This window comes from Vombatus ursinus, unplaced genomic scaffold (assembly GCF_900497805.2).
Source record: "Vombatus ursinus unplaced genomic scaffold, bare-nosed wombat genome assembly UNPS02014941.1, whole genome shotgun sequence".
Taxonomy (NCBI): domain Eukaryota; kingdom Metazoa; phylum Chordata; class Mammalia; order Diprotodontia; family Vombatidae; genus Vombatus; species Vombatus ursinus.
In genome coordinates, this window is record NW_020954719.1 from 1202607 (window position 1) to 1346785 (window position 144179).

At 37.6% G+C, this 144179-nt stretch overlaps 1 protein-coding gene across 1 annotated transcript; it reads right to left on the reverse strand.

Annotated features, from left to right (window-relative positions):
- Positions 1-33389: 33389 nt before the first annotated feature.
- On the reverse strand, positions 33390-79075 carry LOC114029697. Its single transcript, XM_027844311.1, has 9 exons — positions 78982-79075; positions 76590-76711; positions 76395-76449; positions 76198-76319; positions 75546-75812; positions 62157-62281; positions 50387-50426; positions 39825-39936; positions 33390-33476 (listed from the first exon to the last, which is right to left on the reverse strand). Exons 1-8 carry the CDS (start codon positions 79073-79075, stop codon positions 39880-39882), a joined length of 882 nt encoding a protein of 293 aa, XP_027700112.1. The 3' UTR covers positions 33390-33476; positions 39825-39879.
- Positions 79076-144179: the final 65104 nt, after the last annotated feature.

Below are 144179 nucleotides of genomic sequence, written 5' to 3' on the forward strand. Positions count from 1 at the left end.
AGATAAAAGAGAAGCTAGTAATGAGAAAAGAACAGTCATAAGCCAAATGAACATTTATCTATCTATCTATCTATCTATCTATCTATCTATCTATCTATCTATCTATCTATCTATCTATGACTGATTTTTAGGAGGAATTAAAAGAATCCTAACCATGAATGTGAATGGGATGAACTCATTCATTCAAGGAAACAGGGTGGAAAAATGCACTAGAAACTTTGATTCAAACAATATGTTGTTTATTTTTTTTTCATTCAAGATTGAACTTTATTTTTTACTAGGATTTGATTTGATTTTTCCACAGTTACATGTAAAAACAATTTTTAACATTCATTTTTAAAACTTTGAGTTCCAACTTCTCTCCCTTCCTCCCTCTCCATTCCACCTCCACTGAGAAGGTAAGCAGTCCAATATAGGTTAAATATGTGTAGTCATGCAAAACATGTCCATAACAGAAATGCTGTGAAAGAGAACATGGACCAAAAAAAAAAAGAAAAGAAACCTCAGAAAAAAAAGAAAGTTTAAAAAAAGTAACCTTCAATCTGTATTCAGACACCATCAATTCTTTCTCTAGGGGAATTGAGTGGAAGATCAGAGGAGGATTGCAGGGAACTCTCTGCTGGTGCAGGATTCTCTTGCTTTGCCAGTGCTTGGATCTGGGTCACAGTTTTGGGTGGCAGTCCTGGGGTGAGGAGGAGGCTGGTATGGTAGAGCTTGTAGAGGTGGTGGAGAGGGAATCCCCCTCACAGTTCCAGGACAGAAAAGAGTGCTTGTGGTCACTCATAAATCACAGCACAGACCAGGAAAGGAGTAAACACCTTGCCCTTGATCATACCACCTTGGAAGAACTAAAAGTTTACAGGTCCCTAGAAGTATCTCTGAAAACAGCTGTACAAACCCCTGAAGCTTGGGACAGTACATTCTCCACACTGGAAGCAGACCCTGATCTTAACAAAGAGTTTAAAACTCAAGTAATTGACTGGGAACATGAGCAAACAATCCCAAAAAAGTCAGATCATAGAATCTTACTTTGGTGACAAAGCAGATCAAAACATACAACCAGAGGAAGAAAACAAAGTCAAAGCTCCAAAGGCTCCAAGAAAAATATGAATTAGTCCCAGGCATTGGAAGAGCTCAAAAAGGATTTTGAGAAGCAAGTAAGAGAAGTAGAGGAAAAACTGGGAAGAGAAACGAGAGTGATGCAAGAAAATCGTGAAAAACAAGTCAACCACTTGCTAAAGGAGATCCAAAAAAATATTGAAGAAAATAACACCTTAAAAAAATAGCCTAACCCAAATGGCAAAAGAGATCCAAATAGCCAATGAGGAAAAGAATGTTCTAAAAAGCAAAACTGGCCAAATGGAAAAGAAAGTCGAAAAGATTACTGAAGAAAATACTTACTTAAAAATTAGAATACAGCAATTGGAAGCTAGTGACTTTATGAGAAATCAAGACACTGTGAAACAAATCCAAAAGAATGAAAAATTAGAAAACAATGTGAAATATCTCATTGGAAAAACAACTGACCTGGAAAATAGGTCCAGGAGAGATAATTTTAAAATTATTGGACTATCTGAAAGCCATGATCAAAAAAAGAACTTAGACATCATCTTTCAAGAAATTATCAAGGAAAACTGCCCTGATATTTTAGAACCAGATGGCAAAATAGAAATTGAAAGAATCCACCATTCTCCTCCTGAAAGAGATCCCCAAAGGAAAACTCCTAGGAATATTGTAGCCAAATTCCAGAGTTTCTAGGTCAAGGATAAAATATTGCAAAGCAGCCAGAAAGAAACAATTCAAGTATTGTGGAAACACAATCAGGATAACACAAGATTTAGCAGCTTCTATATCAAGGGACCGCAGGGCATGGAATATAATATTCTGGAGAGCAAAGGAGATAGGATTACAACCAAGAATCACCTACGCAGCAAAACTGAGTATAATCCTTCAGGGAAAAAAATGGTCATTCAATGAAATAGGGGACTTTCAAACATTCTTGATAAAAAGACCAGAGCTGAATAGAAAATTTGACTTTCAAATACAAGACTCAAGTGGAACATGAAGAGGTAAACAGGAAAGAGAAATCATAAGATATTTATTAAGGTTGAACTATTTACATTCCTGCATGGAAAGATGATTTTTGTAACTCATGAGACCTTTGTCAGTATTAGGGTAGTTGGAGGTGGGAAAATTATATGTATGTATATATATATATATATATGTATATATATATATAGATAGATAGATAGATAGATAGATAGATAGATATGAATATAGATATATATGTAGATATAGATATAAATATAGTTAGATAGATAGAGGGCACAGGGTAAGTTGAAGATGAAGGGTCATATCTGGAGAATAAAATTAAGTGGTGAGAGAATTATACTGGGAGAAGGAGAAAAGGGGAAGTCGAATGGGGTAAATTATCTCACAAAGAAACAGAAAAGAAAAGGCTCTTACAGTGGAGGGGAAACAGGGGCAGGTGAGAGGGAATGAGTGAATCTTATTGTCATCAGATTTGGCTTAAGGAGGGAATAACGTACACACTCAATTGGGTATGGAAATCTAGCTTACCCTACAGGAAAATGGTGGGGGGGAAGGGGACAAGAGAGCAGGGGGATGATAGAGGGGAGGGCAGATTGGAAGAGGGGTTAATCAGAAGCAAATGCTTCTAAGGAGGGACAGAGTCAAAAGAATAGAATAAAAGGGGGGCAGAATAGGATTAAGGAAAATAGAGTCAGTTTTTCACAACATGACTACTATGTTTTGCATAACTGCACATGTATAACCCATATTGAGTTGCTTGCCTTTTCAACGAGGGTGGGTGGGGAGGGATAAAGGGAGAAAATTTGGAAGCCAAAGTTTTAAAAACACATGTTAAAAAAATGTTTTTGCATGCAAGTGGGAAATAAGAAATATAGGAAATGGGGTACAGAAATCTATCCTGCCCTACAGGAAAACAGAAGGAGAAGGGGATAAGAGAAAGGGGGAAGAGATAGAAGGGAGGGCAGACTAGGGGAAGGGGTATTCAGAATGCATTCCATCTTGGGGTGGAGGGTGGGGTGAGATGGGGTGCAAATTTGGAGCTCAAAATCTTGTGGAAGTGAATGTTGAAAACTAAAAATAAATAATTTTTTTTTTTTAAAAAGGAATTGTCGTAGATCCTTGTATTGGCAAGAAGAGTGAAGTCTATCAAAGTTGGCCATCACACAATGTTGCTGTCACTGTGTACAATATTCTTCTGTTTCTATTCACTTCACTCACTATCACTTCAAGTAAATCTTTCCAGGTTTTTCTGAAGTCTGCCTGCTCATCATTTCTTATGAAACAATAGTATTCCATTACATTCATATACCACAACTCATTCAGGCATTCCCCAATTGATGGGCATCCCCTCAATGTCCAATTCTTGGTCACCACAAAAAGAGCTGCCATAAATATTTTTGTACATGTGGGTCCTTTTCCCATTTGTATGATCTCTTTGGGATACAGACCCAGAAGTGCTAGAGCAAAGGGTATGCACAGTTTTATAGCTCTTTGGGCATAGTTTCCAATTGCTCTCCAGAATGGTTGGATCAGTTCACAACTCCACCAACAATGCATGTGTTCCAATTTTCCCACATCTTCTCCATTTGTCATTTTCTTTTTTTGTCATGTTAGCCAATCTGATGGGTGTGATGTGGCACCTCAGAGTTGTTTTAATTTGCATTTTTCTAATCAATAGTGACTTAGGGCATTTTTTCATATGATTATAGATGGCTTTAATTTCTTCATCTGAAAACTGCCTGTTCATATCCTTTGACCATTTATCAATTGGGAGGTGACTTGCGTTCTTATAGATTTGACTCAGTTCTCTCTATATTTTAGAAATGAAGCCTTTATCAGAGAAACTAGCTATAAAAATTGTTTTCTTGATTTCTGCTTCCCTTCTAATCATAGTTGCATTGGCTTTGTACAAAAACTTTTTTTAATTTATTTTTTATTTTCTCATTAGTCATGTTGTAAAAAAGAATTAGAACCAAGGGAGGAACCATGAGAAAGAAGAAACAAAAAAAAAAGAGAGAGAGAGAGAAAGCAAATGGTATGTTTCCATTTGCATTCAGACTCAAAAGTTCTTTCTCTGAATGTAGATAGCATTTTCCATCAGTAGTCTTTTGGAGTTCTCTTAGATCCTTGAATTACTGAGAAGAGCTAAGTCTGTCAAAGTTAGTCATTGCATAATGTAGCTGTTACTGTGTACAATGTTCTCCTGGTTCTGCTCACTTCATGCAGCATCATTTCATACAGAACTTTCTAGGTTTTTCTAAAGTCCATTTGCTCATCATTTCTTATAGCACAATAGTACCCCATTACATTCATATACCACAACTTGTTCAGCCATTCCCCAATTGATAGGCATCCCATCAATTTCCAATTCTTGGCCACCACAAAAAGAGCTGCCATAAATATTTTTGTACAAGTGGTTCGTTTCTCCATTTGTATGATCTCTTTGGGATACAGACCTAGAAGTGATATTACTAGGTCAAAGGGTATGCACAGTTTTATAGCCCTATGGGCATAGTTCCCAATTGCTGTATAGAATAATTAGATTAGCTCAGAACTCCACCAACGATGAATTAGTGTTCCAATTTTCCTACATCTTCTCCAACATTTATCATTTTCCTGTTTTGTCATGTTAGCCAATCTGATATGTGTGATGTGGTACCTCAGAGTTGTTTTGATTTGAATTTCTGTAATCAATAGTGATTTAGAGCATTTTTATATGACCATAGATAGTTTTAATTTCTTCATCTGAAAACTGCCTGTTCATATCCTTTGGCCATTTGTCAATTGGGGAATAACTTGTATTCTTACAGATTTGACTTAGTTCTCTATATATTTTAGAAATGAGGCCTTTATCAGAGAAACTGGCTGTAAAAATTACTTCCCAGCTTTCTATTTCCTTTCTAATCTTGGTTGCATTGGCTTCATTTGTGTAAAAACTTTAAAAATCATTGTAATCAATATCATCCATTTTGCATTTCATAATGTTCCCTATCTCTTGTTTGGTCACAAATTTTTCCATTCAACATAGATCTGACAGGTAAGTAATTCCTTGCTCTCCTAATTTGCTTATACTCTCACCCTCTATATCTAAATCGTGTACCCCATTTTGACTTTATTTTGGTATGCAGTGCAAGATGTTGGTCTATGCCTAGTTTCCACCATACTATTTTCCAATTTTCCCAGTAGTTTTTGTGAAATAGTGAGTTCTTATCCCAGAAGCTGAGGCCTTTGGGTTTATCAAACAGGAGATTACTATAGTTATTGACTACTGTGTTTTGTGTACCTAACCTAATTCCACTGATCCACCATTCTGTTTTTTAGCCAGTACCAAGTAGTTTTGATGTTTGCTGCTTTATAATACAATTTAAGATCTGGTATGGCTAGGCCACATTCCCTTCCATTTCTTTTCATTAATTCCCTTGATATTCTGGACCTTTTGTTCTTCCAAATGAATTTTGTTATTATTTTTTCTAGCTCTAAAAAATAATTTTTTGGTAGTTTGATTGATATGGCACTGAATAAGTAAATTAGTTTAGGTAGAATTGTCATTTTCAGTATATTAGCTCATCCTACCCATGAGCAACTGATGTTTTTCCAATTATTTAGATCTGACTTTATTTGTATGAAGTGTTTTGTAATTGTGTTCATATAGTTCTTTGTTCTGTTTTGGTAGGTAGACTCCCAAATATTTTTATTCTCTATAATAACTTTGTTAGTAATATATAGAAATGCTGATGATTTGTGTGGGTTTATTTTATATCCTGCAACATTGTTAATTATTTCAAGTAGTTTTTTAGTTCATTCTTTAAGGTTCTCTAAATATACCATCATATCATTGGCAAAGAGTGACAGCTTTGTTTCTTGATTGCCTATTCCAATTCCTTCAATTTATTTTTCTTCTCTTATTGTTAAAGCTAACATTTCTAGTACCATATTGAATAACAGACATCCTTGTTTCAACTTACTAGAAATGCTTCTAGCTTATCCCCATTTCATATAATGCTTATTGATGGTTTTAGATAGATGCTACTTATCATTTTAAGGAAAACTTCATTTATTCCTATCCTCCTTAGTGTTTTATTATTTTTTTGTTTGTTTGTTTGTTTTTTGGTGAGGCAATTGGGGTTAAGTGACTTGCTCAGAGTCACACAGCTAGTAAGTGTTATGTGTCTGAGGTCGGATTTGAACTCAGGTCCTCTTGACTCCAGGGCTGGTGCTCTATCCACTGTGCTACCTAGCTGCCCCCCTCCTTAGTGTTTTCAATAGGAATGGGTGCTGTACTTTGTCAAAAAGCTTTTTCTACATTTGTTGAGGTTTAGAGTTGGGAGAGCTGGTTCAGGTGTGAAAGAAATAACTTAGACCTTCTCTGCAGCCATCGGGATCTTTATTTTGTGAAAGCTTCACGGGCCTGAGGTTAGCAAGGAGCTAAACAAAAGGCACCAATATAGGAAAAGACCCAGGTTTATATAGACAGAAAGCTACACAGCCTGTAGGATAATGATATATTTTTAGGGTTTCTTATGGAGGTTGGAGATTAGGGACAAGATAAGGAAGATGAATGACAGGATAGGTATCACAGGATAAGGGAGACAAAGGCAATTCTTTTGGTACAAGTTGTATGGCATTTCAAGATAAGGGGAAAAAGACTTGAGAAGTTCTCAAGTTGTACAATCTCAATGTACAGGATGGGTTACAGAATGAGCTCAAATCCCCTCAGGGGCCTGGGAAAGTAACCCTTAATATTATTTTTAATCCTAGGGCACTCTTTGTCCCCACATCACATCTATTGAGATAATCATATGATTTCTGTTGATTTTGTTATAGATATGGTCAATTACACTGATAGTTTTTCTAATATTTAACCACTTCTGCATTCCTGGTATAAATCTCACTTGTTCATAATGTATTATCCTTGTAATAAATTGCTGTAATCTCTTTGCTAATATTTTACTTAAAATTTTTGCATCTATATTCCTTTCGGGAAATTGGTCTATCATTTTCCTTCTCTGTTTTGGCTCTTCCCCCTTTAGGTATCAGCACCATGTTTGTATCATAAAAAGAATGTGGTAGGACTCCTTCTTTGCCTATTTTCCCAAATATTTTATGTGGTATTGGAATTAATTGTTCTTTAAATGTTTGGTAGAATTCGCTTGTGAATCCATTGGGCCCTGCAGATTTGTTCTTAGTGAGTTCATTGATGGCTTCTTCAATTTATTTCTCTGAAATGGAATTATTTAAGTCTTTTATTTCCTCTTCTGGAAGTCTGGGAAATTTATTTTTTTGTAAATATTTATCCATTTCACTACAATTGTCAGATTTATTGGCATAAAGCTGGGCAAAGTAGCTCCTAATTATTGTTTTAATTTCCTCTTCATCGGTGGTGAATTCATCTTTGATACTGGTAATTTGGTCTTCTTCTTCTTCTTTTTCTTCTTCTTCTTCTTCTTCTTCTTCTTTTGGTGAGGCAAGTGTAAGTAACTTGCCCAGGGTGACACAGCTAGTAAGGGTCAAGTGCCTGATCTGAGGCTGGATTTAAACTCAGGTCCTCCTGACTCCAGGCCTGGTGCTCTATCCACTGTGCCACCTAGCTGCTCCCTTCTTTCTTTCTTTTTTTTTTTTAAGGCAATTGGGATTAAGTGACTTGCCCAGGGTTACACAGCTAGTAAGTGTCAAATGTTTGGTCTGAGGCCAGATTTGAATTCAGGTCCTCCTGACTTCAAGGTTGGTGCCCTATCCCCTTCTTTCTTTTTTCTAAATCAAACTGACCAAAGGTTTATCTATTTTATTGTTTTTTTTTCATAAAACTAGTCCTTAGTATTATTTATTATTTCAATAGTTTCCTTCCAATTTTATTAATCTCTTCTTTGATTTTCATAATTTCTAATTTTGTATTTAATTAGGAATTTTTAATTTGTTCTTTCTCTAGCTTTTTTAGTTGCATGCCCAATTCATTGATCTCCTCCTCTATTTTGTTCATGTAAGTATTTAGAGATATACAATTTCCCCTAAGAATTGCTGTGGTTGCATTCCATACATTTTGGAATATTGTCTCATTATTGTCATCCTCTTAGATGAAGTTATTGATTATTTCTCTGATTTGTTGTTTGACACATTTATTCTTTAGGATTAGATTATTTAGTTTCCAATTAATCTTTAGTCTATCTTTCTGTGGCCCTTTATTACATGAAATTTTTATTGCATTGTGATCTGAAAAGGATGCATTTAATATTTCTGACTTTCTGCATCAGATTGTGAGATTTTCATACCCTAGCACATGGTCAGTTTTTGTGTAGGTGTCATGTACTGCTAAGAAAAAAAAGTATATGCCTTTCTATCCCCATTCAATTTTCTCCAGAGCACTACCATATCTAACTTTTCTAAAATTCTTTTCACCTCCTTAACTTCTTTCTTGTTTATTTTGTGGTTTGATTTATCTACTTCTGAGAGAGGGAGGTTGAGGTCTCCCACTAGTATAGTTTTGGTGTCTATTTCTTCCACTAACTCACTTAGCTTCTCTTCTTTTTTTTTTTTTTAGGCAATTGGGGTTAAGTGACTGGCCCAGGGTCACACAGCTAGCGTTGTGTTTAGTCTGCGGCTGGATTTGAACTCAGGTCCTCCTGACCTCAGGGCTGGTGCTCTATCCACTGTACCACGTAGCTGCCCCTATCCACTGCGCCACGTAGCTGCCCCACTTAACCTCTCTTCTAAGGATTTGGATGCTGTACCACTTGGTGCATATACATTTAGTATTGATATTACTTCATTGTTTATGGTACCTTAGAGCAGGATGTAGTTTCTTTCCTTATCTCTTTTAATTAGATCTATTTTTGTTTTTGTTTTGTCTGAGATCAGGATTGCTACCCCTACTTTTTACTTCAGCTGAAGCATAATATATTCTGCTCCAGCCTTTTACTTTTACTCTGTATGTATCTCTCTGCTTCAAATGTATTTTTTGTAAACAATATATTGAAGAATTATTGTTTTTTAATCCATTCTACTATCTCCTTCCATTTTATGGAAGAGTTCATCCCATTCACATTCACAGTTATGATTACTATCTGTGTCTTCCTCTCCATCCTATTTTCTGCTGTTTATGCTTTTCTCCCTCCTTTTCCCCTTCCCTTTCTCACAAGTGTTTTGCTTCTGACCATTGTCTCCCTCAATCTGCCCTCCATTCTATCAACCCCCATCTTTTTTCTTTCCTCTTTCCCTTGCTACTACTTCCCTCCTTTCTGTCCTCTCTTCTGTCCATCCTTTCCCCTTTCCCTTGCTACTTCTATCCCTTGCTTTTCTTCCCCCTTACCCTTCATACGTCCTGTAGGGTAAGATAGATTTCTATACCCATCTTTGAGCCAAACCTGATGAGAATAAGGTTCAAACAGTGCTCACCTTCCTCCTTTTTTTCTATTGTAAAAGATCTTTGCACCTCTTCATGTGATGTAATTTACCCTTTTCTGTCTCCTCCTCTTCTCCCAGTACAATCCTTTTTTTCACCCTTTAATTTTTTTATCATCACATCAAAGTCAACTTATAGCCATACCCTCTATCTACACTCCTTCTAAATGTTGTAATAAAGATACAGCTTTCAAGTGTTATAAGTATCATCTTTCTACGTATGGATGTAAACAGTTTATCCTCATTGAATAACATGTTTTGATATCTTTCCAGTTTAACTTTTTATGCCTCTCTTGAGTCTTGTATTTCAAGATCAAATTTTCTGTTGAGCTCTGATCTTTCATTAGGAAGGTTTGGAAGTCCCCTATTTCACTGAATGTCCATCTCCTCTCCTGAAATATTATACTCAATTTTGCTAGGTAGTTGATCCTTGGTTGTAATCCAAGCTCCTTTGCTTCCAGAATGTCATATTCCAAGTCCTTTGATCCTTTAATATAGAACCTGCTAGGTCCTGCATAATCCTGACTGTGGTTACATGATACTTAAATTGTTTCTTTCTGGCTTCTTGCAGTAGTTTCTCCTTGACCTAACAATTCTGGAATTTGGCTACAATATTCCTTGGCATCTTCATTTTGGGATGTCTTTCAGGAGGGATTGGTAAATTCTTTCAGTGACTATTTTGCCCTCTGGTTCTAAGATATCAGGGCAGTATTCCTTGATAATTTCTTGAAAGATACTGTCCAGGCTCTTTTTTTGATCTTGGCTTTCAGGTCGACCAATAATTCTTAAGTTATCCCTCCTGGTTTACATTCCAGGTCAATTGTTTTTCCATTGAGGTATTTTACATTTTCTTCCATTTTTTCATTCTTTTGATTTTGTATGACTTATTCTTGATGTCTAATAGAGTCATTAGCTTCCACTTACTCAATTCTAATTTTTAATGAATTACTTTCTTCAGTGAGCTTTTGCATTCCTTTTCCATTTGGCTACTTCTACTTTTTTTTTTCTTTTTTTGCATTTTAAAATTTATTTATTTTAGTTGTCAACATTTACTTCCACAAGATTTTGAGTTCCAAATTTTCACCCCAGAGAACCCCTCCCCCCACCACAGGATGGCACACATTCTGAATATCCCTTCCCCTAGTCTGCCCTTCCTTCTCTCTCTCTCCCCCTTCTCTTGTCCCCTTCCTCTTCTATTTTCCTGTAGGGCAGGATAGATTTCTGTACCCTATTTCCTGTATTTCTTATTTCCCAGTTGCAAGTGAAAGCACTTTTTTTTAAAACATGTGTTTTTAAAACTTTGGGTTCCAAATTTTCTCCCTTCCTCTCTCCCCACCCACCCTCACTGAAAAGGCAAGCAACTCAATATGGGTTGTACATGTGCAGTTATGCAAAATACTTCCATAGTAGTCATGTTGTGAAAAACTAACTCTATTTCCCTTAATACTATCCCGGCCACCCATTTATTCTATTCTTTCTTTTGACCCTGTCCCTTCTCAGAAGTGTTTGCTTCTGATTACCACCTTTCCCAATCTGCCCTCCTCTCTATCATTCCCCTACTCTCTTGTCCCCTTCTCCCCCTTTTCCTGTAGGGTAAGACAGATTTCCATACCCAATTGAGTGTGTATGTTATTCCCTCCTTAAGCCAAATCTGATGACAATAAGATTCACTCATTCCCTCTCACCTGCCCCTGTTTCCCCTCCACTGTAAGAGCCTTTTCTTTTCTGTTTCTTTGTGAGATAATTTACCCCATTCGACTTCCCCCTTTCTCCTCCCAGTATAATCCTCTCACCACTTAATTTTATTCTCAAGATATGACTCCTTCATCTTCAATTCACCCTGTGCCATCTATCTATCTATCTATCTATCTATCTATCTATCTATCTATACATACATACATACATAGAATTTTTTCCCTCCAACTACCCTAATACTGACAAAGATCTCATGAGTTACAAATATCATCTTTCCATGCAGGAATGTAAACAGTTCAACCTTAATAAGTCTCTTATGATTTCTCTTTCCTGTTTACCTCTTCATGTTCCACTTGAGTTTTGTATTTGAAAGTCAAATTTTCTATTCAGTTCTGGTCTTCTCATCAAGAATGCTTGAAAGTCCTCTATTTCACTGAATGACCATTTTTTTCCCCCTGAAGGATTATACTCAGTTTTGCTGGGTAAGTGATTCTTGGTTGTAATCCTATCTCCTTTGCCCTCCAGAATATTATATTCCATGCCGTGCAGTCCCTTAATGTAGAAGCTGCTAAATCTGGTGTTATCCTGATTGTGTTTCCACAATACTTGAATTGTTTCTTTCTGGCTGCTTGCAATATTTTCTCCTTGACCTGGGAACTCTGGAATTTGGTTACAATATTCCTAGAAGTTTTCCTTTAGGGATCTCTTAGAGGAGGAGAATGGTGGATTCTTTCCATTTATATTTTGCCATCTGGTTCTAAAATATCAGGGCAGTTTTCCTTGATAATTTCTTGAAAGATGATGTCTAAGCTCTTTTTTTGATCACGGCTTTCAGATAGTCCAATAATTTTAAAATTATCTTTCCTGGATCTATTTTCCAGATCAGTTGTTTTTCCAATGAGGTATTTCCAGTTGTTTTCTAATTTTTCATTCTTTTGGATTTGTTTTACAGTGTCTTGATTTCTCATAAAGTCACTAGCTTCCAATTGCTCTATTCTAATTTTTAAGTAAGTATTTTCTTCAGTAATCTTTTGGACTTTCTTTTCCATTTGGTCAATTTTGCTTTTTAGGACATTCTTCTCCTCACTGGCTTTTTGGACCTCTTTTACCATTTGGGTTAAGTTATTTTTTAAGGTGTTATTTTCTTCGGTATTTTTTTGGGTCTCCTTTAGCAAGCTGTTGACTTGTTTTTCATGATTTTCTTGCATTACTCTCATTTCTCTTCCCAGTTTTTCCTCTACTTCTCTTACTTGCTTCTCAAAATCCTTTTTGAGCTCTTCCAATGCCTGGGACTGATTCATATTTTTCTTGGAGGTTTTGGATGCAGGAGCTTTGACTTCATTGTCTTCTTCTGGTTGTACGTTTTGATCTTCTTTGTTACCAAAAAAAGATTCTATGGTCTGACTCTTTTTGCGAGGTTTGGTCATGATTCCAGCCAATTATTTGAGTTATAAACTCTTTGTTAAGGTAGAGGTCTGCTTCCAATGTGGAGAATGTACTGTCCCAAGCTTCAGGGGTTTGTACAGGTGTTTTCAAAGATACTTCTAGAGACCTGTAAATTTTCAGTTCTTCCAAGGTGGTATGATAAGGGGTGAGGTGTTTAATCCTTTCCTGGCCTGTGCTCTGGTCTATGAGTGACCACAAGTACTCTTTTCTGTCTTAGAACTGAGGAGGATTCCCACTCCACCACCTCTACAAGCTCCACCAAGCTAGCACTCCTCCTCACCCCAGGACCACCAACCAGAACTGTGACCCAGATCCAAGCACTGGCAAAGCAAGAGATTCCTGCCTCAGCACTGTCAAAGAGATCCCTGCAATCCCCCTCTGAACAGCCACTCAATTCCCTCAGTCTGTGCGTCAAAAGCTCAGGAGGCAGCCACCGCCCGGGGGCCAACCTCGGCGATTGGAGCTGAGATCTAGACTTTTCCCACTGGCTTTTTAAGTTGTCTTTGGCATTCATGGGTTGAGAGGTCTGGAAACCACCACGGTTACCTGGATTCAGTTCTCTGAGGCCTGCTCCAGGTTCCCTGTGGCCTATGTCAATGCCAAACTGTGCTCCTCTCCCTGCCTGGCTCGATATACCTTTCTGAACAACCATCCAAGATGTCTTGGGCTGGAAATTTGTTTTACTCTCTCTTTTTGTGGTTTAGGCTGCTTTAGAATTTGTTTAGAGCCATTTTTTATAGGCATTTGAAGGGGTTTGGGGGAGAGTTCAAGGAAGTCGCTGCTTTCACTCCACCATCTTGGCTCCGCCCCAATTTCTACTTTTTAAGGAGTTGTTCTCAATGAATTTTTGTACCTCCCTTTCCATTTGTCCAATTCTGCTTTGTAAGTTCTTTTCTTCAGTGGATTTTTGTACCTCCTTTTCCATTTGGCCAACAGTATTTTTTAAGGAGTTGTTTTCTTCAGTCAATTTTTGTCCTTCCTTTTCCAAGCTGTTGACTTTTTCTTCCACACCTCTTATTTCTTTTCCCAATTTTTCTTCTACTTCTCTTATTTGACCTTTAAATTCCTTCTTGAGCTCTTTCAAGAGGACTTTTTGGGCTTGGGACCAATTCATAATTTACCTTTGTGGTTTCAGATGTTGGTATATTGACAATGTTGTCCTCTTCAAAGCTTGCGTTTTGATCTTTCCTGTCACTATAATTCTTTATGGTCAGTGTTCTTTTCTGCTTCTTGCTCATGATGTTTGTCTATTTCCTTGCTTTCAAAATTGAGCTCTTTTGCTGCAGCACAGAGGGCACTATTCACCTCTTGTTGTGCTTGGGGCCAGGGGCCTGGTCACTGGTTTTGTGTCCTGGGCCCTCATGTGCTGGCAGCTGCGGGCTCTAGTGGTCTGGCAGTTAACCTGGTGCTGAGCTGAGGTCTTAGTGGTATTGTCTGGCAAATGCTGAGGCCAGGGGGGTGGGGTTTCTGCATTTCCCTGCTCTATACCATGGGAAGTTCTGGCTGCTGGAAGATACCTGCCTGCCCAGGGCTGTACCAGAACACAAGGAGGTCCAGCCCCTGGAGGACGTTTATCCACCTGGAGTTTCACTGAAATGCGTGAAGCTTTGCTGCTAAGAGATGCCTGCCTGCCTGGGGTTGCACTTGTTTGTTCTCTGAGCTGGAGTATGCCCATTCCTCTAGCTATGCTAAGGCCCATAGAGGGTCTTAATGTTTTCCTGCTCCACCACCCTGGGGCTCAGGATCTCCTGCTGGTTTGCTGATGTGGGGCTTGCCACTGGCTTGCTGGGGCACTTCCTATCCTGGAATGTACTCCCCTTTAACCTTAGTGAAATGGACCTTTTTTGCTGATCCTCCATATTTCCCAATCTAAGAGACTCCTCCACCCCATCTTTCTGTTGGCTCCGCTGTTCCAGGATTTTTCCTGGGGTGCTATTTCCTATTTTTTTAAGAGGTCAAAATGGGAGAGTGAAAGCAACTTAATGCTTACTCTAACATCTTGGCTCCTGGAAGTCCTCTCATGGATCTATTTTCCAGGTCAGTTGTTTTTCCAATGAGATAATTCACATTGTCTTCTATTTTTTCATTCTTTTGGTTTTGTTTCTTGGTTTCTCATAAAGTCATTAGCTTCCATTTGCTCCATTGTCATTTTTAAGGAATTATTTTCTTCAGTGAGCTTTTGGGCCTAGTCTGTTTTTTATGATGTTATTTTCTTCAGTATTTTTGGGTTTCTCCTTTACCAAGCTGTTGACTTGTTTTTCATGATTTTCTTGCATCACTCTCCTTTCTCTTCCCAATTTTTACTCTACCTTTCTTACTTGATTTTCTAAATCCTTTCTAAGCTCTTCCATGGCCTTAGACCAATTCATATTTTTCTTGGAGGATCTGGATCGAGGAACTTTGACTATGTTGTCTTCTTCTAAATGTGGGTTTTGATCTTCCTTGTCACCATAGTAACTTTCTATAATCAGTTTTTTCCATTTGCTTATTTTCCCTTAGTGCATTACTTAATTTTAAACTCTTTGATAAAGTAGGGCTCTGATTCCAGGGTGGAGGATGCACTATCCCAAGCTTCAGGGGTTTTGTGCAACTGTTTTCAGAGATACTTATAGGGACTTTTAAATTTTCAGTTCTTATAAGGTGCTATGCTCTAAGGAGAGGTATTTACTACTCTCCTGGCCTATGATCTGGTCTGTGAATGACCATAAGAACTCTTTTTTGTCCTGGAACTGTGACAAGAGTCCTCCCTCCACTGTGACTGCAAGCTCTGCTATGCTAGTATTCCTCCTCACTCTGGGACTGCCACCTAGGACTGCAACTCGGATCCAAGTATGGAAAAAGCAACAGAGTCCTGCCTCAATGCTAGCAAAAAGATCTCTGTAATCTCCTTCTAACCAGTTGCTCAACCCCCTTACCATCTGTGGGCTGAAAGCTCCAGAAGCGGCTGCTACCCCTGCTTCTGGCAATTGAGTCACTCCTGAGGCATGCTCCTGGTGACCAGGGCTGTGCTATTGAAGCCTGTGCTGGACTGCACTCCACTCTCACCCAGGTGTGACAGACTATTCCTGCTGACCTTTCAAGTTGTCTCTGGCATCTGTGGGCTGAGATGTCTAGAAACTGCCACTGCTGCCAGCAATTCAGTCACCCCAAGGCTCAGTATGTGCTGGCGCATCTTGCAGTAAACTGTGCTTGTCTTACCCTCATGTAACAGACTTTTCATACCAACTTTCCACAAAATCTTGTGGAAGTAATGTTGTAAACTAAAAATAAATAAATTGGAAAAAAAAGGTTTAAGAAACATAATTTCTTGGTAATTTAACCATTTTATTAAAAATGCCAGTCTTTTAACACAAGATGGTCATTTGGCCTTCTCCCTCTCACACCAAAGGCAATCGTGGTGGTGGGTTCAAGGCTTATATGTTCAAAAGGATGGCAATCAACTCTGATTAACAGTTAATGAGAGAATGATTATGACAATGAAGGGCTGAGAAGGGACATCATGTCATCCTTGGACAAAGAGAGTATCTCTATACCCTGACCACCCCAGACTCAGGCAATTTAGACAAAAGGTTCCATCTCTACCCAAACTTGTTTGAATGGAATTCACTTTAGACTACAGAGTCCTCACAAGGTTGAATGGGATCAGATAGAGGAGAAGGTTAGCTCAGCTTTCAGAAACTGAGGTCTTGCAAGGAGGATAAGAGAAAAGGGAGACCTCTGAATCTCCCTAAATCATTAGTTATTAATAATCATTTCTCTCAATACACACTGAATAGCAAAGCATCTAATGATTTACAGGAAAAGCTAATTGATCTAGATTCTAGAGGCAGAAATAGTCAAATAATAATTAGGCCTTCAATTTGTTCCTTTCAGACCTAGAAAAATCTAACAAAAACATAAACAAGATACACAATAAGGAAGTGAAAAGACTGTTTTAGAAGTTATATGATAGATCTCTAGCAATTACAGAATAGGAATTATAAAAAGTATACATAGTTTTAAATTTTGCAAGAACCTTAAAAAAGCTGATCATGTGCTGCAAGCAGCCAGAAAGAAACCATTTAAATATCATGCAACCACAGTCAGGATTAAACAGGACCTTGCAGCTTCTACATTAAAAGACCGTAGGGTGTGGAATATAATATTCCGTAAGGCAAAGGAGCTTGGATTACAACCAAGGATCAACTACCCAGTGAAAATAAGCATGATCTTTCAGGGGAGGAGATGAATATCCAATGAAATAGGGGACTTCCATACCTTCCTCATAAAAAGACCAGAACCCAACAGAAAATTTGATCTTCAAATACAAGACTCGAGCGAGACATAAAAAGGTAAACAGGACAGAAAGAAACATGTTACTAATAAGGGCAAACTGTTTACATCCTTACAAGGGAAGATGACACTTGTAACTCTTGAAAGCTGTATTGTTATTACACCATGTTGAAGGGGTATACATAAAAGGGGTGGGTATAAATTGACTTTGATGTAATGATGAAAAAAATCTAATCAAGTAGGTTAAATGGATCCAAGTAAGTGAATTAATCTGATCTAACTAAGAAAATGTACTGAGAGAAAAGGAAAGGAGGAGACAGACAAGGGCAAATTACACACAGGAAAAGGCACAAAAACCTATTAGAAGCAGAGGGAAAGAAGAGAGAGAGACAAGCATTGTTTGAACCTTACTCTCATCAGATTTGGCTCATGAAGGGAATAACATAATCAGTTAGGCATAGAAACCTAACATGCCCTGTAGGCAGTAAGACGGAAAAGGAGAAAGAAAAAGGAGGGGGATAATAGAAGGGAGGTGGGACTGAGGGAGGCGGTGGTCAAAAGCAAAATATTAGTGAGGAGGGAAAAGGAGAAAGGAGAAAAAAAGCATAAACGGGAGGAAAGGATGGAGAGAAAGACAGATAGTAATCATAATTGTAAATGTGCTAAATGAATGTAATGGAATACTGTTGTGCTATAAGAAATGATGAACAGACAGATAAACCTAGAAAGACTTGCATGGTTTGATGCTGAGTGAAGTGAGCAGAACCAAGAGACTGTTGTACACAGTAACAGACACACTGAGTGATGACTGACTTTGATAGACTTAACCCCTCTCAGCAATACAAGGATCTAAGACATCTTTAAAAGGCTCATGATGGAAAATGCTATCCACATCCAAAGAATTATGGAGTTTGAACGCAGATCGAAGCATACTATTTGCTATTTTTTTTTTCTGATGTGCTTTGTTTCCTCTTTCTGGAGGTTCCTCCTATTAGTTTTAATTCTTACTTACAACATGACTAATGTGAAAATATGTTTAATAGGAATGTATATGTATAGCCTATATTAGATTGCATGCCGTCTTGGGGAGGGAGGTAGGGAAAGAGAGAGGGGGAGAAAAATTTAAAACTCAAAAACTTATGGAAGTGATTGTTTACAAATTAAAATAAATTAAGAAAAAAAATTTTTAAAACTGATCATGTGCTGTAACACAAAAACTCATACACACATAGAAAGACAAAGACTAAATGCATCCCTCACTGAACAGGACCCAATAAAGAGAATAATTAACAAGGAGAATTTTAAGAAAGGATTAAACTAATCAAATTTTAAACAAGATGTGAGTCAAAGAAAAAACTGTAGCACCAATAGAGAATTTCCTCAAAGAAAATGACAACATAGCAAAACTTTTGAGATACAGGCAAGGTAGCCTTTGACTTTGGGGAAATTTTATTTTTCTAAACATTTTCATTTTTAATGGAGAAAAAATTATGAATTGAACATTCAAGTAAAATAATTAGAAAAGCAAAAAAGGGAAAAACTCAAATAATAATAAATAGAAATCCTAACTATCAAAATATAAGAAGGGGGATACAGCTCTTAAGTAGATTGCTCAATGGAATTTTGCTCTGTCTGATCATTACCTTAATCAAGTTCAGGAAGGATTCCTTCCTTAAGATAACTGGCTTCTCCCTTCAGAAACTGAAAACATATGCCTTACTTTGTACTTCTAGACCATCACCTCTCTTCTGAGATATGAGAAGCATGATTCATCATCAGCCTGCTGGAGTCCTGGTTGATTATTGCTTACGTGGGTGAGCAGAAATCCGTAATGAATAAGACTTAAATTCAGGACTAAATTTAGGAAATCATAAATCCAATCCAACCTTATCTTACAACTAAGAACCTAGGAGGTTAATTGACTTGTCTAAAAACCACACACGTACTAAGTAGCTGGCAAGGACTCACTAGAGATTCCCAGAATGTTCCAAACTGAGACATCATTCTAAGCGGAAATGAACTCTTTAATAGATTTGGCAGTTTAACTAGTTCTGAGTTCACAAAACCATACTGTTATTTTATCACACCTTTACATCTTATTCATAAAGATAAAATGAGGCACTGTCAAATGTGCTATGAAAGGCTTAATACTTCATCACAGTAAAGAAGCCAGAGAAGTATAATTAAAGCACTTGGAAAAAGAATAAATGATTTTGAACAGAGAGTGAAAAACCTGGAGCAAAGAAAATTCAATGATTCAATGAGAATACAAAGAAAAACTACTCTCTCCTAGACTCTATGATCCACTCATTTTCATGCAGCTTTCAAAATTTTCTTTCACAATAACATGGTTTGAACACCAGATCCATAGATCATTCTTCCCTCTAGCTCTCACTTATCCTTTAAATTTTTTAAATTTTATTTTTCATCAACAAAAACTACCTTCTCTTCCCCTCCCTTCCTCACTCCCAATTGAGAAAGAAAATGAAAATCCCTAATACAAGTATGTACAGTCAAGTAAAAGAAATTCTAGCATTGGCCATATCCAAAAAACAGTGTCCATCTGTATTTTCCATCATCTCTTTATCAGAAGATATGTAACATGTTTCAAAATGCATCCTCTGGAATTGTGGTAAACCACTATGTTTATTCATCAAAGGTCTTAAGTCTTTCAAATATCGGTTTTCTTTCTTTATACATACATACATACACATATATGTACATATACACATACGTACATACATACATACATTATATACATATATATATAAAAGTTATCTTGTATAAATTGTTCACTTAGTTCTGCTCATCTAACCACAGCATGTCTTCCCAGGTTCCTCTGAAACCAACGTCTTTAATAATTTCTTGCAGCACAATAGTATTCTATATTTTTAATTCTGTAACTTGTTCAGCCATTCCCCAATCGACCCCCTCAGCTTCCAATTCTCTACTACCTCAAAAAGAATTGCTACAAATATTTTTGTAATCTTTACTGTTTTGCTTAAGACTAATCTCTTCCTTAATCTTCCTTGCTTCAGATTTCCCTGTCCCTTTTGTTTCTGTTGTGTGAAATGCATTTCTCTGCCCAACTGAATGTGTGCATTTTACCTCCCTTGGATTAGTTCAGATGAGTGAGGTTCAAGTGTCACTTACTCCCTCTTGCCTTCCTCCTGCTTTATATAAACTATTTGCCCCCACTTAATACATCATTTTCCCCATCCTTCTCTTTCCCCCTTTCCAATCTATTCCTATTTCTCTCCCTTTACATTTCTGTTAAGAACATCACAACAGATCCATTTCTAGGACTTTTAATTAGACATTCTCTATAACCTCTGATGTTGATTAAGGTTCTGAAGGGACACGTGTATCATCTTCCCATATCTGAATATAAGCAGTCATGCATATTTGCACTCAAGTTTCTATGGAGCTCTGGTCACTATCATCAGGAATGCTTTGATGTCCTCTTTTTCATTTAAGTCTATTTTTTTTTCTCCTGTAGGATTATACTGCTTTCATGAGTAAGTTATTCTCGATTATCTTTTGCCTTCTGCAATATCACATATCAGGCTCTCCACCACTTTTATAGTGGTGACTGCTAAATAGTGTGTAATACTGTTCACTGGAGCAGGAGTCAAAAATAGTGCCTACCCCCCAGGGTGGTTGTGAGGATCAAAAGAGGTAATATTTGTAAAACACTTAGCAAACCTTAAGGAACTATATAAAGGATGCCTATTTTATTTCTGGCTTTCTACAGTATTTTTTTCTTCCCATGAATGAAGTGTTTACTACATGCAAAGCACTGGAGATCCAAATAGAAAAGACAATCCCTACTCTCAAGGAGTTCACACGCTGAAGGTGGAAACTACATACATAGGTTTCAACTGCAAGTGAGATGGAAAAGTTCCATGATCCTTAAGTGTACAGCAACAAAGCAGATGGTAATGCCTCTTCTTTAATGTCATTTCCACTGATTAAAAAAAATATCAGTTTCTGATGCTGAACCATTTGACATAACAATGCCATGGACTTTAGTGACAAAAACCTCCTTTTTGAGGTCTTAAAAGGATACAGTGGTAGCACCCAGTTGCCAAACTTCATTTCCACAGGGTTGCTTCCTAGGCAAGGGACTCTGTGCTGGAACCACTGCTATTCCAAAGGTTTTTTTCTTGGGTTAAAGGATGTAGGCTGTATCTGTCAGGGTCAGAGGAGAGATCATGGTCAGGATAATGATGGTGGTTTGACTTGTCTGGCTCATGCTGCCTTGTCCTACCCTCAGCAGAGGTTAGCGTGCCTGCTTAGTAGATAGCAGTTGGTAGGGATGGCATGCACCCTCTCCACAGGAGCTGCCTCTCTAGAAGATGGCAATGAGGGTTGGAAGCTGGACTGGTGGTCTGGGAGGTGCTTCCACTGCCTATTGGTGGCAGTTGTTTAGCAGCTGCTGGCGGTGGCGATTGAGGTAGGTACAGTGTTTCTCTACAATGATTCCTTCCTTCAATAGTGGCTGTGGGCACTGGTTTAGAAGCATTTCTGGGAGTTTGGGGGACCCTGCTATTTGTTGGGTTCAGGGTCCTGGGCTGTCTCCATCAGCATCAGAGTAGAGATGTTGGTCTAGGTGGTGAAAGCAGTGATTTGACTTCTCTGGAGCTTGCTGCCTCTGTTCTCTCCCCCAGGGTGCCCTGATGCTTTAGTTAGGCTGGCTGCTAACTCTGGATTTTGCCAATAATGTTCTTGGTAGTTTTCTTTTCCCAGGAACTGACTGGTGTTTGGAGATGTTGTGAGGGAGGGTCTGGCTATACTTTTTCTTGCTAATCCACCATCTTAGCTCCACCATCTGTCTTCATTCCTTCACAATATTACATTCTTCAACCAGTCTTATTCCTAGAATCAAGCTTCAGTAACCTATCTCAATCATCCATTTTTTCTTTTCCAACCCAACCTATTGATAATCTACTCTCCTTTAGTGTTTTTATTCTACTTTATATACAAGTGAAATTGTTTATATAACATCCTATTAAAATGTGCTGACACTCAATAAAGTTAATATTTGATTAAAAAAAACACCAATTTTCTCATTTTTTAAAATAAATGTTTATTTCAAGTATGAAAAGTAATGTTTAAACATCCAAAATGTATTCAATGTAATAAGTAAAAAAACAAGACTTTGGGGAAAAGTTTATAATTCAAGTACAAAATTTAACAGTATAAAATGGCATTTTTAACAAAATACTCAAGAATATATTTCAAAATTCACAATTAGTTAAGATCTGCTAATATAGCTTATAAACATAAGACTGTATTTACAATTCTAATTAAAGTGTACAAGTACTTGTTGAGGAACAGCTTTTCCTCAAATTTAAGGATGAATTTTTAACAGCTCTAGTCAGTATTTGAAATACAAAAATAAGAAAAAAATGAAACAAAACAATTACTTTGTAATTATGTCTGTTTGGTTCAACAACGTAGCAGCTAAATACTTCATGGTTTCCCTGTTAAACACAATCAGGTTTCTCTGCATCAATTTATTTGATGTTTTTTTCTAAGCAAAGAAACATTAAACTTCCTCCACATACAAACAAGATATTTCCAAATGATGTTTAGTTAAGTCAGAAATAAAATTTATGCCTAGAAAGCCTTCATAATTGCAATAGTGAATCCATTGCCAGCTATGGAATTGAATTTTAAAAAGGAGAAAAGAATAGAAATTAATTAATCCTTGAAGGAATAGCATTTGGACATTTTCAGTACCACACACTGCTTCCTAAACTTTGTCTAACAAAAGATAATTAATTACTTTGTAGGACTGTCATCTAGGCTTCTACTTCTTTTCTCCAAATATAATTTCTTGTAGGTCTGAAACATTGTTTTTGAATCTTTTGGTGGGTTCTGAACAGCCTTGCATCCATCCACACTCAATGTTCTCTTGTACACTCTTGAATTAGATAGAGCATTGTCATCTAAAGGAAATAAATGTTACTGTTATTTAATGTTAAGCATCAATGAAGCATGGAATTTCTAATTTAGTGATTAAAAAGTAATCAGCTACATTACTTTCATTTAAAAAGATGCCGATGTAAAGCTCTATCTATGTAGTCTATTTTAAGACTCTCTTTTGATCTTTTCCCATTTCTTTATCTAATCCTGTTTCCATTCCTTAATGTCTCATTTTATTCTACATCTGTCTTTCAATTTTATCATGTCAAAATGGAAATAATCATTTAACACTCTATACCCACACCTCAATGTAGCTTTGAGTTTTGGTTTGAATGAGTTGTATCTCAATGCCAGGTCTGTGCGTCTCTCATCTTGTTCAATTCTATTTGTGTCAGTATCCTGGTTTGTCTTGTTTCAAGACTATTCAACTATTCAACTATTTCAAAGTCTCCCGGATTCAATCTTTCCTACTTTTTGTCTGTATTTCTCTCTTCTCTTGCCTTACTGGCATATGCTTGTCCCTTTCCTTTTACACGTCTCTTTGCCTCCACCAAGGTATCTATATGTTGCTAGACTCTAATGATGCTTGAATGTCCCTTTCCTAGAATTCATGATTTCCCTCTCTGCCTCATGGACTCCTATCACCACTCTGCTTTGTCTCATCTCATTCCTTCTCCAAATGTCCCTTCCTTGGCACTCATTCAGTGTCCCAGTGTCCTGTATTCCTTTTCTCCTCCTAGCCTCTTCCCACCTCTTTGTGTAGATTCATAAGTGAAAAGGGACCTCAGATTAAGTTCATAAAATTTTAAAGATTACGTACTGAAATCACACTCAAAGAAAAATATGCCCTACAACCTCCAACTGGTGCTGATATTTGATTCCTTGTATTCTTTCCTTAATTTCTTTCAACCTATGCCCATGTTCCTTCTTATTTCTGTTTCCTCTGTCCCTCTTTCAGTGTTTGTCAATCTACTTCCTCTTTACCTCTGTATCTTACACCCTCAGCTTCCCTGGTTTAAGTTTCTTTCCATTTTTGCCAAATTTGTCTCAAGATTGTTTCTCCCTTCTATTTTCTTCAAACTGATAAATCTAATTCTAAATCCAATCAAAATAATGCTATTATTCTAAATTTGTCATGCTTTCCTTTACCAATTTTATTTTCTCTTTGATTCTCTTGTCCCATTTCAGTCTGCTTTTCATCCATTTTCTCACTATTTTGGCATTCCTTTTTAGTCTTTTCCCTTCTATTTTGATTTTTTAAAATTTTTATTAAAACAAGCATTTCCATAACACAGTATAATTTTTAAAAATGTATAAATTTAAATTTTTAAGTATATTTTTAAAAATGTGCACATGAAACTGCAACTCTATTATGTGTACAAGTTGCTATTCACTTTTGATTTAAGGTGTGTTTTATATTCTGTCTCTCCTCTAACAACTGTACAGTTTTAGAATGAAAGTTTCCAGTAAAGAGGAAACCATTCCAACAAGACTCCTAGTTCTGTCTTTATAAGTCTGCAGGCTGTACTCTTCCTTTTTAAAGAATCATAGCACTGGAAATTTCTCTAGTCCTGCAGCAATTCTCCTCCATTAGATTGTAATTTTTGGATAGCAAGAGCTCTGTCTGTTGTTTCCTCCTTGTGCTAGCAGAGGACCTCAACAAATAAATTGATGTCAACAGAAACTTTTGTTTTCAGTCAGAGACAAGGTTTATGAAAACACTGATTGAGGTGGGCAAGATTTTAAGAATCCACGCATTGTGACACTTGCATTAACAAACGGGCCAGACTCTTTAAGGAATCTGAGGCTCAACAGAAACTTTTAAGCTCCTTTGCAGAACTGCTATTTATAAACAGGCAAAAAGAAATCCTTTTTCTGTACTCATGCGTGCACACTTAGACAGGAGAGTTGTCTAAAATAATTGAGTGATTTAAAGAAAGCATGAGACATAGACATTGTTTTCAAGGAAAAGTTTGCTATAATAAACAAAATGTTTAAAATTTTGGCTAATTTTTAGTATGAGTTATGGATAATATGGAGAGAGATGAGCTGGAGAACAATAAAACTGGGTAAATTTACAACTAATTGAATCAAAGACAGGTGACTATTACCTGGACAAAAAGATGCCAATCCAGAAGGTGCTCTCTAGTGACTAACATTTATATTGTGACTTACATAAAGTATACATGGCACAGTCAACCAAATTTCTAGATGACACAAAACTGGAAAAGATGGCTTGGCTAACATCTCAAACAGGTTAAAATGATAATCTAAAGCTAATAAAATAAAATTTAACAGGTTAAATCCTATACTTGGTTCTAATAATTAACTGAACAAATAAAGGTTGAGTTAGGCAAGTTTAGACAACATTTCTTATGAAAATTACCTAGGGTCTGGTTTTCATTAATTATAAAATTAGTAAGTAAACAGTGTGACATTGTAGTAAAAAAAAAAAGCTAATGCAATCATGGGCTGAATTAAAGGATAACATCCAGATTCAGGGAAGCAACACTCCTACTCTAGTCAGACCATATCTAGATGACGTGCTCACTTCAGGGTATCATATTCTATGAAGGGCACTGACAAACTGAATTATATTAATAGTGAACAGAATAACAAAAAGACTGAAAATCATGCCTTCCTGAAAAGCATTTGAAAGCACTGAGGGTGTAGAAGTGTGTTTTTTCTTATAGTTCAGTTGTTTCAGTTGTTTCCGACTCTTTACAACCCATTTAGGTTTTCATGGCAAAGATACCAGAGTGCTTTGCCATTTCCTTTTCCAGTTCATTTTACAGATAAGAACTGAGGCAAACTCCAGCTCATTTTACAGATAAGAACTGAGGGAAACAGAGTTAAGTGACTTGCCCAAAGTTACATAGCTAGTAACTTTTGATTTGACTTTCCAGATTTGAACTCAGAAAAACTCATCTTCCTGACTCCAAAGCCAGCACTCTACCCACTGCACCACCTAGCTGCCCTATATAAAAAAGTATAAAAAGGATATAAAAGCCAAAGGGCTGTCACTTGGAAAAGGGAGAGAATTTGTTCTGAGGTTTCCATAGCAGCTAAGCAGAAGATGCAGAAAGATTATGGTAAGATAAAAAACAAAACCAAAAAAACCACTTTCTTTTGAATCAATGAACTTCTTTGGGAGGCAGTAATTCACCATTAATGGAATCTTTCAAATGTAAACAACTTGTTGAGGATTTTGTATAGCGGGTATTCTTACTCAGGTATGGTGTGGGCTAGATAACCTAAGTCATCCTTTCCAGCTATGAAGAGTCCATGATTCCGTAATTATTTAAGTCTCGCTCCCTAGTGTCACGCGTTTGCCTGCCTTTCATGTGTTTGTTTTTGCTTTCTTTTTTATTTAGCTTTGCTTCTTTGTTTTCTTGATGATTCTGTCTGTGTACTTTTGATGCTCAGTGTTTTCAATGAAAGAAACCACTATTGGGGCAGCTAGGTAGAGCAGTGCATAGAGCACCGGCCTTGGATTCAGGAGGTCCTGAGTTCAAATCTGGCCTCAGACACATAACACCTACTAGCTGTGTGACCCTGGGCAAGTCACTAAACCCCACTGCCTAGCCAAAAAAAAGAAAGAAAGAAACTACTGTACATTCAAGATAGAATGTCTTGCTTTTAAATAGAAAACTCTGATTTCTGTCTCCACTTTCATTTAAAGCAAAAATTCTACTAGTAGTTTCAAAATTTCTCTTTTTCTTCTTCATCAAGACTGTGCTGGAAGCTCCATTTTCTTCTCATTAAAAATAAGCACTAGAAATAAACCAAGATAAGCAAACAAAAACCCTGCCCACTTAAAACACGTGAGGAAAATGGCAGTAAAGCACAAATAAAGAACAGTAAGTATAGCATGTTACTTTCATTAAGTATGCTCTACCCCAAATAAGAACAGTAACAGCCATCATTCTAAGAAACAATGGACATTAAAACTGAGTACAGGCAATGTGTCACCTTTGTCTTTGATTGCTTCTATTTTTCTTTTCTTCTGAGGAATACATTTTAACCAATCTTCTTTTGTACTTTTTATGCCTGTAAATAATCAAACTGTCATTTTAATGTATCTTAATTTGTAAATATTTCTAAGTTATAAGATAACTATATTTGGCAGAAAAGCTGCATTGCATGCACGTGCGCATGCGCACACACACACACACACACACATACAGCAGAAAGCAGTCTATAGAACTAAAATATTAATCTTCATGATTTAAGTTGTCTCAAGGAGAATGTTCTTATAAGGACTTTCTCTTTTGCAGGAAATACTTAAAGAATACCTTGCCAAATGGAAAAACAATGGTTTTCTTCCCCTCTCTGAAGAAGAAAAATCACCATACTTGGCAAAGCCCAAAACTGCCATGTTTTGCCATGAAACTACTAGAATGATAGAAAAATTATCTTTTACCCTTGTAGAGAATAAATGTTTCTATAGTTCTTTGGTACTGTGATTTGAATTGATCAGACTATAAAGTCTAATTTTAATATCCCAGTGAGTTATAACAATGCATGTGTTAAATATTCAGTTAAGATTTCAAAACTTACACAAACCAAAATAGAAGAAAATGGGGGGGGGGCAGCATTTCAAAAAGCAAAAAAGGACTACAAAGTATGGAATAATGTATACCTGTCTTATGATAAATAATAAAATAATCTATCAAAAAAACCAAGAAGTACAATTTCCCTTGTTAAATTTTTTTCTTTTTAATACAACACATATCTCTTAGTAATAGGCACATTGGAACTTTCATATATTATTTCACATATTTATGAGAACTTTATTTTTAAAGTTCTGGGGCATAAGCTTTTTAACATAGCAAAATAAGAAAGTAATATATAGATGAAGAAATGGGGACAGAAAACATAATAATGTACCAAAAATCAATTTTAGTTGCTAGCAGAACATATTTGTTTTAAACACAATTACAACTTTCTCACACAGCTTATTATAGTATCAATATTAGATTTGTAAAAATAATAAGTTACATAGTGCTTTGGGGCTTGCAAAGTGGTTTACACACATTATGCCATTTGAACCTCACAAAAGCCTCATGAGGCTTACTAGCTATTACATACATTTTATGGATAATGAAACTGAAGGTTAAGGACCTGGTCCACTGTCACACAGCAAGTGAAGTGTCCTTGGCAGGATCTCTAATTAGAGACCTAGGTCTCTAATGTCTCCAAGTCCACTACAAAAGTGCTATTTCTCAATTATAATCAAATTCTATAACTGAATCATTACTTTATATGAGTAATCATCTTTTAAAAAAATGCCATACCTTGCACAGGAACTTGTTCCTTCCTGGGAAAAGACTTAAAATCAGGATGTTCTTCACTGTTTCCATTCTTAAATAATTCTTCTGGACATAACTTAAATTCCAGCATTCTTGGTTTTTCAAATTCATCCTTCTCAAGTGAAAATGAATCTTGACTGGACTCATTACCATCATCATCATGCTTAATTTGATTTAGAGAACGTCTGGGTGAACAGTCTAATTTTGTCAGACAAATACTTTCTTGTGCAGTGCATTTAAATGCAACTCTATTCAAATATGATTTCTTTTGTTCCTTCTGATCCTTTCCTTGGAGAGGAATTTGGTTATATTTGTTTACTTTTCTGTTTAAGATAACCACATTATCAAGCTGTTTTTCATTAAGTTTTTCTTGCACATTCCTTGCAATGCCACATATTTTGGACTCTTTTGAATGATGGATCTTCCTTCTGCGAGACTTAGTGGTTTTATTATGGTGTGCTAAATTGTCTAATGACCTTTTATATTTCCGTACATTGTGTCCCTCATTTGATATTGCACAGTTAACAAGTTTTATAGTGAGTTTGTTGCGCCATGCATATTCAGAAACATGTGACCTATTTTTTTTAAATTTCTCACTTTCATGCCTTTGCTTTAAGTCTCCTTTACCAACCTTTTCTTTTTGCTTTTGTCTCTGAAAATAATCTTGTGAAGATAGGACTTTCTTAATTTTACATGGACTACTGTTCGACTTTAAAGAGTTCAAGTTCACATTTGAAATATTCATTATACTCTGGTGGACATTCCTTTCCAAGTTTGTAGACTTTGCATCTGTAGACGTTTTTTCTTCACAATTTTCTTCATTTGTGCTTGAGAGAGATTCACACAACTTAGACCCATTTACCATACATATTTTCTGTTCTAGCTCATATTTATTCTTTTTCTGCTCCTTATCAGACACATTAGGTTGTTCCAACTTCCACTTTGGATTTTTAAATTTTGAGCAACCTGACTTAAATTTCCGTTTTAACTTCTCTGTTGATACTACATCTCTTGAAGAACATTCCTTCTTAAGAAATTCTTTGTTTTTAATTGACCAAAAATGTGATTTTCTCTTTTCTCCATTTAAAGGGATTAAGTTTCTTGCTTTAAGTATCTTCTGTGGATTTTCCTGAGAATCTTCTCCATTACAGCTTGCCATTTTCTTCCTTGAAGAAAAACTAGGTTTTTCATTTTCCATGGCCTTTGGTGAACATTTTATTTCATCCTGTTTCATTTCAAGCAAATTTCTTTTCCCTTCAGGATGTGCTGGAGGATTCTGCAAGTTACTCTTTAAAGGACTATTAATTTTTGTAGCATCAGTAGCTGGGTCTCCTTTATAACTCTGGCCATCAAGCTTTTCTTCTGTTCTAATGTCCTTTCTAGAATCACACAGACATTGGGGCACTCCATCATAAACTGTAGATAGCCAACCTAAAGCACAGCAATGAACATCATCTTTTCCTGTAGAGGGTACTATGGAATCCTGATTGACATCATCTCCTGTAGTTTTCACGTGTGAACCACAATGATTTTGGACTTCTCTTATTGATTCCTTTTTCTGAGAATTTTCCAATTTGTCTAGATTGTCATCTCCCTTGCAGATTTCTTTATTTTCTTTAGGGAACAATTCTTTCATGCGCTCTGAGCTCAATATTGTAATTTTAATTTGGTTTACTGGATCTTCAGAATCACAGTTGCTTTGGATGCTGGTTTCTTTATCTTTAGTCAATGGGTTTATGGTTAGTTGCAGTGATGAATCTTTATTTTCTGCTGGTATATTGTGTGTGTCTGTACTCTCAATACCATAAGGAAATTCTTCTACAAGTTCAGACAACTGGTCATCTAGATATTTCACAGATACTGCCTCGTCAAAAATAATCTCACTGTTTGCTTGTTCAATATTTTGGACCATACAAGATAAAGGCTCTTTGGTGAAATGTGTGCCAGATACATCAACAATTTCTTTAGAGTTAAGATCTGGCTGATCATCAGTTGATGAGCAACACTTATTACTAACAACTTCTGTCATCTCAATATTCTGTTCCACATTATTTTTTTGTTTTGCAATTTTGTCATTTGTTTCACAATGCTTTAATTGAAATGATTTTGAAGTCCCCAATGATTTTGTCCCATAAGATATTTTAGGTAGGACATTAGTAATTTTCAGCAAATTTTGCTCTTTAAAATTACTCACAGATTCAAACTTGGTCTGGTTCAACTGTTCTTTAAGCTGTCTATTATCAGTCATAGTGCTGTCTGCTAAAGAAACCTCTTTCTTATCATCCTGTGTTGAAGGGACAGAGTTGAACATATTGGCTATTTGGGAATTATAAAACATATCACCTTCAACAAGAGAACAGACACTGGCAATTTGCAACAAGTCATCATTCACTGGACTACCATCCACCAACTGCATGGAGATTTGCTCTTCCTTATTTTGTTCTATACCTACCCCTGAGATGTTTGCATTGTTGGGAGAACAGATGTCCTTTTCTAAATGAGAGAGCTGTGGCTCTGACTTGCCTAGTTTTTCTTTTATTGTTTCAGATGAAAAAGTCGAGTTTATGTTTGAATGTACTATTCCATCAGCTAGTTTTACGTCTTGCAATTTGGAATCAAACTTATTAGTCAGCACAAAATTATTTTTTGCAATACAAATTTCTGTTCTTTTAATAGTATTAATATTTGATGCAGCAACTGCTTTTTCTTTAACTTGGTCTTGTAAACTACATACACTGCCTTCTTGAATAACTGGGAACACTGATTGTAATGAAGATTTAGTTGGCTTCAGTGGTTGGTCACCTGATGGTTTTACCTCTGAAAGGATTAAAGGTGAAACAACAGCAATTTGAAGTTCAATCCCCTTTGTTAAATTTGAATTTCCAGATTCATGTTTGTGCCCAATAGGAACATTCACAGTTGGCAAAATGGTTTCATTCATGTTTCTTACAGCTGTAGGAGATGACATTCCATCTAATACTTTGTTTTTTCCTAATATGTCGCACTTTTGAATGTTAGTGGATTCTGATGGTGCTTTTTTCCATAATGCAAGACATGCTGTTAACTCTTCCATGGAATAATTATTATCCTTTGCACAAGATTTCCCATTAAGCAAAACTGAAGTCCTATCTTTCAGTTTAATAGAATTATCTAAACCATTTTCATTTGAGACAGCAGTCATTGGAATTCCTGTGTTTTTGAATTGTGATTGAGCACTAGTGACTTCCATTTTTTGTTTTGCTTCAGAATGGATAGACTTATTACAGTCCTGAATGTTTTCACTTCCACTTTTTGCTGATGTTTCCTGATTCATTATTTTGGGGGTAAAATCTAAAGTTGTGTTGTTGCTTTTAAGGAGATGAGAAAGAAGTTTGTAATTGTCCTCTTTATTTTTCAAAACATTTTGTCTTTGTTGGGCAACAGAAGTTTTAATCGTATCACCAGATTGTTGAGGTCTGTCAAATCTATCACCTTTATTAAAATCTAAGGGGGTCTGATTTGATAGTGTGTGTGCAGGATTAATGGCTGATAAGATTTTCTGACACATCGGGGAGGGTTCCTGAAAAAGAGCTTTTCTTTGCTGTGTCTCCAATTTTCCAGAATAGGAAGAATTTGGAAAGACTGAATTGCCTTGGTGAATCTGTCTGCTGCAATCTGCTTCTTTAATGCAAGTGTTCAGTGTGTTGTTAGTTTTATTTGTGCCTTCCGTGGACTGCATTACTGTCAGTGGTTGATGTTCTGAATTAACTGACAGTAACTGTGGAAAAGATTGATCCTTAGAGGGAAGTTGCAGCGACATAGCAGGATTCTGTGGCAAGGAAGAATTATGTGTTTTATCTTGACTTTCAGAAAGAAAGGATTTTTTTATTTTAATTTCTTGCGCTAACTTCACAAATTCATTTTTCATTGCCAGTAATTTTTTTATATCCTTAAATAACCCTTCTTTAGTTATCTTGGAATCACTTTCTTTTGATACATCAATTTCTGAATTAGTTGAATGACTACCTTCTCTATAAGAACTACTACCTTTTACAAAGGAACTACTACCTTCCCTGAGAGAACCACTACTTTTCCCAAGAAAACCACTACCTTCTCCAAGAGAATGATTGTTTATCTGGTTGCTTGGTCCTGGGATTCTGCTCAGTAATTCAGAAGATGCATCACCAAGACTTGTTCTCATTTGTTTATTTTTATAGTGAGGTATTCCACCAACTGCAAAAGAATTGCCTGGTTCATTAAAGGGATAGTTTGTTTCAACATTCAGTTTCTGATGACCATTTTCATTAGTGTTCTGCCACTGTTGTTGACAATCTCTTCCAAAACTTCTTTTTGTTTCAGAAAGATGTACTTGTTGAGTATGTAAAACTTCATTAGATGGATTATGAGCTAAATACTGACTATTTTTTTGAACCGGTGGGATTAATCTACAGTAGTAGTTAGGAAGATTTCTATTACTGGTCTCAGTAACTGTACTAATAGCTGCATACTGACGTGACTGTACCATTGGATATGGTGGTGGAGGTGCTGCAACAGCTATACCAGGGTTTAAAAGTTGATTACTTGTAACCTGTAATGGTGTAGCTGAAGTAACAGGTTGTTTTTGAATGGTTGTATTAGATAAATTGGTTACTATACCTCTTTGTGAATCAAGATACTGACTTGGTTGATGAAAAGGCACAGTCAGTCCACTGGATGTACAGGGTGGTACCCACCCGATTTGCTGTTCTGCTGAATACAAATTAGATGCTTGATTTCCTGGATACAATGGAGGAACTTTTGAAGAATTAGATGAAAGCATCTGTAGCTGCATAGTATAGGTATTTGATGAGACATACTGGTCCTGAGATTTAAGCGCATTATGTACACTACCTCCAACACTAGTTTGAGATGTCCCACCAGACAATCCTCTGCTAAAAAAGACAGAATCACTCACTGAAGAACTTAACCAAGAGTTTCTTGGAGCACCAAGTGATCTGTGTGAACTCTGATCTGGTTGATTTGGTACTACTTTCAACTGTGAAAAAGGAATTCTTTCAGTGGAGGTTTCTGGGATGATAACTACCCTACTAGATATATCTGGGTGAGAGGCTTGCTGAGGATTTTTAGGACTTTCAATATTTTGATACTGTAATGATTGTAAAGTTGCATTTTTATTGTTAGGGCAAACAAATGCCTCCTGATTATTTCTAGAATAGTTACAAGAACTCTGCGATGTTAAGGTATGTGGACTTAAGGCTTTTCTCAGAAAACCTGACTGACTTTCTAAAAAGGATGGAAGAGCAGCATTATCTTCTGGTTTGGCATTCCAGTCCATTGTTCTTTTGAAGATGTACCAGTATGGTCCACATCAGTTGTTTTTTAAATACCAGTAATCTGAAAGACAAGTAAAAATTATTCTTTTTCCAGTAATTGTTTCTTAAAGAGCTTCTATGACAAGAAACTAAAATTTCCAGGAAAAAACTGGTTGCTATATAAAGATTCAAATTTTGTTGACTCCATTACCACCATTTTCCCTATCATAGGATCCTGAAACTAGTTATTTTGTGAAACAATAACACAGGGGAAATAGTAAATAAGGCCAACATTAAAAAAAAAACAAAAACCCAACAACAAAAAAAAAACCTTTCAGTCCTGATAAAGGACAGGTAAAGAACAAACATAAGGTAAATATCACTTTAAATAAGTTTCACAGAAGATCAAAATTACTGCTTTTTAAAAAGGTCCTGACACAAAAGTTATTTCAATGTTTCTTCACAGTATGGACATGACCATAGGGAAAAGTGTCATGTCTACTATGGAAGAAATGAAATTTACTACATTTGTTTGTGTCTGAATAAGGTGCAAGGAAGAATAATTTCTGTAGCAGCAGCCACAAAGGCATAAGTTGCAAACAGGTTCTTCCTCAATCCTGAGTACAAGCAAATCTTTTTTTTTTTCTTTTCTGGTGAGGCAATCGGGGCTAAATGACTTTCCCAGGGTCACACAGTTAGTAAATGTCAAGTGTCTAAGGCCAAATTTGAACTCACGGCCTTCTAACTCTAAGGCCAGAGCTCTATCCACTGCACCACCTAGCTGCCCCCACAAGCAAATCTAGGTTTTTACACTAGATTGTGAGAAATAACTAGACAAGCAAAGTATATAATCATATATGTGAGTCAGTAAGAGAACAATATCTAATTACAAAACATTCTGAAAACAAATAAGCTAAAAATAACATGTGCTTACAACAGGTTGAACAAATGTTTTCCACTGTTTGGCTTAGAGAAAGTTTATTCAGATCAGACAATATCCTATGAGCCCAGCCTATCTAACTAAATCAGGGGTTCTTAACCCAAGAGTCATGAATTTAGTTTTTAAAAATATTTTATATTGTATTTTAAAATACTTTTTAAAATATAGAATAGATATTTTTAATTATTTAGATATAATATTTTTTTAAATATAGAATAGCTTCCTTTGTAACTCTATGTATTGTTTTATACATTTAAAAACATTGTTCTGAGGAAAAGTCCATGACAAAAAAAAAAAGAAAGAAAAAAAGAAAAACCTCCAAGTTAAATGCACTGGCAAGTTACAATCAGTTAGCTGAAAAGACCAGATCTTTTAATACATACCAGGAAAAATTCATAAAGGAATCATTATCTAAATTTAAAAGGTAACACCATAAAGGTCAGGGCATAAGACCTTTCAGATCAAAGAATTCTTAAACAATAGAAGTTATCATAAAGGATAAAAATCAAAAGCCCTCTGCACAAATATTAAGGCTGCTAAAAGAAAAGGGAATGTGATAAAAAGGAGGGAATCTTTGCATCAAGTATCACAACCAAAGCCTAATACCCACAACAAATAGGGAATAATAAACAAAATAAGACTAACAACCAATCCAAATTAAATTTATGCTAAAATAACTTAGGTTTTACCTCATATCCAAATTAACAAAGGATAAAAGACAAAATAGTGTTACAATGTCTTTGGTAATAGACATCTGAATAAACTTGGTGGAACTGTGAATTAGTTAAACTAATATGGAAAATAATTTGGGATTATTAGAGATAAGAATATTAATCTATTCATAATCTTTGATCCAGAGAGCCTACCACTAGACGTATTTTACTAAGAAGGTCAAAGAAAGAAAGGCCTCATATACATCAAAATATGTATGGTAGCCAAAAATTTTTTTAAAAAGAAAACAAATGTCCATAATATTATGCCAAAAGAACTAATAAATGAGGAATTCAGAGTATCATAAGACTTGAAATAAACAATCAAAGAAAGTACACAGGAGTACAATGATTTCAACAAAAAGATTAAAAGAAAGATGGCTCCAATAAACCCATAAAAGGTCACACCATAAAAAAATCAGAAGAGAACAGGTTAGATTCTTTTTTACAACTGTGCCTATTAGGAGAATTCATAAACAGAAGATAAAAGGAGATGATAATTAGAAGAGGGGGAAAATATTTGCATCAAACATCATTAACCTGATATACAATATCTATGGGCAACTGGCACATTTCTAACACTAAAATCCATTCTTGAATAAGTTAAGTGGCTAAAGGACAGGTGATTCTCAAAAGAAATGAAAAATGCTAATGATTGTAAATGAAAACTATTACTTCAAATTACTATTAATCAGAGAAATTTACCACATATTTACTACCAAACTACCAAGGATGAAAGATGTAATCACCTATGTTGGAAGGGCCATGGTAGATACATTTTTTGTACAGATGTGAATTGCTCTAATGGTTCAGGAAAGCAATTTGGAGTCACGTGTGAAAAACTACTCTTTGATCCACACATCCCAGTCTAGGATATATTCCTTCAAGGAGCAATCACTAGCAAAGTAGGTGCCCATTTATTAATATATGAATATCCAGCCACAAGGAAAAAAAATGACTATTAAGAATTCAGAGAATCTGGGAAAATGTGTATGAACTGATGATCTGGAAACAAACAGAACTATAGCAAATGAAAATGCTGAAAGGAAGTTGTATACTAAGTAATTATAATGATGAATCTTGGCCCCAGAGAAGAGATGAAATAACACCTTCCCCTTTGGTTGTGAAATATTGCTTCCATTGTAAAATTCAATCATTATATAGGTTCCTTTTTACTCACTGTTCCTCTACACTATAGGGGAGAGCTCACACCCTAATCCTAATTTACATGTTAGACTAATTTCATGTTGTTAGTTTTCTCTGACATTTTTTTTCCCTTTTTAAAATCTTTATTACAAGGGAAAGTGAAAATTTGGAGAAGATTCATCAAAAAAACATTTTAATAATTATTCAAATATGTGAATAACAAAATAATTTAAAGTCAATTGCACAAAACAAGAAGTGTGACTTAAGTGTATGTCTATGAATGGGTTGTCATATTTAAATGTTGATGGAGGAGGTATCATTTCCTTTGCCCTCCTGATCTTCGACTTCTCATCATATGGTGTTAGGGGAAGAGTCTGGAGAGGTATAGCATTCCTATAAATTGAGCACTCTACCCAACAGATTGATAATTCAGCAAGAGGTTTACTGACAGGGTAAGGTAGCAAGAGGAGGTAGGGGACTTAAGGCTGCAGTTCTGAGCATTTGGCAACCTCAAGGAAATTTTGTGGTGTGTGGTTTGTCCTTCATTCCTGAAGACGACCATGACATCAGGAAGACAATGACATGACTTGTGACTGAACTAGATGTTAGGGAGGGCTGTGCCTCACTTCTCCTCCACAGCCATCTGGGTCCAGTGGCCAGATATAGATCAGGATAACTGGAGATGGCCCAAGTGGATGACCTTCGCCTTTTTAAGCTAAGGTCTTTCCCAGTTCCTTACTCTGACTGAAGCAATGCCCATTCAGTGATTAGGGCTATTTAAGAAGGGAGTCAAGGGGTGGCCCCTTTTAAAAAAAAAATCAAGCAAGGAGGGGAAGACCCTCAGGGCTGCTGGCTGAAAGATAAACAATTACTATTTACATTCACTCTAAGCCAGAAAGACCCAAAAAACAATCCATTAAGTGGTGCTTACAAGGACCTATTACTGTCCAATCAAAGAGCCAGAATGAATTGGGTTTAAGGCATGATCTTTAAGGAATCTAGCCAGTAATCCCCAAGATAACTAAGTAGGTTATTTATTATTTATATAGGAAAATTTACCTTTCCTAGGGCAGAACAATGGAAAGGGAGGGAAGAGGAGGGGAAGGGAGGAGAGTGGAGGAGAGGAAAGGACAAGCTGAGTTGCCCAACTGGAACTGGCCAGCTGGGTCCCCATTAGGGCACCAACGTCTTACAGGTTGTGGTTTGTCCTTTGTTCCTGAAGAGGACCATGACATGAGGAAGATGATGACATGACTTAAGTAGCATGATAAATAGCATCTAAAACCATCAGCAAGCATTAATTGAAATGTGAATAAGCTAGAAGCTTTCCCAATAATATCAGGAGTGAAACAAGGATGCCCATTATCACCACTATTTTCAATATTGTACTAGAAATGTCAGTTTTAGCAATAAGGAGAAAAAGAAATCATAGGAATTAGAATAGATGATGAGGAAACAAAACTATCACTCTTTGCAGATACGATGGCATACCTAGAGAATCCTACAGAATGAACTAAAAAACTACTTGAAATAATTAACAACATTAGCAAAGGTGCAGGATATGAAATAAACCCACACAAATCATCATGATGTATTTTTACATATGACCAACAAAGCCCAGTAGCAAGAGGTAGAAAGAGAAATTCCATTTAAAATAACTACAGACAATATAAAATATTTAGGAAACTAGAAGCTATTGACTCCATGAGAGAAGAAATAGTAAAACATGTCAATAGATTGAAAAAAAAAAGGGCAAGGTTATCACATGGGGAAAAAAAACAGACCTGGAAAACAGATCAAGGAGAAACTAATTTTAAAAAATCAAAGTCCCTGAAAGCCATGACCCAAAAAAAAAAAGAAGAAAAAAGAACCTAAACATTCTACTTCAAAACATCCTAAAAGAAAACTCCTCAGATCTCTTTGAAGCAGAAGACAAAATAAAAACAGAAAGAATCTACCAGTCACCTGCCGAAATACCAAAATTAAAACCCCAGGAACATTATGTATGCAGCCAGGAAGAAAGAATTCAAATATCAAGAAGCAATAGTCAGAATAACACGTGATTTAGCAGCTAGATAAAGGAGCAGAGAGCTTGTTATTACAGGATATTAAAGGATATGGGCTTATAACCAAGAATAACTTACCCTGCAAAAATGAGTATAATGCTACAGCAGGAAAAATGGACCTTTAATGAAATAGAGGCCTTCCAAGCATTCCTACTGAAAAGACCAGAGCTATATCGTGAAGCTTTGAAGTTCAAATAGTGAACTTAAGAGAAACACTAACATAAAGGGGTCATAAAGGGAAACTAATTAAACAATACCCAGGAGTGGTTCTGTTATATCTGGATGATCTTAAAAGAATGGAAAGAGAGGCAAAGAATACTATATTGGAGAGGGAAGGGAAAGGAATGGTTGGGAAAACTGTCTTACATAATTAGAACGCACGAATGAGTAAACAAACACGGAGGAGAGGATCAGGATTGAGGGAACCACTGACACCTGAATCTCGATCCCATCATAACTGTTCAAAGGAGGGAAGAAACACCCACACACACTCCCCCACAACCCACACACACCTGAGCACAGAAATACAACTGGAGGGAAAGAGAAGGAAGAAGGGAGACTTAGAAGAAGGGTAGATTAAGGGAAAGATAAGTCCTAAGTAAAACAAACTAGGTATGTATAAAAGTGTTTATAGCTCTTTTTGAGGTGTCAAAGAATAAGAATCTGAAGGGTTGTGCTTATGAACTGGAGAAAGGCTAAACATATATATAAATATGACAGAATTATTATTGTACTGTGAGAAAGGATAAAAGGGATGGTTTCAGAGAAACCTGGGAAGACTTGTATGAACTCACACAATGAGAAATGAATAGCAGTACGAGAAAACTTTATACAGGACATCATGGTAAAGAAAAACAATTATGACCAGCATCATGACTAACCATGATTCCAGAGGATTCAAAATGAAACATAGTATATACCTCCTGATGGGGAGGTGAAGGGCTCAAGAATGCAGAATAAGACATATTTTTTTTTGGACATGGTAAATGTGGAAATTTGTTCTGATCAACTATACATAATGTAATTAGGTTTTGATTATTTTCTCAAGGGAGGAAGAGAAGGTAGATTTTGGCTGACTGAAAAAATGTATATAATTTATAAAGAAATGTTTTTATCTCTTTAGTGACCCTAAGTACAAAACTCCCTTCTAAGAAAGAGAACCAGATGAATTCAACAAATTCAATACAAGCACTTTTCCATGTGCACTATAGATATAAATGAAGAAATGATAGTTCTGGTACAACTCTGCGGCACTGCTCTTTAAGAAATCATTCACTGCTCCCCATAGCTTCAACTGTATTTTGGCCAGATGGCTCTACTGCTCTGGGAAAACTATCTCAGTGGAAAATTAGGGACTAGATGAGGGCAAATGTGACGTTTTCTTGTTGTAGTTAACAGAAATGTTGTAGCCATAGGAACTGCTGAGACAAGAACTTTTGTTCAAGGAAAGAAAGAACTCCTTGCTTTCTAACTGCATACTCCACACTCTATAGCTTGGTAGAATACTCTCCTATTGGACAACCTTTCCTGATTTCACAGTCACTAGCAATAAACTTTGAACAACTTACCTGCCAAAGCACGTGGTCTTAGCTTACATCGGCAATTCTGGATGTTCCACTGAGATTACTGACGACTAGTGACTCCATACCCATAGAAGAGATTCTCTATGTTGGATTCCAGCTGCAATACAAGATGGTAAGGAGACATCCTTTAAAGTTCACTACATGTATGGCCAGCAGAAGCCAACAATCCTGGGTTGCATCCTAAAACCTTTATAGGAACACATCTGTACATGTATATGCTTAAAGATTAGTTTCAGAACACTTAGGACTCCTTAGGAATCTTAGTCCACATCACAGGAAGAGGAGGGCTTGAAACCAAGCCAATCACAGAAATTCTAACCAAAGAGGCCAAAATCTTAATGACAAGCACTGATTTAGTAGAACCTTGCACACTGAAGGGCCCAAGTGAAATATGATAGTATAACTATCCCTGCCCCCACAAAGAAAGTGGCATATTTTATGTACACTCTATAATGCAAAACTTTGCAAATTTTTTGCTAAGAGTAATTTTAATTTTCTCACCCAGGGTTGGAATAGGTGATCCCAGATTAATTTATCCTAAATTTGGACAAAATTATCTCCAAGGCACCTTGAAACCTGAAGAAAATAAGACTAGCTTTTTCTTTTTTTTAAAGAAGCTGCAAAACAATATATCCCATCAAAATTGAAGGGCCTCAAAGAGCCACAGAAAAAAATCTTGTTGACATTAAGAGTCTGAAGGAAGAATCTTGAATCTGAAAGCTTAGGAATCCTCAGTTATGCCTTAGTCTTAATGCAGTAGGAACAGCAAAGTCCTGTTTCCCCCCAGAGCAGTGAGGTCCTATCCTTTCCCTATATGCTGATTAGACAACCCTTTCCCTTGTTTTCTTAGCCCTTTCCCCCATATGCTGAGCAGACAACTACTTCCCCCATATGCTGAATAGGCGACCTCACCACCCTATCACCAGCGCCCCTGTGGTCAAGTGACTTTCCCAAGCCCAAGCAAGTGCAAGGAGATTCCTCACTGCCTGATAGTAACTTATGTGATGTCAAAGCCCCCATTAACATCTCATGAATACGATAATGAAGGGACTCTGATGAGAGTGACAATATAGCTATTTCATGATAGCCACCCAGAAGACCCAATAAAGCGCAGGCACAAGTCTTTTTTGCTTGCATAGCAAAGATTATGCCATAGCAACTTTCCATAAGTCACTCCCCCTTCAGCTCCAATATAAGCAAGTCCCCATTTCCCTTCCACCCAACCAGTATCCTGAGTTGCTTGGTTCAGTTTGCTTTTATGATAATAAAGCCCTGTTGTTTGGAAGGACTCTAGCCTTCGTATTCTTACCAACTCCCGAACCAGCTCTCTCACTGCATTAACAGCCCCAGAGGAAAACGTTCTGTTTTTGCCTTTCACCGTAAGAGTATTCTATTCCCTGCCCTGACCTAGATAGTCTGGAACCTCTTACCTCCTCCTCCTTTTAATATTAACTATTGTTGCTCTCCATTACTAGTATTCTCCCAGTGCTTCCCCTCAAAGACTCATTTCAAACTTGGATCAGTGGCACTGAAACCCAGAGGCCACTCCTTTAAGCATTACTCTAAAATGTTCCTAAAACTTTCTTTACTGGCTTCTTCACTCCAAGCCCAAGTGAAACTCTAGGGGTGCCCATATATCCTCTTCAGAAAAAGAGCTGAAAAATTCAAGCCTAGAACTTTGCCAAACGCACTGAAGAGTTCATTAAATTTCAGAAGGAACTTGAAGCCGCTTTTGTACGTTATAGTTCCTTTGCCAGATCATTCTCCCCAGTGCTTAGCTAAGAAAACACAGTCAAGATGGCCAGAGCCCTTGATATTCAAAACACCCAAAGACTAGCTAAACTAAACTAGGGAATAACTCCTTAGGCTTGAGGTTCAAGAATAACAGATGGGTCTAGAACTGACTCCCATCCAGCAAATCTCCCAGAGACCTCTGGAAAATTGTCACAACTTTAGGAAAATGGAAGAATTAATGCCCCAAAGGACTTCAGATTAAGGCTACATGAAGGGTGGCAGTAGCCCAGCTTTCCTATGTGTATTTCAAAGAAAAACTGGTAGGGCACTTTAAAGCCTACAGCAGTGTTAAGGGAAACTGAGGAAATCCTCCCCAGTCCCTCGCATGACTACCTTCTGACCTGACATAAGGGATGTAATTTAAAGTTAGTATGTGTGACCGGGAGCACCAAGGGAATAGAACATCAAAGAATAAACAAACTATGTTACCCAGGCGGAACAACTCTTATCTGAAGAAATATGTGTGTGTCCAAGGATCTGGCCCATCCTTGGACACATACATAAAAAACAGGCATCTGGAGCTTTGGCCAACCTTCCCCTTTGTTCTAAGGTTGTTTTCCCATGGTTTACATAGATATAAAAGGGGCCGCTTGGGAAAGGCACCTTTGGAGGTCTTTTCAGAGATGGGAACGCCCACTCTGTTGGTTTTTCCCAATCAGGCCCCTGGTTTGGTGTTGTATCTATTCTTTCTTTGTTTATTTCTATCCTTTCTTTGTTCTATGTTGATTCACTAGGTCATAGGCATATGTACATTATTTTAATTCCTACTTCTCCATAGCCTTAAGCATTATCAAATAAACCCAATTACTTGTTTGTACCAAGTATTCCTCATTGTATCTTAAACCTAAAGTCAAAGTCTGTAATCCCCTTTTGATTACAAGCAGTCAGTCAAAAAAAACATTTATACTATGACTGCTATGTGCCAGGGATACAAAAAATTCTTGCCTTTAAAGAACTCATATTTTAATAGAGGCAACAATATGGAAACAACTATATAAATACACACACATACACATACATACACACACAACATAAAGGAGAGATAATCTCAGAGGGAAGGCACTAACTATAGTAAGGATGGGGAAAGGTCTACTGCAGAAGAAGGAATTTGAACTGAGTTTCAAAATAATCAAAGGAATCCAGAAGGCAGAGGTGAAGAGGAAGAACGCTGCAGGCACAGGGGATAGCCATTGAAAAGACCCAGAGTCTGGAAATAGAAATGTCTTATTCAAAGAATAGCAAGGGTAGTGGCACTGGCTGAAAAATAACAAATACCTTACAAAGCCCCTTATTCCTCAAGTCCCAGACACATTTCTAAATTGAGATGTACAATATTAGGGATAAAAGACTTCCATTACAGCTCCATCCTCCATTTTACAGGTAGAGACTGCTGTTTTACATTGGTGCTACCAACTATACCTAATAGGTCTTAGAATTTGATGATGACCCTAAATCAAACCAATGGGTGAATACTATGGATTTCTCTGATCAAATCATTCCTCATCCTACATCCAAACTATGAGGCATTTCTTTGGATGTCATGTCAAACTAAAAAGCCTTCTTCCTTGGTCCGCCTTTCCCTGCTTAATGTGTTAAGTCAAATTTTCCTGTGCTGGCTTAGCTACACCACTTATTGTGTCTTAAATAGGGTTTCTGTTGTGGTCCTGCTTTCAAAGGTTGATTCTTTGATAAGTAGGACCACAACAGTTGACTACTGACCCATTTGCTGTGCTTTTGGGGTCAACAGTCCAGTCAATAAACATTTATTAAGCATCTACTATATACCCGGCATTGTGCTAAGTGCAATACAAAAAAGAAGGAAGGCAGCCTGCACTCAAGAAACTTAAAATCTCCTAGTGGGGAGGGAGGTAACACCAGAGGGTACCTGGCAGCCGGGCATAATGTTCATGGAGTTGAAACCAGTAGAGAAGTTGATGGGAAATGGAGAGATGGCTCAAAAATTCTAAGCCCTCTATAATAGCAATTTTTTGCTCTACTCTCCAGCCCTCCAATAAGAAGGGAGAAGTAACTGAAGGGGCTGATGAAGTCTTGAGTATTGTGGGCTGCAAAATTTCCAATTAGCAATAACAAGCAACTGAGGTATGAACAATAATCAATTTATTTAGGGAGACTTACAGTCCCTAAGCAACTGAGATCCAAGACAATTCTTCACAGTCATGTATGCCTACTGCTTGAGAGTGGCCAGTATTTATACAGATCGAGAACACACTAAAAAGAGAATAAGCCAGTACAATTTTATGACTGGTTAACACCAGAATCAGGGAAAAAACTATGATTGGTTGAGGGGCATGCACATTAATCATAATCCCTTTGTCAGCAGGCATTCTACCTGACACCTTGGCAGAGGTTTTCACATGAAAGTAAATATCTGGTGTTTTTGGTCAGCAGTATCCTAGAAATGGATACTCACCACCATAATGGTGGGTGAGTAGAAATATTACAAGATTGCAGTGATAATGATGCATAGGTGCTGATGTAGCAATAACAAGCGCCAGGGTTAAATGTAATATCTCTATAACAGTCACATGCATGATAGATATTTCTAATACATATCAATATCACAAATAAAGTTATTTGGTCCCAACATGTTTAATCTAACAATATAGCTATCAATTTCAACCTAACATCACTGATCTCCATAAAAATCATCATAAACTGGGCAAATACTGATCAAACTGAGTAGGGTTATCAAAATTATTGTTACAGTATCAAAGTTGAAGTAATCTCCAAGATGATGAGATTGCTGTTATGTGTCCCTTTCCCCTTCAACATTCCAGAATTGGGACTCTAAGGATTGAACCAGTCCAGATTAGGCTGACCACAATCGATCTCCTCCCCCAAATGCCCAATATCCCCTTAGAACAGTGATGGTAAACTCAAATAGAAACAAAGGTCATTAGATAATAAATAAGGATCACTATGGGTCACATAATGACTTAGATCTGTTTACATTTTTTATTAGTTCATCAACATATTAAAATCAGATAGGAACTAGATATAACTAATATATAAAAAGAAACATTATTATTAAGAATTTAAAATTTTTTTTCAATGCATATGCATTTATATAAGAAACATAAAAAGCATACTTTTTAAAAAATATTAAACAGATGCAAAATCATTACAAAACATATCACTACAAAAAAGATTCAAAATTAATTCAACATTATTTGCTAATAACTTGGAATTTTCAGCCAGAAACTATTTTATCAATATTGGGTATAAGCTTTTGTGACAAGTGTAAGAAATAACTCATTTAGACTCAGGAAGGATGAAGTTAAAAGCCCAGTTTATTATGCAGCTGTAAAACCAAGTGTCCTAACAAACACCAAAGCAAGAATTCACTATTTATTTCTAATCCTGGCCACAGAGTACCTCCTGTTTCCTCATTGGCTGAGTGCTCCTGAGTGCACAACTTTCAGGCATGCCTGTTACACAACTACTCCTTGACATGTCTCTCCTCCTACATACATCACATGTTCAGAAAATGACATCTTAACTCTGCCCAGAGGTAGAGAAGTTAGTATTTATGAACCTATTAAGCATGCATACTCTAAATAAAGCTTAACCTTACTGACTTCTACCAGCAAAATAAGATAAGACTGGCTATATCCAGTTTTAGTTAGTTACTTTTCTAGTGCTTGTTTCAATTTTATGGAAACGCTTTTGTTATATTTCTCAATAAGTTTTCGACATGAATAATAAATGCTCATTTAACGATCTTGCCCTATGTGAAGTCTTAATTGTCTACAGGCATGAAAATAACACTGCTAAGATTCATACAGAAAATAAGCACCCATTTCAACAAAATGTCTTAGCAAGTAAAAATAAAAATCTGGAACATTAGCTTCAGTACGCTTTTAGCACTGTTAAATTAAATTTCATTAAGTTTTTGTGAATGTTACTTTTCACTTTCTCAACATCAAAAGAAAATGCAGTGCTGAGTAGAAAAAAGGTTTCACACATTTTGAATGAAATTACCTTTCATACTCAAATATTAATTCCTGAATAGCTGAGGCATACTTGTGTAGGAAAATGTCAGATCACAATTTTTTGTTAGTTGCCTTTTCCAAACACCAAGTTTTCTTAAATGCTTTAATACAGTATTATATAAATGTTACAATCTAATTTCAACCCCGATGTTTTAAATTCAATTCATTTAAACATCTCATAATATCTACAATAAAAGCCAAATCCTGGAACCATTTCTTAATTTCCTATTATTAAGCTGTTCTGGTAACTCCTTCTATTTGTAAAAAAAAAATTGTGATTTCATGGTAAAGTTGCCAAAATCACTTCAAAACCATGACAGGAAAGCCAATGAACCTCTGTGTAATAAAGTAAACTTTCCTACTCATTTTCAATTTCCAAGAGTATAAAGTAAATTGTCATTAATTCAATCCTCAACAATGCAAAAAATTAACTGTTTCCGTAAACTCCAGCACATGTTCCATTTTCACTACTTTTCAACACATAACTTCCTGGTATATAATGTAGTTAACACAACAAAATTTACTATCAATAGCAACTTCATTCTGCCTAGCCAATAATTTAACTACAAATTCATTTGTCTTTCCTGTGCTTGCTGTTGCACCATAGTCACACACAGTCATTTTGATAATGGAATATTCCATTATCATACAATATAGTTATTATTATATATGTATATAACACACATTATTATATATGTATTGTAGTTATTATTATTATTATTATAAAAATGTATTACTCTACAGTATAGTTGTACCTTCCACATTGAGGGGATTAGGGGGGCGCTGTGCCCCTGCGATCTTAGAAAAAAAAAGTCAGCATAAAACTTTTTGGCCCTTATTATGGTATTAAAAGACAAAATATATTGCTATTATACAATACTACACCAATATGTATGCATTTCTGAGTTTTTCCATGTTGTCTGCTGACCTTTGCATGAAGTCTGCAGCTTCCACAAAACTCCCCCCAAAATTCCCATTTAATTTCTCATGCCAATCCATGATATATCGAAACAGCAATGGGGAAAGTCTTGATGTGAAAGGGATAACTAACTGTACTTTCTTCTCCAAATCCACGTAATTCCTTAAAAACATCTTCACTATTAATAAAAAGAATTATAAAGCAATTCTTCACTCACATGTGCAAATAAATACAAACTACTTAAGCTGTACTGCAGTAATGTACTTTCATTGACTTCAACTGAAAATGTCTAACAATTTTCCACCTTTGACTTAAGTTGCCCTTAACACCAGCTGCAATTTCATTAATTTTTCCCAGCAACAGTGTTCACGATAATGAAATATTCTGAAGTTTTAACTTTTGGGCGGCAAAGAATTCCAACATATATATTTGTACAAAAATTGTAATACCTTTCACTAACACATTTTTGATGTTTACCTACAAGTTCTGAAATAACGTAACTAGTTTCCACCCTCTTCCTGTATTTTTGCAAATATGTTTTGTTGTTTTTGAAGTGGATTTCAATTTTCTTAATTTGTATTCTCTCATTTTACCTAAGTTTTGATTGTACTGAGAATGGTACACTTTCTAGTGGGGTTTTAAAATTATATTTCTTAGAGACAAAAAATAAAAAGCTGTGTTCTCGTATGGATCTTTTCTTACTGCTCTTAGAATGTGACATGATTTATAGCCTTCCTACAAAATTAAAATAAATAAGTTTAAAAACCAGTCATTTTAATTCTGTATTTCTAATTACAAATGTATGATTTTCTTATCTTACTTAAGTTGCAGTAGGGAGATAATATGAGTGTTTAGCTGTCCTGGATGAATCCACGTCTACAGGCAAAGATGAAAGCCTTATCCTCAAGTATTTACAGAAAAAATTTGTGATAACTGATATAACTGGTGAATGTGTGGTGAGAAATACAAAGGCCCAAGGTTTACAAGTTAAGCAATTTATTACTCACAGACATGGAAGCATACTATTCTCCAGCCCTTCAGTCCACTGCTAGACTAGATCCTCCTTCCCCTTCATCAGTCACAAAGGGACTGTGATCAGTAGTTTACTAAACTGATTATGATCAAGAGAGTCTTACATACTTCAAATACCTAGATTAGAAGTTGTTTGCTAAAATAATGCTGGCTTAAATCAGCTACTGGGTACAAAGGAACTGAATAAACATGGAGTGACTTCTCTCAGATCTCAAAGAAGGATTTTCAGAAATGAGAAGGGCGTGTGCAAAGCTTGATTTTGAATACTGGCAAGATTCTGCAAAATATGAAAAAAGGTGAGGGGCAGTGTGACGTAGTTAATATGGATAGAGATGCCCCCTTGAAGCTAGGAGGTCTTAACCTTTCACTGCTCCAGGCAAACTCTCAAACTCTAAATTGCAGAAAACTTAAACTGACAGTGAGTTCCTAAACAACCGTACCTATCCCAATTAAAGGAGTGGTTAAGTGAAAGTAGAAAAAGCTAGAAAAAAAGCCTCTTACATTCTCTCTCTAAATTAAAATAGAATGCGAACTCCTTGAAAGTAGGATTGATAATTAATATTTTATTTCTAATACTTAGCTTCTACATATAGTAAGGGTTTAATAAAGGCTTTTTTATTCATTCATTCTCAATTTGTCACTGTCCAGCCTATCAGTAGCCAAGTCTTGTCAATTCTGCCTCCAAACTATCTCTTGCATGTGTTCCCTTCACTGTCTTCATGCGGCCACCGACCTGCTTCAGTCCCTTACCACCTCCTATCTGGACTATTATAACAAATTCCTAATTTGGTCTCCTTGCCTCAAGTCTCTCCCTACCCACCCCCACCCCCAATTTGTCTTCCATGCAATCAAGTCATTTTCCTAAAACAGTTCTAAACCCCTGCTCCAATTCTTGTGGTTCTCCACCACCTCAAAAATCTGATAAATTTTTATAAATTTGATAGACATCTGTGTTCGCCATTCACAGTCATTTCCAATTTCTCTCAAAACTTTTCTTTTTAGCCTTATGTGGAAGTATATTAAAATCCTTCCCCCCCATTCTCTTTTGCCCAATTTATTTCTAGGATAACTAAGGTCTCTGAAAACGTAAAAAGACTTAAAAGGAGAAATACTTTGAAAAGATCACTGCCTTTTCCATCTCCAGAGGAGATTGGGGTAATGATAACTAATCAATACACTCTTCTCCATTTACTGAAAGGATTGGGATATTGATCAAAGGGTGGAGTCTCTTTGATTATTTCATGTCACCAGTGACCATCTGGGGAAGAGTCCTTTAGGGTAGTTGTCAAAAAGGAATCATTAGTTTTAAAAGAATGAGTCTCAAAGGATGCTCTGAAAAGGTTAAATAACTACTGTCCTATTTAAACATTAACCTTAAACTGTATTAACTAAGTTTTATCATATTGTGAAATTTTTCTTGTTTAAGATTCCTATGTTATTTCAAAATATCTTCAGTTTAGAGAGATATCCAAGAACATAAGGGGACTGTCAGTTTGAACACTTCCTCCCCCCACTCCCCACCCCCATTGAATGCTTGGATTTAGAATAATGATAATTTTTTAAACTGTTTCTGGCAGACTTGTATTTATAATAAAGATTACAGTATTAATATTTTGGGGACATTATATATTCATCCCCTCTGAACATGCCAGCTTCTTACCATTCTTCATAAAAATTGTCTCCATTATCTGTGTTGTCTCCTATATTGGAAACAAACTCTCCTAGAATCAAGTATCTTTATGTAACACACATCATGGAGATTGTTTCAACTTTGCTACTCAAAATGGTTTTTTTTTGGGGGGGGGGGAGGTTGCTAGGCAATGGGCTTAAGTGACTTGCCCAGGGTCATATAGCTACTACATGTTGTTTCTGAGGCCACATTTGAACTCGGGTCCTCCTGACTCCTGGGCTGGTGCTCACTGCCCCACCTAGCAGCCCCCTCAAAATCTCTTCAACATCCTTAGCTACCTCTCTTAACTGCAGGTGAGGGTGGGAATAGGGATGGTATGGCCAGACTTGCATTTTGGAAAGATAAATAGGACAGTTCAATAAACAATAGACTGAAACGGGCAGGAAGACCAACTAATTAAATTACTGCAATAGTCTAGGTGTGAGGTGATGAAGGCCTGCCTGCACCAGGGTAGTGGAAGTATCAGATGAGAGAAAGGGGTATATACAAGAGATGTTACGAAGGTAGAAATGACAGGACTTGACAACTGATTGGACATGTGGGGTGACAGAAAGTGAACTGATGATGGCACCTAGGGTGCAGCCCTGGGTGATTGGGAGGACGGGGAAGTTAGGAAGAGGAAGAGTGGGAGGGATAATAAGTTCAGTTTTGGACACACTGAGTTTCAGATGTCTATAGGACATCCAGCTGTTTAACAGGCAGTAGGAGATGTGAAACTAGGAGCCAAAAGAGAGGTTAGGGCTGGATCACAGAGTCATCTACATAGAGATGATAAGTGAATTTATGGGAACTGATGATGAGATAATATACTGTATAGACGGAAAACAGAAGGATAGTCTTGGGAGAATTCAGTTAGAGAGTCTGACCTGGATAAGAACTAAAAAAGCAATCACCCAGGTATGAGAACAAGAACAGTGTCACAAAAAACTAGAGAGAAGAGAGTGTCAAGAAGAGCATAATACTCAGTTTCAAAGGCTGAAAAGAGGTCATAAAGGATTAGAACTGGGGCAGCTAGGTGGCGCAGTGGATAGAGCACCGGCCCTGAAGTCAGGAGGACCTGAGTTCAAGTCCGACCTCTGACCAAACACTTGACACTTACTAGCTGTGTGAGCCTGGGCAAGTCACTTAACCCCAGTTGCCTAAAAAAAAAAAAAAAAAAAAAAAAAGGATTAGAATTGAGAAAAAGACAAAACACTCAGAATAAAAAAAACACAAGAAAAAAAAGGCAGGCTGTGATCCTGGGCAAGTCACAACCTCTACGCATTCCAGGCAACTCCCAATACTTCTAAGTTGCAGTTGGTGAAGAAACTTCCTCACCAGGAACTCCTTACAAACAAGAAATTAGAGGCCCAGTACCTATCCCTATAAAACAATCTTTGAGTTTGAGTCCAAATAAAAGTGAAAAAAATTAAAAGCAAGAAAAACTGCAGATGATGTAAAAAAAAAAAAAAATCCCACGACAAACCTGAAAAAATGTGATTATCAAATTAGTTGTATGGAGGGGGGAGTAGTGTTCTATACCTTTCTGAAAATGTCCTGTATATACTTGATACTGAAGAATATTTTGATACCCAAAAAAAAAATCTTTTCTGAGGTTCCACTTCACATTAGAATAGCAAAGTTGACAACAAAGGAAAACAGCAATTTTTCAAGATGGGAACAATAATGGACTGCTGCTAGTAGGGCTGTAAATGTCGAGTCTTTCTGGAAAGTAATTTGGAACTAACCCCCAAAAGTACGAGATTTCAGGTAAGGTACTAAGAAGTACCATAATAACTCAAGATCAACAAAGACATACCAGGCTGTAGTTCTCTAGCCCTTCAATCTCACAGGCAAGCAAAGAAGTGGCTTGGCATACAGTGGGATGTATGTCTTTGCCCGAGAGCCCAGAATCTTGGGTCCCTGTCCTTATGATAGTAGCTTACATTTATATTATAGCCCCTCCTGTGTGCTGGGCACTTTTTAAAGTGCATTATATTATTTCATTTGATCCTCATAACAACTCTGGTAAGTAGGTATTATTATCATCATTTTATAGATAAGGAAACTGAGGCACAGAGAGTGACTTGGTCACACAGCTAATTGAACTTGGATCTTCTTGACTTCAGGCTCAGAACTCTTACCCACCGCACCAACCAGTTAATGGCTATAATTGGCCAGATTCACAGTGACTTAGTAGAAAGGGACCACAGAGGCAGCCCAAATAATAAGGCTGACTTCTGCCTCACAACAATGAGAGCTTTGTCTAAATCAGTCCAGCGACAGGAGGTTTTGCCTGTTAATAGAAAACCATGTTACACTAGCCAAAACTTTGTATGTGACTAACCTCTATGGTTTGTGACCAGATCGTTGAATGCTGCAAGCTAAGTTCCCTGCTTTTTGACATCTTTGAACTGTTTTGAAATATACCCAGCACACCTGCTTCTTCTTCCTTGTGGTTAACTGCCCACATAGAAGCATACCCCCCACCCCTGCTGAGTGTCCAAAACTTGTGTATAAAAGCAAGCCCCTGCCTCTTCTCAAGCTGCTAGCACCCCTAAGGACTTAGCCTGCTGCTTTTGAGGCAATAAAGCTCTCTTGACTAGGAGAATAGTTGCCTCTTTAATTCTTTCCAGACACCTCTGAACCTCATCACAATCATATCATGACCAGGCCCCTACTCTTTTTCTTCCCTCCCCCAACCCTTACCAATAAGGGGTGAGTCTTAAATACCTTGCCTAATAAATGAAGTTTGCTAAACCAGTCAGTGGATATCTAGGAACTTCCTGAGATACAGGAAGAGCAATTCAAACATGGAGTCAGGAGGACCTGAGTTCAAATGTGGCCTCAAACACATGTGACTCTGGGCAAGTCACTTAACCCCAATTGCCTCACAAAAAACAAACAAGTCACTGAGCTATATGTAGTATCTGCCCAGTGATATCTGCTTATACTCCAAAGAAATCAAAGAAAGAAGAAAAGGACCCATTTGTACAACATTTTCTTTTTGTAGTAGCAAAGAACTGGAAATGAAGGCGTTGCAGGGCCAGCAAATGAGGAATGGCCGAACAAATTATAGTCTAAGAACATAGTGGAGTATTATTGCATCATAAACTCTCTAAAACTCTAAGTTGCAGTTGTAGCACTTCTTAAATGCACAGAAGAGAAAATCAGAAGGAAACTGACAAGCAGAACAACTTTGAAAGTAATGTTAAGTTTATTATATATGTCTCTAAAAAGTAAGCTATACACTGTCGACAGGCAATCACATCATGAGACTTATGTGAAAACCAGGTTTATTAAAGAGAAAAGAATATGCACGTGGAACCCAAAGGGTTCCCAGTCTTTACAGAAGTTTATATTTTTATAATAGAATGACAAAGGGAGGAGGGGATACCAGGAAGGGGCATAACATGGGAGGGGGAACTGTGCAGCAAAGGTGTGAAAAAAGATAAGACCACTCCCCACAGGGAGGAGCAAGGTGATTGCAAAAGCCTCATTCTTATTATCCCTTGGGAACTGTTAGAGTCTAGACTATGAAGATAAGAGGTTCTGCTTATCTGCACAGGACCCCAGGGGCACAAGCATTACCCCAGCCTTGCACAGACTGGTTGCTTCCTGCCTTGCCAACCAAGGAAACACACAGAGTCTAGCATGGGGCACAACAACAAATTATGTATCCTCAGGGGGAGCTTCATCCTTGATAAATTCAGGGCTTCCTGCATGCTCCAGTGTTTCTGGAAAACACAGCAACTCAAAAAGACAAGTTTAAAGGACCCCTTAGCAACACATCAGAGATTCATAGTTTCACATGCAATCCTCGAATTGCTAATTAATTTGGGGAATTTATTGTGACTAAGCGAATGAGACCACAAGGGAATCTCTGGGTCAAGTGGAGAGCAGCCAAGCCCAGTTTTCTGGATACTAGATGGGAAAAGAACAAGATGGCTGCAAGCAGGGAGTAATGCTTCAACCACACTTTAATAAAGCACAGAGAATACAGAGGCAAATGGTACAGAGATAGGAGGAAGAGGCACAGAGAGCCACTTAAGTAATCACGGACTGGAGTTCAGAGCATTCTGGCACTATGAATCTGGCAAAGGGGGAAAAAGGCTATATAGGGCCTCATTTTTATAGGGTTTTGGTGAGGACTAGACTCTTTCTCTCTCATCAATGCCACCTCAGGGTCACGTCAAAGTTATCAGCCACACCTTATAGTTACTTCATTAGCATAAGGCTTATTGGAGTTCAGCAGGTCTCGCCCAATATATCTGGAGTTTACCTGAGGTTTACAAATCAAGCACAGATTTAGTTGGTTTCAAATAACTGTTATACTCTCCCTTAATTTACGGGACAGTTTGTAAGTGACTTTTGGTTTCCTTTTCACAATCTTAGTTTCTACTATTGTTACTTTATACTATGGGAGAGGAGTGTCAGGGGAAATCAAAACAAAATACAATTTTAACACTGAGAAAACCAAATTGATTCCATCTCTTAAGTAATACTATTTTTAATTCTTTCTATTAATTAATTAATTCTATTTGTGGCTGATTTTATTCTGTACTTTACATAACTATACAAGTCCTTTTCTTCATCTCAGTTAAGAAGTTCATAGTGAGGGAGCCAAGATGGCGGAGTAAGAGGTGAGTCTCTCTTACCCTCCCTTATTAACCCCTGAAAGCCCCCAAAATATCACCCCAAGAAAACCCCTAGAACAGCTGAACCAGAACAAAGATGGGGTGCAGCAGCCCAGTAGCCCAGGTAGCTTGAGGGATTACTGGAAAGGGCCTCTTATCCCAGGGGAAAGGGAGCAGTATAGAATGGGAGGCGTCCCAGCAAGCTAGCAGAAAGCCCCACCTCAGCATACCAGGAGGAGATCCTGAAACCCAGGTGGTAGAGCATGCAAACACCAACACCTGGACCCCTGAGTGCCTTATTGAGGACTGGGGAACCAGTGGAAACCAGCTCAGAAAACCATCAGGTGCCTCAGAATTACTAAGGGAAGCAGCACTCTAAGGGGCCCCAGGCAGATAAACACCCTACAATACCCATCTAAAAGGAGCTGAAGAAAGCAAATGGAAGGAAAGGCCTGGGTGAGCAGGAAATCTCCAGGAGCCACACTACCCAATCCTACCCCTAGAGCTCCAGTGTTGCTGATTTCAGTCCAACACCACATAAGCTGCCAGAATCCTACAGCCTCCAACTGCCAACATCGGAGGCCCCAGCACACAAAGCCATCCACCAGGGCCTAGGCTCCCAACACAAGAAGCGTGGGTCAGTGTGCTCTGCTCCCCAACAGGAGAGCCCAGTCTCTTTAAAGGCCAGGAAATAAGCAAACACCATAAGCAAAAAGAAATGTATGATAGATTCTTACTATGGGAAGAGTGAAGATCAAGGCAGAAATTCTGAAGAGGACAACATTGTCAACAAACCCACATATGCAACCTCAAAAGGGAATATGAACTGGTTTGAAGCCCAAAAAGCCTTCTTAGAAGAGCTTCGAAGCTTAGAAGAGCTCAAGAAGAATCTTAAAAGTCAAATGAGAGAGATGGAAGAACAAATGGGAAAAGAACTAAGAGATATGCAAGAGAGAGGAAGGACAAAAATTAACTGTAGAAAACAAGTCCTTAAAAAATACATTTTGTCAACTGGAAAAAAAAGTACACCAAAGAAAACAAGTCCCTAAAAAATATAATTGGCCAAATGGGGAAGGAGGTACAAAACCTAATAGAAGAAAACAATTTGTTAAAAATTAGAATTCAGCAAATGGAAGCTAATGACTCTATGAGAGAATAAGAATCAGTCAAACAAAAACAAAAGAATGAAAAAAAAAGATGAAAATGTAAAACATCTCATTGGTAAAACAACTGACGTGGAAAATGGATCCAGGAGGGACAATTTAAAAAGTACTGGTCTACCTGAAAATCAGGATGAAAAAAAGGGCATGGACAGTATCTTTCAGGAAATCATAAAGGAAAACTGCCCTGAGGTCCTAGAGCCAGAGGGTAAAATAGCCATACAAAGAATCCACCATTCACCTCCTGAAAGAGATCCAAAATCGAAAATACCAAGGAATATAGTAGCCAAAGTGCAAAATTACCAGGTCAAAGAGAAAATACTGCAAACAGCCAGAAAGAAACAATTTAGATATCATGGAACCACAGTCAGGATCACACAGGACCTTGCAGCTTCTACATTAAAAGACTGTGGGGCATGGAATACCATATTCCGTAAGGCAAAGGAGCCTGGATCACAACCAAGGATCAACTACCCAGCAAAAATGAGCATGATCTTTCAGGGGAGGAGATGGATATTCAACAAAATAGGGGACTTCCATATCTTCTTGATAAAAAGACCAGAGCTCAACAGAAAATTTGATCTTCAAATACAAGACCCAAGGGAGACATAAAAAGGTAAATGGGACAGAAAAATACAATATTTTGTTAATAACAGCAACTGTTTACATCCCTACAAGGGAAGATGATACTTGTAACTCTTGAGAACTGTACTGTTATCACAAAATGTCAAAGGGGTATACATAAAGGGGGTGGGTATAAATTGACTTTGATGTAATGATGAAAAAAATCTAATCAAGTGGGTTAAATGGATCCAAGTAAGTGAATTAATCTAATCTAACTAAAAAAATGTGCTGAGAGAAAAGGAAAGGAGGTGGCAGACAAGGGTAAACTACATCACAGGAAAAGAAGGGAGAGAGATGAACATTGTTTGAACCTTACTCTCATCAGATTTGGCTCAAGAAGGGAGTAACATAATCAGTTAGGCACAGAATCTAACATGTCCTATAGGCAGTAGGAGGGAAAAGGGGAAAGAAAAGAGAAGGGGCTAACAGAAGGGAGGTGAGACTGAGGGAGGCCATGGTCAAAAACAAAACATTAGTGAGGAGGGAAAAGGAGAAAGGAGAAAAAAAGCATAATCGGGAGGGAGGATGGAGAGAAAGACACAGATAGTAATCATAATTGTGAATGAATGTGCTATATGAATGTAATGGAACACTGTTGTGCTATAAGAAATGATGAACAGGCAGACTTCAGATAAACCTGGAAAGACTTACATGGTTTAATGCTGAGTGAAGTGAGCAGAACCAGGAGACTGTTGTACATAGTAACAGCCACAATGAGTGATGACTGACAACCCCTCTCAGCAATACAAGGATCTAAGACATCTCTAAAAGGTTCATGATGGAAAATGCTATCCACATGCAAAGAACTATGGAGTTTGAATGCAGATCGAAGCATACTATTTGCTATTTTTTTTTCTTCTGATGTGCTTTGTTTGCTCTTTCTGGAGGTTCCTCCTATTAGTTTTAGTTCTTACTTACAACATGACTAATGTGAAAATATGTTTAATAGGAATGTATATGTATAGCCTATATTAGATTGCATGCCGTCTTGGGGAGGGAGGTAGGGAAAGAGAGAGGGGGAGAAAAATTTAAAACTCAAAAGCTTATGGAAGTGATTGTTTATAAATTAAAATAAATTAATAAAAAAAATTTTTAAAAACTGATCATGTGCTGTAACACAAAAACTCATACACATACAGAAAGACAAAGACTAAACGCATCCCTCACTGAACAGGACCCAATAAAGAGAATAATTAACAAGGAGAATTTTAAGAAAGGATTAAACTAATCAAATTTTAAACAAGATGTGAGTCAAAGAAAAAACTGTAGCACCAATAGAGAATTTCCCCAAAGAAAATGACAACATAGCAAAACTTTTGAGATACAGGCAAGGTAGCCTTTGACTTGTGGAAAATTTTATTTTTCTAAACATTTTCATTTTTAATGGAGAAAAAATTATGAATAAATTGAACATTCAAGTAAAATAATTAGAAAAGCAAAAAAGGGAAAAACTCAAATAATAATAAATAGAAATCCTAACTATCAAAATATAAGAAGGGGGATACAGCTCTTAAATAGATTGCTCAATCGAATTCTGCTCTCTGTCTGATCATTACCTTAATCAAGTTCAGGAAGGGTTCCTTCCTTAAGATAACTGGCTTCTCCCTTCAGAAACTGAAAACATATGCCTTATTTTGTACTTCTAGACCATCACCTCTCTTCTGAGATATGAGAAGCATGATTCATCATCAGCCTGCTGGAGTCCTGGTTGATTATTGCTTACGTGGGTGAGCAGAAATCCGTAACGAGTAAGACTTAAATTCAGTTCTGGGTGGCAGTCCTGGGGCAAGGAGGAGTGCTGACATGGTGGAGCTTGCAGTGGCTGTGGAGAGGAAATCCTCCTCACAGTTCCAAAGCAGACAAGAGTGCTTGTGGTCACTCACAGACCAGAGCACAGGCCAGGAAAGGAGTAAACACCTCGCCCTTGATCATAGCACCTTGGAAGAACTGAAAATTTACAGGTCCCTAAAAGTATCTCTGAAAATAGCTAACAAAACCCCAGAAGCTTGGGACAGTATATTCTCCACACTAGAAGCAGACCCCTACTTTAACATAGAGTTTATCACTCAAGTAATTGGCTGGGATCATGAGCAAGCAGTGTAAAAAGCATCAGACCACAGAATCTTAATTTGGTGACAAAGAAGATTAAAACACACAACCAGAAGAAGACACCAAAGTCAAAGCTCCTACATCCAAAGCCTCCAAGAAAAATATGAATTGGTCTCAGACCATGCAAGAGCTCAAAAAAGGTTTTGAGAAGCAAGTAAGAGCAGGAGAGGAAAAACTGAGAGTAACGCAAGAAAATCATGAAAAACAAGTCAACAGGGACAGCTAGGTGGCGCAGTGGATAGAGCACTGTCCCTGAAGTCAGGAGGACTTGAGTTTACATCTGGCCTCAGACCAAACACTTGACACTTACTAGCTGTGTGACCCTGGTCAAGTCACTTAACCCCAATTGCCTTTAAAAAAAAAAAAAACCCACAAGTCAACAGTTTGCTAAAGGAGACCCAAAAAAACACTGAAGAAAATAACACCTTAAAAATAGCCTAACCCAAATGGCAAAAGAGATCCAAAAAGTCAATGAGGAGAAGAATGCCTTAAAAAGAAAATTGGCCAAATGGAAAAAGAAGTCCAAAAGCTTACTGAAGAAAACTTTCTTAAAAATTAGAATGGAGCAATTGGAAGCAAGTGACTTTATGAGAAATCAAGATACTGTAAAACAAGAATGAAAAAATAGAAAACACTGTGAAATAACTCAATGGAAAAACAATTGACCAGGAAAATAGATCCAGGACAGAGATTTTAAAAATTATTGGACTATCTGAAAGCCACAATCAAAAAAAGAGCCCAGACATCATCTTTCAAGAAATTATCAAGGGGGGAAAAAAATCTGAGCACTGTTCCTGTTATAACTATATTAGCCACATATTTTTATAGGTTTGGAAGTGGGATAGGAGTATCTGTTAAGCAACAATGGAAAAACTTCAAGGACATTATAACATTCTGTGGTTTCTATGTTTATATCCTCAAATTATCTGACTCATAAATAATACTTTTGTATTTTTGTACATCCATTTGCCACAGAAGTTCTTTAGCCAAAATTCTGCACTATTCCAAGAGAAGTAGTTTCCTCTTCGGTTTCCCCTTGATAAGAGAATTACTCATCATTTGGACAGAATGCTGAATCACTATTATCTGGCAGGCCATTTGCTGGTAGGAGAGAGGTTTAGAACCCCAGGGATACTACAGCCAAGAACACCTGATCTGTAAAATGGGTGCCCATGACAGTCTGCAAACAGTAATTATATGACTTAAAAAATTTCTCTGCCAACATAATAAAACTATAGCTGTTCTAAATGAGAAGGTCTCAATCCATACTGAGAATTTACAATTAATAAAACATATTCAAAAACCCTCCACAACCTGGTCCCTTTACTACCTTTTTCTAGTACTCTTATACTTTACTTCCTCCATGATCTAGTCACACTGGCCTACTAGCTTGCTCCATGTGCATCTCCATTCCATCTCCTGCTTTAAGCCTTTTCATTTGTTATATTCTCCATGCTAAGAAACCTTTCTCCTTTCTTTTCTTCATTCTCCCTAACTCCTCACCTTCTGTCTCTTTTTCTTCATAACTACTTACCTGTCCATTGCCACCACTTCCATCTATGGTCCAAGATAGACAAATCACCCACTTGAATAAAGGACTCTAATTGGTTTCAGGTTTAGGATGGGCACTAGGGTCCCCAAAATAACAAAAACAATAATAAAATAATTCATAAAAGTAGCAAGGTTTTAAACTCCTATATCCTTAGGACTAGGGAGCATAAAAGTAGATTCATCATAAAACAGTTGTAATTCTTTTGACGATATCAGACCCATGAAAGTTGAAGGGATGTGGTTGCAAAGTCATAGACTGACCTACCAAAGCTACGATAGGACAAACCTCTCTTAGCTATCTGATTTTAGGTAAAACATCAAATACTTTTTGGAACAGGCAATCCATGCATAGTCCAAATTCACACAGTCAAAAGGTCTCACAGCCAAGCCAATGATCTAACAGGTGGGAAACATTCCTCTTTAGAGGAGAAACATGGGGCAGCTAGGTGGCGAAGTGGATAGAGATCTGGCCTTGGAGTCAGGAGGACCTGAGTTCCAATCCAGCCTCAGACAGTTGACACTTACTAGCTGTGTGGCCCTGGGCAAGTAACTTTACCCCAGTGGCCTCACCAAAAAGAAAAAAGAAAAAAAAAAAGAGGAGAAAAACTACAATAGGCAAAAAGAACAGAGACAATTCTGACACTACCTTCATAAGGCCATGCTCTCAACTCTCCCAGAATTTCCTATTTATCTGTTTGATGTAACGCATAGGCAGCAATCCCTGTGAGCTCTTGGCATTTTCCCCTCAATGATGCACTACTGACTTAATTATTTGATCAGCTTTTCCTAGTCTCAAACTCAGAAAAAAAACAAAATTACAGTTCTAAGAAGTCCACCTCCCAATGCAAGTTCCATTGCTTATAACTTAGGAGTACAGTTGTTTCTCAAATAAACATAAATACTAACAAGTACCATAATACAAGACCATCACTTTGTAGTGACACTTCAGATGTTTTTTTTAAGAGAAAAAAAAAATCACATTTATACCCATGAAGCTCATGTAATGTATTTCCTACGGACCATCTCCAGTTGTCCTGATCTATATCTTAACACTGAACACAGATGGCTCCAGAGGAGAGAGTGAGGCTGATGACTTTGCACAGCCCAGCCTCACTTAAATCCAATTCACTTGCAAGTCATGAAATCACCTTCCCTAAGTCATCGTCCTCTTTGAGAATGAAGGACAAACAACTACGTATTTCCTAAAAACTTCCAGATCTTGTCTTCCCCTCCTAGCTTTAAACATTCAATTCACACAAAATAATGAAAAGAATCATTCTGAATTTTCCCCAGAAAATGAATGCATATTTGTTCACATAAAACTAGAAAGGCGCTGAGTCTAGGTCTAGATGGCTTAATGAAAACCTCTTTCAAATTGGAGTCAGCAGATCCAAAAATAAAATGCTTTGAACATAATATCAAATCCTTATAAAAACTGACAAACAGCATACTCAAATGTGTAAAGGTAGCTTGCTACTTCATTATTTTGTCCTATTTTTAACACTGTATAATTAATATGAGCTAAGAAACTATGGTTTCAAAAGGAATGTTAAGAAACTATGGTTCTTTATCAATTTACAATTGACCCATTTATCTTCCATAGACCCCACAATAATAGTCAAACAAATCACCGTATAAATCAATTCTATCTATACTATATAAACCAACTTTTAAAACTATTTTCTTATTCTCTTAACAAACTGCCATAGCCTTATATTTGGCTATTAGTGTATGGGGAGGCAGGAAGCAGAAGGGGAAATCATTCTAGTCTCAACTCAGAATTCACAAAGTTCTCATTCATGAACACATATGCTGGTTAACTTGTTCTGTCAGGATTATCAAGGGGAGGGAGAGGAAGGTAACTCTGAACTTTAGGACCAAATTCCAAGTTATAAATCACCTCCTTTCCCCTGACACCAAAGTAATGAAAATCTCTGGATTCCCCAGAGAAAGATCATTTGTACACAAATTTCACACAATCTCTAACAAGCCTAGAGAGGTGAACCCAAAAACTCCCACTAGGATATTTCAGCATAAGGTCAAAATTCACATCTTAGTTTAAGAAATCCACATTAAAAAGATTTATATGTATATATATACATATATACATATATATATATATCACTACCACACACACAAAAATCAAAAGTGAATGTTGCAAAATTATAATAGAAGGTCCCTACATATGGCACATTGCACATATTTTCAGACTTTTTCAATATATTGATCAGTTATGATTTTTCTTCCTCTTTTCTTTAAATACTAAGTATTTTCTGACATATGGGAGGGGGAGAGGAAGGGACACTGGGGGAGATTATGGTGATGTCTAAAAAAAATGACACTAATAAAATTTATATTAAAAAACAACAACAAAAAGAATTTAACTGAGTCGCAAAGTCAATATTTTTAATTTTCAATGTCATGAAGTACTGTAAGTTGGGAAGGGGAACACCTTCCTTCCTATCTGCTTCTATGCATTCTCAACTGGCCACAATAAGGAATGTTGAAATGAGACTATTTTTTTAAGGCTTTGAAAATTTCAGTTTAAAAACTCAATTCTTTTTACCCTCCTTTTTACCTCTGGCTGATCAGACCACAGGAAAAAAAGGAATTCTGCCCAGATGACAAAGACACAAAACACAAAAAGATACTGCTGATAGCATATACTTAGTATACATACTATTCTCATTTTCTCTTTTTCACTCTCACTCACCCATATGCACAGAAGCTGAATTTACCTTAAGGCTGAAATGAGACAGTCACAAAGAAAACTCAGTAAAAGCTTTCAAGTTTTACCACTGGTACTCACCCCACAAGGGCCAGGGCCAGGGAGCAGTAAGGCTTAGGCTCAAATGGCTGCTCAGATAACTTTGCAGGAGTTCCAGTCCTTTTAGTGGCAGTTATACAGGACAGAACTGGATGGGTCCTCCAAAACTGTCAAAGAACCAGAAAAACCAGTCACATAAAAGGGAAACAGTAATATCACTCTGAGCACTATTTCCATTACACATGGTATAACTACATACTTTCATAGGCTTTTCTGGAGGGGAAAAGGGGTATCTAACAACGGAAGAAAAATTTCAAGATGTTCAAACATTGTGTGGTTTCTCTTTACCATCTAAAACAGTTTGCCGAGCTTCTGCTTCTGGAAGCCAAGATGGTGGAGTAAAAAGACAGTCGCTCTCACACTCCCCTATCAACCTCTGAAAGCCCAGAAAATATCACCCCAGAAAAAACCAGCTGAACCAGAAGAAAGATGGGGAGCAGCAGTGCAGTTAGGTAGCTTGAGGGATTAACGGGAAAGGCCCCTCATGCCCTGGGGGGAGGGAAGCAGTACAGAAGGGGAGGCATCCCAGTCACCTAGTGGAAAGCCCCACTTTAGCACACCAGGAGGCAAGCCTGGTGACTCGGCATTCTACAGCAAACAGGTCTCCCAGTGCCTCGGCAAAAATAAGGGAAACAGCACTACAAAGGGCCCCAGGCAGATAAACACCCTGCAGCATTCATCTGAAAGGAGCTGAAGAAAGCAACCTAGAGTTGCCAGAAAGTTCCAGCCTTGCTGATTCCAGTCCAACACCAGGTAAGCTGCCAGAACCCTACAGCCTCCAACTGCCAACACTGGAGGCCCCAGCACACAGTCATCCAACAGGCCCTAGGCTCCCAACACAAGAAGCGTAGGTCAGTGTGCTCTGCTCCCCAGCAGGAGAGCTCAATCTCTTTAAAGGCCAGGGAATAAAGAAACACCACGAGTACAAACAAACGTACCATAGATTCATATTATGAGAAGAGTGAAAAATCAAGACAGAGATTCTGAAGAGGACAACATTGTCAACAAACCCACATCTGCAACCTCAAAAGGGAATATGAACTGGTCTGAAGTCCAAAAAGCCTTCTCAGAAGAGCTCAAGAAGGATTTTAAAAATCAAATGAGAGAGGTAGAGGAGTCCTTAAAAAATACAACTGGCCAACTGGAAAAAAAGTACACTGAAGAAAACAAGTCCCTAAAAAACACAACTGGCCAACTGGAAAAAAAGTACACTGAAGAAAACAAATCCCTTAAAAATACAATTGGCCAATTGGAGAAGAAAGTACAAAATCTAACAGAAGAAAACAATGTTAAAAATTAAAACAGTTTGCCTCATGTGTATCCTTTTGGTTTTGTAAGAGTATGTTTGTGACGGTATGTTTGCCACAATTCCTTAATCAAGGTTTTTCATGGTTCCAAGATGGAATCAATCTTACTTCTCCCTCTTCATTATGCAAGAAATTACTAAATTGCTCATATTCCAAGAAGTTTACATCAAGAAAATATTTATATGTACACAAATTTTCACTAGCAGTATTATTTGTAATAAAAGCAACTGGGTGGGAAAAAAATACCCAGACACTAGGGAATGGATGAGCTGAAGTATATAACTAAATATTGCTCCATGTGGATTATGAATTCAGAAAAAAACATGGTAAGACTTTCATAAAGTGATACAGAAGAAATACCAGAATATTAAAAAAAAAACAAAAAACTAGGAGGTAACACAACTAGGGAAAAATATGAGACAATGCTGGTACCAAATGATCAACATTAAAGTATGCATCTTACGCAAACTACATAAAGTGGAAAATGTTCTGATATCAGTCAGTATCTGTCATTTCAGTTTTCATTTTCCTTGAATGTCTTGGGAGTTGAGGGTGCTGTTTCAATCAATCAACAGGCATTTATTAAGCACCTATTCTATACCAGAGACTGTTAGGCTTTGCTTAAGTTGTACCTTAAAGAAAAGGATTCTCCAAGGCAGAGGGAAATGAGGAGGGAGTATATTTCAGAGCACACCCAGGGCAAAGACAGTTTGTGAGTGTGAGTGAGTGAGTGTGTGTGTGTGTGTGTGTGTGCGTGTGTGTGTGTGTGTGTGTGAGAGAGAAAGAGAGAGAGACACAAAAAAAGACAGCTTGGTTAATTCAGAGGAGTGGGGGAGAGCAATATCCAATGAGGTCATGTGATGAAAGGCTTTAAAAGTTCAACAAAGACAAGTTGAGGGGATGTCCATCAATTGGGGAATGGCCGAACAAGTTATGGTATGTGATTATGACGAAATACTACTGTACTATAAGAAATGATGAGCAGGATGTTCTCAGAAAAACCTGGAAAGTGTTGCATGGGGTGATGCAAAGTAAAATGTACTGTATGCAAAATAAGAGCAATATTGTAATGACTTGAAACACTTAGATATTCTCGGCAATATAACCATCCAAGATAACTCTGAAGGACTTACGATGAAAAATGCTATCCATCCCCACAAAAAGAACTGATGGTATCTGAATAAACACTGAAGCATACTTTTAACTTTTATTTTTCTTGTCTATTTTTTTCCTTGTCTATTTTTTCTTTCACAACATGACTATTATGTTTTGCATGACTACACATGTATAACCTATACAGAATTGCTTGCCTTCTCAATGAAGGGAGGGAAGGAGAGAATTTGGAACTCAAAGTTTTAAAAACCAATGTTAAAAATCATTTTTAACGTAACTGGGGAAAAAATAAAATACTAAATAAAAGCTTAAAAAAAAGTTGAACAAAGACATTGGAGTTTATTAAGTAGGAGAGTGACATGGTCAGTTCTGTACTTACAGAAAATCAATTTAGAATGGAACAGTAGATATAGTTGAGGAAGAGAGACCAATGAGAAGGTTGATATAATTATCTAGGTGAGATAAGGGTGAATTCATCACCAATAAAGAGGAAATTAAAACAAGAATTAGGAGCTATTTTGCCCAACTACATGCCAATAAATCTGACAATCTTCATAAAATGGATGACTACTTACAAAAATATAAATTGCCTAGATTAATAGAAGAAGAAATACTTAAATAACCCCATTTCAGAAAAAGAAATTGAACAAGCCATCAATGAACTCCCTAAGAAAAAAATCTCATGGACAGATGGATTTACAAGTGAATTTTACCAAATATTTAAAGAACGATTAATTCCAATACTACATAAACTATTTGGAAAAACAGGCAAAGAAGTCCTACCAAATTGTTTCTATGATATAAATATGGTGCTGATACCAAAACCAGGAAGAGCCAAAACAGAGAAAGAAAATTATATACCAATTTCCCTAATGAATATAGATAGAATAATTTTAAATAAAACATTAGCAAAGAGAGTACAGCAACTTATCTTGAGGATAATACACTATGACCAGGAGGGACTTATACCAAGAACGTAGGCCTGGTTCAATATTAGGAAAACAACCAGCATAACTGACCACACGAATAACAAAATTAACACAAATCATAATATTATCTCAATAGATGCAGAAAAAGCTTTTGCCAAATACAGCACCCATGGGGCAGCTAGGTGGCACAGTGGATGCAGCACCGGCCCTAGATTCAGGAGGACCTGAGTTCAAATCCGGCCTCAGACACATAACACTTAATAGCTGTGTGACCCTGGGCAAGCCACTTAACCCCATTACCTAGCCAAAAAAAAAACAAAACCAAAACAAATACAGGACCCATTCCCATAGAACACACTAGAGAGCATAGGAATCAATGGAGTTTTCCTAAAATGACAAGTAGCATCTGTCTAAAAATATCAGCAAACATTTTATGTAATGGGGATAAGCTAGAAGCACTTACAAAAAGATCAGTAGTGAAACAAAGATGTCCATTATGTTAGAAAAGAGGCCTTAGAGACCTTCAGAGCCAAGTGGAGGCTTAAGCCCTGGTGAGCTGCAGCAGCCAATTACCCCACCCTTCTAAGACTCTGAGAAAACAAGCCTTCTAGTCAAAAATGAAACTAAGCTCAGAGTGAAGAATCATTTATTATGGTTCTCGCAAGAAGTGGGCACAAGTCCCGGAAGAGAATGTGCCTAATACAGAAGTGAGAGAAAGCTTTATACTATTAAGAGTGTGGCAACTCCTTCTTTCCAGGCCCGGATTGGTCCATTCCTTTCCTGGTTACAATCTTCGTGGGCTGCCCATCCCATGTTTCCCCTTGACATGTACTCTCTCCCTCATCATAGGAGGCATGATCAGTTAATGAGGCTCTAATTCTATGCAGGGTGTCAGTTAATATTATATCAGCTGATTAAGCATGCGCAGTTCCAAAAGCCTGCACTCTTTGTCCTACTTAGGGCCAGTTAAAACTGGTTCTGCCCTCTAGACTGAAAAAAACAGGAACTTCCCTCTAGACTGAAAAACAGGAACTTCTGGAGTCTATTTCAAAAGACTAGGGCTCTTTTCATTGGCTTACCCCTTCCCCTGTTTTTGCAAGACTTTACAAGCTTGTTAAAACAATGCAACTTGTTATTACCAAATTCTTTGTTGATGTTGTAAGATGTCAAAGGTTATCTTAAATTGTGGGAGCATGATACCTTGTCCCTTACGAAGACCTATCCCTTGCCCGATTCTCACAATCCCCTCCCAGCACTATTGTATTTTTGTGGAAACTTAACCCTTACCTGACTCTCACAATTATGACCACTTCTATTCAATATGGTACTAGAAATGTTAGCTTTAGCAATAAGAGAGGAAAAAGAAATTGAAGGAATTAGAATAGGCAAAGAAGAAACAAAGCTATGACTCTTTGCAGATGGTATGATACTATACTTAGAGAATCCTAGAGAATCAACCAAAAAACTACCTGAAATAATTAACAACTTTAGCAAAGTTATAGGACATAAAATAAATCCACATTAATCATCGGCATTTCTATATACTACTAACAAAGCCCAACAGCAAGAGATCGAAAAGAGGTTAACTGTAGACAATATAAAATATTTGGGAATCTACCTGCCAAGACAAACCCAGGAACAATATGAACACAATTACAAAACACACAAATAAAGTCAGATCTAAATAATCGGAAAAATATCAGTTGCTCATGGGAAGGCAAGCTAATAAAATCAAAATGACAATTCTGCCAAATATAATTTACTTATTCAGTGCCATACCAACCAAACTACCAAAAAATTATTTTATAGAGCTAGAAAAATAGCAAAATTCATCTGGAAGAACAAAGGTCCAAAATATCAATGGAATTAATGAAAAGAAATGCAAGGGAAGGTGGTCTAGCCACATCTAAAACTGTATTACAAAGCAGCAATCATCAAAAGTAGTTGGTACTGGCTAAGAAATAGAGTGGTGGATCAGTGGAATAGGTTAGGTACATATCTACTACTGTTTGATAAACCCAAAGACTCCAACTTCTGGGATAAGAACTCACTATTTGACAAAAACTTCAGGGAAAACTGGAAAACAGTATGGCTGAAACTAGGCATAGACCAACATCTTACATCATAAACCAAGATTAAGGTAAAATGGGTACACGATTTAGATATAAAGGGTGATACTACAAGCAAATTAGGAGAGCAAGGAATAGTTTAACTTTTAGAACTATGGAAAATGGAAGAATTTATGACCAAACAAGAGATAGAGAACGTTATGAAATGTAAAATGGATCATTCTGATTACATTAAATTAAAAAGGTTTTACACAAACAAAGCCAATGCAACCAAGATTAGAAGGGAGGCAGAAAGTTGGGAAACAATTTTTACAGCCAGTGTCTCTGATAAAGGCCTCATTTCTAAAATATATAGAGAACTGAGTCAAATTTATAAGAATGCAAATCATTCCCCAACTGATAAATGGTCAAAGGATATAAACAGGCAGTTTTCAGCTGAAGAAATTAAAAATATCTATAGGCATATAAAAAATGCTCTAAATCACTACTCATTTAGAGAAATGCAAATCAAAACAACTCTGACGTACCACATCACATCCATCAGATTGGCTAACATGACAAAACAGGACAATGATAAGTAAGATGTGGGAAAATTGGAACACTAAAGCATTGTTGGTGAAATTGTGAACTGATCCAATCATTCTGGAGAGCAATTTGGAACTATGTCCAAAAGGGCTATAAAAATGTGCATACCCTATGACCCAACAATACCACTTCTAGGTTTGTATCCCAAAGAGATCTTACAAATGGGAAAAGGAACCACATGCACAAAAAATATTTATAGCAGCTCTTTTTGTGCTGGCAAAGAACTGGAAATTGAGGGGATGCCCATCAATTGGGCAACACCTGAACAAGCTGTGGTATATGAATGTAAATGAATACTATTGTTCCCTAAGAAATGATCATCGGGCAGATTTCAGAAAAACCTGTACTTACATGAACTGATGCTGAATGAAGTGAACAGAACCAGGAGAACACTGTACACAGTAACAGTAACATTGTGCAATGACCAACTTTGATAGACTTAACTCTTCTCAGCAATGCAATGATTTAAGACAATTCCAAAAGACTAATAAAGGAAAAAGCTATCCATATCCACTATGGAGTCTGAATGTAGATTGAAGCATACTATTTTCTCTTTTTTTTTTCTTCCTCGTGGCTTTTCCCTTTGGTTCTAATTCTTCTTTACAACATGACTAATAAGGAAATATGTTTAATATGATTGAACATGTACAGCCTGCATCAGATTGCATGCCATCTTGGAGAGGAAAAAATTTGAACTCAAAATCTTACAGAAGTGAATGCTGAAGACCATAAATAAATATTTTTTTAAAAATATATCTAGGTTAGAGTCTAAACTAAAATGATGGCTGTGAGTGGAGAAAAGTGATCAGACATGAGAGTTGCTATGGAAGTAGAAATGGTAAGATTTGCCAACTGCCGATGTTTTAGGGGAGAATGAGGAGTCAGGGATGAACGTGAGAGACAAGAATAGTGATGCGATGGACAGAAACAGAAAGGGAGGAAGAAATAAAGGAGGGCAGTAGGATCACAGGGGAAGGGAGTAGTATGCCTGCATTCCTATGAGTAAGGAAATGCTTCACTCATGATCCTTCGACTACTTATGCTCCCTCTCAGTACCTACTCACTCATGATCTCTTCACAAATTACAAGGATCTTCAGAGGTCATGTACTATTTGAACAGTAACCCACTCTACAATATTATAAATGGTCATCAAGCCTCAGCTTGGAGACTCATTGCATTATAAGAAAATGTGCTATACCTACTAAGACATCTACTTCTATTTTTGAACTACACTAAATGTTAAAATTTTTCCTTACATCCAGCCAAAATCTACACTTCAGTTTCATATTATTTGCCCTCCTACAAATTACATTCCAACCGAACTCTGGTGGTTGACAGTACAATCAATGGAAATTGATTCTGCAGCAGCAAGTTGGCCATTAGATGATGAATTCACATTACTCCATTAGTTTCCAGTCTGTTCATTCAAACCTCAAAACACTTATATCTGTGTGACACAGCAAGTTACTTAACCAGTTTGCCTCCTCCAGTATTTAGCAGTGTCTAGCGTATATTAGGCAGCAGTTCAGGCCTTCACAACATATGGCCCATGGGTTGCCTTGGTAAAGTGTTGGGTTTCCATCTCCCCCTCCTCTGTCACGTGACCCTCGTCAACCAACCATGGTCAGTCTGTCTCTAGCCTAACCTATCCGCTAGCAAGAAGTTTAGCCTATTTTAATTTTGGTCCCTACCTACTGCCAAGTTGTGCAAATCTGCACTAGGACCTAGCTCCCAAAGGTATTTTGAGGATTAAATGAGATATTTGTAAAGCACCTAACATAGCACCTTATACATAGTAGTATATAAATGTTAACTATTATTATTACGGGGCAGCTAGATGGCGAAGTGGATTGGGGGCCTGGAGTCAGGCTCATCTTCCCAAGTTCAAATCTGGCCTCAGACACTAGCTGTGTGACCTTGGGTATGTCACTTAACCCTGTTTGCCTCAGTTTCCTCATCTGTAAAATGAGCTGGAAAGGGAAACCACTCCGGTGTCTCTGCCAAGAAAACCCCAAATGAGGTCACAAAGAATCAGACACAATTGAACAACAACATTATTATTCTTAAATGCTAGAAGTATTTTATCTTAGGGACAGTAGGGAACCACTAATATGTTTACTTTCTTTCTTCTCCAAGATGCATTCCTGAGGTTCTCTACAATAACCCAGAAACCCTTTCATACTGGAAGCTACCTCTGGCTGTGGCACACTGGAAGTGGCCTCTGCCCTTTTGGCCTCTCTCTGGTTAGTTCCTCCTAGAACCTCCATTTTAAGAGAGAATCCCAGGACCCTCTGTATGCATACATAACATATACACACACACCCCTCCTCCACTTCTCAGCTTACTTTTGTGCTGTCCTTTCCCCCCATGCTCCTCCCCTAGAAGACAGGGACAATCTTTCAGACTATTTTTGTATTCCCAACACAGTGTTTGGAACATAGTATGCTCTTAATGAATGCTGGTTGATTGATTTGAGCAGGGAAATGACTTGGTCAGACCTGTGTCTTTTTGATTCAGTTGAAGGCAACATCTAAGCCTTTATCTGAATTACTAACAAAAATGCTGAACAAGATGGAGACAAGGACAGATTCTTTGGGTACTACACTAGAGACTTCCCACATTTAAGTTGATTCTGCAGCAGGTTGACCATTAGATGATGAAGTCTTATCAATCCATTAGTTGCCAGTCTGTTCAATCAAGCCATTCTGAATCTAACCATGAGTTCTGATTCTGCCTTGGACATTTATTACTAGTTGTATGATACTGGGCAGGCCACAACACTCTGAACCTTCATTTCCTCAACTGGAATAAAAGCAATTTTATGAGACTTTTTGATGTATAGGTTAACTTTGCACAACTGTTTTTCCATTCTTTTTTATAAAGGACAGCTTAGGAGTGGGGGTGGGGAAGTGATACAATTGGGAAATGTAGGTGATGAAAAAACAAGTAGGCAGCTCTTTTCCTTTAAATGAATTCCATACTATCACTCACTGGCAGGACAGTAGTGACCAATCTGTTTTGAGCAGAGATTTATGTATTCAAACTACTCATAGGTTTGAAGAGGTGGTTTTTCTCTGGACAAGACTAATCTTCCAGTTTACAAAGAGATTATCTCTGCACGTGAGCTTTAAGGTAGGTTTAAAAAGGAATAATTTAGAAACTAAATCACCGATAAAGGGATTAGGGCTCATTAGAATAGTAGCTAAAATTATTAATTAACATTTTAAGCACAATGACCATTTTAAAGAAATCAAGGAGCATTTAATAAGTAAATAATTTACTTTAAGCATTAAGTGCCTACTATTTACAAGGCATGGGAAAAAGGAAAGACAAAGGAAAGACAGTCCCTTTCCTCAAGAAATTTTTATTCTACTATGGGACACAAGTTTCCAAGTAGGTAAGTAAAGAGTTCATATATTTATGTGGATGTGCAGAATACATAAAAAATGGAGAAGCTACCATAACAACTGAGATTGGGAATCAAGAAAGGTAACACTTGAGCTGATTGAGACTTTAAGGGAATAAGGAATTACAAAAAGCAAAGATAAACAGGGATAGCATGCCAGACATTGAGGTATGACACAGACTCTAACATATATTCTCTATATTAGGTCAGTTTAACTTGTTAGATTATATTAAAATAGCATTAGTGACTCCATTTTGCCTTTACCATTTTGTGACATTGTTTCAACTTTTTCCACGTAATTTTGAAGAAGTTAAAAGATTACTCCCCCTCCCAAATGTCACCAATTTAAGGAATGTCACAAAACTACCCCTCTCCCTCTCACCTCAATGTCTCCCGATCTTCTCCACCAATAAGAAACCCAGTGTCTCAACCCCTATAATTCTGTTTTTCTTGTTTATCATTCCTACAAATTGTATCTTAGAACTGTGTCAGGGTCCTTGGCTACCAAGAACCTTGGACACCAAGAACCTTGGACTCGATTTGTTTCTGCAATAGTATCCCTTGCTAAATAAATCATCTGTCTGGATGAAACTCAGTTTCTTTATTCTACCAAAACAAATCAGACCCTACTTTGTGAGGTTCAGATTAATATGCAATTAGACAGAGAAGATGCATTGAACCAAACAGTGAAGGGATTTAAGTACCAAGTGGATTATTTGTATATTATCCTAGAGATAAAAGGAAACTAATGAAACTTCTTGAAAAGAGGAATGTTATGGTCAAACTTGCACATTTGGAATATAAAATTGCTGACTGCATAGTAAATAGATAATGAAAGACTGGAAGCAGGAAGATCAATTCTAGAAGGCTATATCAATAATCCAAGTTAGAGATGAAGAGGAACTGAACCAGGATATTGGCTACATCATGTAGTTATGTAAGAAGAGAGAAAAGGAAACCAACTTCTGTGGTGGTTAAACTGACAAGACTTGACAACTATGTTTTTTGTTTTTTCTTTCTCATGATTTTTCCCTTTTGTTTGGATTCTTTCACAACATGACTAATGTGGAAATATATTATTTAACAGGATTGTACATGTATAACCTATATCAGATTGCTTGCTGTCTTATGGGGAGAAAAACTTGGAATTCAAAATTTTATAAAAAACGAATGCTGAAAACTATCTTTACATGTAATTGGCAAAAAATAAAATACTATTAAGTGGAAAAATTTTTAAAAAGACTCGACAACTGTTTCGCTATGGGGATGAGGCAGAGTGTAAACAGCTTAAAATGACTCCTACTTTGCAAACCTGCAAAACTTAAAAAGTGTGGGTTTAGGCAGAAAAGATATGATACCTGAATAAGCAGGTTTGGTCATCTGCAAAAAAGAAAACGATGGGAGTGGGAGATGACAACAGATTATAGGACCAGGCTCAAAACAAAGATAAATTTCTGAGATATGTTCTCTCGGTTCTGGAGTTCTTAACTCTTTCTGTCTGGTTGAACTCCTTCTGGCAGTTAAACCTATGGAGCCCTGTTTTTAAATGCATAAAATAAAATACATAGGACTACAAAGTAAAAATTTAAATTTTACCAAAATATTAAAAAAAAAAGTTCATAGACCCCAGATTAAGAACTCTTGCCTTACTTTATGCTTACACATACTTAATTTACAAGGGCAGCTAGGTGGTGCAGGGGAGAGAACACTGGTCCTGGAGTCAGAAAGCTGTTTTTTGCTCACTTGTGTCCAACTCTTTTGTTACCTCACTTGAGGTTTTCTTGGCAAAGATACTGGAGTGGTTTGCCATTTTCCTTTCCAGGTTATTTTACAGATGAGGAAACTGAAGAAAACAGGGCTAAGTGACTTGACCAGGGTCACACTGCTAGTAACTGTCTGAGGCCACATTTAAACTCAGGTCATAACCTCAGACACTTACTAGCTGTGTGACCCTGGGCAAGTCACTTAACCCCTGCCTGCATAAAACTGAAGAAGGAAATGGTGTTGTGAAAAAAAAAAAAAGTCTTACTGTAAACTAAAGATAATAAGCAGAGGTAACAAACTGGATAGAGGCCAGAGTAGGGAAGACACAGGTTCAAGTCAAGCTTGTGACTGAACTGCTGTGCCACTCAGTATTAGGGCCCTCAAGTACATTCTAAGACTGTAAATTGCTCAACAGTGGAAGAATGGCTTGGCCAGAGGTACTCTCCTCAGTGGCGTCTTCCTTACATCTGTAATATCACAGGTCCAGATATAAAACAAAACAAACTATAATACATGTAAAACCTTAAGGGTTAACATTTACTTTTATAGATTAACAATGATTACTTTCTTTTAAAGCATATACATTTAACATTAACAGCTACAAACTCTCCCCTATAAAAGGGGAGACAAACATACACAATCCTTATAAATATTTATATGAGACACTATGCTCAACCCTGATTTAAAACTACTCCTAAGTACAAAACATGAGTATTATGTCTATTTTCTTTTTTTAAAAACCATTTTGTTACTTAAGCATTACAAAATAAACTGTTGTGATTGAAACAAACTCTCAAAAGCTTAATGAACCAATTGCTATGGTTAATACTCCCAGGACCCCGATTTAGGGGAAGAGATGTCCCTCGAGGCAAGTCTGACACAAGTATGTTTGTACAGAAAAATACCTAAGGAAAAAAAATACCTTTGGAAACAGAAAGTATGTTCCTGTACCTAAATAATGACCACCTAGCAATGCACAAAACACAAATAGATCGATTATAAAAAGACTTTGAAATGAGCAGCAAAAGAGTAAAAACTGACTTATACTCACTTTTTCTTTAATTAAAAAAAAAAAAACGAACAAACCAACCCTGATCCACAATCTCAATCATTTAGCCGCCACCCTTCACAGTAATGCCTTTCTTCTAATTATACCCAATTTATCCTATCCATAGTTTGTTTGTAGAGTTGTTTGCATGTGGTCTCTCCCAATAGACGGAGAGCTCCGTGGGAGGAGAAACTTTTTTTTCTTTCTTTGTATCCTCAGTCCTAAGGGTAGTGACTAAGACATTAGCTTTACAAACGATTATTTCGGTAGCTAGGTGGCGCAGTGCATCCGGTGCCGGGACTGGCGTCAAAAGACCGGAATTCAAATTCAACCTCAGACCCTGGGCAAGTCACTTACCTTGTCTCAGTTTCCCCATCTCTAAAATGGATATATTAGCACCTACCTCACAGTTGCTTCGAGAATCAAAAGAGATATTTGTAAAGCGCCTGGCACACAGTGGGGGCTGTTATTTATTTACATCACTTTCATTCAATCTTCCCTAAGACTTTTTCTCTTGCTCGGATGAGAAACATTCAAAAAAGTTCGCACTGACCAGCCAGAACCGTCCACCTCGCCTCCCACATCGGACTCCGGGTCATCCGAAGTCGCTCTCCCCCGCCCCCGACGGCCGCAGACTCACTCAGGGATCCCCGGGGATCTCGTCCTCCGCCGGAGGCTGCCTGAGTGCGCATGGACCAGGGCGAGGGAAGCTGCTCCCGTCCGAGGGGGCCAAGGCTGGAATTCCGGGAGATTCTCCTGGGTCTGACCGAAAACGCCCGCGGCGGCTGCGCTCGACGCCCTCCTCCCGGCAGCACCCTGGCCTAGCAGGAGTCCGACTGCCCGACTGCCCGACCGCGAAGGGGCCGGAGCGGCTGCGGAAACCCCGAGCCGAGCCGAGCCGAGCCGAGCCCAGCCCAGCCCAGCCCAGCCCAGCCCCACAGACCGCCCCAACCAGCGCCGAGGCTGAAGGAGCTTCTTCCGCTTTCAGCTTCTCCCCGCCCCCACCGGGAGCCGCCAACAGCTCCCGCCCCCTTCCGAACGTCTGCGGTCCCGGCGGGCCTGAAGCTCGTCCGCCTTCCCAGAGAACAAAAGCGACGCTACCCCCACCCCCCACCCCCACGCCCTGCGACCGCGACGAGGGCCCTTTACCGAACAAGCAGCGCCGGCCTGCCGCCGCCAAAGCAACGCGAGCCTGCACGAGAGGACAACGCACCGAAGGGTAGGCGGCCGGCCGAGGCTGCCCGGAGTGAAGACGCGGAAGGAAGGAAGAGGCGGGAGCGGGTCCGGGAAAACCTCCGGGACCCTACCGCACCCACACCGACGACCAGCCGTGACACCCGAGCTCCCTGCCCGACTAACCCCCGGCCCCGGGACCGCCCCCAGAAGAGGGCAAGGCGGGATAGGAAGAACTGGGTCCTAGCGACCCCCATATTAGTTTTTGCCAGCCGCTGGTTGATTGCCTGTAGCCTAGTTAAAAGTCAAGACCTTCGACGTGGGTTAAAGCTTCAGGTTTTCAAGCAGCTTAAATGTTTATAATGTAGATGTTGATCTGGAAGACTGGATTTCTTGGTTAAAGCAGAAAGGCCGTGGTTAGTCTCTTTAATTATGTGCAAAGGATTCTGATTGTGATTAAATATGCTCAGAATTTTGGCATCTCGGAAAAGGACACCCCGGGGTGTTTACCCTCCATCGCGGGGGGAAAAAAACAAACATACTTTTAAATTTAATCTGCAGTTTTAACATTTCCTTCATCACTAAGGCTAGACAATCAACATAAATAAATCAAGCCCTGATTTTATACCTTTGCCCGATTTCCGAGATTGCTCTCTGAAAATTTAACGATTGTCTGGATCTCAATTGAGCTGGCTTCAGCACACCCCGGGATGTACATCAATATCTTTGGTTGAGATCTCTGGGTTCCTCCTAGAACCTCCATTTAAAGAGTTCCCCAGTCAGTGCAAGTCTTTATTTCCTACTCTAGGCTATGAATCTGTCAACCGGGACCAGAACCGGCCTCTAATCTGGGTGTCCAGAGCCGAACAAACAGAGCAGGCTAGAGACAGGAGTCAGGACACAGACAGAAGTTTAATTAATTTCACAGTGAGGAAAATGACTTAGGCATATGAAAACCCACCCCAGCTCCAAGAAGGTGGGCTTAAGGTGCTGAACTAAAGGCGGGTGTTATATACATACTGGGAGGGACCGTGACATAATCATTTTTAGGTCTTGAGTTACTGTTTCCACGGGTCCTGTGGGGACAGTATTGACTCCTATCTTGGGGTCATGCCCACCCTCCCGGGCACAAAACCAGAATTCTGTTACCGGAACACCTGTCAGTGATAAGGAACAGGGATTGTGACTATGTGGTGGATGGCCCTGGGAAATAGGGGGAACTACACCTGGTGCTGATCCAAGCAATACGTTTGCCAGCGGGTGATATCATCCAGAATGCAAAGGATTATTGTTATGCCAAGTTCAGGGCATAGCCTGCTTTTTGGGCCTTAGATCTGGGAAACAGAATATTTCCAAAATATTTTGACAAATCTAATACTTCTAACTCAATCCTTGATTAACACCACCTCCCTCAGCCTCCTCTCCCCTCTGACTGGATTTTTCCCAATGCTTTTCTTTATACAGGGCAAAAAACTGGATTTCCCGGATCCCTCCACTGCATCTGTTGTTTTTCCTGCTTTCAACTGGTTCAAACAAGATGCCCCCTGGTGTTCTCCTCTCACCCATTTTTCTGCTCCATTTATGTGTTGTCTTGCCCTGTGAAATTGTAAACTCCTTGAGGGGAGGGACTGTCTTTTTATTCGTCTGATCTCCAGTGCTTAGCACTGTACTGGGCACATAGTAGGTACTTAATAAATGTTTTTTGGATTGGATTCTTCAGTCTCTCTCTATCTGATGGTTTCTTCACTACAGTCTTCAAATATGCTCAAATCTTCCCATCCTTAAAAAAAACATTGAATTAATCCTACCATCCCCTCAAGTTATCATCCTATATCTCTCCTCCCTATTTCAGCTAAATTCCTTGTAAAAGCTTTCTACATGTTTCTTCCACCTCCTCTCCCTATTCAGACAATCAATTACATAATTCAATTGAAACTGCTCTCTCCAAAGTTACAGATGATTTTGATTACTAAATCTGATAATCTTTTAATTCAATTTTCTTTTATTTTCAGTTCTAAATCATCTATCCCTCATCCATTCCCCTACCCATTGACAAGACAAGAAAAAATATAACCCATTAGAAATATGTATAATCATGCAAAACAAATTTCTTTGTTAGCCATGTTCCATTTTTTTTAAGCGAACAAATAAAGAGAAAGAAAATAGGCTTTACTCTACACCCTGAGTCCTTCAGTTTTTTATGGAGGTGGGTAAAATGTTTCATTATGAGTTCTTTGGAATTGTGGTGGGTCACTGTGTTGATCAGTTATGAAGTCTTTCAAAATTTATAATCTTTACAATTTTGCTGTTACTGTATAAGTTGTTTTAGTTCTGCTCACTTCACTGTTGCTGAAAATAACCTCTGGTCCCCAAATGGGCACAGTAAGTTAGACAGACTCAGGATGAGTGAAGCAGTGAAACCTGTAATACACTGCCAGTAGGAAGCAGGTCTGTGACTGGAGATGCGCGCACACACACACACACACACACACACAAACCCTACAGAAGCAAGAGCAAACCTTATATCCCTGTTCCCATTCCGCAAGTCCCTCCTAGCTGATTTTCATTGGTAAAGTCAGAACAGGTCACAGACTTCCCAAAATGTCCACCACATATTCCCCTTGGTATGTTTCCCCCTCCTTCTTTATATATAAAATGTTTAGAAAATGGCATCTTAACCCATTAACCTGGCCCAGAGGTTGAGAAGCTAGTATTCATGAGCCTATTAAGCATGTGCACCCTAAGTAAAGCTTAACCATTGTCCTACTTCCAGCCTCTTTAATCCAACTAGTTTCACTCAATTTTAGCTCGTTCTTGAAGCTCCTGACCCAGAGCTCCTCTCAATTTCCTTATCTGGAAATATAATCATATCTTCTCGCACTTTGCATCAATTCATACAAATCTTGCCAGGTTTTTCTGAAACTATCACCTTCATAATTTCTTATTGCACAAAAGTATTCCATCATATTCAATAAACAAGACTGATTTCAGCAGTTGCAGGCATCTCTTGAGTTCAGCTAATGTTTTGTCCCAAAGGATCACTGTTGTGTTAAGCAACCCTGGGCTTCAGAAGTCCTCCTGATTGGCTAGTTGTTGTGCCAGTCTGATGTCTGGTTCCCCTATGAAAAAGGGAAATTCTAGCATGTTTAAGGGAAGTATAGGCATTACAGAGCTCAAGTCCACACAATCAATAAACATTAAGCACCTACTAAGTACTAGGTACTGTTCACCTGCCTCAAGGAATTTACAATCTAATGGGGGAAGATAACACTCAAACAAATATATACAAAGAAGACTGACCTGTGGGTGGCCAGAGACGGGAGAGTCAGGAATCAAACAAGAAGTTTAATTTCAAAGTGAGGAAAATGTTTACAAGTCCTCCTGAGGACAAAATGAAGTGAGGCTTGCTCACTTGTGACAGGGGTAGGGTTTTTAAGCATGAAAGAGTCGGGACCCAACACAGTCTTGGGGCATGAGTAAATAGGTCCCATGGCAAGCCCATGCATGCAGGCATATGGGGGAAATACGGGCATTCTTGGGTCCTGTGGGAACAGTCTCCAAGTTATTAGAAATATTGATCCTTGCGGTTTTCTCAAGTCTTAAGAGTCATTGAGCTCTATGAGGTCAATTCAGGGAGGTACAGAACCAAAGGTTCTTCGTGGTAGTGATGGGGTATGGGCCCAAAGTGAGACCTTTGTCCCAATTTGGGCCCCATTTGTCTATGGGTGCTAGAACACCCTTGGACAATCCTTGAATTCTCCCACTTGATCAAGGAGATCTCTGGCATTCCCCTGAGGCCATAATTCCATCAATTGGCCTTTCATTTTGGCTACACCCAATCCCCCAATTCTGTTATCCTTGACCTAGCCTAGCCCTCCATTTTCTTAACCTCCCTATGGCCCCAGGCCACTTCCCACCCTTAATCCTATCTAGGTTCCATTCTCCCTTGGCCAACCCTCCAGATCTATTACCTCATAAACTACTTGTCCACTCCTAGATCCCTCCCGTAGTCTTTCTGTATATAAGGTCCATCCTGTCTCCATTAAGAGGCTCTGATTCTTATAATCTAGCCACTGCTGAGATTTTTAGAGTGTAGCACAGACTCTCAGATTCCTCAAGAGTCTGGCTAATATGGCGGATCTTTAATAAACCTTGTCTTTAGCTGAAAGAAGGCTTGGGCCGAATTCTTTCAAGCAGGACCCTTGTGTCGTGATCTAGGGGTTCCAGCACCCCTAAACCTCTAGACCTCATCAGTAGGAACAGCAGTGCAGCACCTGATTTGGTTCGCTTAGCAGTTACAAGTACAGGGATTGTTCAGAGTGTCAGAAGATGTGATTGATCGCTTTCTGCTGTAGTTCCAGCTCTCAGATCAGGATCCCCTGGGAAATAGAGAAATCATAAGTCCCAGTTCTGGGGTTTTGCTGTGGCTGAGATAATCCAGAAGGTACGAGTAAAGGAATGTTGTTATGCCAAGTTCAGGGCACAGCCTGCTTACTGGGCCTTAGCTCTGGAAAACAGGATGTCTCCTAATATCTTGACATTATATGCAGGATGCAGTAGGAAATAATTAATAAAATGAAGGCATTAGTATTAAGAGGAAGTGGGAGAAAAGGTATAAAAAATGGTATTTTAGTTGGTACTTAAAGAAAGCCAGAGAAGTGTGAAGGCAGAGTTGTGGAGGGAGAATATTCCAGTCTTGGAGGACAGCCAGAAAACTTAACATGCACATAATTTGTTCAGCTATTCCCTATTGATAGGGAGCCTCTCAGTTTCCAATTTTTTACCACCACAAAACAAGCTACTATAAATATTCTTGTACATATGGGTTCTTTTCTTCATTTTATCTCTGGGGTATAGACTTAGTAACCCTTGCTGGGTCAAAGGGTATATACAGTTTTATAGCTTTGGGGGCATAGTTCTGTTGAAAGTGCATTTGGGGGAAATCATAACTGACCCCACTTTCTGCTATTTTGCTATTGTATTTCTTCTTTTTCTGTGTGGTACTCAGTGTACTGAATGTCTCCTTCATTACCTCCCTTCCCCCAATCACTTTCCAGTAACAAAAGAAAACTCCAAGGACCCTGAATAGTTCTTTCAAACTCACTCACTTCTCTTTATTCCCTCTACTAAGGCATATAGTAGGAGCCAAACAAATGCTAATAAATAACTGAATGATAATGAAGATACTAGTCTGGTGTAAATGGCTATGCTAAAGGTCTTTATAGCAATTTAAGTATCCTTTTTCTTTTGCTAAAAACATATCTTTTCAGGTTTATTGTACCCTACCTGATCTTACCCAAAACTGCTTTGTAAGCCTGCCTATGTCACCTACTTGATTGTACCCAAACTTCTGGGTCATGTGGCTAACTAAGGAGGAGACACTATTTATCTATCCACGCACGTATACATATACACATACACATACACATGTATGTAATACACAGATACATATTTATGTATGTGTATGTGTGTGATTTGTGAAATTGTGAGACACACATGTCCGTCACCCACTCTTGAGTGTATCAATAAATTGCAATTTACCAGCTTGCCCGTTACCTGGCATATTCCTGCACTGGTTAGTTAGTATCAAGTGCTAAAATAAATCAAAGCCATGAATTGAGGAATAAAGTGTTCTTTATTTATTGAGATAACAGGGTAGTGTGTTTATTTAATTGAGATAACAGGATAGGAAACCTGCCACTCTAGGGGATGCCCCTTGAATGCAGAGCACAATGAATTTCCCAACTCTAAGACCCATGCAAAAGCTTCTTATACCTTTAGGAGGAGAGGGGCGAGGGGGCAATATGAGGTGGCAAGGCCTGGTCATGAGACCCCAGTGGCCCTTAGCAATGTGTACAAGGAAAATCACTTCATTCTGGCTGTTTTGCCCTTCATACCAGGAATCCTAAAGGAAGGGGGCAAGGATGTTAGAAGCTGAGATCCAGCTTAAACTAGGTTCCATTACAAGGTAAAATCTCCCAGTTGGGGAGACTTAGGTTAGGGTGTGGTTCAGCTTGACCTAATCAAGAGTAAATATCTTAAAAGTAGGAATGTAAATACATTACTGAAATTCTGACATTCCTAGGATCATAAAGAGAGTGGCAAGTAACATTACATTTTCTATCAGTAATTTTCTGTCACTAGCAAGGATCTTGAAAATTCTTTTGATGATTTCAAATTGCATTCTAGAATGATTGGGCTAATTTACAGCTCTACCAATAGTGCACTTGTGTACCAATTTTTTCACATCCCCTCTACCATTTGTCATCTTCCTTTTCTTGTCATCTTGGCCAATCTGATTGGTATGAGATGGTACCATAGAATTGTTTTAATTAATATTTCTCTAATTATTAAAATTGTAGAATATTTTTTCATGCCTTGGATTTCTTCTTCTGAAAACTATCCCTTCATGTCCTTTGGTCATTTGTCAATTGGAAATGGTTATAATCTCCTTATTCTTCGAAATTTGACTCCATTCCCTATGTGTTTTAGAAATTAGATCTTTTTCAGAGAAACTTGCTGAAAAGATCCCCCTCTTCCAGTTTCCTGGGGGTTTTTTTTGTTTTTGTTTTTGTTTTTTGAATATAAGCTGTGTTGGTTTTGTTTATGTAAAAGTTTTGTATAATCAGAATTGAACATTTTACTTTCTATGAACCTGTCTATCTCTTGTTTGGTCATGAACTCTTTCCCTGTCATTAGATCAGGGTAATTTCTCCCAAGTTCCATTAATTTGTTTATAATATCACTCTTTATGTCTAAATCATGTACCCATTTTGAATTTCTCTTGGTATATGGTCATGCTTAGTTTCTTCCGGATTACTTTCTGGTTTTCCCAGCAGTTTTGCAAACAGTGAGTTCTTGCCACAGTAGCTGAGATGTTTTGATTTATCAAATACTAGGTTACTATACTCATTTGCTTCCATACCTAATCTGTTCTATTGATCAACTTACCTATCACTGAATTGTGATAATTACAGCTTTGTAGTATAGTTTGAGATGTGGTACTGCTAGGTCACCCTCTTTCCTATTTTTTCTTCATTCATTCCCTTGATATTCTTGACCTTTTGTTACTCCAGATGATTTTTGCTATTTGTTTTCTAGCTTTGTAAAGTAATTCTTTGATAGTTTGATAGGTATGGCATTGAATAAGAAAAGTAATTTAGCTACTATTGTGATTTTTAATGTATTAGCCTGATCTACCCATAAGTAATTAATATTTCAGGGTGAGGTGCTGTTTTAATCAATCAATAAACATTTATTAAAATGCCAGGGACTGAGCTAAGTGCTGCTTGAGTGGCATCTTAAAAGAAGAAAGGGATTTTCCAAAGCAGAGTGAGGTAAGGAAGAAGGAGCACATTCTAGGATACAGTCAATACAAAAACAAGGAGATGGGAGATGGAATGAGATGTGTGTGTATTTGTGTGTATGTGTGCTTTCTTGTGTTTTTTTTTTTAACAGGAATGAGTGGGGTATTTTGTCAAAAAGTTTTTTCTACATCTATTGAAATAATAATATGATTTTTGTTATTTTTGTCATTAGCATGGTCAATTATGTTTATAGTTTTCCTAATATTGAACCATCCCTGAATTCTGAGTATAATACAGCCATAGTCATAAAATATGATCATTGTGATATATTGCTGCAATCTCCTTGCTAATATTTTATTTAATTTTTTTGCATCAATATTCATTAGGGAAAATAATCTAGAGTTTTCTTTGTCAGTTTTGACTCTCCATGGTTCAGAAATCAAGACCATATTTGTGTCAAAGATGGAATTTGTTAAGAGTGCTTCTTTTTTTTTTTTAAACAGTTTATACAGTATTGGAAATAATTGTTGTTTAAATGTTTGGTAGCATTTGCTTGTAAATCCCTCTAGCTCTGGTTTTTTTTTCCCCTTAGAGAACTTATTTATGACTTGTTCAATTTCTTTTCCTAAGATAGGGTCATTTAAATATTCTATTTTCCATTCTATTAATCTGTGCAACATATATTTTTGTAAATATTAATCCAATTCATTAAGATTGTCAGTTTTACTGGAAAATGATTGGTCAAAGTGGCTCTAAATAATTGCTTTTATTTCATCTTCATTGGTTGTGAATTCAACTTTTCCATTTTTGATACTAGTAATTTGATTTTCTTCCTTTTTAAAAATCAAATTAGCTAATGACTTATTTATTTTATTGGGGTTTTTATGTTTAATTGGTTGATTTTAGTTACATGCCCAATTTGTTGATCTGTTCTTTCTTTTATTAATGTAAGTGTTTAGAGACATAAATTTTCCCCTAAATGCTGCTTTATCCCACAAATTTTTACATCTCACTATTATCTGTAATGAAATTATTTATTCTTTGATTCACCCATTCTATAGGATTGTTACTTAATTTCCAACTAATTTTTAATCTTTGCTTCAAGAATCTTTTATTGAATGTAATTTTTATTACATTATCATCAGAAAAAAAGATGCATTTAACCCTTTTGCTTTTCTTCCTTTGTTTGCGAGGTTTCATGCCCTAATACATGATCAGTTTTTGTGAAGATGACATGCACAGCTGAGAGCAGGTATACTGTGATATCTTACTTTACTGAAATTCCATTCATTTTCTTAATTACCTTCTTGTTTATTTTCTAGTTAGATTTATTTAGGTCTGAGAAGGGTAAATTAAGGTCCCCCACTATTATTGTTTTAGTGTCTTGTCTATTTCCTTCTGTAACTCATTTAAATGTTCCTTTAAGAACTTAGATGCTATTACATTTGGTATATGTGTATATTTAGTGTTGATATTAATCCATTGCCTATGGTAACTTTTAACAAAATGTAGTTTCCTTGTTTATTTTTTTAATTAGGTCTATTTTTACTTTTGCTTTGTTTGATTTCTACCCTGCCTTTTATACATCAGCTTAAGCATAGTAGATTCTGCTCCAACTCCTTATTTTAATTCCCTGTATCTTTCTGTTTTAAGTGTATTTCTTATAAACAACATTCTCCTTTCAAATCCATTCTGATAACTTCTTCCTTTTTATGAGTGAGTTCATCCATTCACATTCACAGTTAAATTTGCTAACTGTATTTTCCTCCATCATTTTCTATTATACTTATCTTTCTCTTTTTTTACTGTCTCCTCTTCAAGAGTTTGTTTTGCTTCAGATCACTGCCTCCCTTAATTTGTCTTTCCTTTTATTCCTCCTTTCCATTTCTCTTAACCCTTCTCCCTTCTACTTTTCTGTTAGGCAAGATGAGTTTCTGTAACCAACTGTGTGCATATGTTTATTCTTCTCTCCTTGAGCCAGTTCAGATGAAAGTGAAGTTCAAATGTTACCCACTTCTCCCCTCTGCCACCTCCATTGTATTAACTCTTGCATGTTTCTTTTATGGAAGATAATTTCACCATTCTTCCTCTTCCTTTCCTTTTCTCCCAGTATATCCTTCTTCCCCACCCTTTCATTCTTCTTTTGGGATCATCTACACATAATAGAATCACAACCATACCCTCTGTCCAATTAGACTCCCTCCAAGACCCCTGGTGATGATACAGTTCTTAGAGGTTACATGTATCTTGTCCCCGTATAAGAATGTAAATAGTTTAACCATGTTTAGTCCCTTGTGATTTCTTCCTTGTTATGATTCTCTTGAGTCCTGTGTTTGCATGTCAAATTTTCTATTCACCTATGTTTTTTTCATCAGGAATACTTGAAAGTCTTTAAATGTTCCTTTTTTCCCATGGAGAATTATACTCATTTTTGCTGAATAGGTTATTCTTAGTTGTCATCCTAGGTCATTTGTCATATTCCAAACTCTCTGTTTCTTTATTATGATGGCTGCTAAGTTATCTGTGATCCTAATTGGCTCCATGGTACTTGAATTATTTCTTTCTGTCTGCTTGCAATATTTTCTCCTTGACTTGGGAGTTCTGTATTTTGACTATAATGTTCTCGGGAGTTTTCACTTTTCGGGTTTCTTTAAGGAAATGATCAGTCAATTCTTTTAATTTCTGCTTTGTCTTCTTGTTCTAAGATATCTGGGCAATTGTCTTTCAAGATTTCTTAAAATATGATTCTAGACTCTTTTTTGTTTATGGCTTTTATGTAATTCAGTGATTTTTTTTTTTGTGGTGAGGCAATTGGGGTTAAGTGATTTGCCCAAGGTCACACAGCTAGTAAGTGTTAAGTGTCTGGTCTGAGACCAGATTTGAACCCACGTCCTCCTGACTCCAGGACCCATGCTCTGTCCACTGTGCCACCTAACTGCCCTCTAATTCAGTGATTTTTAAATGATTTCTCCTTGTTCTATTTTCCAGGTCAGTTGTTTTTCTTATGAGATATTTAATATTTTTTGGTCTTTTTTTTCCAGTCTTTTGGCTTTGTTTTTATTATTCCCTAATTTCTCATAGTGTCATTAAATTCCATTTAGCCACTTCTAATTTTTCAAGGAGTTATTTCCTTCATTGTTTTGTACCCCTTTTGCTAACCTGTTATTTCTCTTTTTATATCTTTCATCCATAGCTCTCATTTGGTTTTTTAAATAATTTTAGCTCCTTTTTTAATGCTTCTAGGAATTCTTGTTGGATTTATTTTTTTCTTTTTTTAAAATAAGTTTTTATTGACATTTTGTTTCTTATATCACCATAGCATCCCACTTACCCTTCTCTCTCTCTGAGAGCCATTCCAAATGACAATATTTTTTTAAGACAGGAAAAAAAGTTAGCAAAATTGATTAACACATTGAAAAATTACAAATACATGTGCAATGTTTAACACCTGTGGACTTCCCACCTCCATAAAGGGGTAGGTTGGGGGTATTTTCTCATATCTTTTCATTCAAGTCCCACTTGATTTTTATAATTTTGTTTCATTTACTTTTATTTTTTGGTATGTCATTGTTTTTTCCATTTACATTGTTATAATTACCGTACTTTTTTTTTCATTTTGCTTAATTTAGTGTACATTAGTTCATGTACATTTTCCCATGCTTCTCTATATTCATCACACACATAATTTCTTATAGCATAGTCCTTTACAATCATGTACCACAATTTGTTTAGCCATTGCCCAATTGATGGGCATCTACTTTGATTCCAACTTTTAGCTAGTGACATTGTCTTACCTATATCACTGTTATAAATATTTTGGAGTATATGGAGTATCTGCATTTTTCTTCGAGACTTTACTTGTAGATGTTTTCAAGTCATTGCATTCTTCTGTGTTTGAATCTCGAGCTTCCCTTTACAATAACTTTTTTTTGGTTGATTTCTTTTTTTGTTTGTTCATTTTTTTTTTTTTTTTAGTGAGGCAATTAGGGTTAAGTGTGTGACCTTGCCCAAGGTCACACAGCTAGTACCCGTCAAGTGTTTCGTCTGAGGCCAGATTTAAACTCAGGTCCTCCTGACTTCAGGGCCAGTGCTTTATCCACCGTGCCACCTAGCTGCCCCATGTTTGTTCATTCTTGACTTTGGACTTTATGTTGGACTCTATTCACTTGGGGTGGGAGGGAATGTCTGGCCTGAGCTTCTTTCTTTTTATGTCTTGCTGCTTTCACAGCTTAGCCTATGGGCCAACAAGCTTTCAGTGTTTCCACGGTGGTGTGATCAAGGGACAGTTCTATTCACTGTCCTGGTCTGAGCTCTGCAAGTTGGGTCTGTTGGATTGTGTGTAGTTGACTTTCAGTAGATTGCTACTGGACTCAGTCACTGTTAGCTTGCTGTGAAGTTCTGCAGGTTCAAAGTGACTGAACTGCTGGCTCCCCTTTGGTCATGGTCTCCAGTCTTGGTTATTCTATTGCAGCCTCATGTATTTGGCTAAGGCTTAGAAATGAGTCACTGTTCTGTTCCTGGTCTCAAAGACACACAGCTAAACATCTGGAATTTGCTCTGTGCCACAATTCAGGTAGTATTCTGTGCTCACTTGCAGCTGTTCCTTTCCTCCCTAAATCTGTGACCCAGATTTTGGTAATGGGCAAGAGAGATACCAAATGGCACCCGTTTCTGTGCCCACTGCTAGTTCACCGGTCCCTTGTGATCTCTTTCTGTCCTGTTGTTTCCTGCCCTGATGCTTTGTTTCAGCTCCCTTCCCATAACTGGGTGCTAGAATACTCCCCATCCCTGCCATCACCACTGCACTTTACTCCTAGCAAGTTTCCACCCCAGTGTTTCCTGACCTCTCTGTCTTCCTAGCTGCCCTGGGCTGGAAAAGTGACTCACTGTGACTTTTTCTTGGCTTTCTCTTTCAGAATTTGGTCTGGCATATTTTCTAAGTTTTTGTGGAAAGAGGTTTGCTGGGAAGTTAAGGTAAAAATGTTTCCTCTCACTGTGTCATCTTGACTCTACCCTCTCCTGACAGTCTTTTTCTCAGTCTTCATTCATCTACTGCATTGGACACTGTTGAACACCCTCCCTTCCAGGATACCCTCTTCTCTAAGTTTTTCACTACTCTCTACTACTTCTTCCCCTACTTCCTTCTCAGTCTTCTTTGTTAGTTCATCATCTGTCAGAGGAACAGCTCCATTATCAGCACTCTCTTAGTTCAGGATAGATTTTGGAAGGAAATGGGACACTCATTAGTCAGTCAACATTTAACAAAACAAAATTTACTTTTCCCTAACACAGCAAGGATACGCACCAAGGGTACAGTAAAACTTCAGCTTTGGTAGATGTGGCTTCCCTCAATGTCTCGTGGAAACACATCTGATTAGCAGGCATTAATTATGATGGCTTGTGTGGTTTTAGTTACTCACCAAGTCTGAGAAGTCTAGATTCTATATAACTAGTATATTTTATAATCCACGATAACCAGGAAGCTGCTTCAAGGAAGCTGAGACTAATCAGCTCCAGGGGAAAGCTTTGTCTTCTTTTATCAAAAGCCTTTCCATGTAGTGAGTGGGAGGAAGAAAAGCTGCTTCCAGGAAACAACGATCCTACCATGTACCATTCTTAGGTAGCCAGGTTCTAAGGATCTTCTTGAAGCAAGATATCATAGGCCTTTTTACCTTACTCACTATGCATGTGTAAAATTGATTTAACATTATATATGTTTATTAGGGCCGATAGTACACTAATTAGATTTATAGTTATCGATCCATGCAATCAAACTTTATTGATTAGTTACCGATACAAACATCAAACCCTCTAGGAACAAATCACCAATCTGATTCATAAAGTCCTAGTAAGCATACTTCATACTGGCTGCTCACAACAAGGTCCTCTCTCTGCCCAAATGGAGGCCGTGTGTCTCCCTCCAAGGTGACATTCTGGCAAGTCTCCATCAGTTAGAAATGCTCTTGTGTAAATATAGAAATACAGGAGGCTTTCTTAGTCACAGCCTAGGAGCAGATTGACAGATGGGGCCTCTGGTGGGTTTTTATGGTTCTGTCTAAGGAAGTTTATAAATTACGTTTAAGTTCTGATTAGTGATATAATCAACCAAAACTAACATCATTAACAAGTGTTTTATTAGTTGTTTACTCGATTTGGGACACATACACATCATTAGCAGTTGCTTACCAAATCTGGAGGAACACAAATACCTATGTGTGCATACACCATTTGTTTACCACGTTTGAGGGACATACTTCATTGCCAAACTATAATATTCAAGTGCTTATCTTGTAACAGAAAAACAACTTATATAACTACTTAGTCACAAAATGGAAGCTTAAAACAAATGTATTGCTCACTCTGAGTTAACCTACTAATTTCCACTGGATACTCCAACTGTTCCTTCTGCTTCCTTTTTATTCTTTGGGAGTTTCAAAACTAAGATCTTTTCTACAACTGGTTGGGGATGCTCCCTCTAAGGTCCAAATCATACCTAGAAACTTAACAAGTGGTTGCCCATTCTGTATCATTTGTAAGGCAAGTTTCGATCTTTAGTTAATCCTTCAACAATTCTATCTATAATTTTCTCTACTATTTGTTTGTCATGTCCCCAAATTATAATATTATCTCAGTAATATTGAATAGGGCAAGTACTCCTGTCAATTTTATCTAGGTCTTGTCTACACAAAGTATGGCATAAAACTGGACTATTAACATACCTTTGTGGCAACGTTTCAAAGGTAGTTACTCTGCCCCATGCCACATGAAGGCAAATTGTTCCTGACTTTCTTTCAGCCACTTGTACTGCAAAGAACCTATTACTTAAATCAATGACTAAAAAAATAAAGGTCAAACATGTCTTTAAAGTTTCCCCATGATTTCTGAAATATTAGGAAGGGCTTTCTTAATGGATTCAATCTTGGCATTAAGTTTCCTATAGGCCATTGTAAATCTCCACTCTCCACTGGCTTTTACTGACTGACCAAACCAAAGAATTTTAAGTGTTAGTTTGTCTTCCTAATTGTACTTTCTTGTTCCAAATCTTTCAAGATTACAGCAATTTCCTTGTTTCTTCCTTTGAATCTCTACTAAAGAGTATTTACAAGTTGTTTTGTGTCAGTCAAGATTACTAGATCCCGTAAGGCTCTTCCCACCAGTAATCTGACCTTAAATTTGATTTCTTCAATAGAGCAAAGTTTTTACACAATACCATCCCAATTATTGCTTTTCCTAAGTTTGGAAAAGCAACTATTGTATAGATTTCCTCAGGCCAATCTACAAGTTTTAATTTTCTTTATACAAACTCCAAAACCATTTATTTAATATGGCCTTGTTTTTTTTTTTTTCTTTAGTGTATCTGGTATTATGGTTATTTGTGAGCCAGTGCCTAAAAGAACCAATATGTACTGTTGATGTAAAAGCAAACAGTGCCCTAAAAACTAACACCACCTTGTGAGGCCCCACCTGAACTTGAGGGCATCCTAGAGTCTCTTTCCCTTATCTTGAGATACCATAAAACTTGCCCCCTATCCAGGACCATAAAAATTCCTTGTCTCCCTCTTCCTGAGTCATAAAATTTCCCATCTTCCTTATCCTGGGTCCCCTATCCTGTCATCCATCTTCCTCATCCTGTGTCATGACAACCCCTCCGCTTATCTTGTAAGATAAAACAAACCCCTGTCCCTTTGTAAGTTGCTAGTCTTCTTTCCAGAGCTAGCCCCTGCTTTTGCGTCAATAAGGTTCCCAATGGTTACAGAGAAGGTCTAAGTGAATTCTTTCACACCTGAACCAGCTCTCCCAACTCTAAACCTCAACACTTATTGACCCTTGTGCCAAATTACTACTTCTAGTTAGGGGTGATTATCCTCCTGTCAGAACTTAGCAAGGGACTCAAATCCCTAAAGCAAATTTAGGTCCTGGTCTATCAGAGCTCAGGTACTAGTTACAGCTTAGTTGATCCACAGTCAAGGTTTTGGAGGTCTGAAATTTGCTGAAACTTTCTACAATACTTTTGTAAATCCTGAGATTTATGGCCCATATTGGAAGTTCTAATTAAGTGGCAAAAATCAAGACTTTGTATGTCTCCTATTTTGAAAATATGATTGAAAAATCACTAGTTCCATATACCTGCTGTTGAGGAATCAAAATTGAATTGCATTTTAATTTCTTCTTTTAAGAACACTTTTAAGAATACTTTTCATTGCCTTTTAGTCAAGTTCCAAGTCAGTGTCAGAGTAAACTATCTTTAATTATTAAAAATTCTCTCTCTTTTCTGACTCTGATGAACTCAGATTGAATCTTGCAAATCATAGAATTGCACTTTTCATTTCGTATTGATTATTTTCTTTCATTCACTTTCATACTGATTCCACTTTTTCCCCCAACATTGCTATTTTCTTAGTAGTACACTTTTCTGCTTCCAAGTCATGTACCATCCACCTTCCAAGCTAGTTTCATTTTTATTCCATTGTATCTCTCTTTTGCAAATTAGTACACTTTTCTTATGTATATTAAATTAGTTGCAGAACTTTACTTTTCCCTGATCAGAGTTGAAACAACAAGATTTACAGATACTTTCTCATTGTGTCAAATAAAAAGCTTCCAATTAGGTTTCTTACTTAAGAGCTTGTTAATGCATGGTTGATTTTAGTTCCTTTTTGGGTGACAGCTTCAAATTTACCTAAACAGTTAAATTCTGTTTTGTCGTTCACTGAAGACTGCAGTGGTCATGTAAACCAGTGGGGTCAAATTCAAATGGAAATTGTTACTAAACCTAAAGATCCCTGCGTCTACATGTTAACTTGGGCAACCACAAAATAACATTATCTGTGTTCTAGTGTATTTTCATTTATTTTTTTTTAAATATTTGTTTAGTTAACTATTTCTCAATTGCATTTTAATCTGGTTACTTCACTCAGAATGATGCCTGCAGTGTATTTGGCATCTCTGCTGTAAACTACTATGGGAAAACTTTACCACATTTTTTTTTTTAACCTAGCCCTGTGTGGCTGAAAGACCAGACTTGTTACTTAGAGACCAGATTTGTTTAATGCTTAATGCAAGATGTCCAGGTTATGCTGACCCCAGAAACATTCCAGGGAAGCAAGAGATTGCTACATGGAATGTAGGAGTTTTTTCTTGCTGTCTCTCTAGTAAAACTACCCACTTTATCTGGAAACTGCTTCTGTGCAAGCCAAACAGCCACTGTTTCCTCATGCCTTTGTTTGAACTTAATATCATATAAAACTAACAGAGACTCAAGGGGAGCAGGCCGTCTATTTCAGCTCTTCCCAACAACGTAAACTTCTTTCTAAAACTTTTTCAGTTCTGCATTTCTTTGCAACCAACACTGTTCTTCTAAAATGAAATTTTGCCTTTTCCCAAATTATTTGATTTTTTTTTTAACTTAAACGTCTTCCTTTCCAAGTTGGAGAGAAATTAATACTAGGTGGTCCTTAATCACCAGAAAAGGGTCCAGAAATTTATCCTGCAAAACTGTTTTTCACCTTTCTCTCAATTTTTGGAGTCACTGGAGACAAAACTTATAAAGTGACTTTGGTTCTATTTAAGATTGAGCATCCTCTAGTCCCCCTAATACTAACCACAGTGCATGTTTAACTAGCTTCATGCGTGTTCTCTGCAGGAGGGGAGAGAGAGGAAGGGAGGTGTGAGAGAGACAATAACACAATGCTAGGCACAATTTATCTTAAGTAAAGTAGCTAAAAGATCATAAACCTCTTGTATGCAACCTAAGTTGATAGTGAGGCTCCTCCTTCACCATAACCCACTCAGTATTCCCTGCCAAAACCTTCCCCTTCTTGGGGGCCCCATCATAGGGATAATTTAAAATATCTGCTCCTTTAGAGCTGAGAAGTTGTACCCCCTCATTTCCCAGGAACTGGGTAATGACTATTCCTCACCTTTATCTAGTGATTCAGAATTGCCACCAAATAAGTAGGTTAAGGCAGTGGTGTCAAACTCAAATAGAAAGGAGCAGTGCACTAAAGCAACTCAACCAAGAGAGAGTCCTAGATTTCTCCCAAAGAGGAGTTTCTCAAAGTCTCGAGTGTAGCAAGCTGGGGATAGGGGACATGATGGAAATTGCCAGCTCCTCTCAAGCTGACTTCTTCCTAGAGTCTTTTCCTTCAGTCACCTGAAATACAGTTGACTTTGTTAATTTTTTCTATTGAAAAGGGTGGTGGTGAAGGTGGGGAAAATGACATGATAGTTGTCTGTAAGTACATGAAGGCCTATCACACTGAAGAGGGTTTAAATTTGTTCAGCTTGTTCCCTGAGGGTAGAGTCAAAAGCCATGGGTAGAAATTACAATGAATCAGATTTAGGCTTTAGGCTTTAAGCAAAACTTCTTAACAGTTAAAGCTGTGACAATTTGGAATGGAATGCTTCAAGAGGCAGTGGATTCCCCTTACAGGAGTTCCTCAAGCAAAGGCTACAAGATGATCTGTCCAGTATATTACTGAGGGGGTTATTTTTCATGAAGTTTAAATTAAAGTATTAATACTAATATTTTGTTATTTTATTATATTATATCTTATACTTATATAGAAATAAATAGGAATATACAATATATTATACTTTAATTAAATGTTAATATTAAAATAAAAAGGACCTCAGGATCCTTTCCAATATTTGAGTCTTTGTGGTTCTGTGAGAACAGCTATAATCCAAACACAAATTGGCTCATTTTTCAGAGGGGAGACAGGGCATGGCGATCCAAAGGGCTCAGGTGAATGGCTGAAGAAACTGCTAATCAGAAAAGTCAGAGTAATAATCAGTCAGGGATTAAGAAAGCAAAATTCAGGGAGTACCACAGAGCTGACACCTTTGCCTCCTCCGGACTCAGCCATCCCAAGTGATCTGGGAGCCTATAAGTAGCCTACCCTAACACTTTGTAAAAAGCATCACATCTGTAACAGCTACAAAGTTTCCAAGGTCCTTTTCTTCTCTGTGTAAGAGGGGTTGTTCCAGGGCTCCCCTGACCAACATCCCACCCCTCTTTACACTGTAACATTCTGCTACTGTTTAACCTCCTGCCAGTCATTAAGATTCCATTCTGTCTCTTCCGGTTCTTTTTGCTTTTTAAAATACTTCTGCCATTATTTTCAAGAACACTTCACTTTGCCTTATAAACTGAAGAGGCACTCAGGGGTATGCTGGCTCCCTGTCTTTCCTCTTTTTAATATTGTGATTGACAGATGGCAAAGAGCTGAAGAGTTTTGCAGAAGATTTGACACTAATACTGTTGGGATCAAAGCAAGAAACATATTTAAGAAACAAACCTTTTTGGGGTGCTGCTGCTCCTAGTGGGGCAGCTGGGTCTGTAGATGGCTTACACATCAAGGTGTTGGATTTATAAAAGGGAATCAGGTGATGCTTTGCAAGCTTTACACAACTTGCACAAAGTGTTGCCTCAGGGCACTCAGGAGTCAAATATGGATGGCTCAACAATATGGGGTCAATCTCAGGTGTGAGATAATCCTATTTACACAGAGACTCTATCTTTGTGGACTTAAGTTAACTGTCTCTTCATCAATACCACACTAACACCTAATTAACAATTCATACTGTGAAAACACCTTTAACACACTCATTCCTATGCTGTTCTATGAATGTTGAATGCCTGCTATATTGAAGTTCATCTACAACTTAATGAGTTGCAAATATTTTTTATTCTCATGATCGTTGTGCATAACACATTCTAACTTACAACATACCATGAGATCATAGCATGCTCATTTTCTTTGTCTTGTGAATTTATTATCCAGAACAGCAAGGATCATAACTTCTCAGACAAATAAACCTATCACCATTCACTAGATATGTCCCTTATTTGTTCAAAGGTCTACCAACAATTCAAGGAGATGGCATTGAAACTGTATATCCTATAGGGCATTTTTCTCACCTCTCACCTCTCCCTGATCCTAAGATTTCACTTCTTGATTAAAATAGGCAGAAGAACAATAAATAAAGGAACATGAAAACATGTGTTTGTTCCATAAATGTGAAACAGATTCAGCCAAAATGACTCTGAACTTAGCTTTTAAAAATAATATCTAAAATTTTACGTTCATAAGAGAGATATGATTTTCCATATTAAGTCTAAAAGGAAGAAACTGTAATAGATGATTGGTGAGCATGGGCAGCATTCTTGGCAAATGGAATCCCCATGTGGAAGAGACTGGGGAACCTGCTTATAGAAAAGCATATAATGGCTATGTAATGAAAGGGCCCTGTATAATGAGACATGCACCCTAAGAAATATGGATTTCTCTTTCCGCAAAGCAAAGTGAAGATATCTGAAGGGCACAAAGGCCAGCCTAGGGAGATCTTGATTCCTCTTTTCCCCAGATGGGAAATGGAGAGAGACAATGCCTGTGAAATCAGAAGTGATCTTTATTAGGCAGGGAAGTTTCTCATGCACATGGGAGCAGACAACCTAATGCTGAAACAGCTCAATTTGAGAAAGCAGGAACATGGTTTATGTTATTTTCAGACAAAAGAAAGTGGGGAATGGGCTGGTCCAAGGAGGAAAAGGGACATGTTGTGGATGGAGAACTCTAGACGTGAGGGGAGGAGTGCCAGAAAGCTGGGGGATAAGGAATTCCAGGGATGGAAGCACTAATATAGTCCAAAGCTTGTGTATGAACAACATAAGTGGGGTGTCAGATACTTCAGGATGGCTCCAAGAATCCAAGGCTAGCTGATAGCTTATCTCCAGAGACTGATTATTCAAGGCTAGCTTAAGCTAAGTCAGCTGCAGGGTCACTGATTCTGCACTTCCAGCCAGGTTTCACTCTTGGTCACCATAAAAGATTATTGGTTTGTCAAGCCATTCTGTATACTGTGATAATCATTTAAGATCAATTGAGCCCCAATAAGGGCCAAATGCCTGAATTAATCTTTTCTGAGTGAACTAAAAATGCCTCTTTCTGTGTTAGCAACTACAGGACCAGATGGAACTGACCAGCATTCTTCCTGTTTGTGATCACTAAGCACAGGATACCTGGGACCAGACAATCTTTTGGAATAGTGGGACTTTTCTTATCTTTGTATCCTATGGACATATGTTATGTAAGGGAAACAGAGATATCCTGGATCTATAATTTCAATTGACACTTTGACATTCTCTTATTTTATTGTATTTACAACCTATTCAACTAAGAAACTTCCTTTCCCATGCTATATGTTAAAAAACATATGGAGGCTATATTTTTTTAAGTAACATAGACATCCTGAGTCAGGGTTTAAATGTCCTCCAAAAATTGCTTGGGTCAACCAAAGTTAAAGCTCTGATTTCATGTACATGTGCTAACTTAAGGGAATAAAACAATACAAATTTACTTATCACCTAGCTTGTTTTCTCTTTAACCAACTTTCAGGTCAACAGTAATGGTGCCGTGACATCAAATGGAACTGAAAGAATGGGAGAAAACACCAGCCCACCCCAGCAACGCTTTAGTGGCTCAGGTGCCTCAGGATCCGTTTTTTGCTGGAGTCCTAACCTTGACGGGGTCGGGTAAGTTTCTCCTGTTCCCATCTTCCATGGACCTTCCACTAGTTTGGTTGAAGTCCCAAAGAAAATTCCCTTTAAGCTAGCTCTGGAGTCGGGGATCAAATCCAAGTTCAGAAATTCCAGCTACTGTATCATTTAGGTCCCCTCTGGTAAGGATCAATCTAGGGAAATTGGCTATGGGTCACTCAGAAACTAAAACTAAACATCTGGCTAACAAGACCACTGCCTCTTACATGTCAAGCCATTGGCAATCTGGTAATCACAAGTACTGCTAGTGCTGATGTCAGTTAAAAGATAACCTCAAATTATGTTGATCACAATGGGGTTCTTTTGACCGGTCAAAGTTACTTTATCTCAAAACCAAATTAAGTTTAAAGGCCAACAAAACATCTAGCCAAGAGTGGGAATGTTTTCATCATTGGGTTGTTGAGATGGCTGAGGGAGAAGGAAAGGCAGAAACCTCTTCCCTTAAGGTTCACAAAGTAGCTTCAGCACTTTTTCCCAGGCTCCGAATAATCCCTTTCCCCCTCCCCTTTTCTTTTAAAGGCTATGGTCCTGATGGGGACTCAGATCCCCGAATTTAACTTCATTGGGACTTGCCTCTTTAAATCTGCAATCTCAGAGGCACGCTGAGGAAGGCTCACAGGATCCAGTTACACTATCAGGTCTTAGATCCTTGCAAATTCCCCAACCCCACTCCCTCAGAATAATAATAATAGCCAATTTGTGTTGGGGGTTTTCTAACAAGCCTCTAATTCTCCTTCTCTCTGTCATTAGGTGCACACTATGTCACTATGTTTGTATTGTATTTGTCCTGTCAATTTGTCTGTCAGTATGTATCTCTGTATCTATACCTTGTAAGATTATAATTGCAGCCAGAGACTTCTAAGGGCTGCAGCTAGGGAAACAACAAACTGTAAAACTCCTTTCCTTGTGGGTCCAGGCCTGGCCAGCCTAGACCTAGAATGAAAAGTTAGATACAGCTAAAGACATCTTAACAGATTCTGGAGATTTTGAGATTAATCATTAAGATGTTGGGAAATTGATCATTTTGGGATTGTTGAAGAAAGCTTCTGAGACTGGGGGTAATTCCAGGAGCTCATCCTCTGCTAAAACATCTCCTCCCAATCCTGATTCCTCAGCATTCCCCATTCCCTCCCCAGAGATAAGCATCTCAATATGGGGATTGTAAAAGAGAAGAGAATGCTGGAGAATTATAGGGAAAACTTAAATCAGCCTTTCCCATCTGGCAAAAGGAGGAGAGGAGCAGCTATCACAGACTAGCAGCGGCCCTAATGGCCCTGTGCCCTGGGCACCTTGCAGCACACCGTTCTAAGCAAGGCCTGGGAGTAACATCCAAGTTCAATACATTCTGCCCACCCTGCCCCAGCAGCTGCAAACAGCAAAATTCTGCAGCTGTGGGGAGAGGTGCACAGGTCAGAACTATGATGAGACTCCCTAAGCCCTGCCACCAAGAATTATCACCACTGGGAAGGCCCTAGTATCAGCCACCCCAGACCCTGAAAGGCTTGGCAATAGCATTATGAAGTGAGAAGCCAACTTTTGCTCTTGGTAAGCCCCATACTTCTCTGTTCCAGTTGCAGAAATGTGTTAACTTTGTAATTTATGACAAATTATTTTATCTCTGTATACCCTGTTTCCTGATTTGTAAATGAAGTGGACTGAGTTGTCACAAAAACAATCCCCCACCCTAGCCTGACCTCCTTAGTTTCTACAACAAAGGATTGCTAATCACGATTGTAACTTCCCCTACCTCAAAGGATCGCCAATCCACAATTGTAAATTTCACTACATCAAAGGATTAGTATCTACGATTGTAAACTGCTGGGTATAAAGCTCTGTTATTTCCCTTGCTTGGCACTGTTTCTCCTAGGATTGCATCCAGGGGACAGTCGCCGGCCGGCTCCAGTAAATGCTCTCTATTTTCTAATTTGACGTGTGTCTGGTTACTCTTGGCCCGTCCATTTCAGTAAAGGGAAAAATAATCACGGTTGTCGTTATGGGATCAAAATGATATAATGATTGTAAAGTGCTTAAAACAATGACTAGCATATATTAGACAACATTATTATTATCTCTCTAATTTAATGTAATTGTTCCATGCCTGATAAATTTGAAGTGGTTCTTAAATAACAGGAGAAATAAGATCAATAATTTCTATATGTGATACTCTGGAAATGCAACTGATGTCATCTGAAGTTTATTGTTTATGTTATTACTATGTTTCTAAATTGTATTGTATTTCTAAAACTCTCTTAGATTGTAAAATTTGAGAGACCATTGTGAGGTAGAAATGTTGCATATGGATTGCTCTTTTAAAAGAATGTGGTAAAAATATTTAATGAGGTATATTTGGTTATAAGCAGGTAATAATAATACTGATATTTACTGTGATAGCAGATTTTTCATTTGAAATCTTGACTATTATAAAATATGGTGGTTTAAAGTTATAGTTTCAACATATGAATGATGAGATGAATGACTCTCTGTGCAAGGGAAGTGCATTCATCTAATGGGTTGTTTCAAAATTTATTACTATTATGGAAGTAATATCTGTTTATACTATGTGTCCTGTGGTACAAATATATTTTATTGTGAACAACTTATTGATATGCACTATTTTGGATTATTCTCCCATATATCAGGACCTCAATTGAAAAAAAAAAGTGTGAATTTATGGATAATAATCTTTTCTTTTAAAGTGCTAAGAGTATTGAGTCTTAGAAATTAAAACGTTACCATTAGTGATTATAAATCCAGATCTGATTTGCTCATCCAAATAAATTCAGGTCACCTGATGGTAATTAATTGGTTCTATTTCAAGTTTTAAATACATAAAAATTGCTTATGGTATGGTTATATTTCTGAATTTTTTATATGATGTAATCTGGTAAGCAAATTGTATCAGCTATGTTGTTGAAAAAGCAATTTCTAGAGATGTTAGATCAAGAATTGTAACCCCCCCCCAAAAAATGGGGAGAATGAATAGGTTGTAATAAACTTCCAAGTTTTATTTACCTTTAAGAGGAAATTTCACCTAAAATTCTTATTAAGCTTGTATAAAAGTTTCCTGTGTTGTGGAATTCCTGAGTAAATGAGAATCCTGGGGATATGTTAATTTGGAGATTTATGGACTACCACATTCACTATCTACATGAGATTCCAGAATGTAACAGTTTTTCCTAATTTCTAGAGATATATTTAAAGACAAAAAAAAGATACTGAGTAAATCTTTAAAGGCTTGATAATATTTGTTATTGTGATAAGGCTAATTTAATTGGGTATGTTTTTCATGGCTTATTAAAAACTGAATTTTTTCTCCATTACAAACACCATTTTGACTAAGGAACTTTGTGATATCTAGGAATTCTATGATAACTAGGAATGTAGTTTGTTATAATACTTTTGGAATTTATTTATGTTGCTTAAGGATATTTTATGCCAACTTAGTCTTAATGAATTCCAATTTTAAAGGTTTATTTTTGCTTAAAGGTGGAAAAGAGAGATAAGTTTAGTGATTATTCTCCTTAACATCAGGATAAATTTTTAAACCTTTTTTAAAGAAGAGAAATACTTTTAGAAAAAATGTCGTTTGTTTTTTTTTTGAAAGCCTACTAAATTTTTATTTGCAAGATAATTTATTGCTAAACTATTGTAATGAGCTGTAAAGCAGAAGAGATCTTGCTGTTTTGATCTGAATCTGTAGTCATTCCATGGCCTAAGGAAGAGTTAAATTAGTGTTTAAACTTATATGTATAAGATTCAAATCCTGAAGTGTCTTATTCTTCCAGAATGAGTATAATTAGAGAAACTTGTGAACAAGGATATAAATCCATCAACTGTGAGGTTAGTCAGGAACCTCTTTGTTTTGTTTAAGGAATAGGATTCCAGTACAGTCATGTTAATGAAGAGTAGTAACTTATGAGCTCTTTTATGTTAACTTCATGGGAAATCTAATATTATTTTTAATCTGGAATTAGAATATGTGCAGAAATTTATACAAACTTCTGAAGATTCACCTAAAGATGTTCCCATTGTTTAAGGGAATTATGAGAGCAGTGGTATTTTTCTGTGATCAATCTTAGTGTTACCAATGTGAGATTAAATTCTTATTATCTAGGATATGTGATTTTATGGGACAGCAATTTACTATTATTTTGAGCTTTGATTACTGGAATAATTGTCCGAGTTGTAATGAAGCCAATAGTAGAATGACACGTGCTACAGGCTGAGAATTGCTAAAGATGGATGTCTGTGCCTGGGAAGAGTTTTGAGGATGACCTTGGACACAGCTTAGGTAGGATCTTCCTGACTCTGTTTCTCAATTGTGCTATTTCCTTTCTGAAAAGGAAAATTCCCCACCTAATTAATCCCGAGCCCTGCTTTTAACATCAAGTGACTACATGATTGGCTATCAGATATGACTCATGCCTGGAATCAAACAGAGGTAAGGAAGTTCTTTCCTTCTGATATGATATATGACATTGTCCCTCTTTTTCTTTTATGGCTTCTTTTTATAATCAAGAAGCTCTGTAAGTACAGTACTAAATTTGTTAAATAATAGATGGATACTGGAACATCTCTGAGTTACCATAATAGAATGCAAGTATGAATAGCTTACAATTTTAACTTACATTCATGGCCAAATAATAATAATATAGGGATAACATCCTCCTAAGGGGGAAATGTTTAGACAAAGTAATAAGACAAAGATGTAATGTGATAGATGTCTAAATAGGATAGCAAATTTTGAGAAAAGCAACAGCATTAGACTGATTCCTCTAAGAATTATATACGGATGTATATGATTGGCTTCCAAAATGTATCTATCATGGAAATCCAAGCTTTAAGTATGTTTTGGTAATAAGATCTCAAATTTAGATTTTTATACCAAAAATTGTATAGGATAGTGGTAAAAGTAAGTGAAATTAATTCTCCTTTATTAAAATATCTGGTAATTTTAAAAGTCCGGAGAGCTTGTTTTATGGTTGGACCTTCACGTTTTAAAAGATTCTTATACCAGGTACAGGATTTAGGTAAGGACAGAAGCAGTGGAAATGGAGAACCAAATTTAAGTGACTGTACTAATTTATAGTAAATCAAAATTGTTTGGGAACTTCTAGATCTAAACCAGAGAAACAAAATTCCCTTTTTGAACTGCCTAAGAATAAAACCTATTGTACATGAGCGAGGAACTTAATGTTAGTTAACATTGGTAATAATGATTGTATTGATTTGTACAGTTCATGTTTAAGTTTTCTTGGTTATCTTGGTGACATGTAAATCTCTCTTTTCAAAACTAGTCTATTGTGAGCTCTCTGACTAGTTTAATCTGTACCTGACTTGATGTAGTTATGCAATTTTGTGAATTATGAGAAAACTTTGTTGTATTGTTTGAACCTAGACCTGTGTGGTTGGGAACCCGAACCATCTCTATGAGCCTTTAACTAAGGACTTATGTTATGCTGTTTTCTCTCAATTATCAACTCATACATCTTCTAAGAGCCCCTATCAGGTCTATATGACTACTCCCATAGCTGCCAAACTTCTGGATGTGGACTCCGGGATCATCTGAAGACACCTGTTCCAAGCGGACATCTCTTCCCACCCCCTGAGGAAGAAGAAGGTTTTTCCTACATCTTTCTTCAGTCTACAGGTGAAGCCTTCGGCTTACCTTTGACCAAAAGGAGGAAATGATAATCATTTAAGATCAATTGAGCCCGAATAAGGGCCAAATACCTGAATTAATCTTTTCTGAGTGAACTAAAAATGCCCCTTCCTGTGTCAGCAACTACAGGACCAGATGGAACTGACCAGCATTCTTCCTGTTTGTGATCACTAAGGACAGGATGCCTGGGACCAGACACTCTCTTGAATAGTGGGACTTTTCTTATCTTTGTATCCTATGGACATAGTTATGTAGGGGAAACACAGATATCCTGGATCTATAATTTTAATAGACACTTTGACATTCTCTTATTTTATTGTATTTACAACCTATTCAACTAAGAAACTTCCTTTCCCATGCTATATGTTAAAAAACATATGGAGACTGTGTGTGTGTATATATATGTGTGTGTGTGTGTGTATATATATATATATGTACTAGTAACATAGACATCCTGAGACAGGGTTTAAATGTCCTCCAAAAATTGCTTGAATCAATCAAAGTTAAAGCTCTGATTCCATGTACATGCGCCAACTTAAGGGAATAAAACAATATGAATCACCTAGCTTGTTTTCTCTTTAACCAACTTTCAGGTCAACAACTGATTGGTCAGATCAGTCCCATAAAGCTCTCTTCAGCTACCTGGATAATTGAGAAATAATTGGGAAGCTCAAGCAAATTAAGGTAGTTAGAATACATTTTCACAGCCCTGCTCTCTGGCTGGGAGCACGTATAGATTTGCTGGAACTGGTTCTAGTCTGCTTACCGCACAGTGAAAAGGAATTTATTTTGATTGGTTGTGGACCTGGAACTGTGGTGTCTTTTAAAGGCACTCATCAGCCAAAGCAAGTAAGTCTTTTGGTTCTTGTTTATCCTTGCCTGGCTGGCATTTGAGAAGGAGAATGAGCTGCTGTGGGCCTCCAAGTAGGGGAGGAACCTTGGGCCCTCCCTTATCTGGAGCTAGAATGAAGCTGAGAAAACATCTGTTTCTGTTGTAACTTTTCTGTCCTGCTCTTAGATTAAGGAGAGTGTAGAAGGTGAGCTTTGAAAGGAGAGTAAACCACAAGAAGACCAGCAACTAGAGTATATGCCAGGATTTTCCAGAAGCCAGAAGAAGCAACTTGTTCACCCCAGTCCAGCAGTAGTAGAGATATGAACTCAACCATCCATCCACTGTACTACATTTGGAATTGAACTTGATGGAACCAATGCTGTGTAAAAACAACTTCAAGTTTGAGTCTCCTCTTTCCAGGGACTGAGGTGATATAGGGAAGAATGTACCCCTAGATATTAGGAGGAAATGTTAGTATTTTTGTTCCTGCTAGATATTTGCAGTAAATCTCCCTTGGTAAAAGTTGATCACTGTTAATTAAATGAAACTGGGATGCTTATTAGAGGTAATTAACAGTTTAAGAAATATACTGGAATGGGGGCTCAAACTGATAGCACTAGAGAAGAGGTATCCTAAACCTTTAGACAAGATCTCTAGTATCTTGAGGAGGTGATGTAGCCAGATTTGCTTTAGTAGAGTGAGTCCAGAGTCTCAAACCTGTGTATGGCATTTCTCCCACTCCTTTCTTGATCCTAAAGATTTCACTTCCTGAATAAAAAGATGGGAGAAGAATACAAAAAAGCAATGAAAAACATATTTTATGTTGTGATACAGGGCTATCCAACATGTCTCTGAACTTAGGTGAGTTTTTTTTTTTAATGTCTAAATTCAACCCTCAGAGAGACCCAATTTTCAATACTCGATTATTGATTGTTGTCTAAAAGGAGAAAACCTTCTGAGAGAAAAATCAGATTGCTGAAGAACATTTAATGGTCATCATAATGAAGGGGGGGGTTTGGGGTGCTCTTAGATGCAGAGGCACCCCAAGATCGTGGGAAAAAGCCCAAATCACGGCGTGGATCTGCCTGAATGAATTCAACTAATATCTTCTTCCAGCCAGAGAAAAAGTTTATTAAAGATAAGCATATAGGCCAGACTCCAAAGGAACCCAAACATCAGTGATCTAAATAGGGTTCAAGGTGGTCAGGTGACGCTTCCAAGGATAAGCAGCATGAGGCAGTCTAGAAAGTTCAGCATCTGAGTGGGGGCTGGGGCTAGGGTGGTCAGGCCAGGTGACGCCCATCCAGGGCAGGATTGAGGGGTCTCAGCTTCTAAGCTTGAGAACAGCTCAGCATCAGAATGGGGGAAAGGTGAGCCTTAAGTACAGACTGAGGGAGGGGCCATCCAGTTTGGAGTGATGGGAGGAGGGGTCCAAGGAGTGGCCAAGCAGTTTGGGGTGAGGGGAGGAGGGGTCTAGGGAGATCTGGATGGGGGTGGCCCGCAAGCTGGGGGAATGGAACACTGGCCTAGCTAGGATTAAGGGTGGGAATGTCCAGGAAGGCAGAACAATGGGAAAGCCAGTTGATGGGGGAGGTGGACCATTTGGAAAAGGGTCCAGGTAAGAATTTCCATTTGGAATGTCTGAGTGATTTGAACAGACAATGAGAATAGATAATGAAGGGAGCTGGAAGGGGAAATTTGCTTTCAAAGGGCTTTTAAAGGGAAATAAGGCAGTTTCTAAAACTTTAAGGGTTTCCTGGGACCGGTAAACAAAACTGAAGCCAGGTTCTTTTTGGGGGCTGGAGAGGAAAGATGTCAAAGAGAGATAAGTGAATCTACAAGGAATCTAAAAGTTTTAAGGTTTTTCTGGGAATTGTAGGTAAACCTCTTCAATAACACACCATGTAATTGATATCTTTTCAGACACAGCATTTTTAAGAGGCCTATTCTTTGTTTAACAATAATTTCATAATAACATTAACTTCCTTCCTATCCTAAATACCCTTCCCCCCAAAAATTCTTATCCCACATCACAGGAAGTTTATTGTGAGTAGGGGAAATACGTCTTTTGTCTTCTTTTTAAATAAACCCTCAAGAGGTTAATCTATTGTATCACATGTTTAATTATACCTGGGCATGCTGAAACATGCTTTGAGAACATCTGGACTAATTTTGCCACCAGTTCTTTTTATTTATATTATCTATATTTGTAGATTTTAATACCATTCTTTAAAAAAAAAAATAACCACTCAGCACTGGTCATTTCTTACTAAAGAGATAAAATAAGATTGGGGAACCTGTGGCCTTGAGGCTACATGTGGCCCTCTAGGTCCTCAAGTGCTACCCTTTGACTGAATCCAAACAGATTGTTTCTGTGAAGTTTGGATTCAGTCAAAGGGCTGCACTTGAAGACCTAGAGGGCCACATGTGTCCTCAAGTCCTTGGGTTCCCCAACCCTGAGATAAATAATTGCATGAAACACCAGGACAATAAATAAGCAAATCATACAGAAAGATGATATCTTGAAATGTTTCAAATATTTACAATTTTCACAACATAGCCTAGTTTGAATATACATGTAATTTAGGTTTTTAATTTTAGAATTACATACATTTTTATGGTTTGTTTTAAAAGGAAGACAGTGTTTTCTAATAATGATAATAATAAAAATAAATCATATTTTCTAATCCTTTAAGGTATGCAAAGAACTCTAGGACCAGGCATTAGTACATTAAAAAAAAAAAAGATTTACTGGCCATACTCTAGGTAGGCAGTAAAATAATCTCTTCCATTCAGAAAGCCTTGGATTTAAATCCTTTCTCAGACACTTACTAGATGTGTGACTATGGAAGACATGTAAACTTTTGAAACAGTGGGTATCTCATTTGTAAAATGAGGGGATTGGATTTGAAGAATTCTAGGGGACCTTCCAACTCTGAATCTATGCTTCTATGGGCATAGGGAAATACACTTGTCCTTTGCATAAGGAAGTGGCAATAAAAATGGGCATCATGATCATCAGCTACACAGTTCTCTATCAAGAAATGAGTAGACATAATGAAACATTAGAAACAACCCAAATGGCCTTCTTACACATACATATACACACCAGAAGAATGACTAAAAAAGCTTTGGAATATAAAACTCATAACTATGAAAAATGATAAATAGCTTGCAAAAATGTAAAATGATGTGCTACATACAATGTTGAGTAAAAAGTCAGAATATCAAATGATAAGCACATACCAATCACAACTTATATACAAGGTTATTATATATTTACATTAACAAAGATTGGAAAATAAGTAATAGAAAAAGTTTAATACTAAGGGTCTTTTTTGGATAAATTGTATATAATTTTAAAATCACATATATACATATATACATATGCACACATATATGCATGTTGAGGAAGAGGCCATAGAATCATCAGGATAGCATCGTACATTGAGAACCTCTTTTGGAGCCAGAAGATCAGGGTTCAAGTACTGTCTCTGATACATACTAATTATGTGACCATAGACAGGTCACTTTATCTTATAGGGCCTCAGATAATTCCCTAAAACCCTAAAATGCAGAGAAGTGTAGCTTTGTGTATATATGTGGGGGGGAGGGGAGAGGACTTTATGCACTAGAAATTTTTTGTGCTGTCAAAATCACAAGTCTTAGTTTTCCATTATTAACTATAAGTCAGATGGCTGACACTGCCATAAATATGCTGTATCGCTTTTGGCCATATACTTTGACCCTCCACTGAAGTTCTGCTCCTGTGTTGTGGCCATAACCATAGGTTCTGCTATGGCTGCTCAAAAGGCTTTGAGTTTGGTCTGGTATAGAAACAGTATGATGGCAATCCTAGGACCAGGCTAGCCAAGTTCAGAGAAGTTCTTCAATAGAAAGTTAGCAGCAGTGAAATGAATTCTTCAACAAAAACATAGTTTTAAGAGTGCAGACTCACAGAGTACCCTGACCCTGAGGTGGCAGTTGTCATTCATCCAACAATGAAGGGAGTGGGGACACCCAACCTGCAAGTACAATTTGGGAGAAATTGCTACTGGAGGCAGTGCTACACATACATGTACAGAGGCACACCTAGATGAAGTCATTGACAAATGCATGTTGCTTGAGGTTCTCCCTCTAATCATTGTAGAAAGAATGATTTTCAGATTCATGATTGGGGTGAGGCTAAAGGTGAACAGTATGTCAAGATGTTCTAGTAGGCAAATTCTTCATGCCTAGCCAACAGACATTGCTATTTTATGTGTTTCTCTGCCCTCTGTGCTAGTTTTTGCTGGGATATAGCGGATAGGTCCCGAAGAATGCATTTTGAAGGATGCAAATAGCCATAACTCTGAATCATATTTTTCCTAGTGTCTCTATAAATTTCTGGTAGTATGAGATATAAAATTAAGTAATCAATTAACTCCATTTTATATCATGATTATTTTCCATTTTGTGAGCTGGATCCTGCTGTGCTATAAAATAATATGATTTAAGAGAAATGTTTTGCCAAAGGCAATTGAGAAACAGAGGAGATCATCTGTTTCTCCTTGTTAGAAGCTAGTTCCCCAACTGAAGCTCCTGATTCCTATCAAACACTGTCATAACTTGTTGATGTAAAATATTCCATTAAACAATATTGTGAAATTTAAGTTGATTATCAATAGTTTGTTAAGAATTTTACCTAATCAGTGTATCTAACCATATCTAATTAGAATCAATATTTGTGAATTAAGTTCAACCTTGATTGTACAGGCCTTGTTAGATAAATTCAAACTAGCTCCTATTAGCAAAATTTGTAAGAGTTTAACTTTTGTATTCTATGGGCCGAATACACAGAAATTCTAATCTGTGAGCTTTTGCTCACCATAGGAAGAGATGAGTCAATTTGGTGATAAGATATTTACCTACCATGGAATTTTCCAGGGGATGTTAGTCAACTCTGATATTTTGTTTTTCCTGTTTCCCTGGGTTATGGAAATTCCCTCTCTGAGTCAGTCCAAGCATAGCCCAACCTCTATCTCTGGGTGAGACCAATCACAGTCTGAGATGTAATTTGTATCATTGGATTATTTTTGTATCCTATATAACCTCTGCATTATCAACTGTATAAAAGAGCTTCTCTGACTGTCAGATGCATTCTTGGCTACTGAGGGGCCTTGGATTTAATTTATTGGTATATGCTAGCTATACTAATAAATTGATGGGACCTTTGTGCCTCAGTTTCTCTTTATCACAGATTTTTATTATGACAATATCTATATCTCAACCAATCAGAAAGAAGGAATGTTTTCTCCTCAGGAACTGCACCATTTTTCTAATTCTTCATTCTCTCCCTATTTTGGAAATAACCTAAAATTTGTAAATTTCTGTCCAATCATAAAACTTCAAAAACATGTTACTCAAGATTGGGTATGTTGATTTATTTCTCATTACTGACTATAAGAATGCTCTGTAAACTCCCAGATGGCATTCTTGGTTTCTGAGGAGCTTTACATCCCATTTATTGGCAATTGATAGCTTTGCTAATAAATTGATCATGTTCAGAACTTTGCTGCTTCAGTTTATTGAAGAATGCAATCACAACAATGGTACTTAGGGAGATATAATATATAGTTATTTCAAATCACACACACACAAGTTTAATGTGGATTACTTAACTTTGAGAACCTGAAGAATGGCAAAGCACAGGATTTGTCTTATGTCTTAGCCATCATCATCCCTAGTATATACTGCATCAAAGATTCAGTTATAAACTTTATCCCCACCCTGCTGGAAGATGTGCACAGACTCAGGGAAGTAGTAGGTTAGGAAGGCAGAACAATGTAACAAGACACCATGCCATAGAGGAAGAAAGTAGTAGACTTGGAGTCAGAGAATTTAGGTTCTATTCCCAGCTCTAGTACTTACTTCATCCTTCTGGGTCTTAGTTTCTCTTTGTAAAATTAAGGAATTGCTCTATAAAATAAATCTGGGCATTTTTTTTTTTTACTAAAATAAATTCTAAGACATCTAGCTTCTAATTCTGACTCTGCCGTAAATGTGCTGTATAGCTTTTGACCCTCCACTAAAGTCCTGCTCCAAATCCTAATTGTGCTGTGGCCATAACCCTAGGTTCTGCTATGGCAGCAGAACACAAGCTTGAAAGGCTTTGAGTTTGGGCCTGGTATAGGAAAAGAGTGATGGCAATCCTAGGACCAGCCTAGCCAAGTCAGAGAAGTTCCTCAACAGAAAGTTGACAATGATAAGATGAAATTTTCAATGACAGCTATGCTAGCAGACTATCTACTAATATGTACAGTTGTGATCTGTTTCAGTGAAAGGATTACTTCCTAGACCAATTAAATCATGAATCCTTGAAATGTTGAAGTACTCAGTATGGCCTTTGGCAAATTATTTAGCCTCTCTGGATCTCAGGTTCTTCATTTGTAAAAGAAGGGGATTGGGTTTATAGTAACTCTAAAATTTCTTTCAATTCTATGACTCATTCATACACACAATCAACCCCTAAACCCACAATTATCTCTTTCCCAAGGTAAACAGTGTCATATGACTCCTCTTCCATTACCCCTGTCCCTCCTCATGATGTCTTTTGTGATGTCTTTTCTACTTCAAGAATGCTCTTCTTGGGGGCAGATAGATGGTGCAGTGGATAGAGCACTGGCCCTGGAGTCAGGAGGACCTGAGTTCAAATCTGGCCTCAGACACTTGACACTACTGTGTGACCCTGGGCAAGTCACTTAACTAACCCCATTGCCTAGCCACCCCCCCCCCAAATCTTCTTACACTTACAATGGAATTAAATTTGAAGTTGACCCCCTAAGGAGTCATTATTCACCAATCACAATGGTTTTTTGAGTATTGGGTCAATGAATAGACAAGAGTCAGGATAAAGCAAAAATGGTTTTTGTTTGACTAGTCAGGCTTACACTCGTGTAAGCATCTACTACGGGCATAGCATAAATACACTCTTTTATACACCACTTTTAGGAGGCATTCTGCAACTTTAGCAAGAATTTAAACCAATCATAGTAAAAGTCAAGTTTAACATCAGCTCATTAAGGGAACAGGAAATGTGCATTTTTTTAACTTGTTGAAACCTAGAATAACAAAAGTCATTTCTACAGCTGCAATGTATAATATTGTGTTTTTCCACACAGTGCTAAGGGAGAAAACTGGCCAAAGACCAGGTCAAGGAAAGGACTGGACCTGGCTAAAAGTATGAAGAAGGTACCTTCAATGAAAGTTACATGAACCTCACTAGTTACATGTTCTGAATATGTTATTTTAAAACATACTTTGGTTAGGTTATTAGGGGAAATAGGAGGGAAGCCAGAAATAGGATTCTTTATCTTAGTATCAACCCATGAACACTTGCAAGGAGAATGCTAATCAAGAAATAGCCTTAAGGAAGAATATAAGAATGAGGAAATAGTGGAATGCAAGCTAAAAACCAGAAAAAGAACCCAGGATAAACTAAGAATGAACTGAGTCAAAGAAAAAACATTAATATTAATACTATATATTCTGTGATTTAGGCTCAAGTCTGCCAGCAAGTTTTCATTAATATATCTAATCAATATCCATTCCAAATCATTTCTAGCTTAGAGACATATGTTCAAACTGGCACTATCCCTGATGCCCTCCCACATTACTCTATACTCCAAGAATATTTCAGGTAACATTTATAGGAATGTTGAACGAGATGTTACAAGAGAAATGAGTTCATGAGTTCATGTGGTTGGTCTCAGATAAAAAAAGAAAAAAACCAAAAACCTGAACCCAGATTAGGATTCTAACAAAGCCTCTTAAAGACAAAATTATATAGGAGATAGAGAGATAATTATTTTACATATTGCAATCTTGTATGTTCCTCTTAGGACATAAAAGTTAAAGAAAAGACAAATTCATAATCCCATGCTCCATTCAATGTCATAAAAGTTGAACAAGCAGAGTCATAATCTTTATATTCTCTAAGAAAACAAATCTAAAGATACCCTATAGGTAAACTGGGCCAGGTTATGGCTTAAATTACAGTTAGAGGGTTCACAAATAGACTGATTAAGGGAGAAGGGTTTTACATGTTGCCAAGGAGTCAAGGACAGTTGAGATTCTTCTTCTGGCTTCTTATCTAAGGAACATTCAAAGCTTTAAGTAAATTTTCACATCCCATGGGACAGGTTTCAGCCAGCTCAATAACTAGGAGAAATGGCCCTGATCTCCACGAATAATAAAAATTAATGAAAGGAAATCAAGAATCAAAAATTCCCGTAACAAAAGATATCTTAAAATACAATCTGGGTTAACATTCCAGAATTGAGCAAGCAAGTCCTTGTCCCATTTTTCCTGGAGTATTTCCCACAACCTCAAGTTAAACAAAGGGATCTCCTCCCTTCTATTGAAAGCTTAATCCTTTCTCAATGAAAAAGTGCTGTTGCAGCTGGCTGATCACTTCAAGTGAAGTAACTTGAAATAACATCTGGTTATTACCCTTAATCTATTTTCCTAAGAAAAGTCTTTTTGTTCTTTCATCTGTTACTCACTTTTCAAAGAGAATTTTCTCAGGACTCTGGAAAGGGCTTTAGAAAAAAATATTATTTCTTCATATTTGTAAATAAACTAAAAAGGAGGATTTGAATATGCTTCCACATAAGACAATAATACCCAGACAAAATCAGATGGTTATCAAGACAACAAAGTCAGACTTAGACTGGGTATGTACAAAGGCTATACAATTTTAATCAACGATAATTGAGGTGGGATATTCTGTAAAGATGACTGAATGGTATTTGGCAAAGACCAGGGTAGGAGTAATGGCTAATAGTATGGGGGAAGCGTGGGATATAATTAGATGTTTGAATGCAAAAATACTCAGACCATTGTCTGACTCTAACAAGAAGGTAAACTGAGGCAATTCTCTGAGCAAGATGACATTTATTAACAGGAACATGATAACTGTCAAATAGGATGGCCTCCATTTATGCCAAAGACCCCAGCAGATGGACAGCTCCGCTTTTATAGGTTTTGGGGAATACAGAACAGGATAGATGATATCATGGGACTGGGGGCAACATGATTGGCACAGAGCTGAGGCACAGAGAACAATATGATTGGTTGGAAGTTTTATAATAGGGGCTAACAATGACACCCACCCCCCTTCTTTTCTCATGGGACTAAGAAATGCTCCTTGTCTGAGTCCAACTGCGACATAGCAAGCTTTTGGACATTTGAATAGCAAACCAAGCATTCTTGAAGGATATATCTTGGTGGTATAAAGATATCAGGCTTGACTCCCTGGTGTTCACACACATTCTCTCAAGGTCAGTTAAATTCTTTTAGGCAAGCAGGAAAGCTAGATTTTTAAACTTAACCCATTCCAGACCAGCTAAATTATAAACCAAGTTCAGAGGCAGAGAACTAGGACTCAAGCAGTTAAAGGACTAAAGCAATTAATTGTACATAGGATCAATAAGAAAATTTTACGGGATCAATTCACTTTTTCACCATGTATCCACAAAATGCACAATTACTCTATCTCTTAGCTGAAGCTACTTAATATAGTACTTAATATAGTAGTATAGTAGCTTAATATAGACTTAATATAGTAGCTAAATCCAAATATTCCCCTAAATTACTTCAAGACTTAAAAGGCCACTCTGGGTGGTTGTGGGGAAGAAAGTAGTGCCCTAGGGTTAAGGCTACTATAAATAAAGAGGAAAAGAGCAGATGGACTAGATCAAGAGCCTTTAAAGAAGAGGTTAGTGCTAGAGATAAACCAATTTTGAAGGCATTGAAGGATCAATTTTAAAGATATTTGAAGGGTCCACTAGGTGGCGCAGTGGATAGAACACCGGCCCTAGAGTCAGGAGGACCTGAGTTCAAATGCGGCCTCAGACACATAATACTTACTAGCTGTGTGACCCTGGGCAGGTCACTTAACCCCATTGCCTAACCAAAAAAAAAAGAAAAAAGATATTTGAAATAATTAATACTCAATAAATATTTAGTAAGCACTTTCTATGAGCCAAGGACTGTCCTAAATGCTGGAGAAACAAAGAAAAGTATAAAATAGTCTCTGTCCCCAGAGAGATCACAATCTAATGGGGTGAAATAACACAAAAAAAAAAGCTGGAAAGGGATGAAAGAGCAACAGGCTAGGTATGAAGTCCTGTGCAGTGGGATGGGAAATGATCTGAGGAGGTGCGAATTTCAGAGTTGATTTCCTCGTCAGAGGACTTGGTTCAGGCCTTCGATTTGTTTTAGCTTTTGACCTTGTTGCTGCTCATTTGCGTCAGTCATATCTGATTCTTCATGGCCCCATTTGGGGTTTTCTTGGCAAAAATACTGGAGTAGTTTGCCATTTCCTTCTCCAGCTCATTTTACAGATGAGGAAACTGAGGTTAAACAGGGTCAAGTAACTTGCCCAGGATCACACAGCTAAGTGTCTGGGAGCTTACTCAGGAGTGAGCTCAGGAAGATGGAGTCTTTCTTACTCCAGGTCTGGTGCTCTACCCACTGCACCACCTAGCGGCCCTGTTTTGTACCCTAGCCACCATTAAAACAACACATAGAAGAATGTTCCCACTACATTGGGTGGATTATCTGTGTAGGATTTATGAGAAGACATGAACAAGAGTTGCATGGAATGAAAAGCCAAGAATAGGTTGTGATCTATACGATTAATGGGAGTATCTACATTATTGAGATAATAGATCCACTCAAATATGGAAAAGTCAAATATATGTAGATATTTTTATTAACTATAGGCGAAACTCCCTTCCCATAATAACACAGATTGCCATTATATGAATTCAGATTTACTTAAGATTAAATTGACCTTGAAGCTGTTAAGAATGGATTGTTAAAAGTTGACATGACCAACTCCATTTTGTTCTAATTCACCATTTGCTGTGTATGACCCCATCACATACTAATTGCTCAAAGAAAAATAACAGCTAGCTAGAGTTCTATATTTTCTTTTTTCTTCACTTATAATTATTTTAAGAACTTTCTATGTTTCCTCTTTATCCCTTGTCACAAGTATATCCTCTTTATTATGTGTAACCAACTTTATTATAATAAACTCACATTTCTTCTTTATCTCATGTAACCAGCCGCTTTGAAACAAACATCATTTCCTTTAAGTGATAAATATGTATACGACTAGCTGTTCTGTAAGAAACACATATTCTCATCCACTTTGTGGAGTGTGACTCAGAGTAAATAAAAATGCAGTGCTCCTGTCTCTGTCTTGTTGCTAGTCAATTGGCAATGGCTAGCCATGAACTCAACAAAATGAAATTCATGACAAAGTCCAACTATACATTACATAATAAAAATCTGATAAAATATCTAACTTATAAGAATAATATTGATATTGTCTCCCTGTGAGGGACTGTCTGATGTTGGCAGCTGCCAGTCGGGTACTGTGGCATGGGTAAGGTAAGATCTGGGTATTTTGGAAGTCGAGGCAGGGACTGTGGTAGGCAGAGTCGTGTGTACTGGGATGGGCTGGATTCGGAGAAGCCATGAGGCAATTGGGCAATGCTATGAGATAAGCTGGGTGCAAGGAAGTAGCCGAGCCTGAACTCCTGAGGCAAGGGGCGGTGCCACGTGGGAGTGGGATGGCAGAGGACTGAGCTCCCTCTGCTTAGTCCCCTCCCTATATGCAACGTCATCCCCAGATGCCTCTTATGACCTTCCTGACTTTGTGCAGCACTGACCCAGTCCCCTCCTGAGTCTGACTTCCTAGGTCACGTACTCTTGTCTACGCGTCAATCCCAGATGCCTCCTTCCTGTATCCAATCCTGGCCTCCTACGTCACTCCCTCCCCCTTGGTGTGCTAAACTCAGACAGCCCCTTCCAGTATCTGACCCTACAATCATTGGCTAGTAGCGGGCTGGGGAGGAGGGGCTAAGTAGGTACTTAGGAACAAGCGTGGTCAGAACACACGTGTGCGCTCCCCTGGCTCCTGCCTTGTTGCTCTGGCCTTGCTGCTTGGGCTTGCTATGATGGTTTGCTGTGTTGGCCTCTGAATAAAGCTCTAGTGTTGGTGCCTCCTGATGGCTTGTCTCTGTGTGGTGATCCTGCTGAGGACCGAGGACCCAGGCATGGGTAAGACTCTGGCAGTGCTCTTCTTTTAAGAGAAGTGGGTACTGGCGCATGACTGGCAGAAGGTCGGCGTGCGGCCCATATATCTCCCAATGTCAATTTTATAAAATTACTTCCATTGGACAAAGATATATTGTATTAAGGAGTTTAATTATGCAAAGAGTGATTTACATTCATTTAAAAAACAATTATGTAGATTTTTTTTTTTTAGTTTTTCATCCTACATTTCAATTGTGGCCACTATCACTTCTGTAGGGTTTGCAGGATAACATATAGACTAAGATCTTTAATTATAAGTCTCAAGAATCTTTATTGCCCATATAAGCATGGCAAGCCAGGGGAGGCAGATTACAAGACGCTATGCCATCTATGTTTCTGAATAAGATCTTTTAGAATTCTTCAACCCTTTTCAGCATGAAGCAGTCCTTGAAAATCTTTCCTATTGCAACCATTCCCCCCTCCATAACCATCCAAAAATAATAGCTTTTCCTGAATATGTAGACTATCCCATAACTTATTTGGTAGATAGTTCCTAGAACATAATCTACATTAAGATCTTTTTCATGTAATTAGTAAATTTGAATTAATGAACAGCACTCATCCTCCCCTGGTATAATCACACTATCAAGAAAATAATATCGAGGGGCAGCTAGGTGGCACAGTGGATACAGCACTGGCCCTGCTGTCAGGAGGACCTGAATTCAAAGCCGGCCTAGCGGTGTGACCCTAGGCAAGTCACTTAACCCCAATTGCCTTACCAAAAAAAAAAAAAAAGAAAGAAAAGAATATTGGGTAAACCATCTATGGTAGATTTATGGGAAAACATGGACAACAGTCATGGAGGTTGGTCAGACATGAGATCTGTACTGTTGGAGGGAACGTCTCACATTGATGAGGTCACAGATACATAGGAATATTGGAATTTAACTCCCACTTTTTGATTGATGCTAGTAATTTCCACACGCCTTCTTGATATAGCTGTTTCCACAGTTATTTCACATTAAATACATGCATTAGCTAACATATATTAAAGAATTATAGCTTGACACATCATACAACAAAAATATTAGCTTGACAAAGACTTTGTTGTTCTTGTTATTCAGTCATTTCTGACTCTTCATGACACCATTTGGGGTTTTCATGGCAAAGATATTGGAGTGGTTTGCCATTTCCTTCTCCAGTTCATTTTACAGATGAAGAACTGAGGCATACAGGGTTAAGTGACTTGCCCAGAGTTACACAGCTAAATGTCTTACAGAGTAAGTGTCTGAGGCCAGATTTGAATTCAAAATGAGTCTTCCTAACTTCAGGCCCAACACTGTGTTCACTGTGCCACCTAGCAGTTCCATTGATAAATACTACAGCCCCTTTAAGCAAGCCCCACATTTGCTTAGACTTATACTAACAATTACACATAAACACAGTCATTCTGTTACCCCTTCCCACAAAGCATAAACATTAGCTGGATGGATCAAGCTTCACAGAAAACGAGACAATAAGAATGAGAGATCTTGTATTATCAACCAGCTCTTGTCAATTTTTCCTTTGAAATATCTTATACACCTATCCCTTCTTTTAAATTCCCATTGTCATCACCCTAGTTCGAGCCTTAATCACCTCAAATATGAGTTATCGTAGTGGCTTCCAACCTGATCTCCTGTTCTCGTGGGGTTCTTCACTCCAAATGATCTTGCACATTGCCACTAGATTCTAAAACATAACTTCTTTTTTCAAAAAATCACTCCTGTGTTCAGAAACCTTTCATAAATCCACTAACTACAAATAAGGTCTAAATTCCTCACATTGGAACTCAAATCCTTCCACAAGCTGATCTCAATTTACAAATTCAAATTTATTTCTCTCTATTATATGACACTAACCAATGTACTTCTAGCTAAATTGATCTCACTATCTCAGAATGCCATGCTCATTCCTACTTTCCATACTCATCTGTATTTCTTTGTTGACTGAACTCATCTTACCTTGTCCAGCCACTCCAGGTTATAGTAATCTTTCCTTACTCCTGTAGCACTGAATGCTGTCCCCACTACCTTGAGCACATAATCATAGATTTTGCTGGTAGGATCATATATCTAGAGTTGAAAGGGATCTTGGAAGTCTTCTAAGTTATCAGCCCCTTCATCTAAAAATATTATTACAAATGAGAAAATCATTAACAAGCATGAATATTACCATATAAAAAGGACAGAAAAAAATAATTAATTATTATTAATATTAATTATTAATATATCAACATAACTTTATATTATGTATGTATGCATAATTTAATATGGAGGTACTAACATTGCCCTGCTTATCTATGTCATCTTCTGAATTTCTTCTGCTTTCTTTTGTGTATTTAAATTTTTTTGATGTTCTTTTTTCCTTTTTTTTTTACATTACCATTACCATCTTGCTTCTACACACCAACTTCACAAAAAATAAAATCCCTCCCTTGCTCCTAATAAAAATAGTCAAGCAAAATAAGTATGTGTTGTAATGGTCATCTTTGAAAACATGTCTCATTCTGTACTTATAGTCCAAAGAAGTGTGCTTCATCATCAGTTTTCTGTTGTGATTGGTTACTGTGTTTATCTAAGTTCTTAAAATTTTCAAAGTTGTTTTTTCTATATAATTTTGTGACCATTGTGTGAGTAGTTCTCTAGAGTCTGCTCACTTTACTCTTCATTTGTTCAAACAAGTATTCTGGTGTTTTTTTGGTATGGCCTTTTGTCATTTTTTACAATAATATTTCATTACAGTCACATAATAATAAAAATGTAATACAGTACTATACTCATTCTCCAAGTGATAGGTACCTCTTTTGTTTACAGTTACTTACTACTATTGCTACTACTACTACTACTACCACACACAAAAAAAAGTTGCCATAAATGTTTTTGTACATATGGCCATTTTTCCTCTGTCTTTGATCTCTTTGGTGAGGTGCAGGGTATATATACCTAGTAAAGCTATTACTACAAACCCCTTGCTTTTAGATGAGTAAACTGAGGCCAAAAGAGGTTAAGTGTTTTGCATAATTTAATGACTCTGTGTGTGTGTGTGTGTGTGTGTAAAAGAGAAGCTAAGCTCTCTGGGAGCATTTTAAACTTCGTCCATATCTCTTCTTCATAGCATTTTGACAATCTGTGTCAACATATCCATGATATTTAATTTATATATCATATCCATTTATAAGTTGTAATGAACCAAATCAAAGATGGAATCTTTTTGGTAGACTGCCAAAGATTTTAATCCCTTTGGGGGTTGTTAGTAAGCACGTACTGCTGCAGGGAAAACTCTAGCCATTTAAAAGGCATAGCCACCACCTGAACCTTCTATAAATCCCCAGTGAGAAAAGGAGGTTTGGGAACTTAGTAGAGAGAGTCATATAAATGCCTATCCTCTGAACTTAGCTAAAAGGCAAAGGCAGCTGAAGATAGAGGAGCTCAGGTAATTAGAAAGGTAGTTATGTCATGACTATTATGAGGATTATGTCATGACTATTATGAGGATTCTATCAGGGGACACATCCCTGACATGCTGTGTCCCTTCCCTATAACCCAACTTTTTACATAAGAGAATCTTCAATACCTCAATATTTTGATGAATCTGTGATTTCATGAATGTGTAACTTTATTAGCAATTGTGAAATTCACAACTATCCATAACTTCCTCATCCTGTGCAACTCTTGTTCATGTCCTTTTGTATATACTTGAAAGAGGGTCCACTCAGTGTTCAGAGGCCTTTCTCTGCATCTGTTGACATTTTATAGATATCAACAGAGCACACCAAGTGTCCTTTTGTTATCTCTTTCTCTTGTTACATGAATAGTCTTTCTTCTTTTTGAGTCATACATCTCTGTTATCTTTTCTACTCTTTTTTATGTGTTATTCTTTGTTGGTAATATGCTGTAACATATTTATCTCTCCCTCTCCATTGCACTTTGTATGACCTTCAACTTTGATTCTTCAAAGACTGTGGGTATTTCATGATTCATAGCCCCACTGCATTGCCATAAAATATTGATGTTCTCTGGGGGCCTTTTGTTTCAGAAAAAAAAATGTCTTTAAAGTACTGTGCCATTTCCCAGAAGTAATGCCCTCTGGTCTCACTCCTATTAAATTCTTGGCCTACTCCATTGTCTTTTTACAGTGTCTGTCTAAGATACATGCATGCACACATATATATATGTGTGTATATGTATTCATGGACAATGTATGTATGTGTGCACATATATGTATGTATGCATGTATACTGATGATGCACCAGCTCTACAATTTGTCTATCTATAGTCTGGATACTAAGTATTCTATAACCACTTAGTATTTCTATGTGGATAGTTAGGCTGAAAACTTTTAAATAACTATGTATCTCAGTTAGGAGGCTCCTAGACTTGCTGTAATCAGTATGTTGTTTGAAAATAGGAAAACTTATTTACTATTTCTTTTCTAGTCAATGTCCAAAGTTATTGACCTCCAGTCAGCAGACAGCAGGTAGATGAAATTCTTCATGGACTCCTATGGAAAACAGTTTGAGAATATCCCAATATTATCTCTATTTTGCATCTTTCAAAATATGTTAAATGGTTTTTAATATATTAATGGGACACTGAAGCAAAAATTTTTTAAAAATAGTCAAGAATATGAGGGGCAGCTAGGTGGCGCAGTGGATAAAGCACCAGTCCTGAAGTTAGGAGGACCTGAGTTCAAATACGGCCTCAGGCCAAACACTTGACACTAGCTGTGTGACCCTGGGCAAGTCACTTAACCCCAACTGCCTAAAAAAAAAAAATAGTCAAGAATAAACACTGAGAGGAAGCAGAGTCAAGATGGTAGAAAAAAAAAAGAGACTCTACCTGAGTTTTCCCAAATTCACCTCCAAACAACTCTAAAATAATCCCTCAAAATGAATTCTGAAGTGGCAGAACCAACATAAGGCTGGAGTGAAATAATTTTCTAGCCTAAGACACCTTTGAAGATTGTCAGGACAAGTCTATCTCACTGGGGTAAAAGTGGAGCCCAGTCCAATATACATCCCACTGTGGGAAGCCAGCAGCAGGACTTGAGGGTAGATGAATTGGAAGTGTTGGCTTCTGGAGTGCTCAGCCCATAGATTCAATTAAGAGCACCAGCAGAAACAGGAACCCTTGTCACAGTTCCAGGGTAGAAAAGAGTGCTTATGGGTGTTCACAGACAAGAGCACAGGCCAAGAGAACAATGATCATACCTCTCCATCCATCACACTACCTCAGAAGAACTGAAAACTTACAGACCTTAGTATGAGCTCTGAAAACAGCGATACGAAAACCTGAAGCTTGGGATAGTGCCCCCTCCACCCCAGGAGCAGAGCCCACCTTTAGCAAAAAGTTAAAAGTCAAGGAATAGGATAGGAAAATAAGCAAACAACAACAACATTAAAAAGAACCTGGCCATAGAAAATTACCATGGTGACAGAAAAGATCAAAACACAAACTCAAAAAAAAGACAACCATGTCAAAACAACTACATGTAAATCCTCAAAGAAAAATGTTAATTGGTCTCAGGTCCCAAAAGACTTTCTGGAAGAGTTCAAAAAAGATTTTTAAAATTAAATAAGAGAAGCATAGGAAAATTGGGAAGAGTAATGAGAGTGATGCAAGAAAATCATGGGGACAGGTAGGTGGCTCAGTGGATAGAGCACTGGCCCTGAAGTCAGGAGGACTTGAGTTCAAATCTGGCCTCAGATCAAACACTTGACACTTACTAGCTGTGTGACCCTGGGCAAGTCACTCAACCCCAATTGCCTAAAAATAAAAATCATGAAAAAGGAGTCAACAGCTCAGAAAAGGAAGCACAAAAAAAAAAAATACTAAGCCATCTATAGTCATATGAAAAAATGCTCTAAATCATTATTTATTAGAGATATGCAAATCAAAACAACTCTGAGGTACCGCATCACATCTATCAGATTGGCCAACATGACCAAACAGGAAAATGATAAATGTTGGAGAAGATGTGGGAAAATTGGAACATTAATGCATCGTTGGTGGAGTTGTGAACTGATCCAACCATTTTGGAGAACAATTTATGCCCAAAGGGCTATAAGAATGTGCATACCCTTTGACCCAGCAATAGCACTTCTAGGGCTGTATCTCAAAAAAATCATACAAATGGGAAAAAGACCCACATTTACAAAAAATATTTATAGCAACTCTTTTTGTGGTGGCAAAGAATTGGAAATTGAGGGAATGCCCATCAATTGGTGAATGGCTGAACAAGTTGTAGTATATGAATGTAATGGAATACTATTGTGTTATAAGAAATGATGGGTAGGCAGACTTCAGAAAAACCTGGAAAATCTTGTATGAAATAATGCTGAGTAAAGTGAGCAGAACCAGGAAAACATTGTACACAGCCATGTTGTGCAATGACTAACTTTGATAGACTTAACCCTTCTCAGCAATGCAAGGATCTAAGACATCTCCAAAGGTCTCATGATAGAAAATGCTATCCACATCCAAAGAAAGAACTATGGAGTTTGAATGCAGATCGAAGCATACTATTTGCTATTTTTTTCTTCTGTTTTGTTTTGTTTTCTCTTTCTTGTGGTTCCTTCTATTGATTCTAATTCTTCCTTACAACATCACTAATGTGAAAATATGTTTAATAGGAATTTGTATGTATAGCCTATATCAGATTGTACGCTGTCTTGGGGAAGGAGGCAGGAAGGGAGGGGGAGAAAAATTTAAAACTTAAAAGCTTATGGAAGTGATTGTTGATAAGTCAAAATAAAGTAATAAAAAAAGATTTAAAAAAAAGAAAACAATACCTTAAAAAATAGAATAGGCCAAAAAATAAAAGAGGCACAAAAATCCACTGAAGAGAGACCACCTTAAGAAACAGAATTGGAAATGGAAAATGGACATGGAAAAAGAGGTACAAAAATTCACTGAATAAAAGAACTCCTTACAAAGCAGAATTGACCAAATGGTAAAGGAGGTACAAAAGCTCACCAAGGGGGCAGCTAGGTGGTGCAGTGGATAGAGCACCAGCCCTGGATTCAGGAGAACCTGAGTTCAAATCAGGCCTCAGACACATAACACTTACTAGCTATGTGACCCTGGGCAAGTCACTTAACCCCAATACCTAGCCCCCCCCCCAAAAAAAAGCTCACTAAGGAAAATAATTCCTTAAAAATTAGAATTGGGCACATAGAAACTAATGACTCCATGAAACATCAAGAAACCATAAAACAAAATCAAATGAATGAAAAAAAAGAAGGAAATGTGAAATATCTCATTGGAAAAACAATTACCTGAAAAATATATTGAGGAGAGATAATTTAAAAATTACTGAACTCCCTGAAAGTCATGATAAAAAAAAAATAGAGCCTAGACATCATCTTTCAAGAAATTATCATGAGGGGCAGCTAGGTGGTGCAGTGGATAGAGCGCTGGCCCTGGAGTCAGGAGCACCTGAGCTCAAATCCAGCCTCAAGACACATAACACTTATGAACTGTGTGACCCTGGGCAAGTCACTTAACCCCATTGCCTAGCCAAAAGGAAAAAAAAAAAAGAAAGAAAGAAATTATTGTGGAAAACTGCCCTGATATCTTAGAACCAGAAGGTAAAATAGAAATGGAAAGAACCTACCAATCACCTCCTGAAAAAGATCCCAAAATGAAAATGCCAAATTCCAGAGCTCCCAGGTCAAGGAGAAAATATAGAAGGGGATCAGAGATGGTTGGGTGTTGCTGATAGAAGGGAGGAAAGATTGGGGGAGGCAGTGGTCAGAAGCAAAACAGTTTTGAGGAGAAGCAACGTGAAAGGATAGAGAAGGATTAGCAGAGGGAAAATTGGATGGAGAGAAATACAGCTAGTAATCATAACCATGAATGTGAGCGGGATAAGCTCACCTACAAAACAGAAGCTGATAGCAGAATGGATTAATAACTAGAATCCTACAAGAACTGGGGGAAATTTTTCACAGCAAGTTTCTGTTATAAAGGCCTGATTTCTCAAATATATAGAGAACTGAGTCAAATTTATAAGAGTCGTTATCCAATTGATAAATGATCAAAGGATATGAACAGGCACTTTTCAGATGAAGAAGTCAAAGCTATCTATAGTCACATGAAAAAAAATACTCTAAATCACTATTGATTAGAGGAATGCAAATTAAAACAACTCTGAGGTACTGCTTTATACCTATTAGATTGGCTTAATATAGCAGAAAAGCAAAATGACAAATGTTGGAGGGGATGTGGGAAAATTGGGACAGTAATGTACTGTTCGTGGAGTTGTGAACTGATTCAACCATTCTGAAGAGCAATTTGGAATTATGACCAAAGGACTATAAAACTGTATATACCTTTTGACCCAGCAATACCACTACTAGGTCTGTACACCAAAGAGATTAAAAAAAAAAAAAGAAAAGCACCTATATGTGCAAAAATATTTATAACAGCTCTTTTTGTGGTGGCAATGAATTACAAATTGAGGGGATGTCCATCAATTGGGGTATGGCTGAAGAAGTTGTGGTATGTGCTATAAGAAATGATATGCAGGATCCTTTCAGAAAAACCTGGAAAGACTTACATGAACTGATACAAAGGAAAGTGAGCAGAACCAGGAAAATATTATACACAGTAACAGCAATATCAACTGTGAATGACTTAGCTATTCTCAATAAATACAACAATCCAAGATAATTCCAAAGGATTTATTGTGAAAAACACTATCTACCTCCAGAGCAAGAACTGATAGAATCTGAATGCAGATTGAAACATACTTTTTTTTTAAACTTCCTTTATTTTTCTTGGGTTTTTTTGTGTGTTTTCTTTTATAACATGACTAATATGGAAATATATTTCACATGACTGCAAATGTATAACCTATATCAAATTGCTTGCCTTCTCAATGAGTAGGAAGGGGCAGGATGGAGGAAAAGAATTTGGAACTCAATTTTTTTTAAAGTTTCATCTGTTTTATTAACATTTTCTCCATCACCTTCTTAAAACTAGACAATCAATAAAGCAATAATTTAAGCTCTCATTTGTAACATTTGCCAGTTTCCAATGTACAAATGCTCGTATTGAAAATTTTACAAATAGGCTCCCATGAATCAGTGTGTTCCAGTGCACCCTGGGGATGATACCCAAATGTGATACAAGGTAAAATGTGATCTATGCAGAGGAAGCTACTACACAAAGTGAAGTTCTTCTCCTTTGTCTCTAAATATTTGTTTGCTCCCCACTAAAGGGAAACTTCCTGAAAAAAGTCCTTGTCACCAGAATGTCAACATATGGGATATCCACCTGCATCATTTTTTCTTTTTCTTCTTCTTTTTAAAGATTCATTAATTATTTCTTTTTAGTTTTTAACATTCACTTCCACAAGATTTTGAGTTCCAAATTTTCTACCCATCTCGTCCCTCCCCCAACCTCAACACAGCATGCTTTCTGAATATCCTTTCCCCTAACCTGCCCTCCCTTCTATCCACTCCCTCTCATCCCCTTCCTCTTCTATTTTCCTGTAAGGCAGGATAGATTTCTATACCCCATTGCCTACATATCTTATTTCCCAGTTGCATGTAAAAACAATTTTTTAACATTTGTTTTTAAAACTTTGGATTCCAAATTTTCTCCCTTCCTTCCTCCCCATCCACCCTCATTGAGAAGGCAAGCAACTCGATACAGGTTATACTTGTGTAGTCATGCAAAACATTTCCATAGTAATCATGCTGTGGAAAACTAACTATATTTCCCTTCATCCTATCTCCTCCTCACCCCATCCCCGTTTATTCTATTCTCTCTTTTGACCCTGTTCCTCCTCAGAAGTGTTTGTTTTGATTACCCCCTCCCCCAATCTGCCCTCCCCTCTCTTATCCCCTCCCCCCCTATTTTCCTGTAGGGTAAGATAGCTTTCCATATCCAATTGAGCTTGTATTATTATTCCCTCCTTAAACCAAATCCAATGAGAATAAGATTCACTCATTCTCTCTCACCTTCCCCCACTGCAAAAGCCTTTGTCTGTTTTATGTGAGATAATTTACCCCATTCTACCTCTCCCTTTCTCCTACCAGTATAATCCTCTTACCCCTTAATTTTATTCTCCAGATATCACCCATTCATCTTCAACTCACCTTGTGCTCTCTATCAAATCTATCTATACAAACAATTTTTTCCCTTCAACTACCCTAATACTAAGAAAGGTCTCATGAGTTACAAATATCAGTTTCCATGTAGCAATGTAAACAGTTCAACCTTAATAAGTCCCTTATGATTTCTCTTTCCTGTTTACATCTTCATGCTTCTCTTGAGTCTTGTATTTTAAAGTCAATTTTTAAAATTTTTTATTAATAAATTTATTTATTTTTAGTTTTCAACATTTACTTCCACAACATTTTGAGTTCCAAATTTTCACTCCATCTTGCCCCTCACCCCACCCCAAGATGGCATGCATTCTGAATACCCCCTCCCCTAGTCTGCCTTCTCTTCTATCTCTCCCCCCTTCTCTTATCCCCTTCCCCTTCTATTTTCCTGTAGGTCTGGATAGATTTCTGTACCCCATTTCCTGTATTTCTTATTTCCCAGTTGCATGTGAAAACACTTTTTTAAAAACATGTGTTTTTAAAACTTTGGGTTCCAAATTTTCTCCCTTCCTCCCTCCCTGTCCATCCTCATTGAAAAGGCAAGCAACTCAATATAGGTTATACATATGCAGTTATGCAAAACACTTCCATAGTAGACATGCCCTGAAAAACTAACTCTGTTTCCCTTAATCCTATTCTGCCCTCCCCCATTTATTCTATTCTTTCTTTTAACCCTGTCCCTCCTCAGAAGTATTTGCTTCTGATTACCCCCTTTCTCAATCTGCCCTCCTCTCTATCATCCCCCTACTCTCTTGTCTCCTTCCACCCCCCCCAATTTTCCTGTAGGGTAAGACAGATTTCCATACCCAATTGAGTGTGTATGTTATTCCCTCCTTAAGTCAAAGCCTATGAGAATAAGATTCACTCATTCCCTCTCACCTTCCCCTGTTTCCCCTCCACTGTAAGAGCCTTTTCTTTTCTGTTTTTTGTGAGATAATTTACCGTGTTCTACCTCTACCTTTCTCCTTCTCCCAGTATAATCTTCTCTCACCCTTCAATTTTATTCTCCAGATATGACACTTTCATCTTTAACTCACCCTGTGCCCTCTATCTATCTATTTATCTATCTATATACATACATGTAATTTTTTCCCTCCAACTACCCTAATACTGACAAAGGTCTCATGAGTTACAAATATCATCTTTCCATGTAGGAATGTAAACAGTCCAACCTTAATAAGTCTCCTATGCTTTCTCTTTCCTGTTTACCTCTTCATGTTCCACTTGAGTCTTGTATTTGAAAGTCAAATTTTCTATTCAGCTATGTTTTTTTCATCAAGAATGCTTGAAAATCCTCTATTTCACTGAATAACCATTTTCCCCCCGCAAGATTATACTCAGTTTTGCTGGGTAGGTGATTCTTGGTTGTAATGCTATCTCCTTTGCCCTTTGGAATATCATACTCCATGCCCTGTGGTCCCTTAATGTAGAAGCTACTAGATCTTGTGTTATCCTGATTGTTTCCACAATATTTGAACTGTTTCTTTCTGGCTACTTGCAATATTTTCTCCTTGACCTGGGAACTCTGGAATTTGACTACAATATTCCTACGAGTTTTCCTTTGGGGATCTCTTTCAGGAGGAGAATGGTGGATTCTTTCAATTTCTATTTTGCCCTCTGGTTCTAAAATATCAGGGCAGTTTTCCTTGATAATTTCTTGAAAGATGATGTCTAAGTTCTTTTTTTGATCATGGCTTTCAGATAGTCCAATAATTTTTAAATTGTATCTCCTGGGCCTATTTTCTAGGTCAGTTGTTTTTCCAATGAGATATTTCACATTGTCTTCTATTTTTTTTATTCTTTTGGTTTTGTTTTACAATGTCTTGATTTCTCATAAAGTCAATAGCTTCCATTTACTCCAATCTAATTTTAAGAAAGTATTTTCTTCAGTGAGCTTTTGGACTTCTTTTTCCATTTGGCCAATTCTGCTTTTTAAGGCATTCTTCTCCTCATTGGCTTTTTGGATCTCTCTTGCCATTTGGGTTAGTCTATTTTTTAAGGCATTATTTTCTTCAGTATTTTTTGGGGGGATCTCCTTTAGCAAATTGTTGACTAGTTTTTCATGATTTTCTTGCATCACTCTCATTTCTCTTGCCAGTTTTCCCTCTACTTCTCTTACTTGCTTCTCAAAATTCTTTTTTGAGCTCTTCCATGGCCTGGGACTGATTCATATTTTTCTTGGAGGCTTTGGATGTAGGAACTTTCACTTTGTTTTCTTCTTCTGGTTGTACGTTTTGATCTTCTTTGTCACCAAAGAAAGATTCTATGGTCTGACATTTTTTTTTGTGCAGTTTGCTCATGATCTCAGCCAATTACTTGAGTTTTAAATTCTTTGTTAAGGTAGGGGTCTGCTTCCAGTGTGGAGAATGTACTGTTCCAAGCTTCAGGGGTTTTGTGCAGCTGTTTCCAGAGATAGTTGTAGGGACCTGTAAATTTTCAGTTCTTCCAAAGTGGTATGATCAAGGGCAAGGTGTTTACTCCTTTCCTGGCCTATAAGTGACCACAAGCACTTTTTTCTGCCTTGGAACTGTGAGGAGGATTTCCTCTCCACTGCCACTACAAGCTCCACCATGCCAGCACTCCTCCTTGCCCCAGGATTGCCACCCAGAACTGTGACTCAGATCTAAGCAGGGGCAAAGCAAGAGAATCCTGCCTCAGCAGCAGCAAAGAGATCTCTGCAATCCCTCTCTGATCAGCCACTGAATTCCCCTTCAGTCTGTGAGCCAGAAGCTCTGGAAGCAGCTGCCACCTCAGGGCAGTGCTGGGACTGGGGCTGGGACAGAGCTTCTCTCTCACTGTGGTCACAGTCTTTTCCTACTGACCTTCTAAGTTGTCATTGGCCTTTGTGGGTTAAGAAGTCAGGAAACCACCACAACTGCCCATGGTTCAGTCCCCAGAGGCCTGCTCCAGGTTTGCTGAGGCCTGGTTTTCGCCTGCGTGAGCCCATGCTGAACTGCATTTCTCTCACAGCCTGGTGCAATAGACATTTCTAATCAACCATCCAGGTTGTCTTGGGCTGGAAATTTGTTTCACTCTGTATTTTTGTGGGTTCTGCTGCTCTAGAGTTTGTTTAGAGCCATTTTTACAGGGATTTGGAGGAGAGCTCAAACAAGTCACTGCTTTTACTCCACCATCTTGGCCCCACCCCTGGAACTCAAATTTTAAAAGATGAACGTTAAAAATTACTTTTACATGTAATTGGAAAAAATATTTTTAAAAAAGAATAAGCTCTGAAATTGAAATTAACTAAAATATCAGGGATTCTTAACCATTTTTATGACATGGGTCCCTTTGTCAATCTGGTGAATCCTATGGATCGTCTCTTAGAATTATGCCTTTAATGAATAAAATAAAATTTACAAGATTATAAAGAAAACCAGTTATATGGAAATATAGTTATCAAAATACTAAAATCATACACAAGTTTGTAGACCACAGGTTGAGTGACTGTAAAAGAAGAACCATTATGATCTCAAGTAATCATGGTTCTACTAGTCTGCTAAGTATAATGTATAACAATTACCTGCAAAAACTATCCTTAAGGGAGACTAGCTTATAGCATGTCTTCATGGAAAAATGCTGGCAATAATATTTTTAAGGATTATGCAGCTGTATATCAGAAAAAAGTATCTTTCCAACAGTTACCTTGTTTTTTCCCCTGTACCTGTATACCCCCCAAATCCCCTGTGTACCCTGAACCATGACATGTGAAAGGGCTAGCTCCAGGTTGTCAACAAAGTCAGGGCATAAGCCAGCTGAATGTGTTCCCCAATGCAGTGCCACCCTTACATGAGTTATACTCTATGTTTGTGTGGCTAAGTTGTATGTCAGATCCCCTTTTCCCTTTCTCTTTCCTCCTCTTCCCTATTACTTTCTAATAAAGTGTTGCATAGAACTGATTCCCGTTGTTTTACATTTTATTCTCAGCATCTGAACTCATTAATGTGTTGTTTTCTTCTAAGTCTCTGGCTGGCCACAGGACTGTCAGAAGACAGGGATAATCAATGGAACCTCTTCAGAGCTGCATGACCATGCACCACTTGTAGTGGGTTTTAGTGCTGAGGAACTTGGTGCTTTAAAATGACGTAGCCATCCCTTGTTCCCATGGTGGTAACAAGAAGCATCTGTGTCAAAGACTGACCTCTGAGGCAAGAAGAACAATTTACTCATTGTACCTTAGAAGAAGTAACTTCATCCTCTGATTTTCTTCTTTTTCCTTTGAAACGTGGCATGAAAATTCATTTATCTGAGCCTTCCCATGAGGGGTAAGGAGAGACAGCTTCATCAACCTTCAGCAACTGTGTCAGCATTAAACACATATGATTCCTAAGTGCATTAAGCCTTGGCTTTGGGCCTCTGACTTCATCTTCTGATTTCTTTCTTTCTCTGAGGATAAGTGACTGAGCAGTGATCCTGAGATGGATGCTTCCATCTTGGAAGGCAACCTTGTGAGTTCAAGAATCAGTAGCTCCAGGTACTTCATTTGGTGTTAGCTGCAATTTGGGAAGTGTCATTTACAAATACTACATGCCTTCTTGAAGAAAAGGACAACTATTGGCAGTAGGAGTTCAATTCCTGATCTGCCTTGCCAGAATATATGGATTTTGAGGGAGACAGTGCAAAGCTAAGGTGAATGTGAAAAGCTGATTCAGCATAAATTATTACTAGCTAGTACTTATATTGTGCTTTACAGATTGAAAAGCACTTTACATATGTTATCTCTTTTAATCCTCACAACAACCCTGTTTTAGTGTTTTAATATTTTAAGTTCTAGCTTCCTGGAAGAGCTACTGTTGGAATAAGTTACTGCTTCCTGTTATTCAATTCTTTGTCAGTGCTATTTGGGCAATGAAGCTCCTCCCTCTTTTCTTTCCTTTTTTTCCCCTTTCCTGTCCTGTACTGTCCTCCTTTCTCTTCCTCTGTACACATAGGGCATCATACCATTACCTATGGGTGCTCCCTCACTTAAATCCAATTCACTTGCAAGTCATGGCATCACCTTCCTGATACCATGGTCCTCTTTTGAGGTCCTCTTTGAGACAAATAACAGCAACAAAAAAAAACAGTAGCTGTATAACATGTGATTAGTAGACTTGAGTGAATTCCCCATAGGTGAGTCAAGTAGCTTGAATGTTAGCTAAGTATCCTGGTAAATATAGTTCAATCTAAACTGATTGAAACCACTGACACTAATATACTTTTTGGTGTAAAGAAGTACAAAGTCCTTCCTTGAGGTGTGTCTAGCTTGTGAATGGCATTAATGTTGAGAGTTAATCAGTTAACAAACATTTATTGAGTACTTACTGTGTAACAAATTTTCTTGGGAACTAAATAGCCTAATCCTAAAGAATGAGTTAAAGAATAAGTCAGAGAAGCAATTAGTAACTTCATTAAAGATAATGATGACAATGAGACAACATACCAAAATTTGTGGAATGCAACCAAAACACTACTTAAGGGAAATGTTATATCTTTAAATGTTTACACGAATAAAAGAGAGAAAGGAAAGATCAACAAATTGAACATGCAACTAAAAAATGACATTAATTAAAAACTCCAAATTAAACACCAAAATAGAAATCCTGAAAATCAAAAGAGAGATTAATAAAATTGAAAATAAAAAAAAATCCAACTAATAAATAAAATAGAATTTGGATTTTTTGAAGGTAAAAAACCAATAAAATAGATAAAACATTGACAAATTTGATTTTCAAAAAGAAAGAAGAAAACCAAATACTAGTATCAAAAATGAAAAAGGTGAATTTGGAATTATTTTTCCCAACTATATATGCCAGCAACATTGACAATGAAATGAATATTTACAAAAATATAACTTGCCCAGATTAACAGAAAAGGAAATTGAATACTTAAATGACTCTATCTTAGAAAAAGAAACTGATTCTACTTTTGGGAGCTAATATGATGGAATAAGCAGTAAATCACTGTAGCTGTCCCATAATTACCTCCAAACAACCATAAAATAGTGCCCCAGAACAAATCCTGGAAGAGTGGAACCAGTGGAAAGATGGGATGGAGAAGTCTTTTAGCCCAGGAGACTTGGAGGATCTGACAGAAAGGTCTGTCTTACTCAGGTTAAAGGGGAGTGCATTTAGGACAGAAAGCATCTAAGCAAGCCAGGAGCAAACCTCACCTCAGCAAACCAGCAGGAGATCTTGAATCCCAGTGAGGTGGAGCAGGCAAACACCAATACCAGGAATGCCTATCTGCCTTAGCATAGCGAGGGTAACCAGCAACCACCAGCTCTGAGAACTGCTATATGCTTCAGTGTAGCCCTGGGCAAACAGGAATCCTCCAGTAGCCAGACCTCCTCATGATTTAGCATGGCCCCAGGCAAACCTGCCAGCAGGCAAATCCTCTTGTGTTTCAGTGTAGCCCTGGGAAACACAGAAACACTCCACCAGGCCTTAGCACATGCCAGACACCACCATTAGGACCCCAGCTCAGCACCAGATAAGCTGCTAGACCCCTAGAGACTCCAGCAATGCCAGTCACTGCCCACTTTACCCCCTCAACACAGCACTAGACACGAAGGTCCCCCATGAGCCTCAGGGCAACATCAGTGCAGCACCAGGTAAACAGCTGGGGCCTGTAGCCACTAGCACAAGAAGCCTGAAACAGAGCTTCTTCCACTGTGGGAACAGAGATCAAATTTAAAGAAATTAAATTAAAAGAAATTTAAAAAAATTAAAGAAATTAAAAGAAAGGGGGAAAAGGCCAAAAAGATGAGCAAAAAAAAAACAAAAAAAAAACCCACCAAAAAAGAATCTGACCACAGAAATTTATTATGGTGACAGAGAAGACTAAGACACAAACTCAGAAGAGGACTACAATGTCGAAACATGTATGGGCAAAATCCCAAAGAAAAACAAGAAGTGATCTCAAGCCCAGAAAGAATTCATGGAAGAGCTCAAAAAGGAGCTTTAAAATAATATAAGAGACGTAGGAAAAAAACTGGGAAAAGAAATGAGAGTGATGCAAGAGAATTTATGAGAAAAGAATCAACACCTTGGAAAACTGCTTAAAAACCAGAAACACCTTAAAAGTTAGAGTTGGGCAAGTAGAAGCTAATGACTCTAGGAGATGTCAAAAATCAGTCAAACAAAATCAAAAGAACAAAAAAATGGAAGAAAATGTAAAACACCTCATGGGAAAAACAACTGATCTGGAAAATCAATCCAGGAGAGAATATCAGAATCACTGAACTATCTGAAAGCCATATTCAAAAGGAGGACCTGGACAGCATCTTTCAAGAAATTACCAAAATAAAGAAAGAAAGAAAGAAAGAAAGAAAAGAAAAGAAAAGAAAAGAAAATTTAAAAAAAAAATTACCAAGGAAAACTGCCCTAATGTCTTGGGATCAGAGGGCAAAATAGACATTGAAAAAATCCATTGATCATCTCAGGAAAGAGATTCCAAAATAAAAACTCCAAGGAACATTTTAGCCAGATTTCAGAATTATCAGGTCAAGGAAAAATTATTACAAGTGGCCAGAAAGAAACAATTCAAATACTGGGGAGTCACAATCAGGATTACACAGGACTTGGCAGCTGCAACAGTAAAGGATCAGAGGTCATGGAACATGATATCCCAGAAGGCAAAGGAACTAGTACTACCACCAAGAATCACTTACTCTGTGAAATTAAGCAGAATATATCAAGGGGGCAAATGGTCATTCAACAAAATAGAAGGATTTCAAACCTTCATAAGGAGAAGACCTGAACTAAACAAAAAATTTGACCTCCAATATCAAAACCCAAGAGAAGCATAAACAGGTAAAAAGACAGTTCAACAGAGCTGAACTATTTACATCCCTACACAGGAAGATAATACTTGTAATTCTTAGCAATTGTATCACTAACAGTACAAGTAGGAGGAATATACATAGACAAGAGGAAACGGGTATAAGGTGAATTTGAGGGAATTTGAGCTAAAACTGAGAAAGAAAATTATAAAATGATTTCCCTAATGAATACTGATGCAAAATTTTTGAACAAACTACTAGCAAGGCAATTACAACAATATATCAAAAAGATTTGCACTGTGACCAGGTTGAATTTATACCAGCAATGCAGGGTTAGTTCAATATTAGGAAAACTATCAACATAATTGACCATGTCAATTATCTTAATATATGCTGAAAAAGCTTTTGACAAAGTATAGCACCCATTCCTAATAAAAACATTAGAGAGCATAGGAATAAAGGGAGTGTTCTCTAAAATAATAAGCAATATTTATCTAAAGCAAGCATTATCTGTAATGGGGATAAGCCTTTCCAATAAGATCAGAGGTGAAGCAAGGATGCCCATTACCAGCACTATTATTCAATATAGTGCTAGCAATGTTAGCTATAGTAATAAAAGAAGAAAAAGAAATTGAAGGAATTAGAATAGGCAATGAGAAACCAAAACTATCACTCTTTGAAGATGATATGATGGTATACTCAGAGCACCCTACAGCATCAATTAAAAATTACTTGAAATAATTAGCAACTTAAGCAAAGTTGCAGGATGTAAGATAAACAAACATAAATCATCAGTATTTCTTTATATGACAAATAAAGCCCACCAGCAAGAATTAAGAAAAGAAATTACATTTAAAATAACATCCCTTAGGACCTTTTCCATGGGATCCACTGTGGCAAAGAAAAAGTTAGCCTTCAGCTCTTCAAAATGGGCTTGGATAATAGAGGTAGAAATTGAGAACTTATTTTGTTGTTGTTGTTCAATCATTTCAGTCCTGTCCTACTCTTCATGGGGAGTTTTCTTGGCAAAGATGCTGTAGTGGTTTGCCATTTCCTTCTCCAGATAACTCATTAGAAGGAATCAGTCTCAATACTGGTCCAGTTCCTGAAAGGGAGGGTATGTTTTGCATATTCACAAGCAGTTCATAGTCAGCAGAAAGTCCTCTTGTTCTCACTGATGGCATGTCTTTCTTGTGCTTGTGCTTCAACTCAGCAAAGTAATGGTTGGTTATATTGTTGTTAAAGTCTTTCCCATCTAAGTGGGTGTCCCCAGCTGTGGATTTGACTTCAAAGATGCAATATTCAATGGCAAAACTGGAGACATATTCCACTTCCAAGGTCAAAGATCAACACTAACCTTTTTGTTCAAACCATAAACAATAACAGCAGCAGTTGGTTCATTGATGATTTGGAGCACAATGAGACTAGAAGATAGTTACAGCATCTTTGGTGACTTGGTATTAGAAATTATTGAAGTAGGCTGATACTATGACCACAGCATTTGTAACAGTCAAAGGTAAGCTTTGTTAGTTTCTTTTGTCTTGGTCAAGTCCATAAAAGGTGCTTGTTTTGGACAGCTTTGGCCTCACTTTTATACTCCAATTCAGCAGTACTTCAATCAAGGCATCACCCTTGTGATCCACATCAAGAATGAAAGACAAACAATAACTCTATTTGGATGTTTGGTCCATCTAAGTAATTTACTACCATGAAAGGGCAATATTCTGACTACACAACAGCATCATTATATGAACAATTAGATTCTTGGCATCAAAAAGAGTGTTTATGGGGCTCATTGAAACTTGATTCTTTGCCATTTCACTAATCAAATGTTTTGTGTTGGTAAAGTTGATGTAGTTTGAGGTGGTCCTGTTTCTTTGGTCATTAGCAATGATCTCCACTTTCCCATGTTGGAAAACTCCTACAAAGAAACAAGTGGTGCCAAGATCAATGTCAACCATAGGACGTCTAAGTTATTGCTGACCAATGAGAGGGGAAAAAAAAGGCTATGCTCTGCTGAGTGAGGCCATTTCAGTTTCTGAAAAGAAGTGCTGCATTACTCCTCAGAGCCAGAAATTCTGCAATCCCTTTAAAAATCCTGAGGTGTGTTACACATCTGCAAATATTTGTTATAAGAATCAAATAATTATCAAAATGAAAAATAGTAAGAATGATTATATCTCAGGTATCTATGCTACCATTTCCATCAAAAGAATAGCAGAAGTACATGTAGTAGACAGTACAATGCAAGCATCACTTAACAGACTTCATTGGCAAAAGACCCAAATTACATGCAAGATATGTTACATATATACAGGACTAGTAAATCAATAGTGCATAAGCAAATAAGCATAAACAACAATATGAAGCAAAGCAATAATGATTTCTGTAGCTATACATTATAACAAAATGTAAATAAGCATCAATGTATATACAAATAAACAAGAATTTATGCATAATTAGCAAATATAACTGCAATATTTGCATGATATGAACACATAAGCAGACAAATAGGAATAGCAAAATTAAATAGATGTATATTCAAAACATGATGTGCATATAATTAGCACATATCAATTAACATGTGTACATCACATGAATAGGCATTCATATTGTCATCTGGCTACATGAGCTGCCACTTTTCCAATTGTTCCTGTAATATCACATTAGTATAGTCACAGGTCAAATAGACCTAGATCTCTGGTGACCTGATGACCTCCCCACCTTGAGAGAAGCAAACCAACTCTATTTTGGATCATTGCCAACATTTTGTATAGCTGCTAGAATTAATTCATTTAATTAAATTAACTCATTTTCCTGAATTTAGTTTTCCTGAAAGTCACATAATTTCTGGGAAATAATTTATCATTGTTTCACTAACTGTCTTCCAGGATGCAGGTAGTCCCTAAACTCTGGAAAGTCCCTAAATCTAAAAATAGTAACTGTGATTATTATAAAAACTCTTGTAAATCTCTCTTTGGGGTCCTTGTGACTACTGAGGGGCCTTGGACCTGATTTGTTCTGCAATTGCATGCTCTGCTAATAAATTACAAAACTTAGACTTTGTTTCCTCAGTTATAAAATTACCCGTATCTAACCTTGTTGATGATCTGGTCTGGTCATCATCATTCTCATATATATAGACCTGCATTCCTAAACCTGAAATTGTTGAGGACCCTGGCTGACTATCACTATTATCAGAATTTAGGAATTGTCTACATATTCTAAGGGTCTCTATACCTTAAGTTATAGGTGGAAAGCTCCTTTCTCTACATTCAGTCTTCCTTTTTTCCATGGTAGGGCTTTCTTCAGTTTTCAGCAAGGTTGTTGGGTTGTAGTATAGTGTCTTCTCTTTTTAAAGTATCACTTTTTGAGCTATTGTCAGGTTCAGAAAGTCCCTGCACTACTAGTTGACATTTTATTTTTAGTCAGAATTCTCTAAACAGATTGTCTATTACTTCAGTCCTCCAGATCATCAGAAAGTCCAATTAACTCTTACATAGGTGGTAAGTGGTTTCAGTGAACTATCTTTGTAGGGTCCCCATTAGTATCTGGGGTTTTCTTATTATAAAGAATAATTTTCTCTTATTCTTTATAATAAGAAAATTATTATAAATTATTCTTATTATAAAGAAGCAGGTTGCACAGGTATGGAAGAAATTTTTGTTGATCTGCTAACTTTTTTTTTTAATATGAGGCAATTGGGGTTAAGTGACTTGCCCAGGGTCACACAGCTAGTAAGTATCAAGTGTCTGGTCTGAGGTCAGATTTGAACTCAGGTCCTCTTGATTCCAAGGCTAGTGCTCTATCCACTGTGCCACCTAGCTGCCCCTTGATCTGCTAACTTTTGTGGCCCATGAACACTATGGTTTCTCTTCAAAACTCTGTCTCCTTGATGAAGGTCTTGACAACAAACTTGGGCTTCCTACCATCATATGTTTTTGTCAGAGATCTTTGGAGCTGAAGCCATAACTAGGTAGTAAACTTTTTTTAAGCTCCTATCTTAGATGAAAGATATACTAGTTGTACATATGACTCTCACCCAAATAGTAAGTATGAAGCAAAATCCATAGCATCATTCTTGGTGAAGTTGTGTGAGGGATTGTCTGATGTTGGCTACGTGCCACGTGGGGGTTGTGGCAAGATGGGGCAGGGACAAGATATTAGGAAGTAACTGGAGCTTATGCTCCCAAGGCAGGGGGCTGTGCCATGTGGAGTTGTGGAACTGGGATAGGAACAGGATACGGGGAAGTAGTTGGAGCATGTGCTCCTGAGGCAGGGGGCTGTGCCACATGGGAGTGGGATGGCAGAGAACGAGCTCCCTTTGTCTAGTCCTCTCCCTTGGTGCAGCGCTAACCCCAGACGCCTCCTTCCGGTATCCGGGCCTAGCTTCCTTTGTCACATCCTCTCCCTTGGTGCAGTGCTAACCCCAGACATCCCCTTCCAGTATCTGATTCTACAACCAATCACTAGTAGGCGGGCTGAGGAGGAGGGGCTAGGAAGGTGTATAAGGGACGGTAGGGATCGGAGCTCGCTCTCTTGCTCCTGCTCGTGCTTTCCTGCTTGGCCTTGCTGTGATGGTCTCTGAATAAAGTTCGAGTGCTTGCACCTCCCGATCGGCTCGTCTCTATGTTTATCCAGGTGGGCTCTGAAGACTGGTAAGTATGACCCTGGCAGCCTGCTCCTGTTAGAAGGAGAGTGCACGGCCCAACTGGCACAAGGTTGTATATGGAGGCAAAAAATTTCACATGTTGATTTCAATGAGATTTTTGTTCTGGTTTCTTGTGTTCCTAACATATTTAACAGTTCGTGATTAAAAAGCTCAGGTTGTGAGTATCCTTGGAGGCAGTAAGGAATAATTTTAGACTACGTGATGCAAATCAAAACAAACATATCTTTTGGTAGCTTGCTTTCAAAATCTCTGCCTTGATCTGATGAGATTGTGGCAGATAGTTAACACATTGAGAAATATTTTGACTACAAGAGTTTAAGAAACCCTATGAAATGGTCAGTCACCATAAAGATATGGCTTATTTCTTACTATCTTCTTTTAGAGAGAGAAATCAATGTATAAAAGCATCTGAGATTTGCTAGTGTTTATAGTTTCCAGATATTCAAAATGGTTTGGTAGCATTTTTGTTCATATGTAATGAACACAGGACTCATATCTCTGACACCTGCTACTATTTGGATACAATAAAACTTGCTCCTTACTATCTCTAATGTTCTCTATTGACCCATATTTCCAAAGTTATCATGTAAATCTTCCTGGTACCATGTGTGGAATCAATGCTAGTTCAGTACAATGTTTCATGGCACAGAATCAACTTCTGCCACAGTCTCAACACTAGGGTGCCTCTAAAGTACTAGAACATGAATCTTTTAGCATCATGGCCATGCTTCTTGGATTTTACTACTCAGAGAACCAGGGTGGCCATTTTGTCTTGCCACTGGCAACTGAAACCAATTGAGTTGGTTTAGAGAAACAAGTTTATGTATGCTACTGGCACAGTGTTTGGTAGAAGTCCCACAATTTCAGCTCTACTGCCATTTTTTTGTAGCACAACTACCTGAGTGTCACAGATAGCTTTCACTTCTTCCTTAGTTATCCCTATAGCTTCAGTTTCACATGGCCTTTGGAACAGGGAATTTGCATTCCAAATTACTTTTATTTGTCCAGTAGAGTATGCTGAATTCATAGTTGGCTGCTACCCTGGCAGACAGTATCTAATTTGATATTCTTCAATATACATCAGTAAATTGTTGTTAGCCCATGCTTGCAATTTCAATTTGTACACACGACCTTAACCTTTGTATGCGATAGCGAGACTCACTGTACCTAAGCTTTTTGCTGGAAAATGCAATTCGTCTCGGTGAACATCCTTCTCTTGCTGCAGAATTGCTCCCAAGTCCTCAAGGATCATTTCTGTATGCAGGACAAAAGACTGGTGTAGATCTGCATAGGTCAATACCAGTATATGTGTGACGTAGTTGACCAAGTCTTTAAAAGCTTGTTTACATTTTGTCCATCTGTTGATTGCCAAAAAGCCTCATCAGTTTTAAAATGAAATTGTGTTCTTTTTTCACAAAGACCTGCTTTCTCTCTCCCACCTGCCCCCCATCAAGAAAAAAAAAAACCTGTTACAAGCATGTATAGTCAAGCAAAGTAACATGTATCCTTGATCTTACCCTCTTCCATCTTCTCTAGCAGAGTATCCCCTTTATTATCCCCATCACATCTTTATTTTTGTTTGTTTATTTGTTTTTGCTAGGCAATGGTGTTAAGTGACTTTCCCAGGGTCACACAGCTAGTAAGTGTCAAGTGTCTGAGGCCAGATTTGAACTCAGGTCCTCCTGACTCCAGGGCCAGTGTTTTATCCACTGTGCCACCTAGCTGTCCCCATTATATCTCCATTTTTAAAAAAAAGTTTTATTGTTACATTTTGTTTTTACATTACACAGATTACCCTCAAGTGAGAATTCACTTGTAATAAAGTAAATAATTAAGTAAAACTAACAATACAATGACCACATCTGAAAGTGTATGCAATATTCTAAATCTGTAGCACCCTTTAAGTCTCAGCTAAAGTCTTATCTTCTGCAAGTTTTCCCTTTTCCTGCTCAATCTTAGTGCCTTCCTTCTGAGACCATCACTATCTCCAACTTATCTTGTACACATCTTGTTTGTACATAGTTCCTTACTCCATTAAGCTGTGAATTCCTTGAAAGCAGGGATTGTCCTTTGCCTTTCTATGTATCCCTAGTACTTAGTACAGTGCCTTGCATATAGGAAGTACCTACTAAATGTTTACAACTGACTGATGTTTTATTTGTGCAACTCAATTATATGCGTTAACAGGTTTCTTCATCTTTTCTCTCATTTTCCTCTGATATATCTTTACCTCCCTTTCTTTTTTCTTATAGCATCTTCAAAATATAACAAAACAGTTCCTAGATCTTCTTTCTCAATTAACTACATCTATGATCTCTTGTGGCATTAGGATTTTGAAAGAACCCTATTAACATCCTGCCCTCTATTAGAATATAAAAAATTTATTCTTATGAAGTCCCTTTTGATTGTTCGCTTGTATTAAGCTTTTTGTTTTGCCCTTGATTCTTATTTCCAAGGTCCTTTTCAGCTCTGCTTTTTTTCCCCATAAATAATGTGTGAAAATTCTCTATATCATTGAAGATTCAGCTTTTTTTTCCTTTTGAAATTTATGATTAGTTTTGCTGGGTAAAGTTATTCTTGGTGGTAGACTTTTATCTTTTGCCTTCTGAAAGATCTCATTCTATGTTCTCCACTTCTTTAGAGTTATAGTTACAAAATTTTCTGTGATCCTGACTGGCTCTTCTATATTCGAATTCTATCTTTTTGGTTACTTGTAAAATCTGGGAACTCTGGATTTTGTCAATAACATTCTTGAATGCCTTAATTTTGGGATTTCCTTCAGGAAAGTGATATATTTTTGTATTGCTTTATTGTATTTTGCATTTTTGTATTGCTCTATTGTTGTAATATCTGTGCAATTTTATTTTTATGATTTCTTGAAATATGATCTCCAAATAACAATTTCTCAGAGTGGAAGAAAACAGTACAGCCCAGCTCTATCTCGCCACTAAATAACCCAATTACCAAATAACTAATCTCTTAAGTAGTAAATGTGAACCATATCCCCAAAGGGATGAAAGTGAAAAGTTTTCAGCTGAGAAAAAAAGCAGTGGTAAGAAATTCTCAGAGAGAAAAATGAAAGACTTACCAGACTTATAAGCCCGAGAAGTTAGAAAAAAGCCTCAGCTAAAGTGAAACTGAAAGACTTCAGGATTAAGATTAAAAAAAAAAACAACAAAATGAAACAAAACCAAACCACTTCCATATGAAGAAGAAAAAGAAGCTTTTGTGCTAGTTGCCCATTGCTTTTAGAAAAAATAAAAAGACCGGGGGAAAGGTGGACTTCTCCAGCTTTGCAAGTAGAATAAAAGGATCTTAATGAGTGAAATATGTGTGTGTGTGTGTGTGTGTGTATTCACATAATTCCTACTCCTTCTTCCCCTTAAGGAAAAGGCCTCAACTAACACTAGAGGAGGGCAACCTCACATTTTAACTGAGGAAAAGATTTCCTCTTCTTTTTCTTCTCATCTAAAAGAAAGGGTCAATCACAGGAAAAGAGAACTTTGGTGTCAATGGTAAAGGAAAAGGCAAGGGTCAAAACTCCAACCTGCAGAAAGGCACAATCTGGCCTAAAGAAAGATGCTGAGGGCAAAGGAAAGATTTTCATCAGTATTTGACTTCCCAGAATAGGGGAGAACTAGAACTAAACTCTTAAAGCCTCAGAAAAAAATGAGCCAACAGAAAACAAATACATAAATCAAGGACTTTATGATGCCAGGGATAATCAAGGCACAAACCTGGAAGAGAATAACTCAAAAATACTTACAATCAAAAACTCAAAGAAAAAAATCTTATACACAAAATCAATTAGAATTCTTCAAATAAATTATGCTAGAGTTAATTTTTAAATTATGTATTTTTTCTATCAGCATAAATCTTCTTTCTTCCCAGGTCCCTTTGTAGGCTTCAGACTGGACACAAAGCTGGAAAAGAGATCCTACTCCACTCCTGGGATCTGAACCACACAGTTACTGTTTGTTTCTGAATTTATTCATTGCTTAGTATATAGCTTAGGACTGTGTTCCTGACCCTGGAAGACCATCCCTAGGTTCAAATTCCTTCCTTATTACTCCCTGGATCTGTTATCTGGAATAGGGTAGTGAGTGACAGAACTGCCAATTGACACCTGTTCCTGCACCACACACAAATTTATCCCTCTCTTGGGTGGACCTGGGATTTCTTCTTGCCCTAGTATCCAGCCTCTTACTGTGCTGGAATGCCCTTGCTCAATTGTACTCCTGGGTAGACCACATTCCCAGGGTCCACAGACCTCTTTGTCTCTCTATACTAACCTGGGCTGTGATTTTTTAAAATTGGATTTCCTGATTAGGATTTGGTCTGGTATATTTGTTGGATCAGTTTGATGGAGTTGAATTGGTGAATTCAGCTATTTTTCTTCCTGTTACTCTGCCATCTTGGCTCTACCCCTCCCTGCAAGAATTTCTGAAAGATAGTATAAAGGAAATGACAACTATGGAGGAGAGACAGATCAATAGCTTTACAGAAGAGGTATAAAACCTTATCCTACTTATCCTAAAAATTAGAATGGACTAAATGAAAATTAATGACTATAGAAGACAATAAGAATTCATATAAACAAAGTCAAAAGAATTTTTTTTAAAGAAGAAAATGTAAGATATCTCATATCAAAATTGACAGATCTACTGGCTTCTTCTCTTATATTCCTACAATCATACCTATGTCTCCCCATCCTTAAAAAAAACCTCATTTGTTCTGACTATGCCCACTAGCTTCTGTCCTTTATCTCACCTCCCTTTATCAGCTAAACTCCTAGAGAAAGCTATCTATACTGAGTGTCTCCACTTCCTCTCCTTTCATTTGCTTCTAAATCTTTTGCGACATGTCTTCCAAACTCATCATTAAACTGAAACCGCTTTCTCCAAAATTAATAATGATCTCTTAATTGCCAAATCTAATTGCATTTTCTCAATTCTCATCCTTCTTGACTTATATTCAGGCTATGACACTGTTAATCACTCTCATACTGGTTACTTTCTAGGTTTTCATGACACTGTTTCCTCCTACTTCTCCTACTACCTGTCTTACTTTTCTTTCTCAGTCTCCTTTGCTGGAATTTCATCCAGGTCATAGCCACTAATTGTAGGTGTCTTCCAAGTCTCTGATCTGGGTCCCCTCTTTCTTTCCATGTGATCTCACTTGTTGAAATATCATATACTATATATCAAAGCAGATGACTCTCAGATCTATATATCTAGACCTAATGTCTTTCCTTAGCTCCAGTCTTACATCATCAACTGCCTTTTCTACATCTTAGACTGGATGTTGCAATGGCATTGTAGACATGGCTCCAACATCAGCACCTTCTTAGTTCACGTTCAGTGTTTAGAGGAAATGAGGCACTCTCAAGTCACTGAACACTTAACAAAGGAGGAAATTTACTTTATTTTAATACAGGAAGATACAATGGCATTTATCTCCTCTAGACTCAGTTCCCCTCATCTTCATCTTCCCTAGTAATGAAGATTAAAAGGTAGAAGTTCTTTGATACACCATCTCCACTTAAAATAACCCTGAGTGGTTTGTGAGGAAGGCAAATGGAACCTGGCAGCTAAATAAAATTATCAACCCAATTGTGGGAGTCATTCTAGACCTAATCAATGTGATAGACCAGATAACCATATCAGATGGTATGGTATAATGTTTTTGTTCTTCCTGATGCCTTTTTCTCTATTTCTATTACTGAGATTAGTCAAGAGAAATTCACTATTACCTGGGAAAGTGTCCAGAATAACTTCACCATCATTCCTTTGAGTTACCTGAATTCTCCCTTATACTCCCTCAGTCTGGTGGTGAGGAATTTGAAAGGGGCCTCCCTTTCTGAGGACATTAATGTACAACACTAAACTGATGACATAATATTGATCAGACCAGATGATACCACAGGCCCTCACATGAGGGACAAAAGGTAAGAAATTAATCTTAAGAAATTCCAGGGTCCAGGCCACTCAATCTAGCAAATTGGAAAAGGCAGATGATAAGCTACTGATGTTCACTTATGCACAGAATTAAAATGAAACCCAGAAGCTTATTAGACCCTTTGGGTATTGTAGAACCCATATTTGTCACCTTAGTATCCTAATAATCCCCATGTACCAAATCAACCTTTTTTGAATTGGGTCCAGGGGCAGCTAGGTAGCAAAATGTATAGAGCACTGGCCTTGGAGTCAGGAGGACCTGAGTTCAGATGTGCCTCAGACACATAACACTCACTAGCTGTGTGACTCTGGGCAAGTCCCTTAACCCCAATTGCCTCATAGGAAAAAAAAAAAAGAATTGGATCCAGAAGAAGCTACAGCCTGGAAGACATAAAGTAGACCATCCAACTGTCTCTTTCACTGGGCTTTTAAGACCCTGCAGGGCTCATGTTTTTGGAGGACTCTGTCCATAAAGACCAGACCAAGTGGAGCTTTTGGCATGTCTCCAATCCCAGTCTCAACATCCTGCCTCTTCTGATAGCCCAATGGGCCCCCAACTATGAAGACATGGTTTCTGAGGAATGTCTTTTTCCTAATTCATCAATGGCTGT

Excerpts from the sequence above, each read along its gene's own strand:
- LOC114029697 (XM_027844311.1), bottom strand. The coding sequence starts at position 79,075 with ATGCATGGGCTTGCCATGGGACCTATTTACTCATGCCCCAAGACTGTG. Across the intron at positions 76,712-78,981 it reads AAACCCTACCCCTGTCACAA|AATTCTGGTTTTGTGCCCGG; the intron begins GTGAGCAAGCCT and ends TTCCGGTAACAG. Across the intron at positions 62,282-75,545 it reads AGGCCGGCGCTGCTTGTTCG|TTTTGGAGGACCCATCCAGT; the intron begins GTAAAGGGCCCT and ends GTTCTTTGACAG.